The 110,933-nt window shown below is 48.9% G+C and overlaps 5 protein-coding genes and 1 long non-coding RNA gene across 10 annotated transcripts; 4 read left to right on the forward strand and 2 right to left on the reverse strand.

Annotated features, from left to right (window-relative positions):
• Nucleotides 1–8,483: 8,483 nt before the first annotated feature.
• Nucleotides 8,484–38,411, forward strand: EIF4B (eukaryotic translation initiation factor 4B). Of its 2 annotated transcripts, none has more exons than XM_030322696.1 (15): nucleotides 8,484–8,585; nucleotides 16,953–17,090; nucleotides 18,134–18,342; nucleotides 21,574–21,690; nucleotides 23,791–23,845; nucleotides 24,495–24,629; nucleotides 27,828–27,965; nucleotides 28,067–28,240; nucleotides 31,212–31,440; nucleotides 32,623–32,735; nucleotides 33,951–34,164; nucleotides 34,789–34,844; nucleotides 35,405–35,510; nucleotides 35,795–35,867; nucleotides 36,262–38,411. In XM_030322696.1, the coding sequence occupies exons 1-15, from the start codon at nucleotides 8,573–8,575 to the stop codon at nucleotides 36,340–36,342; spliced, it is 1,851 nt and encodes a 616-aa protein (XP_030178556.1). In that variant the 5' UTR covers nucleotides 8,484–8,572; the 3' UTR covers nucleotides 36,343–38,411. The 2 variants fall into 2 exon arrangements, with proteins under 2 accessions (XP_030178556.1, XP_030178557.1); XM_030322697.1 differs by having other exon boundaries at nucleotides 8,485–8,585; nucleotides 32,623–32,720.
• LOC115519031 lies at nucleotides 35,240–49,552 on the reverse strand. The gene is made up of 2 exons (XR_003970375.1): nucleotides 49,492–49,552; nucleotides 35,240–35,613 (listed from the first exon to the last, which is right to left on the reverse strand). It is a non-coding gene; the product is annotated as an uncharacterized LOC115519031 (long non-coding RNA).
• TNS2 (tensin 2) lies at nucleotides 44,412–58,748 on the forward strand. Of its 3 annotated transcripts, none has more exons than XM_030322694.1 (29): nucleotides 44,412–44,463; nucleotides 47,108–47,216; nucleotides 47,714–47,751; nucleotides 48,636–48,674; nucleotides 48,990–49,028; nucleotides 49,182–49,231; nucleotides 49,437–49,608; nucleotides 49,892–49,942; nucleotides 50,253–50,375; nucleotides 50,463–50,527; nucleotides 51,385–51,468; nucleotides 51,930–52,042; nucleotides 52,136–52,196; nucleotides 52,465–52,540; nucleotides 52,794–52,923; nucleotides 53,004–53,069; nucleotides 53,144–53,257; nucleotides 53,444–54,655; nucleotides 54,796–54,946; nucleotides 55,063–55,652; nucleotides 55,768–55,857; nucleotides 56,201–56,326; nucleotides 56,549–56,641; nucleotides 56,744–56,821; nucleotides 56,990–57,067; nucleotides 57,470–57,638; nucleotides 57,720–57,788; nucleotides 57,936–57,965; nucleotides 58,097–58,748. In XM_030322694.1, exons 1-29 carry the CDS (start codon nucleotides 44,458–44,460, stop codon nucleotides 58,233–58,235), a joined length of 4,161 nt encoding a protein of 1,386 aa, XP_030178554.1. In that variant the 5' UTR covers nucleotides 44,412–44,457; the 3' UTR covers nucleotides 58,236–58,748. The 3 variants fall into 3 exon arrangements, with proteins under 3 accessions (XP_030178554.1, XP_030178553.1, XP_030178555.1); XM_030322693.1 differs by lacking the exon at nucleotides 44,412–44,463 and adding an exon at nucleotides 45,349–45,496; XM_030322695.1 differs by lacking the exons at nucleotides 44,412–44,463; nucleotides 47,108–47,216; nucleotides 47,714–47,751; ... (5 more) ...; nucleotides 50,253–50,375; nucleotides 50,463–50,527 and adding an exon at nucleotides 51,037–51,108.
• A 209-nt stretch (nucleotides 58,749–58,957) lies between these two features.
• SPRYD3 (SPRY domain containing 3) lies at nucleotides 58,958–73,397 on the reverse strand. Its single transcript, XM_030322698.2, has 11 exons — nucleotides 73,296–73,397; nucleotides 71,667–71,813; nucleotides 70,601–70,676; nucleotides 69,964–70,088; nucleotides 69,509–69,644; nucleotides 68,487–68,672; nucleotides 62,207–62,356; nucleotides 61,694–61,751; nucleotides 60,893–61,012; nucleotides 60,636–60,808; nucleotides 58,958–60,296 (listed from the first exon to the last, which is right to left on the reverse strand). The coding sequence occupies exons 1-11, from the start codon at nucleotides 73,316–73,318 to the stop codon at nucleotides 60,162–60,164; spliced, it is 1,329 nt and encodes a 442-aa protein (XP_030178558.1). The 5' UTR covers nucleotides 73,319–73,397; the 3' UTR covers nucleotides 58,958–60,161.
• A 12,304-nt stretch (nucleotides 73,398–85,701) lies between these two features.
• Nucleotides 85,702–89,952, forward strand: IGFBP6 (insulin like growth factor binding protein 6). Its single transcript, XM_030322704.1, has 4 exons — nucleotides 85,702–86,390; nucleotides 88,367–88,506; nucleotides 88,692–88,811; nucleotides 89,605–89,952. Exons 1-4 carry the CDS (start codon nucleotides 86,063–86,065, stop codon nucleotides 89,725–89,727), a joined length of 711 nt encoding a protein of 236 aa, XP_030178564.1. The 5' UTR covers nucleotides 85,702–86,062; the 3' UTR covers nucleotides 89,728–89,952.
• Nucleotides 89,953–90,992: 1,040 nt separating this feature from the next.
• SOAT2 (sterol O-acyltransferase 2) lies at nucleotides 90,993–100,829 on the forward strand. 2 transcript variants are annotated; one of them, XM_030322701.1, is made up of 15 exons: nucleotides 91,001–91,323; nucleotides 91,800–91,855; nucleotides 92,380–92,516; nucleotides 92,869–92,928; nucleotides 93,216–93,323; nucleotides 94,760–95,036; nucleotides 95,469–95,538; nucleotides 96,308–96,392; nucleotides 96,898–96,943; nucleotides 97,150–97,279; nucleotides 98,258–98,355; nucleotides 98,785–98,883; nucleotides 99,390–99,525; nucleotides 100,020–100,165; nucleotides 100,368–100,829. In XM_030322701.1, the coding sequence occupies exons 1-15, from the start codon at nucleotides 91,248–91,250 to the stop codon at nucleotides 100,416–100,418; spliced, it is 1,575 nt and encodes a 524-aa protein (XP_030178561.1). In that variant the 5' UTR covers nucleotides 91,001–91,247; the 3' UTR covers nucleotides 100,419–100,829. The 2 variants fall into 2 exon arrangements, with proteins under 2 accessions (XP_030178562.1, XP_030178561.1); XM_030322702.1 differs by lacking the exon at nucleotides 100,368–100,829 and having other exon boundaries at nucleotides 90,993–91,323; nucleotides 98,258–98,330; nucleotides 100,020–100,113.
• The last annotated feature ends 10,104 nt before the right edge of the window (nucleotides 100,830–110,933 follow it).

A 110,933-nucleotide genomic window follows, 5' to 3' on the forward strand; every position in this document is an offset into this window, starting at 1 on the left:
GTTCCTCCTTTTCTGCCTTCTTTTGGATTAAATATTTTTTTAGAATTTCACATTGACTCATTTATTGTATTTTTAGCTACACTTCTTTGCATCATTTTTAATTCTTGCTCTAAGGCTTAGAATATATACCCTTAACTTTCATAGCCTACTTAGAGTTAATATTGTATCTCCCCAGTTGGAAGAACCATCATCTTTTATGCTATAGTTGTAATACACACATTACATCTAAAGACATAAATCCCACAAGGTTCTAATATTTGCTTTCAATGGTCAAAAGTATTTTAAAGAAATTAAGAGGGGAAAACAGCCTTTTGTAGTCACACAGCAAGTTCCTATTTTTGATACCCTCTATTCTTTCCTGAAGATGTGAATTTCCCTCTGGTATCATTTCCCCTCAGCTTGAAGAACTTCCCTTGGCTTTCATTGTAATGCAGGTCGACCCACAATGAACTCTTAGTTTTCTCACATCTGAAAATGTATGCATTTGGCCTTCATTTTTTAATTTTTTTTTAATTTTAGAGAGAGAGAGTGCACAAGCAGGTGAAAGGAGCAGAGAGAGAGAGAGAGAGAGAGAGAGAGAGAGAGACCCAAGCAGGCTCCACGCTCAATATGGAGCCCAACGTGGGGCTCAATCTCATGACCCTGGAATCATGAATCAGATGCTCAACCCACTAAGCCACCCAGGCACCTCTGGCCTTCGTTTTTTAAACAGCTTTGAGACATTACATACCGAACAATTCACCCATTTGAAGAATTCAATTCAGGAAACGCAATGGAGTTTAAAGTTCATAGTGGACCAAGCATCATACAATCACTTTTAGAACATTTCTGTCCCGCCCAGAGAAACGCCATACCTTTCAGCAGGCGTCCTCCCATCCCTCTCATTCCCCACCCTGCCCCACCCCCACTAACCAACCACTTTCTGTCCGTATAGATTTACCTACTCTGATCGCTTCACAGAAAGGAAAGCACGCAATATGTTGTGTTTTGTGACTGGCTTCTTTCACTTAGAATAATGCTTCATCCGTGTTGGATAGTGTGTATCAGCACAGTCTTTTTTAGTGTCAGGTGATATTTTCTCTGGATACAGAATTTGAGAGTGACCCATTTTCTTCATTTGGCACTTTAAAAATCTTGTTTCTTTATCTTCTGGCCTCCATCGTTTATAAGGAGCCCATGCCCATTCAAATTGTTCTCCTGTAGGGGCACCTGGGTGGCTCAGTCGGTTGAGCGTTCGGCTCAGGTCATGATCTCATGGCTTGTGAGTTTGAGCCCCACGTCGGTCTCTGTGCTGACAGCTCAGAGCTTGGTGCCTGCTTTGGATTTTGCATCCCTCCCTCACTCTACCCCTCTCTCACTCGCTCACTCTCTCTCAAGGATAAATAAAACATTAAAAAAATTTTTTTCAATTGTTCCCCTGTGTATGATGGGTTACTTTATTCTGAATGTTTTCAAGACTTTCTTGTTATCATTGGCTTTCATCATTTCAACTATGTAATAAGCCAATGCAGTTTTCTTCGTATTTATGCTGTTCAGGGTTTGCTGAGCTTCTTGAATCTTAACCAAATGTGGAAAGTTTCTTCAAGTATTCCTCTGCCCCATCTTTCTCTCCTCTTCTGTTGAGATTTCAGTAGTATATCTTTTTATATTGTCTACAGGTTCCCTGAGGATCCGTTCACTTTTTTCCCCATCTTTTTTCCCTTCCCTTCACAGATGTAATCATTTCTATTGATCTACCTTCAAGTATAGAGACTCTTTCCTATTATCTGTATTCTGCTCTTAATCCCTTCTCATGAAATTTATTTCAGATACTGTATTTTTCAATTCTAACATTTCCATTTGGTTATTTTTTTTAATGTTTATTTATTTAGAGAGAGAGAGAGAGAGAGCAGCAAAGGGGCAGAGAAAATCCCAAGCAGGCTCTGCACCCTCAGCACGGAGCCCAACACGAGGCTTGATCCCACAAACTGTGAGATCATGACCTGAGGTCAAAATCAAGAGCCAGATGCTTAACCAACTGAGTCACCCAGGTGCCTCTCCATTTGATTCCTTTTATATTTTATATTTCTCTGCTGAAATTTCCTACCTTTTCATTCATTACAAGCATATCTTATTTTATCTCAATGAGCACGGTTATAACAGCTGCATTAAAGTCCCCCTCTGATCATTTCAACATCTGGGTCATTTTCAGATTGGCCCTTGTAATCTTACCCCTTGGGAATGGGTCACACTTTCCTTGTCCTTTATGTGCTGAATAATTTTGATTGTATCCTGTACATTGTAAACGACATGTTATAGGACTCTAGATTCTGTTTCACCTCTCTGTGGTAGGCAGAATAACGGCCCCTCAAAGACATCGACATCTGAACCCCCAGAACCTGTGAATGTGCTGTCACGTGGCAAAGGAGAAGTAAAGCTGCAGATGAAATTAAGGTTGCTAATTGGATGACCTTAAAATAGGAGGATTATAGCGGATTATCCAAGCGGACCCAATGTATCACAGGGGTCCTTAAAACGGAAAGAAGGAGGCAGTGCCTGGCTGGTTCAGTTGGTAAAGCATGCAACTCTTGATCTTGGGGTTGTGACTGCAAGCTCCATGTTGGGTACAGAGAATTACTCTTTTTTAAAAAGTGAAAGAGGGAGGCATAAGGTAAGTCATAATAGAGTGATCAATATAAGAAGGATTTAACCTGGTGTTTCTGGCTTTGAAAATGGAAGAAGGGGACCAGGAGTCAAGGCATTATACAGATTCTCCTGGAGAGCTTCCAGAAGGAAGGCAGTCCTGCCAACAGTGTGATTTTAGCCCAATGAAGCCCATTTCAGACTTCTGACCCAGAGCCACAACAGAATAAATCCGTGTTGTCTGAAGCCACTAAGTTAGCGGTAATTTCTTAGAGCAGGAACAAGAAACAGATGTATCTTCCAAAGATGTTAATGTTTTATTTAAGCAAGCAATGAAATTGGTTAGACCCAAACTGCAAACTCTCTCTCTCACTTGAAATAGATAAGCAGCTTAGATCTTAGTTCAGTTCTCTTTTTTTTCCTTTCCTCAGCTGAACTGTTTACAGCCTGCTTTATGTATTCATGGTACAAGGACCAGCCAGAGACTTGGACAGAATCAACACCAGAACTCTGCTCTCTTCTTTATAAGATTCCTCCTCACTTTGTGACAGCAGAGACTGTCCTGGGCAATGCCTTCCTCATGGCAGAAATGTGGCAGGTTTCTTCAGTACCCTGGTCCACACCAGGCTGTAATATCCCATGTTGGTACCTTTTTTCCAAGTTTCAGCTCTCCTCCAAAATGTTTGCCTTTATTCCACAGTTTTCAGATAGTTGTGGGTTTTCTAAATTTTTGTCCAGAGTTTATCTATGAGAGAGTGGATCCTCTGCCATTTACCATGCCAGAAACAGAACCCTGTATAATGTTGATATATATATTTAAAGCTAACCTGGGGCGCCTGGATGGCTCAGTCGGTTAAGCGTCCGACTTCGGCTCGGGTCGTGATCTCGCAGTTCGTGGGTTTGAGCCCCGCATCAGGCTCTGTGCTGACAGCCTGGAGCCTGCTTCGGATTCTGTGTCTCCTTCTCTCTCTGTTCCTCCCGTGCTCACACTCTGTCTCTCTCTCTCTCAAAAATAAATAAAGATTTAAAAAATAACTTAAAGCCAACCTGACACAGTCAACACTCAGTGATAAAAACTTTTATTTTGGAGAAATACATATCTTTAAAGCACTGATATATTTTGCTTAGATTGTGAGGACATAAAGCAGCAAACAACGATAATTTGATTATTTCAGCTACCCAAGATTAACAAAACAGAAGTAACTGGTATATGAACCATATTCCATTATTAATGGATTGGCTTAGTCCTGGTTATCTGAGGAATGTTTTTGCCAGTTTCCCTAGGAGGAAGATCATAATATCCACAATCAGCATCACAGATTCATAAAATGACAAAATTAAAAAAAAATCTTTGAAATCATCTAATTTAATGCCTTTGTTTTACAGATTAAAAAACTAAGGCTTGGAGAAGACAAAGGGAATGCTTTAACTAAAGCTTATTAGTGTAATTGAGATTTTAAAAAGGTCAAGCTTCTATATATAATTATTTATAAATATATATATTAGAAAAAGGGTAGTTTTCCAAAAAAAAAATGTAGACAATTTCAATGACAATTGTAAGGACAATCATAAGAACCTCAAATACTAAATTAAGCCAACTAGTTTAGTGAATTCAGACTCCAGAAAACAAATATAAACTTACATGCATTTGCTTGTTTGTTTTATTTTTAACTTAGTCTCCAAACATTTTTCAGTTTCGACTAGTCAGTCTAAAGGGAGAAATCTTTTTTTGCTTTTTTCCTGTGGAAGAAGCCACTGCTTTTAAGGGCTATGTTTTCCAGTTCAGTGAACAATAAATATATCCAGGCATATAAGTGCATAATATGCATTATGAGAACTTCTTGAAATCTCCTGAATGAATGTAAATTTCTTGAAAATCTGACTTTAGCACCAGCAAATACATATTGAGCACCAAGAGCGTTCCAGAGGGGCGCCTGGGTGGCTGTCGGTTAAGCGTCTGATTTCAACTCAGGTCATGATCTCACTGTCTGTGAGTTCGAGCCCCGCGTCGGGCTCTGTGCTGACAGCTCAGAGCCTGGAGCCTGTTTCAGATTCTGTGTCTCCCTCTCTCTCTGACCCTCCCCCGTTCATGCTCTGTCTCTCTCTGTCTCAAAAATAAACGTTAAAAAAATTTTTTTTAAAAATTAAAAAAAATAAAATTAAGGTGTGTTTAAAAAAAAAAAAAAAGTGTTCCAGATGCTAATGCATGAAAATCGCAAAGATAATCAAAATGGATGCAACCTGGAGGAGTTGATAGACCAGGAGAGAAGGCAGTTCAAGAAGGAAGGTGACAAGTGTCAAAAGGAAGGTGCAGACAGTCCTGGTGGGGTTCTGAGAAAGGCTCAGGAAAGGCTTCCTAGAAAAGGTGACATTTGAAGAGCCCTTAAAGGATAGATTTTATTGGTGACCCATTTGGTAGTGAAAGAGGAAAGAGTATTCCAGGCAGAGAGAAGAGCAAAAAGACTCAACATTAGGAAAGCACTGGGTATCCACGACTGGAACATGACCTTAGACAAAGAAGGATAATAGAAAGTAAGTATGAACCAGGAATTTGTGACTGGAGTATATACAACCTTGCATGTCTGCCTCGGCTATAGAGTCATGGAAGGTAGTCAGCAGGGGAATGTTTTCAGACCAATGCTTTAGGAAAATAAATCTGGTAGCTACTTATCACATGGACTGAGGCAGGAATGTCTATAGTCAAGAAGACTCATTAAGAACTAATGTAGTGATCAGGGTGAGAAATGACAAGGGAAACAACAGGAATGTGGAAAAGAGGATATGAACATGAGACGCTGCAAATGTCAGGACTTGGCATTTTTGATATCAAAACAAGTGATTTCTGACCCACAGAAACTGAGACAATAAATGTTTATCATTTTATGCCAGTAAGTTTCAGAGTAATTCATTATAGAGCAATGGATAATTAACAGTTTATTCCTTCTGGATTTCTTCAGAACAAATGATACCAAGTGGTTGCCATAGACTTATTTTTTTTAACAGTTTTATTTTTTAAGAAGTCCTTGGGAAACTGGAAAGAACGTGGACCTGAGAGACAGCTCTGGGTTTGCAGCTCTGCCACTTGTTGGCTGTGTGTACTTGGGTTAGGTACACATTGTTTCTGAGCTTCAGAGTCATTATCTAAAAACAGGATTAAGGGGCACCCGGGTGGCTCAATCAGTTAAGTATCTGACTCTTGGTTTCGGCTCAGGTCAGGATCTCCCGTTCATGGGTTCGAGCCCCATGTCGGGCTCTGTGTTGATGGTATGGAGCCTGCTTGGGATTCTCTCTGCTCCTTCCCCAGCCAAAATAAATGAGTAAACTTAAAAAAATTAAAACAGGGTTAATATTTACCTTAAAGGGCCACCGTGAGGACTAAATATGCTAGCCTGTTAACTGCTTGATATAACCCTAGGATATATTAGGTGCTTGGTAACAAAAAGTCTCTCCCTACCCCCCATGTCCCAACCTCATCTAGCTTTTCTGTGAACTTTCCGAAATCTACAACCCCCAATAGCCAAAGCATTTTTCCATAATTCCTGAATATCATTCCCTTTTAGTGATCCGAACCAGAAGAAATACAAAATCTCAGGCTTACCCCAGTCCTACTGAACTGGAATCTGACTTTTAACAAATTCCCCAGATGATATGTGTAAATTCATCAAAACATGAGAAGTACTGGACTAGTACATATCTCAAACTTAACATGGGCAAAACAGAGCCCATGCACCTCTCCAAACCTGCTTCACCACAGGCTTTGCCACCTAAGTAAATGGTATCATCCGGGTGTTCATGCCAAAAACATGAAGTCAGATTTGATAGTTCCTTCTCCTGTGCTCTTCACATCTAATCAATCCTCAAATCTAATTCCAAAATATATCTGCATCTGTCTCTTTCCATCCCCACACTCACATCTAAGGCACCAACTTCTGTCACCAGGATTACAGCAACCAGGTCAACTTATCCAGTAGGTACAGCAGGCACAGTGCCTGGGCTCTACTGTACTTTTAGGGGCCCTCAAACACATTTTATTGTAAAATTATAATAAAAAATAAATGTTTAGCTCAAAAAATGTTTCAACGTATAATATTAGTATACTGGTCATTACCCCAACAGTCATAAAATGTAATTTTATCAATAATTCTGATAAGTTCTGGGGCGCCTGGGTGGCGCAGTCGGTTAAGCGTCCGACTTCAGCCAGGTCACGATCTCGCGGTCCGTGAGTTCGAGCCCCGCGTCGGGCTCTGGGCTGATGGCTCAGAGCCTGGAGCCTGTTTCCGATTCTGTGTCTCCCTCTCTCTCTGCCCCTCCCCCGTTCATGCGCTCTCTCCCAAAAATAAATAAACGTTAAAAAAAAAAAATAATAATTCTGATAAGTTCTTACATATACACTCATGTAACTACCACCTACAGCAAGACACTAAGTAATCCTTTTCAAAATTTCATTTCAAGTCATGACATTCCTTTGCATACAGTCTTTCCATGCTTTCCCAACCCACCTGGAATAAGATCCAAACTCCTAAACCTCGTTTACAAAGGCTCACATGATTCAACCCCTAACACTGTCTCAACCTTCACCTTGTACCACTCTTCTCCTGCCCCTCTCATACCCCAGCCTTTAAATTCCTCAGCTTGCCAAGATGGTCGTGCCCTGGAGCTTATGACCTGGCTGTGCATCCTCTACCTTCTCCTAAAGCTCTTCCTAAAGACATACACAGGGCTGGCTATTTGTAATCCAGATGTTTAAATGTCAATTCCCCAGAGGCCTTTCCTGACCAGGCAATATAAAACTGTACCCAGGAGTGCCTGAACGGCTCAATTGGTTGAGCATCTGACTCCCACTCAGGTCATGATCTCACAGGTCAAGTTCAAGCCCCACATTGGGCTCATTGCTGTCTGCACAGAGCCTGCTTCAGATCCTCTGTCCGCCTCTCTGCTCCTCTCGTGCTCATGCTCTATCAAAAATAAACATTAAAAAATAACAATAAAATTTTAAAAATTCAGTTGCACCCAATCATCTTTTAATAAAATCACCTTAATTATCTGCAGGGTGCTTATCATTTATAACATTTATTCACTGCTTATTGTCTGTCTTTCCCTCAGTGGACCATTCATTACATCCTTTGGAGCTGTGCTTTCTGTTGTATCAAAAAATGCCAATAAACAGTGCCTGACAGAAGGTAGTCGCTCAATGATAATTCTCGTTGAATAAAATACTAATACAGCATATAAATAATATGTAATAAAACGTAGCATTAACTAGAGAAAGCACGGATAGCACTTGGCTGTGAAATCATAGCGCCTGGATTTGACTAAACCTAGCCCATAAAATGAAAGACTAAATGAGGTAAAAGTTCGTGGTACTTAAATGTTCGATATTTGTTATTCTTATTTCTTCTAAACATGCCCAATTAAAACCATCCTTATGCAAGATATTGGACTTGTTTTGCTTTACCAGAAAGTTACTTTTTTTAAAGCTCAGTAAATTAACCACATATGTCTTCACACGTGGAAAATAAAAAGAAAACAAACTTAGAATCTCCCCTTTCATAAAGTCAATTGTGGCACTCCTATTCCGGGTTCCAGCCCGCCTCCATTCGGTCCCAGACAACTGGGGCCCGGGGGCCCCGCCCCTTCCGCTTACCCGCCTGGCAGGAAGTCGGCCGATCGGGAAACCCGCCCCTTCGCGCGCAGTCCTACGTAAAGCGAGAGGGGTTTCGCGACAGCCCAGGCCCCCCCGCTTTGGCCACATGTCGCGAAGGTCTTCCCGTCAGACGTCGCACCACCTCCTCGCGCTGCTTTACGAACCTAGAGCAGCACCGCCCCGCCTCCTGTCTCCCTCCTCACTACCCCGCCCCCTCCCAGTTTCGCGTCTCCCAGCCCGACGCTCCCGCTATAATCACGTGATTGCCTCATCCGGGTCCTTTGCGTTCTCTCTCCCTCTCCCAACATGGCGGCCTCAGGTGAGTGAGCGGCCGAGCGCGGCCAAGGACCAGGCTCATTAGCTACTCTCTGAGCCTGATCCACTGATTCCCTGGAGTCGGGGAGCGGGCGGCACCGCTTTCCTTCGGACTCTGGGGCTGCGGCAGGCTGGCGGCTTGGCCATGTTAGGTTATCGCCTCGGGATGTTTGGGGGGAGGGGAACGTGTCCTTCCCCTCCCCCCTCACACTCTTTTCACCCCGTCAGCGCGAGGTTGGAGCGGGGAGTCATGGCTTGAGTTGGAGTGATGAGGCGCAGAAAGATCTGTGGGAGGCGTGAGGCCTTCTCATAGACGTGAAGCACTGTGTCCGCGTGGAGGAAGGAAGGAGGCGGTTGGCGCGCGGACGGGTGCACACTAGACTACGTCTCCGAGGCGCGAGGCCGTAGCGGACGGGAGTGGGGGCAGGGGAATAAAGAGGGGGGGCAGTTAGAACACGAGCGCGAGTCGGTGGAGGGGCGGGGGAAGGCGACGACGCGCGTGCGCGGTGAGAGAGGAGGGTAGCGGCGACCGGCGCGCCTTAAAAGCACGCGCGAGAGTCCAGATGGGAAGGTTTTACGTGCATGTGTTGCCTTCCCTTATGTCCTTCCACTCTCTGCTGTTCCCTTTTTAGAGTGTGGCCCGGCCCATGTATTCTTCTAAGGGTAAATCTGTAAGGCTTGGAGGTTGAAGCCGCTAGAGTTAGGTGGGGGTGGGGAACCCGTGTGGCGCGCCCACGTGTTGGAGGAGAAAAAGCAAGGATGGAGACCTGTATTTCCTCTAGGGTTTTTTTCTTAGTACGTATTTACTGACCGCAAACTATAAGCTAGGCATAGTTCTAGCTTGGGGATGGATAAAATGGTGAACAAGGTTAGATCCCTTGACAGCTTCCATTTTGGTTTATTTGGATAGCTCCGACGGTAGAGTTCAGCTTTATTTATTTGTTTTAAAGATAACTGCACAACTCCTGGGGAGTAGTTTTAAAATAATAACTAGTGGATAGAGTAGGTTTCCTTTTTGGACGAGTTTGGAGTAAGGAATACCAGTGTCCTTCAAGTCCGCTTGCTTTTCTCATTGGCATTGGGAGGTGTGGAGCATTTTCAGCATTCATTTTAGTTTGGGGGATAATATGGTTTCTTTCCCCCCCATGATCATATATTGTATGAAACATTGCTCGAACCCCTGCTATCTCTGGACACTCCTTTCTCACCAAGAATTTCTTCTCTATTAACCTAGGCTAAGAATTATGTGTGTTTTTGGAATATGTTGAGGGTATTGAAGTGCATTTGAACATAATGCCTTTTATTGATGTAGCACTTGACAGTTGACCAGGCATTTTTGTGTTGTGTTGTCTCATTTGATCCTCTGAGATAATGTAGGCAGATGGTGGTGTCTCCCAGCTGAGAGAAATGAAATTATTTGTTCAAGGTCACATGGCTGCAGGTAGCAGAGCAAGGTTGAAATCTTTGAGACTCCTGACTCTTATCTGCTGTCAACTTGGAAGTAACAAGGTTGGCTTCTATGTCATCACATTTTGGGGATCTACCCAAAAACTTCATCTAAATTAGAGTACTTACTTGGCCTGAGTTTGCCATCTTGGCAGCTGTCATAATTTAGTGAAAAACTTGTATTCCCTTTCACCATAACTTGTAGCACTTTTAGAGTTGGAAGACATATTAGCAATCTGTGCCCTTCATTTTACAGAATTGAGTGAAATCTGGACTGGTTAAAGGAATTTGCTTAGTGATGTCCCCTTCTCCTGTTCTTCCACATTTACTCTACCCCCTTTGAAGTCCTCATCTCCTGTCTTTAATTTGGTTCCGTAAATCTTTTTAGCTTTGTAGTATGCGTAAAGGGACACTATACTAGTATCTGAGAGAACAAGGTTACATCTGACAGTCTGCCCTTGAGGAATTTGGGATTTGTCAAATTTCTTTTCCAACTTTGAAACTTTTCCTGTCATTGATTTTGTTGAGTGGCCAATGTTCCCAGATATGGCTGTGTTAATGAGACTATTCTTGGGGCACCTGGGTGTCTCATTTGGTTGAAGCATCCAACTTCGCTTTAGGTCATGATCTCACAGCTCCTGGGTTCCAGCCCCACATCGGACTCTGCCGGCAGCTCAGAGCCTAGAGCCTGCTTCAGGTTCTGTGTCTCCCTTTCTTTCTGCCCTTCCCCAGCTCACGCTTTGTCTCTCTCTCAAAAGTAAATAAAAGTTCACAGTCCTCTTGTAAATGAGACGGAAAAATTCTTCACAGCAATACCAGTGTCCACTTGAACCATTATTGATTTTCAAGAGCTGAAAGTGCCCAGGAGCAGGTTACTGAAATGCTGTCTTTACTGACAGGGAATCAAATGTGTTTGATATAGGTTACCATTTTTTGAGACAAATGCTTTCAAATTGGAAATCGTGCTTGTATGCACAGAACACCTTTAATTTACCTAACTTAAAAATTCCATGTGTGTCATCTTGTTTATTTTCACGGGGAGAGGATGGTGTCCCAATAGTTTTTTCATACAGTGCTGGTCCTTATAGTTCAAAATAATTTCATTATATGCTGTTCACATACAGGTTTCCCTTGCTACCCAAAAGTAAAGTAGAGCATTTTGTGTTTTGTTTTAGTTTTAGTTTTATTTGAGAGAGAGTTGGGAGGGAAAGGGGCAGAGGGAAGAGAATCCCAAGGAGGCTCCATGCTCAGTGCAGAGCCCAACACGGGGCTCGATCGTATGACTCTGGGATCTTGACCTGAGCTGAAATCAAGAGCCAGATACCCCAAAAGTAGAGCATTTTGTAAGTTGAAGTAAAATAAAGCAAGAAGCAATTACCATTAGTTTTTAATGATTTTTTTTTTTTTTTTAGCATTCCCGAACCCAAAAAATAATCTCAAGGTTTACTGATACCTTAGGACATGTCTTGCTAACAAAATAAAGCGCAGATGATCACAGACACAGTTCAAAGCTATGGTGGCTTGATGCTGAGTATAGTTCTGAGGGAACAAGCTTGGATGTGCCACTCTCAGTTGGAAGTGTGCTCTGCCTCTATAATGGCTCACTGGAAAACAAATCCTGAAAGCTATTTTCGCTTTTTTTTTTTTGTAAACAGGTTTAGGTTTTTGTTTTTTAAGTTGTTTTTTTTTAATGTTGAGAGAGTGTGCAGCACAAGAGGGGGAGGGGCAGAGAGGGCGGGGCCACAGAATCTAAAGCAGGTTCCAGGCTCTGAGTTGTCAGCACAGAGCCCAAAGCAAGGCTGGGTCTCAAACTCACAAAACGCGAGATCGTATCCCAAGCACTCAACCAACTGAGCCACCCAGGTGCCCCTTTGCTTTTTGGGTTTCTTTGTTTTGTTTTTGTAAGAGCAAAAATCCTCTTTGGATTTCTTTTGGTTACGGAAAACAGGTAACAGTCTAAATCATAAAGGCAAAGTGACATAATGCAAACTTTTGAAAAGTGAGGGCTACCTGTATTACCTATCTTCAGATCCCATCCTCTACCATATATTTGTTATTCTGGGAGTAGGATACCCAGATTCAGAAGGCCAAGATTAAAACTCATAAAAATTCAAGGACAAAAACAGGAAGTAGTGTCAAAGTAATACATAGTGTTTCTTTCTAACTAATGTCATTTTTAAAAAATATATATATGCACATATAAATACATGTATATATATGTATACATATATAAAGCTTGAAACAGCTTTAAGGTATAATTCACATACCATATGTGTGGCTTGATAGACTACTCTGCCACTTTGTATTAGTCTCAGAACATCCTAGAATGCATTCACTTTTCATGATGGAGAAAGAATTGATGAGTATTATTTTTAAAAAACAAGTGCATGTTTCTAATTATGTGTAAGTACACTTAAAAGTGCACGCACCAAAGTCAATTTGAATTTTTATAGCTCTTCACTTACAGAAAGGTTCTAAGTTCTTTGTGTAGTGGTTAGCATGATGCGTATTGGGTGCTTGCTTTATATATTTTATGTAAATGACCAAATTTGAGTGTGGAAAAGTAAGGGGAAGATGATAGGGCATTTTGCTAGGATTGTGCCCATGTGAAGCAAGTTGAGTCATGTAACAACTGGTGGTTGAGGTGGTGAAGCTTATGAGTTCTGACTTGGTTTTTATTCTCTACTATGCTCAGCTATAGTGCAGTAAAGGTGAGGCTGCTTAACATCATGATATTGCATTGTATGAAACCTCTTGTCATGGGTGGGCTCTAAACAGCAGTGGAATTAGTCTAGTTCTAGGCACTCTGGTTTAGGTGTTCTGATTGCATTTGTACAGTATTGTTTCTTTAAGGAAACATTTGTTAGTCACTAATTCATTTTTAATTTTGGAGGGTTTGGCAAGACTCACTACCCAGAAAGAAATGCCTTGCCTATTAGAAGTCATTTCTCCCACCATCTGTTTCTTGGTATTTACAACTATTCTGAACATTTCATATAAATTAAGTCATATAATACAGGGACTTCTGTTACTAACTTCTTTCATTTAGCATATTTCCAGCATCTATCCATATTGGTGGATGTATGGGTACTCATTCCTTTCTGTTGCAAAATCTATTGTATGGACATTTACATTTTATTTATCCATTCATTGTTTGATACGAGTTTGGGCTATTTACGGGTTTTGCCTATTATGAATAATGCTGCTGTGATCTTGTACAGGTTTTTATGACACTTTCTGATTTCTTAGTCTGTAGCTACTAATATTCAGAATTGATAACCCTATAAAATAAGTGGGACTTAGTCTGGCAAGATCTAAAATTAAGAAACTTAAGTTTTGACAGAGCCTTATCTGAACATTAAGAGCTTTCTGAATTCTCCTTCCTAAATAAGAAATAAGAGTTAAAGATGCAGAAGTAGGACTGCATTGTATAACAAATAAGCTTTATTGCTTATAGTGCTTTAAGGTGTCCTTTTTTGAAATAAAGATGTAGCAGCTAGTCAGTAATTTTGTCACTTCAGTATCTGTGAGTTGGTATTTTTAGTAAAAGAATGGAGTGATAGCAGGAAGACATTCTGAGAAAACTAAAGGAATCCTGTTTGGGGTTTTTTTTAATGTTTTTATTTATTTTTGAGACAGAGACAGCATGAGCAGGGGAGGAGCAGAGAGAGAGGGAGACACAGAATCCGAAGCAGACTCCAGGCTCTGAGCTGTCAGTACAGAGCGTGACGCAGGACTCGAACTCACGGATCATGAGATCATGACCTGAGCCGAAGTCGGACGCCCAACTGACTGAGCCACCCAGGCGCCCCAAGGGATCCTGTTTTTTATATGGGGCTAACATTCCCTTTAGTTTGTCCTTTTATTTATTGATGTACAACCCACTTAACCCAGTGGTTCTCAATCAGGAGACAATTTTGTCTCACCCACGCAGGGGTAATTTGACAGTGTCTGAAGGCATTTTTGGTTGTCACAGCAGGGTGGGGGTTTTGGTACTGGCATCTGATGAGTAGAGGCTGGAGATGCTGTTAAACATCCTATAGTACACAGAACAGCCCCACCGCAAAGAATCACCTAGCCTAGAATGTCAATGGTGTAGAACTTGAGAAACTCTAAGAGTTAAGTTGATCAGTTGTATTATTTTTTTTATTAAGCAGGCTCCCCATCTAGTGCGGTGCTTGAACTCACAACCCTGAGATCAAGACCTGATCCAAAATCAGAAGTCAGATGCTTGACCGACTAAGGCACCCAGGCATCCCTAGTTGTATTTATTTATTATAAGAAACCCTGTTTATCAAGGAAACAAATGTTTGGTTTCTTGTTTAAGGACTTGTAGACTTAAACGTTTTTGAAAATGCTTTCTTCTAAGTTCTTTTATTTAATCTCTATGAGTATATAAAGTACCTAGTGCTTGTTCGGTAAATTGTAGTAGTAATTAAGTCAGCTGGCAGAGGATTTAATAACATTTTTGAGATGTGTGTTTTTCTCCCTTAATCCATGTAGGTTTGGCCTTAAATAATTGGGACACTTAATTGTCTATTACTTGAGGTGGTTGGTTTAACTTTTTAACCCAATTCACATCAGATTTAAAGGAAATTAAGAGTTGGACCAGTTCAATCATGTGGCAAGGGATTGATAAACCTGGAACATTAAACAATGCTTTACTTACACAGAGAATGCTGTTGAAATCCTAAACATGTCATGGGCCCAGGTATTGGATGAGCAAAGGGCATGGAGGATTTAGATAACATCGTTTCTCAGTTAGTGGAATAAAATAGTGGAACAAACATTGGCACCCACTTTAGTTGACTGATTTTACTTCTTAAGGGCCAGTTAATTCCTTTAAATCTGTTTATATTTTGACTAAGTCAGTGCTGCTACTAGATTTAAAGAAAGATGAATTACAGATCTTGTGAAAGAATTTTAGCCTGTCTTTAAATGAAGACCATCCATAATCTGGTGATTTCTCAACCAGAATTTTTTGGAGGGGACAGCAAAAGAACCCAAGGGAAAGAGAGATATGTGATTTAAAAAGACATTCTGAAATAAACAGTGCTTTAATTATTTTTAGTTGTGATGTTTATTTTGAAATTTCCAGTAACATTAAAGCAGAGTATGAGATGTGTTGGTCAAGAGTCACGGGTTTAAAAAAAAAAGTCAAGGGGTAAAGTTGAGAAACTACGATCTAGAAAGTTGGTATAAGCCAAAATCAGACCAAAGAACAGGCTAATTCCAGATTTCTGCTGTTTTTGGTATTAGATATACATACAGAACAAAGGGGACAGAGATGCTTTAACCAAATTATTTTTATGTTGAACTTTACTTCATTGTATGGACTGACCATCAGTTCTATTTTTATTTCCCCAGTGACCAGTCAGATTAATAATTTGGTATTAGCTGATGATACTAGGTTAAACCCCATGAGAGTAACAAGGATTTCTAGCTAGCATCATATTAGTCCCCAACACTGTTTTGAATTACAGGATATGGAAAAGACAAAAATAAGCATTCCACCTCAGAGGTATGCTTTCTGTCTTGTTCAAATTTGCTTGTTAAAATTTTTCCTAGGCCTTTTGCATAAAGCTAGGGGCAATATCAATGCTATAGGACCCTTCTTAGTGCGTCCAGAGGCTGTTCATAACATTCATAGCAAACAGGTCATCTTTATTTCCTGAAAGTTGGATTTTAAAGAAAGGTGCTGGGTGAGAGCAACCTTCAGTTAAACAAATGGTTGCATCATGTTACAAATTTTTAGTCTTCTTGGACTGAAAATTATATGAGAATTGGAACATGGAGGAGGAACTCATGATTATAAAAACCATGAAACTGATCTTTGTTACAACAAAAGCTGCTTGCTTTTTTCGGTATGTAGGGGCTACTCTCAGGAGCCAGTCTTAGAACTTTATTTAGTCCTTTTGGCTCTTCTGCATTAGCTGTTGATAGATGCCATCTCAGAAGAGGTTCTGAGAACTAGATGGAGAGCCAAGGTTAGTCCACTAAATAGAACCATTTGGAAATTCCTAAAGATTTCATAAACACAGAACATTCAAATGTGTTGGGTCTTAGGGGCTCCTTATGTTTTATCTTTAGTGCCCTATCTCATCTTCAATGTGGTGTTAGGGTAAAGAAGGAGAGAATTTTTTTTCCTAGAGGGCAGGGAGATCCAATTTTGTATAGTCTTAATCATACCCCCCCCCCGCCCCATTACACACACGCACACACAATAGAACTACTAACAGGCTTCTTAGAGGCTGGGGCTCCTGTGGGAAGAGCCCTAGATTTGGTATCCAAAACCCTGGGTTTAATTCTAGCTCTGCTATCTAATATCTCTGTAACTGTAGGATAGTCATGTAACCTCTCTGAGACTTAGTTTTCTTTTTTGTAAATTGATAGCAATGATTCCTACTTTGTGTGGTTATTTTACAAGTATCAAACAATCCTCATAAATCCCATTCAGAATATGTTATTAGGGGTAGGAGTTTTGTTTTAGTTCTTTGTATACCAGAAGCTACAAATGTAGTTACCTGTCTTAAACCCAAGTAGTTACTAAATTAAAATTTTCAAATGATACACGAGTGAATATAGTAGAAAATAAAAGGTTGCCCCCATCCCAGTCTTAATGTTGAAAATCTTTTGTTGTTGTTGTTTTGTTTATTTTTGAGAGAGACAGTGCAAGCAGGGGAGGGGCAGAGAGAGAGAGGAAGACCCAGAACCCAAAGCAGGCTCCAGGCTCTGAGCTGTCAACACAGAGCTCTATGTAGGGCTCGAACTCACGAACTGCAAGATCATGACCTGAACCAAAGTACGATGTCTAACCGACTGAGCCACCCAAGGCGCCCCTATGTTGCTTTCTTTTCACAGCGCATTGTACAACTCTTTTAAATACCCAAGTAATGGTAAATAATCTTTTGCTTTTTTAAAACAGCAAAAAAGAAGAATAAGAAGGGGAAAACTATCTCCCTAACAGACTTTCTGGCTGAGGATGGAGGGACTGGGGGAGGAAGTACTTATGTCCCCAAACCAGTCAGCTGGGCTGATGAAACAGACGACCTGGAAGGAGATGGTAATTTTTTTAGTTTCCATCATGCTTGAAATTTTCATTCTCTTCTGAGACAAAACTCATTCCATAATAATGGTTCACACATGTAATCTGAAAGGAATTTAATCGTTTTGTAGAACCTTAGGTCTAAGTTTGTGTATTTCATAGAATTTTAGGTTTAGGCGATAAGAGTTCATGATGAGGGACTGAAATTGTGATTCAGGAGAACTTAGTACTAGTTCTCCCTCTTGTTAACATACTTTTCTCAAGGCTTTTAATCCTCATTTTCATTGGAAAAGTTAGGGACTAGATTACTAAAATTGTATGATATCCTGTTATTACAGCATAATCTATAAGCTGTTTATACCCAGAGTTAAGGAATAATTTGTTCTAGGAACTATTTTTATGAAGGCATGGGTAAACAAAATGGTCTGAGGAATAGGATGGAATTGAGTTGTTTTTTGTAAAGAGGGGGATCAACCATAAGGAAAACACTTTGTCCACCCAAAAAGTTAGGAATATGAGAGTTGTCAATAATGTTTAAATACATTTGGAATGAGAGGGACCTTGGTTTGAGTCCTACCTATGCTAGGATTACCATCTACTACTCTGCCATCTTTGTAATCTTGGGCACGTTACTAAATCTGAAATCTGAGTTTCCTTTTTTGTAGAATGGGAACAACCTCACAGGGTTGTTATAAAGATAAGATGGGATATAATGAATATAAAATACCTGCACACAGTAACATTCCATAAATAGTTGATACTTTTCTTTGCTGTATAAGGAATAAGAGTTACTATGATTCTGTTCATAAAAAGCCTGGGTCTTTAAAGGTCTCTAGAAACCAAGAGACAGTGAATACTGAGTTTTTTGCATTGCTAATCTGATACTGACATTTCAGAAGCATTTTCTCTGTGTAAAATGCATTTATTTAAGTGCCTTTTTATCTGTTTTTTTCCTGGTGTGGCTTATTTAATAGCGGGTACTTAGCATGGATCTTTTTATTCTCCAGCAGCAGTGAGGGGAGTTTGCTCTGATTTCTTAAACATCCACTTTTCTATCCTAGTTTCAACCACTTGGCACAGTAATGATGATGACGTGTATAGGGCACCTCCAATTGACCGTTCCATCCTGCCCACTGCTCCACGGGCTGCTCGGGAACCCAATATCGACCGGAGCCGTCTTCCAAAATCGCCACCCTATACTGCTTTTCTAGGGAACCTGCCCTATGATGTGACAGAAGATTCCATTAAGGAATTCTTTAGAGGATTAAATGTAAGTGTAAAGGTTTACAGCAATTAACTCAATATGGAGAGTAGCAAATTGGCAGTGACCAAGTCTGAATTTCTAAGCTGAGAAAGATTCTGAGGTTGTGTCTAGACTTGGAAGAAATGGGTATATAATTGACTAAGTGGTGTTTAGACCCTTTGGCTGAAAATATTCTCATCCCACACCAATCATAATCTCAGTCTTATATCTTATTGATACAGAAAGAATCTCTCAGGAACCTATACTTCTTCTCATTAAGAATCTTAAAAGTGATGGGGGGTGGGTATTGAGGAGGGCACCTTTTGGGATGAGCGCTGGGTGTTGTATGGAAACCAATTGGACAATAAACTTCATATATTGGAAAAAAAAAAAATCTTAAAAGTGATATACCCAGAGGCACCTGGCTGGCTTAGGAGCGTGGGACTCTTCATCTTCAGGTTGTGAGTTCAAGCTCCACATTGGGCACATACATTACTTTTTTTAAAAATGACATACTCAGTTGTTTTGAAAGGTGGAAAGCTCCTCTGAACTCAGTCATTCTTCAGGCTTCTATCAAAATCCTTTTTTTAAGATTTTATTTTTAAGTAATTTTTCCACCCAACATGGGGCTCAAACTCACAACCCCAGTATCAAGAGTCACATGCTCTACTGACTGAGCTAGCCAGGTACCCCTCAAAATCATTTTTTTTTTTTTTTTTTTTTAATTTTTTTTTTCAACGTTTATTTTTGGGACAGAGAGAGACAGAGCATGAACGGGGGAGGGGCAGAGAGAGAGGGAGACACAGAATCGGAAACAGGCTCCAGGCTCTGAGCCATCAGCCCAGAGCCTGACGCGGGGCTCGAACTCACGGACCGCGAGATCGTGACCTGGCTGAAGTCGGACGCTTAACCGACTGCGCCACCCAGGCGCCCCTCAAAATCACTTTTCAATGTTTGGTATGAATACTTGCAGCTAAGAAGGTGTGTAATTTTTATTTTTTTAAGGTTTAGTGTTTTTTTAACGTTTTTTAACTATTTTTGAGAGAGACAGAGACAGCGTGAGCGGGGAAGGGGCAGAGAGAGAGGAAGACCCAATCCTAAGCAGGCTCCAGACTCTGAGCTGTTAGCACAGAGCCTGATGTGGGGCTTGAACCCACAAACCACGAGATCATGACCTGAGCCGAAGTTGGAGATGTGTAATTTATATTAATGATAGTGTGCTAAAATTATTAAGGGTTCTGTGAGCTTGGTGCCACATATAGTGGAATTCACGGTGATTATAGGCCATCTTAAAAAGCTTAAGAGAGGATGTTTGGAATGCTGATCTAGAAGATTTCAAAAAGATGGAAAAGTGAGTATAGAGGTGCTCAGGAGAAGTCCTTTTTCCAAACTTGGATTTAAAAATATTTGAGACTGGGACACCTGGATGGCTTAGTCAGTTAAATGTCCAACTTGGATTTCGGCTCAGGTCATGATCTCGCGGTTCATGAGTTCCAGCCCCACATCGGGCTCCATGCTAACAGTGCACAGCCTGCTTGTGATTCTCTCCCTCTGTTTCTCTCTGCATCTCCCCCACTTGCTCGCTCTCAAAGTAAACTTTAAAAAAATAAAATATTTAGGACTTAGCTGGCTCAGTCAGAGCATGCGACTCTTGGTCTCAGGATTGTGAGTTTGACACCCCACGTGGAGGGTAGGTTTTACCTTTGTCTGTTTGTTTGTTTGTTTGTTTGTTTGTTTGTTTGTTTTAAGGTGCATTTCCTTTAAAGATCTACTGTCTGCATGGGGCATCTGTGTGGCTCAGTCTATTAAGCATCCAATTCTTGATTTTGGCTGAGGTCATGATCTCATAGTTTGTGGGTTCAGGCCCCACATTGGGCTATGTGCTCGGAGTGTGAAGCCTGCTTGGGATTCTGTCTCTCCCTCTCTCTCTGCCCCTCCGCTGCTTGTACAAGCTCACTTGCTTGCTCTTTCTCTCAAAATAAATAAACTTTAAAAAAAAAAAAAAAGATCTATTCTCTTCTTACTTTGTTTTTTGACTCCCTTCCTAGATCCTCTTCTCTGCAGTGGGCCACCAACTTCAATGGGTACTTTTTCTGATGTGATTTTTTTTTTTTTAAGAGTTTATTTTTAAGTAATCTCTACATCCAGTGTGGGGCTTGAACTCACAACCCTGAGATCAAGAGTTGTACACTCTACGAATTGAACCATCCAAGCACCCCACAATGTGATTATTTTTTTATTGCCCCTACAAATCATCTTCTCTGTACAAATACGTAGTACAGCTAGAAGGCTGACCTGTTTTTGATTTTACTTTCTTGGCCTCTTCTGTAGAATGCTGAATAATAACCTCTGACCCATTCAAGCTTTTCACTGAATGCTTTAGAACTGGTCTGGAGTTACTTCTCCCTTTCATATTTTGTTCTGCTGTATTCAGGAGTTGAGTTAAACTAGAATTTAAAGAGACTATAACAAAATGTGTATCTCAGGAGCCAGAGTAAAGTATCAGATCAGTGATGCAGAAGAATAACTTGAATATATGCGAAATACTAAAGAAAAAAGTTAAAGGGTGAGAAAATATGTGGAAGCCATCAAAAAGATGGTCAGAAGATAGAGGTGTTTGAAAATGGTTCTAAAATTGGAAATGAAGAGTACGTACCCTGTTGTAAATAATAAAAAAATTTGTGCCAGGTAAAATTCTATGAAACTTTAAAATGAGGAATTCTGCAAACCTACAATTAGAAAACACAAGGTAACCTCAAAATAAAACCAGGTCAGTGTAAATTCTTCTTGTATTTCAAGAGTAAAAATTCAGTAGTTTGCCATCTCAGAATTCAATAGAGGGAGTAAGGCTGGTGGGAGTTTATAATCCAATGTTTGATTCAGCCAAGGATGGTTAGTATACGAAGACAGTAACATTTCTCAGATAATTAAGTCTTTAAAAAATAGACCACCTAGAAAACAACTAAAAATTAGACCTGTAGAATGAGACAGAAGTCAGGGATACAGGGACTACTCTGAACTCATGTTAATTTTTTTTTTTTTAAGGGTTAATTTCGTACTGTACTAATTGAAAAGGTCTGATGGCATATAGTGAAGTCTCTCTCCTATCCCTTTGCACCAGTTTTCCTCCTGGAAACCACCAGGTTCTTCTTTGTGAATTCTTCAGAGAAATTCATTGCATATGCAGTGATTGGGAGGGTGGGGGGAACAAATGAACGAGAACACTTAATTGGGAAATCTGTTTCTTTACTCCTTCAGATCAGTGCGGTGCGTTTACCACGTGAACCCAGCAATCCAGAGAGGTTGAAAGGTTTTGGTTACGCTGAGTTTGAGGACCTGGATTCTTTGCTCAGTGCCCTGAGCCTCAACGAAGAGGTAAAATAAATAAGGTGGGGAGTTTGAGGGTGGGAGCTAACCAGTCTTATACTTATCAATATATTTTTGGTCGGGTCACTGGCTGTTTCAAAGATTGTCATAGTATCTATGACAGAAAAGCACCGTGTGACACTTAACATTCAACATCTAGCAAGTTGTACTTCACTTGAGCAAACTCCGTAGGCCCCAATCATTCAGGGAGGTACTTAGGTGGAAAATTATAGAAGAAACCCACCACACCAACTCTTTTGTTGTTGTTGGTTTAATGTTTATTTATTTTGAGAGAGAGACAAAGCACCAGCAGGGGAGGGGCAGAGAGAGAGGGAGACACAGAATCCAAAGTAGGCTCCAGGCTCTGAGCTGTCAGCACAGAGCCGGACTCCATGCAGGGCTGGAACTAAAGAGCAGTGAGATCATGCATGACCTGAGGGAAAGTCAGACACTCAACCAACTGAGCCACCCAGGCATCTCCACCACACCAGGTCTAATAGAAGCTCTCATTTGTTGATTCAGAGCTTTGTCTCCGCTCTCATGGCTTTGCTTTTTCAATATAATCTGACCAGATCAAGGCAGATAGAAAAAATCATGTATATCAGTTTAGTGTTAAAAGGCATTATCTGGTTTTCAGGGAAGTTAATGTTTTTTTTATGGTTGTAAAGAGTTTGGAAACATTTCTCAGTGGAATGTCATTTGTAATACATGTTCCTAGGAGTCTCTTAAAGGAAAATGACAGTGAACACTCAGTTCTGCTTTTTAACGTTGCCCATAGATGTTTTTCTATCCAGATATGCCAGCAGTGTAGTAGAGGAGATGAGGGGGGTGTGGGGATTAAATCTAATTATAATTACAGTCATTTGAGTGATGGGTGCCATGTAGTGATTCTTAAGCTAGCACAAGCAGGATATTAAAGCATTCGGTTACCTGTTAGTAACAGAAGTTTCTAGTCTAGGACCTGCTTTTTTTTTTTTTTTTTCCTCCTCTTTTTTACTTCTAGTGACTAGAAATCAAATTATATCTGGGAAGGAAAGGGGCTCTTTTTTCCATTTTAATGCCAGAAACCCCTCACTTCTTGAGAAGGTAGTTTGTCAAAGTGCAGATTTGGGCCATTTGTGCCATAATTCTATGGTCCAAACCTGCCACTTGGCACAATTGAAATCAACACCTCTCAAAATATTTTACCTGTGTCATAATTGAGTTACAGCCATGAAAATCTGAAGTAAATGTCAAATAGGAATAATAATCTAGGTATATAAGTTAAATATATATAAAGCTTAGTTCCAAAGTTTTTCTTTTCAGATCATTTTTAGGTTTTATTAACATTACTCCTTTTTAACTGTTCTATCTGGATAAGGGAAAGAATACCATACAGTTATCTGAAGTTTGTTGAATTATCTATTATGTAAAATGCTGTCATGGTCCAGACTTAGGGGTTTCTTTGTTTCTAGAGATTTCGTCATAGTAGTGTTTAATATAATTCTGGGTGTTTGTAACTAAAATTCACTGTTATCCTTCTTCAACTGTAGATTCTACTGGGAAATGAGGAAAAATCAGCAGTAGAATTTATTGGGTTCAAAGTGTATAAATAAATAATGATGTGGGAAAGGGAAGTCAGAGGGTATCCTGGAGGAACTGATTTACCAAAGGTAATATTGAGTGAAAGAACTTGAGATAATAGAGACAATGCTTTATGTACTGTTGCTGGTGCATATTAGGGGCTCTATAAATGCCTGAGTGAATAGTTGCTCTGAACCCAAATATGCCTTTTATTTAGTTAGTTGCCTGGGAATTATTTCTTGATAAATTGCCTTTGATAGTTAAAAGGCTCATTTTATAAAGTATATATATCTTTATAAAAATGGCTAATTGATGTGGCATTGATACAAGCCCAACTTAAATCTGTTAATTCTAAGGGATTATTTCAGTTTTCAAGTCTTTGTAAAGGATTCTTTAGCCAACAAATTGGAATGTTGGCTAGATTACAGTGTTTTTCCTTTATCTTCCTTCCCCCAGTGCTTCTGCTATGCCCAGACGTTCAAGGTCACTCATGGGATTTGTGCATAATGGGGCAAAAGGTTGGTTAATGTGGTCCTATCCTCTCAGTCTCTAGGTAACAGGAGAATTCGAGTGGACGTTGCTGATCAAGCACAAGATAAAGGTAAGAAATCTGATAGAAATCTTCCTGTTTTGTTTTGGTCCTAGGATGACAAAGCAGAGGTGCCTGTTCCCAGAAAATTTTAATAGAGATGCAGAGCAGTAGGCCTGCCTGAATCTGGAGCACTAGTTGGCAGTTAAGGATGATTTTGCTCAAGGGGGCATTTGTCAATGTGTGAAGACCTCTAGAGTTGTCAGAACTGGGAAGTGCTACTGACTCCTAACGGGTAGAATCCAGGGATTGCCGCATAAGACACAGCAAAGAATTACCCACCCCAAAATGATGGAAAGACCCTGATTGATCTAGAGGAACGTTAAATATGTAATAAATAGATTAGGTGTGCCTAGCAGCACAAGAGGGGCCTCATTCATATGTATTTCAGAGGTTCCTGGCCTGTACACAGAATGAGACCTATAGGCATTAAACTTCATGGTTAATTAAATAAACCATGAGGTTTAATACTTACCATGAGGAAGTGAATCACTCAGTTAAGTTGAAGAGTGCGCTTTACGATGATGGGGCATCAAAGTTGGGACAACTTTGTGATGATATGAGGAAAAAATACAGTATGTTGGGGGAAGGCTCTGTGCATGTGACAAATAATCAGGCAAAAGTTTTTGTGGGCTAACTTGTTTTTATTTTATCTCTATAGACCGGGATGATCGTTCTTTTGGCCGAGATAGAAATCGGGATTCTGACAAAACAGATACAGACTGGAGGGCACGTCCTGCCACAGACAGCTTCGATGACTACCCGCCTAGGAGAGGCGATGATAGCTTTGGAGACAGTAAGTTCATTTTTATCGAGTGAGTTTCTTCTGTGTTCTGAGAACTGTTTTGTAATAGGACAGATATGTCAATGTAAACGATCACATTAGCAGAAAGGGAGTAGGAGATACAGAAAAAAATTTTATGATCTTCAAAAGAATTGATAGATGCAGAAAAAGAATTTGATAAATTTATAATTAAAAAAAACACAGAATTTTGGGGTGCCTGGGTGACTCAGTGGGTTGAGCGTCTGACTTCAGGTCAGCTCATGATCTCACAGTTCGTGAGTTCGAGCCCCATGTCAGGCTCTGTGCTGACAGCTTGGAGCCTGGAGCCTGCTTCAGATTCCCTGTGTGTGTGAGACACACACACACACACACACACTCTGCCCTTCCTCCGCTCACACTCAGTCTCTCTCAAAAATATACTAACATTAAAAAAAATTTTTTTTAAAACTTGCCAAAGATTAGGCAGGAGATTTCGCTCTCTTTAGGAAATAGTTGTTTATAAAGAAACCCAACAGATCTTACAAAGTAAGGAACTATAAAAAAGTTCGGCAAGATTGCTGGGGTAAGAACATTACACAAAAATTGGTTGCATTACTAGCAGCCAGCAGTCAAAATGGAATTTTTTTAAGACACCTTTCAAAATAACAGAAAATTCGTTCTCTTCAAAGATACTAAATGTTTACCCTGTACCTGATAGTGTTGAAACCTCAGGATATAGCAGTGAACAAAAACAGACGAGGGGTGCCTGTGGGTGGCTCAGTCTGTTAAGCATCCAGCTCTTAATCTTTGCTACAGGCATGATCTCACGGTTCATGAGTTTGAGCCCCACATCAGGCTCTGCACAGACGGCAAAGAGACTGCTTTGGATTCTGTCTCTCCTCTCTGCCCCTCACCTGTTTGTGCTCTCTCTTTCAAAATAAATAAATAGACTTAAAATTCTATCCTCATTGGACATTGCTTATACTAGGGGAGAGAAACTGTGTGCAAATAAATAATTCAAAGAAAGGAAATAGAGAATATCATGGGGTAAGAGTTGGGGTGAATTACAACGTTTACACAAAGTACCTAAATCTAACAAAAAATACACAAACCTTTATGGAGAAAGTGAGGCAACTTTATTGAAATATGTGAGGAAAGAATACTAATTCGATGAAGAAATGACGAGATAGCGGTTTGTCCATATAATAAAATATATGTGTAATGATAGGGATAAAGTTTAAAACCTATAATGTTGAGTGGGGGGTATAAACATTTGAACAACACTATCATATAGTAGTGTTCATGCATAAATTATAAAAACGTGTGCAGGGTAACATAACCACCTTCGTGACTGGGTGAAGGTAGAAGGAATCCTTTAGCTATATTTGTGACATACTACTTTGAATCTAGTTTATATCTGACTTTTCTATCAAGTCTTTGTGACCAGACAAAGCCTTGGGGAGAACTACCTGAGGTATTGCACGTCAACATTTATGCAAGAGGATCTGTTAACAGAAAGAAATGGCTCTTGAAAGAAAAAGCAGTCAGACCAAGGGTCCTGTTTTGAATCCAGGGACATGACTATTTCCTCACTTGAAACCTTGAGTTTGGAACAAGCAAGATGGATAACAAGAATGAATGTGCTGTTGTTATCCAAAGCTGCCAAGTTGTTAGAGATTCCTATTCCAAGCTTTGGGCCCATAAAAGACACGGGGAAAGGTATAGTTGTACTAAATATTATTGTAAAATCTTAGCAAACATTTGTATATTTCTCGGCCAGGTGTTTCAGTGAGTACAAGCTTATTATCATTTTAATATTACCTAAATAAAATTAAGTATACAGTTCATATGTCTCTCTAGAAATCAAATACATATTTCAGAATAAACACGTGGCTGATTTTTTGTGTTTTGAATTCTTCAGATTCTCTCCCGTGTGTAATTGTTTTACCAACATTAGCATCTCCTTTAACTTACCAATTTAAACTACCAGGGAATGTGGACAAAATGATGTTGTTTCCAAAATTAAATCATGGTTTAAAAGGAAGAAGTCATAAAAATAAAATCCTTGTTTGACCTGTGTGCATGAATTATTAAACTCAAAATGTTTTTAAGTTTGTTTGTTGTAATTGTTTCGTTCATCTCTGGAAGATGAAGTTTTCATATAAACGTTGGGGCTCCCGGGTTTCTTAGAAAATTGGAAGATCTAGCAAGTTAGCCAAAGCTAAATAGCTGCTACCTCCTTTTATAAATGCCTCACACCATTGTAGTTTGCCGCCTGAGCTCTGCAACATTCTTAGATACAAATTTCTGGAATTTAGGCACCTCTGATACTGATATTCATGCATGTGTGTAAAATACAGTTTTCAAGTGTCATAGTAAATACATCTCTTAACTCCGTTTTTAGTGGTTGCTTTTTATAGATGCCCCCTGACTTAACCCATAGCTTGTGCACTCGACAATTTTTTAATATTATACACAACATTCCTGTGAATCTCCTTGTACATGTCTTTATTAAATGTCCTGTTATTTTCTCAGGATAAATTCCTTGAAGTTGAACTGTTGCCCCAGAGGGTACAAGTGATTTTAAAGTTTTTAATGCATAGTTCTGAATCCAGTTTCAGAGTGGTTGTGCTGTTTTAGACTCCTCAGCAGTGTGGGAATTCACTTACTCCCCCAAACTTGGCCAACACCAGAGGTAGCTCTTACTTACATCTTCACCATTTTGGTGGTAGAAAATGTTCTGTTAATTTTAGTTTCTGTTACTTAAGTAATAGCCAATCACTGTCCTGTGTCACATCTATTTTTCTCTTTTTGTTTGCCTTCCCAGACTTAGGGCTTGTGTATTTTCCCATGCGAAAGTTTTTAAGTGTTCTTTGATTGGTTCTTTGGAACCAATCAAAACTATAGATTTCAATTATATTTCCTACTATATTTGTCTTTAATGCTGAAAATTCATTATGGGCTGTATAGAGATTTTATTCTTCCTTAACTCCCTCATAAATTGTTGACTTAGCATTTATTGAATCAAAAATTTTTAAATCAAATAACCAATAAAAGTTATTTCAGTACATGTTTCCACTTTGCATTTAAAGTGATTTGTTTTTATAAAAACAGACCTAGCAGTGGCTGTGAACTCATGAAACCAAGTTGACCTTGTGGTCTTTCATGCTTCTTCCTATTAATGGTGTCAAAGAAAAGGGAATGACGTTGTTTTGTCTGTTTTCTGTCCAGAGTATCGAGATCGTTATGATTCAGACCGATACCGTGATGGGTATCGGGATGGATACCGGGATGGCCCACGCCGAGATATGGATCGATACGGGGGCCGGGATCGCTATGATGACCGAGGCAGCAGAGACTATGATAGAGGTCATTAAAAAACAACTGCGTTAAATTTCTTTCTTTCAAGAACGTCTTGCTTGCCTTTATTTCCTCTGGTGTGATGATCATAATTTGGGATATATTTATAGGTTACGATTCCAGGATAGGCAGTGGCAGAAGAGCATTTGGTAGCGGGTACCGTAGGGATGATGACTACAGAGGAGGCGGGGACCGCTATGAAGACAGATACGACAGACGAGATGATCGGTCATGGAGTTCCAGAGATGATTACTCTCGGGATGATTATAGGCGTGATGATAGAGGTAATCATTTTCTTTTATTTACATAATAGGGAAGACCACTGGAGAAACTGATTGAAAAATTATCAGTTCTGTTTCAGACCCCTGAAGTGGGTTTTGAAACAGGATAGAATTTACACGTTGTAAGAGATAAAGCAGAGCCTAGTAGAAAGAGCATTGGACGAGGATGACAGAATGGAGATAAAGCAAAGGCTAATTCTTTTTAGTTGCCTTAGCATATAGATTTTTCAGTTAAAATTTATTGAATATACAAAGGAGAAAAGGAAAACATTTGCCACGCAGTCTCCTAGCCAGTGATTGGCACTGTGGGGTTAAAAACCAAGTGTTGGTGATTTCAGTGCCATTATGCCACAGTAATTGACAGTCAATTAATGGTAAGATGTAAGTGCACCTATTCTAAAATTATGCCCCTAATGTTAATAACACTTAAGTAAAAACATACTGTGTTACAAATCTGACCTCTCACAACGTATTAATAAATGGCCAGCATCTGTGTTCTGACTTCATTGATATCAAAAAAAAACTGGTCTAGAATTTCTCCAATTATTTTTAGACAGCTTGTCTACTACTCTTTTTAACATCCCCGTGTTAGCCCTGACTTTGTGCCAAGTGCTTTTTTTAAAAACATTGCTATTAACCATTTCCTGTATTTCCATTCATGAAACCTAGAAATAACAACTAACATTTATTGAGCATTTACTCTGCACCAACGGTGAGCGGAGTACACTTACAGGTAGTATATGATCTTAAGCATTCTATCTAGTATAGGTACAATTATCATCTCCACTTCACTAGTGAGAAAAGTGGAGGCTTGATATGCGCTTTGAATCTCAACTCCTGAGCTTTTTCCTCTCTCATGCCATTGTTGCCTCCCTCAGTAACTGCACACCTGATCTTTTTTTCTGGTGATCTTGTCTACAGCTCCCTCTAAGATCTGCCCCCTTATCTCCAGAGTAGCTGCCACTGGCTTTGTTCATACTTCATTGCTGTGCTCACATTACTAACAAATTTCCCTGCCTTGTTCCATTCTTTACACTGGCCCAAATTGTCTTTCTGGAACAAGAGCTAATTAGATTATTCTTTCATGGTTTTTTTTTTTTTTTTTTTTTTTTTTTTTTATAGCACAAGTTGGGGAGGGGCAGAGAGTGGCTGGGACAGAGGATCTGAGGTGGGCTCTGCAGCAACGGCAGGGAGCCCAATGCGGGGCTCAAACTCAGAAACTGCGAGCTCGTGACCTGAGCCAAAATCAGATGCTTAACTGACTGAGCCACTCAGGCCCCCCATTAGATTCTTTTAAAAGCCTTCCTAGTCTCTCCATGGCCTGAAAGATAGCCTTTCTTCTGTTCCTCTGACATACAAGGGTCTTTAGTGCTGTCTCCCATCCCTTGGACATCTACCATTAAGCTGCTCGCTCAGTTTTCTAGACTTTCAGGAGTCACCACTTGGAAGCCTTCACAGGTTTCCCCAAACATAGCCCCAGTCTAAGAACTTCCATATGGATAAATCTGTTTTGTCCAGTTTAGCATACCGTATTCTTTTTTTTTTTTGATTCTTTGCTGAATTGCGCTCCTTGCAGGCAGGAACTAAATACTACCCCCAACTGTCATATTCGTGGCCTTAGAATGATACCTAAAATATAGGTGCTCAGATTATATGTTGAGTTGGTAAAATAAATGGAAATTATCAGACGGAGAAGAAAAGGATGTTATTGTGTACTATAGTGAAAGGAGCATAAAGTTGCTTTGATTTTATCCTTTGATCCACAAAGTACTAACTGTAGGGCTTAAATGAGTTAACTCTTTCTGACCCCCAGTATTACCCTATAAAAGGGAAGTTAATGAGCCCTTCACAAAGTTATACATATTAAAACTGTATCAGTTAGAGGTACCTGGCTGGCTTAGAGGGTATGACTGGACCTTGGGGTCATGAGTTCAGGCCCCATGTTGGGTACAGAGATTACTTAAAGATCAGATCTTTTTGAAAAACTATATCTTGGAAATTTATATAAATTGGCAGTTAAAAACCCGTCTAGAAAATTTAAATCTTGGGGTGCGTGGGTGACTCAGGTAAGCCTCTGACTCTTGGTCTCAGGGCCATGAGTTTAAGCCCTACGTTGGGCTCTGCTCTGAGCATGAAGCCTGCTTAAAAGGAAAAAAAATTAACATTGCCAAATGATACCCTTTTTTTGTAGATACATACATATGTTCTGTAGTGAGAGTATAAAGACCTGCATGGGGATGATAAAACCCGAATTCAGTGTAATGGTTGTGAGAAGACCGAACACAGTTAGGCGTGTCATCAGAGGAATGCTACTCAGGAACCTTCAGTGGGTATTGTAGTGTTTTATTACTGAAGCCAGGTGGCTGACACATAGGCCTTATACCTTCTTTATCTTTGGTATGTTGGAAATACTTAAGATAAATACTAATTTTGAGAAATAGGATTTCCTTGAAACGTTCTGACAACCTGGATCCAAAACGAAATCAAATTCCTTTAGACTTTGTAATCAGCTATTCAGTGTTCTATACTGTACTCTGTGAATCGCTATAAGTTTATACTACACAGAGAGACAAGAGTATAGGCAGTAGAGTCTTACTGTTACAAGCTCTTAATGAAGTAATCCATCATCCAGACCACATTTTTGACCAAGATACTCTTCCATCCAATAGTCTATCATAGACAGTTCTTCCCAGGTAATCAGTAATCGTGATGACTTACCATTTAAATTTTTACCCTTTTTTAGTCTTTCCCTCAGTCTGGCACTGCATCATCGGCACTGTAGTGGAAAGATTGATTGGACTTGGTTATTTAAGCCACGCATTTTCTAATGATCTCCCTTCCCTGCTGGATTGGTTAGGCCACTACTCTGAATCCCATAGAGCGTTTTAGAAGAGCTGCATCTGGGAATCTGGCTTTCAGCCATCAGCTTCTGGTGATTTTGAAGAACTATTACTTAGAGTTTTATTTAACTTAGGTCCCCCCCAAAGACCCAAACTGAATCTAAAGCCTCGGAGTACTCCTAAGGAAGATGATTCCTCTGCTAGCACCTCCCAGTCCAGTCGAGCAGCCTCTATCTTTGGAGGGGCGAAGCCCGTTGACACAGCTGCTAGAGAGCGAGAAGTAGAGGAGCGGCTACAGAAGGAGCAGGAGAAACTGCAGCGCCAGCTGGATGAGCCCAAGCTAGAGCGACGGCCTCGGGAGCGGTGAGCTTCCCCTCGACTGTGGGCTTCCTGTCCACAAGTCTAGTGGCTCCGGGGCGGGGGAGGGGGGGGTGCATCCCTAGGGCACACTTGGGAAATTTTGACCTTGTTGGTTCTCACTAGCATTTAGTGGACGTGGGCTGGGACTGCTAGGCATGCTGGAGCGTATGGGACACTTTTCATCCAGTGAAGAGTTGCCTGTTGCTCACAATTTGTAAAAGGGCTTAACCGGGCTTAAACTGTGACAAATATAAATTGGTGGTAATTGGTGCTAATTTAATATAGGAGTTGTCAAATTATGGCCTGCTCCTTTTTTTATAAATAAAATTGATCAGGGGCGCCCTGGTGGCTCAGTCGGTTAAGCATCTGACTCTCTGTTTCAGATCAGGTCATGATCTCACAGTTCGTGAGTTTGGGCCCCCATGTCGGGCCTCTGTGCTGACAGCCCAGAGCCTGCTTGGGATTCTCTGTTTCCCTCTCTCTCTGCCTCTCCCCCACTCACATTCTCTCTCTCTCTCTCTCTCTCTCTCTCTCCCTCCTCCTCCTCCCTCCCCCAAAATAAACATTTTTTAAAAAATAAATAAAAATAAAGTTTATTTGACCCAGTAAGGAAAATTGCCAAACCTTGCTTTAGTATATGAAGTAAAGCCCCACCTTGGTGAGGCAAGTGGTTGAACCTCTTTCCAAGTTACTGGGGATAAAGTAGAGAGAAAATGTTTTTGCCTATATTAGACGTAAGTTGTAAGTTATTTTCCATTTATTTTTACTTGTGTGTATGTTACTTACTTTATCCAAGGGTATTTCAGGATCGTAAAGGAGTCGTTGCTTAAAATGTTTATTATTGAAAGGTGGCACTGGATCTAATAGGGTAGAAACGTTCTGAAAAATGGCCTAGTTTTGAATGACTTGTTGAATTGTGTTACCAGTAAGGGAGGAGGGCTGGAGATTATGTAGGAGAATGTTTTTAACCCTAGTTGGTGCTTGCTGAAGTATTTAGAGCCAAAGTATCTTCATGTCTGCAGCTTTCAGATGGTTTGAGAGACAAGATGCACACACGCACCCCCAAGTAAAGCAAGCATGATAAAATATCAATAAGTGATGGTTCTTGAAGGGGCAGCATGGGTCCATAATGGCCTTCATTTAGCTGGACATATGTTTTGTTTTGTTTTTTTAATCTCTTTATAGACACCCAAGCTGGCGAAGTGAAGAAACTCAGGAACGGGAACGGTCCAGGACAGGAAGTGAGTCATCACAGACTGGGACCTCAGCCACATCTGGCAGAAGTAAGTCAGACCAGGGTGGGTATCATGTTATCGCCCTTTTCCATAAAGTAGCCATAACCAAACTATGCAGAGCCTTTGGGGTGTTAAATTCAGTCATGGACATTTTATTTGGGTTAGCATAGATTGATTGGAGTGTCACATCTCATGGTTTGAAAAATCTGAGAAATAGGTGCCAGAAGCGACGTAGGTGACCTGTTTAATAAGCTTCCACTAAAGAGTATACTTGACTGCTGGATTTTCTCTTCCTTTTGCGGACATTCCAGAGTTTTCCTTTACTTAGAGCAGTCACAGTCCTACAGCTCTCTCTGAGCTGCTCCCAGGGCCAGCCTTTTTGGATGTCCTGTGCGACCGGAGCAGTGTCTCAAGCAATGATCTTCTGCTCTTCATCCATCCTTCCTTCCTGCCTTGAATTTATTGATTCGTCACACATGTTTAGTGTTTTGGAAACAGCAGTTCAATTATAACACCTCCCTTACCTTATTACTGTGAGCCAGTGTTTTTTTGTTTTCTCCTCTCACCTCCAAACTGATTTGTGCTTGAGCACTTCAAAGTATGGCTCAAGGATGAATTTCCAAATCACCTCAGCCAAGTGTTGCAGAAGTTTTCTGTCAAACGTTCATACTGGAGTAGCCTTTTAGTGACAGGACAATAATGCCTCTCTTTGTAGCGAGGTGGGAGTATGATGGTTGGGTTGATTATATACCTCCTGAGGAGATTGCACTTAATGTAGGAAGAATCTAACAAAATAAACTTTTAGTTTTGAGGAGATATTTAGTGCCTTTAAGAAAAAAAAAAACAATGTAGGTTTTGTTTTTCATAAATGTATATCCCATTTTGTTCTATGTATGTGGATTTGAGGCTGCATCAGGGTCCTCTTCACACATGTATGTGTATCCTTCTCCAAGTACAAACATTTTAACACAAAATGTAGCAAGGCTATAATCCCGAAGTAAAGAGTACTAGTTCCTAGGAAAGGAGGTGGCTGTCCTTGAGAAGCTGTTGTATTTCCTATTTTTCTTGGATCCGTAAAACATTTTCTCAGAGTAACATTTGGTAACCACTAGTTCGGGGATAACTTATCTGTTGGGAGTCGGATAGGGTCTATATTTAAGAATAATGATGAAAAACAGTAAACTTGGGTGTGGACCATTTTCTATTCTGTCTGATTGTAATAGATGGTTGTATAATAATTTCTCTCAATAATTTAACCTTCCTACTCTGACTTAACAGATGCACGAAGGAGAGAGAGTGAGAAGTCTCTAGAAAATGAAACACTCAATAAGGAGGAAGACTGTCACTCTCCAACTTCTAAGCCTCCCAAACCTGAACAACCTCTAAAGGTAATGCCAGCCCCTCCACCAAAGGAGAATGCTTGGGTGAAGCGAAGTTCTAACCCTCCTGCTCGATCTCAGAGCTCAGACACAGAGCAGCAGTCCCCTACAAGGTGAGTCCGCTTAGAAGCACAGCAGCTGCTTAGCTGTAGAATCTTAAACATTGTGGTATCATAGTAGAAAGTGCCCTGGATAGGGTATCTGGGCAGCCCAGTCAGTTGAGCCACTGACACTTGGATTCAGCTCAGGGATTTTAAAAAATTATAAAGAAAAAGAAAGTGCCTTACATAGCAGCTTTTAAGTTACGCTCTTTGCTCTCAATTCAAATTCAGTAGTGTGCTGGAGCTGGCTCATTAAAGCTAATTGTTCAGCTTTCTAGAGTTTTGATAACTGGTTGGCATCACTTTGGCTGCTTGAAACCTGCAACCTGGTCATCAGAACCTGCTGCAACCACATTTGGCAGCGTGGCTTTGGGGGTCGATTCACTTCCCTAAGTCTTAGGATCCTCATGTGTAAAATAGAGAATTGTATTCACCTTGTGTGATCGTGATGATTCTACAGGACATGGTACTTAGTGAGTGTTCATATAATTGCTTTCATTGTTGTCTTTTCTATACTTTAATGTTCCACAGTGTTAAGTCTGTATTTTTGGTTCTCTGTAAAGCTTACTACTTTATAAGTTTCTTACCGGTTCTTTCCCTAAGACTGATAAACTTGATTACATGTTTTCCTTCCAGTGGTGGGGGGAAAGTAGTTCCGGCTCAACCATCTGAGGAAGGACCAGCAAGGAAAGGTAAGACCAAAAGGAAGTTGGTTTTTCACATAGATAAGAGGCCTAAATAAAAAGCCTATAAAGATAAAGGAGTCCCTAAATAATTGAACTTAAATGTAATTTTGCACCTGTTTTTGTATTAAAGGTTCTTAGATTATCTGCCTTTTCTTGCCAGTAGAGGGCAAAAGTGGTCTCTTTGGAAAAAGCATGGAGTCCTGCCCTTTCCTGGTAGAACATTTCTTTGAAAGGGGAAAAAAAGAATCGGAAGGAAATTAACATGCTCAGTCCAGATTAGAAATGTCACCATCTGCAAGGCCAAGGTCACTACAACAGCGTCATAGTCCTTATTTCCAGTTTGCTCCTCATGATGGCGTAACCCTAAAGTGGAATTTTTTAGTGGGTCTTATTTGGGGGCGAAAGGAATGTGGAAAGAAGGGTTTAGGAGAGAAATCTGGGTTGGGGTGAGGTTGAGTTTCCCTCAGTGCACATGGGCACACTTTTCTGCAGCTAAAAGGAAACTTAGGGACAGTACTTAATATTTTACTTGCCTTCAATTTATTTTTGCATCTTCACACAAACAGATGAAAACAAAGTAGATGGGGTGAGTGTCCCAAAAGGCCAAAGTGGGAACTCCAGCCGTGGTCCAGGAGACGGAGGGAACAAAGACCACTGGAAGGAGTCAGATAGGTATGCGTGTTCTCTCTTGCCATTTGTAATCTTTCATCTGATGCTGGATACATGTGTCCCTGTAGTTAAGAAGTTCTTGGTTCTCCAAGTGTTGCCATATCTCCTATGGTAAACAAAGGAAAGTCAACCAGTGTGGACAGTTAACAGTTCCAAGGATCTGGAAACAAAATGTCCAGATAGCAAGCACTGTTGGCTGGAGGGGCCCGTTCAGTGCCTCCCACCTGTTTGTGGGTGTTGAGAGAGTCCTCTCCTAAAGACATGGTTTTACACTTACATCTCTGCAGGAAAGATGGCAAAAAGGATCAAGACTCCCGATCTGCACCTGAGCCAAAGAAACCTGAAGAAAATCCAGCTTCCGTAAGTGTTAGATGCTAATGGATTTCTCTCAGCTCACGTTTGCCATTGAACTCCTTTATGCTTGGGGCTGGAATCCGAGTGGTTGGAAATTGTCAATCAGGCATCGTTGCTTGTTTGAAATTGTAAAAGAAACTTAGTTTTTTCCAGTTTTCTGCCTTGCAGTCTCACTACTCTTACTCCCCCTCCAAGATAAAAGGAGGTGGAGGTCTCCTGTAAGAACACCTGGGCCTCTGGCCTAGCCTCCCTAGCTACTCCTGGCCAGCGTAAAATGCTAATGAACAAGGAGGTGGGCTTGACCTGGCCCCTCCCTTTTGCCCAAGTATCATTGTCCTGTTTCTTGGGTTTTGATGTGCGAGTTCAAGGCTTTGGTGATTTTCTCACTCGTCTATTCCAGAAGTTCAGTTCTGCAAGCAAGTATGCTGCTCTCTCCGTTGATGGCGAAGATGAGAACGAGGGAGAAGATTACACCGAATAGACCTCTGCATCCTGTGCTTTCTCCTAGTCTCTCCACCCTGGAACATTCGAGAGCAAATCAAACCTCTATCCAGACAATAAAACTCACCATCTCCTGGAGACCTTTCTTAACTTTTTTTTAAAAAAGCAAAAAACAAAAAAACAAAATGAAATGAAATTCTTTTGCATGCTGCTGCAGCCTTTAAAGTATTGAACTAACTGGAGAATCGCCAATGTAGCCAGAGAGAAAGAGACGTACAGCTTTTAATGGAAAAGTTGTGCATTTTTACGACACATGCAGTTGCCTGTGTGATTAGTGCCTGGGGGCCTCCGTTTAGCAAAATGGCAGTGACAGTGATGCAGTGTCTGGATCTGGTTGGGCAGTAGGACAGGTTTAAGGAAGAGTGAGAGTTCTATCTTTTCATTCTTAATATCCTATTGTGGCACATATGAATTCTCAAACATTACCTGAATAAATTTTCCATCCTCGGAAAGGTAGGCTTAGTCTCTCAAGTTGTTTTTTAGTCTCCAGGAGGCTGCCAGCCCCTCTTAATTCTGAGTTACTGGGGCCAGCCTAGGGGGAATTCCTTCATTTTTACCCCCCAGGGGGGTAGTGGAGAGTGAGTCTATAGGCCACAAAAGAATAAGGACTGCTCAGTGACCAAAATAAGTGGGAAAAGTTGTGGTTTGAAAAGAAGCTGCGGGGAGGTGATGGATTATTTTGCACCAGTAATAAGGGGAAATGGTATGACCTCCAGTAAACACCAAGTGGTTACTTCCTGGAGCAGGAAGCACTTATGGGTCATGGGAATTCCCAAGTCTTGTATGTCCTGGTTTTGCCCTTCCTTAAACGCCATCCTTCCTGAAAGTTCACATCCATCTACATTCTGCTGAAATCTTGAAGCTTTAAAAATGTAGACTCTTGTCCTGGGCTTCTGATCTTAATGCTACTTTTTGCTGTCACCTCCCAGAAAGCAGCTTCTATTTAAATCACATACCTGATCTGGGCATTCTAGACCCGCCCCAGGGAGCAGAAGCTAATGAGGAATCACTGCTTTTCTCAAGCAAATCTTGGCTCCTTCATGTCTTTTGACTCTCACTCCTTCCCTCCTCCATTCCTGCTCCTACTTCTTTGACTCCTTTTACACCTCAGAAGATTATAGAATTAATGGTCTTAGGTGGTGAGTGAGGGTGGATAAATAGGGTCAAATTGTGAGCCGTTCTTATGACCTTGATTGGGGCTTTTTTTGTTTTTACAAGTTTCCTTCTCTCCATTGAAATCCCACACCAATGTTTGGATTGATAATATGGCCTCAACCAATGTGTGGTTTTTTGGTGGGTTTGTGTTTCTTTGTTGTTTTTTTGTTTTTTTAGCTTCCCTTGAGAGAATAAATGATAATGGAGAGAACTGTGTGACAAGGTCCTGGTTTCTCTTGCAACACAATAGCTTAACTTGCCTGCTTTTACGTGCACCTTTGTACCGTCAGCCCGGTAGACGGCATCCTTCGGGGTGATCTCAGTCTCTCGTTCACAAGCCCTTCACCCATCGGTCCTAGATTAGACCCTGTCTGGCCACGCAGACCTGTTGGTTTAGGAGTGCTGCAGCAGTGGGCATAATGAATGAATCGTTTAGCCAGTGGACATAGAGAGGCTTACCAAGTGAAGTAACTAAATAATTGGCTTGGATTGGCCAGTAGCCGGGAAGTGGCTTTTAGAGATACCCAAGGCTGAAAGGGGTTTGTTTGGTTGGGGTTTTTTTGTTTTTTGGTTTTTTTTTTGGTTGAAAAAAACAAACCATTTGCTGTAGATGATGAAAAGGTAGGGTTTGCCCTCTACAAGTCTACTTCCAAATAGTTGTCTCCAAAACTTTTTTTTTTTCCCATTCCCCTCTCCTGCCCCCGTTATAACAGAAACGGGTTATGTCCCGCTCCTTAATACGTGTAAAATTTGTACAAAATATCTTCTATGAAAATGATTTGTAATCTGTAGACTTAATACCTGGGAGATGTCTTGAGATGTAAAATCCCATCCTTTGGGTTGTGGGGTTTTTTTTGTTTGTTTTCTCCAAATAAATCTGATCTTTAAAGTTCACTTCAATGCTGAAATTCTTTTGACCATATACTCCACTCCTGTGCCTTTACAGGCTCCCCACCCCTGTCTCTGAAGTCCTCTGGGCATTAGAGACTGTCCTGGGCTAGGGGTGGGGTTACCAGGGGAATCTTTACTGAGGCCCAAGAACTGGGAATTAGCATCCACTCCCCTCCAGCATTTTGGCCTGGTGGTAACCTTTAATATTTGAAAGTACCTGCAGTCCATTTCCTACTTCATGGCCTGGAGGCCGTGCCTCCACCCTCCACTCAGCAGTCTGCAGAGGCACTGCCTCCACATTCCGTGCTACATGGCACAGGCAGGCTGGGTTCTTGTTGATGAGCTGGTCTGGGTTACAACGGAGGCCCCAGATGCGGTGGGAAGTTTCCAAATGGCTAGAGATGGGCTGTTCCGTGTTGCAAGGCAGGAAAGAGGTTAGGACCGTGGCAGAGAATCCTTAAGGTCACAATGGGGTGAAGCAGAGAAAGCCCAGGAAAGCTCAGTCAACAATTTGGGGGAAGATTGGGCGGGGGGGGGGGGGGGGGGGGGTGCTGGCACGGGAGCCCAGCTACACAAGTGGCTTTCCTAGGCCCATCGCAGCAACTGCAGTTGTGGTTCTTGACGGTGCACTGATCTCTTCAGATGTGGAGGGGTAAGAGGCTCAGCATGCTGTGCTGCCTCAGCTTTCCGTGTGGGAAAGGAAGCTTTTAGGTGGGAAGGAAACAGGCCGCTGCCCAGGCTGCCTGTGGAACCCACCTCCACTGCCCGCATCGGTCTGCCACTTTCTCCAAGCCCTCATTTCCAGCCACTCGCCAGAGGCTGGGTAAATGACGATGGAAAGGAGACTAGGGGCGCCTGGGTGGCCCAGTCCGGCTTTCGGCTCAGGTCATGATCTCATGGTTTGTGGGGTGGAGCACAGAGCCTGCTTGGGATTCTCTCCTCTGTCTGCCCCTCCCCAGCTGGCACGCTCTCTCCCTCCTCTCCCCACCTCAAAAAATAAAAGAATACGAGTGGGAAAGGCTAACTTCAGAGAGATTCATGTTGGTTGGGCACAGGAAGGGTAAAGAAGGAGCTCCCTGTACTGTGTCCCAAGAGGGTACTTGAAATCCAAGGGAAAGGTAGGCGCTGGTACAACCCCCATCTTCAGAAGTAGATCCCAGGACCGGTGCGCCCTGTCAACCTGCCGTAAATCTTGAATGACCAGAAGGGTACAGGTATAGCATCCGACTTTACAAGGGTCACTTCTAGGCTGCTCGGATCCTGAGTTAAGTCCACGTAGCTTAGATTCTTCTAAACAGAATAAAGCACCAGGCTCTGGATCCCAAGGCAATGAGGGTCCCAGTTAGTGCCAAAGGCGTCCCCTAAAGTGCTAAGCAAGCTCACAGCATCTGGTTTCTCAGGAAGTGGGAGAGCTACACATCTGCTCCTGGGAAGCATTATTTCTCAAATAAAACCTTGTTTCCTGGCAACCGTCATAGCCCCCAGGGCCACAAGTGAAGGGGGGGGACTCGACTTCCCTCACCCTCCCGCCTCCCCAGAAAGGAGTTTGGAAGAGGCGAGCTGTGCTGCTCCACACCCAGCTGCAGCAACCTCCCGGTTGGACAATACACCCTCTGTCCTCTGTCCTGGCCAGCAGATCCGCCTCTGGAGTGAGCTCTGCCCCTTCCCCCGCTCTTCCTGGTTCCCAGTGCCCAAACCCTCCACTCAAATCCTCCTGACCCAGTGCTCTCCCAGCCAGGATAGCCCATGCCCCTCAAAGCCCTCCCACCCCAAGGATCTGAGCACACTCAGTCGCAGGCATGGGATCGCCCCAGACCTTGGAAGAGGGGGTCCAGCCTTCAGTCCCAAGATGGGCTGCCCTCTGCATAGTCAAGGTAAGAAAACCTGCATGGAGGGAGGGGTCAGAAGGGGTCATGATACTGTTCCTGAAATGCTGTTTCACCTTTGCTAACATCATCCTGTCTTCCTTCTCCCTTTCCCCTCCCTTCTGAAGCTTCTGTTGCTCTGAACTGGTAGTCAGGATGTCTGGCTGGCTCCATATGCCACCCGTGTTTACAGCACTCCCAGCAAGCCACCTCCTGTGGATAATTTTTCACTCTCAACCTTCCTCATCAGCTTCCCTCCTGCAGCCCCCTCAGCCCCTGGTCCCCAGGTTGACAGCAGGAATCAAGTCTGAGCTGAAAGTTCAGCTGCCCATCTTATGACTCTCCCAATTCCTTGAAACCTCAAAAGTTCCTCATAGGGACAACCACACCAGCATGAGTGTGAGGCTGAAGCCCTGCCTACCTCTCTGAGATCCAATCAGGTGCCTCTTCTCTGAGCACCAGTCTCTCCTTGGTACCTTTAAACATTAGAACTTGGGGTATCTGGCTAGCTCAGTAGGAAGAGCATGCAACTCTTGATCTCAAGGTAGTGAGTTCGAGCCCTACGCAGGGTGTAGAGATTACTTAAAAAAAAAAAAAAAAAAATAGAACCTACTAACCCCCTTCGGCAGGGCAGGCATCCCAGGCACCCAGCCAAAGACCCTAATGAACTCTGGAAAGGACACGATTTTTAAAAAACTAGCTAAGACTCCGAAGAAATGAGCAAATGTTCATGCCTCATGTGTCTCAGTTACATAATCAAATCTTAACCAAAATACACACAATGACCTTCAACCCTGCCCCCTTCCCGCTAGCCTCTGATCCCAGTCACTCTCCTTGGGGCTTACCCAAAACTCCTGCCTCTCCCCTCCTCCCAGTGCCTCCCCACCTCTTCCCTCCTGCACCCCATTCCAACCCCCCCAGCCCTCCCTCCAGCTCCCAGCAGTTCCCACTGCTCTAACCTCTGAGATTGAGACGACCTACTGGACACCAACTCAGCCAAGAGCAGTAAGCTCTAGCCTCCCCAGTCCCAGCCACACCCACCCCTTCCAAATGCCAGTCTCTGAGGGACCGCATTGTCACCGTGCCTCTCCCCCCAGCCGCCAGATTGGAATCAGAACCAGACTTCCCAGCCTTTGCCAAAGGCAAGATGAGCAGAGACGACCCAGTTGGGAGCTGAGACAGGGAGGGACAGAGGGCTTTGCAGCTGGTGGTACTGGCTGCCTTGAGCAGGCACTGGACATTGAGCCCTGGGCACTGGCTTCTCAGAATCCACACCCCCAACACACACCAGTTTTCATCATGGAAAATTCAGTGGGGAGGGTGAGGGAGGGCAGGAGGGAGTTCCAGGAAGTACTCAATACTAGAGAACACTGGTGAATCTGAGAATGGGAGCAGATTCAGTTTCTGAAAAGACATCCCTTCCCTCTGTCTTCTCCTCCAGGGTGACCCAACTCAAATCACCCCCAGGGCCCATTAGTTTTTAACCAGTATCAGATCCCGACCCTGGAAAAGAAGGGAATGAGATGAGAACACAGACTGAATGAACTTCCATCTCCACTGGGAAACCTGTGACTTGAGTTATACAGGAGGAGGGAGGACTTTCTTTATAAGCAGAGTCAGGGAGTGGGAATGACGGTCCAGGTCCAGTTCCAAAGCAGAGCGATGGATGATGGGCTGACTGGAGCTGCTTAGGGGGTGGGAGCTTGAACTTGATGTGGAGGTCCTCAGCTTCGAGTCCTTTGGAGACAAGAGGTGGCCTAGACGTCTCCCCTGTGGCAGAGGACTAGGGAAGTGTCCAGCGACTGGGGACACAGGGGGCAGCAGGTATCTTTGTCTGAATCTGGCGCCCCTTGAGTAGGTGGGTCCTGACTTTGGGGTCAGGCTCAATCCCAAATACTCCCCGCGGAGGGGGCGGATGAGAGGCTGTTTCCAACGCCTTCTGGACCCATGGCCGCTTTTCTTCTACGTCTGTCTGGTTCCTGTGTTTTGTTTTGCTTCTTGCTCTGTCCTGCCGGTTAGTCTCCCCGGGGCTCGGAGAGTTTCTCGGCTCTGCGTCCTGCGCGTCCGCCTCCTCACACTCTCCCCATCCCGGTCTCTTCCTGTCCCCGAGCGCCCCTCCGCCAGTCTCCGCGTCCCTCCTCGCCCCGGGGAGCGTGGGCCCGCAGGAGAAGGTGGGGACGACGAGAGGGAGAAGGAGGAGGCCGAGGGGCGGGGAGCGGGGGAACGTGGGGATTGGAGCCGGGAAGGAGGGAGGAGAGCAGCGCGGGAGGGAGCGAGGGCGGGCGCGGGGCGCGGCGGGCGCGGGAGGGAGCCCAGGCGAGCGCGGCGCCCGCTCCCGCCTCCTCCGCCTCCTCCGCGGCCGCTCGGCGCGGGCCCGGCAGGATGGGCCGGTCCGGGGGCTCCCCCTGCTGCTGCCCCGCCCCGGCGCGCCCCCGCCCCGCCGGGCGCCCCCCGCAGGTGAGTGGCCGCGCGGCGCGGGGCGGGAGGGCGGCGGCCTGTGCGTCACGGCGGCCGGGCGGGGCCGGGGCCGGTCGCCAGGGGGCGCGGGGCCGCCCGGAGGCGCTGGGGCGCGGGGCGGCCGCCGGGGTGGGGGGCGGTGGGGGACTGGGGCCGGGGCCGGGGGCCGCGGGAAGCCGGGAAAGGGAGCAGGGGGCGGGGCGGGGCCCGCGGTCACACGGCCGTCCCGCCCTCGCGCGTCTCCGGCGCACTCGCCGCCACGGGGCGCACGTTGCCCCCACACGCGGGGCCCCGGACCTGGGTGGGAGCTGCCGGCCCGGCCCCGGGAGCGTGCGTCGCGAGGGTTTTCTTTTTCTACTTCATTTCTGGGACACTGAGGCCCATTTCGCTTTTCCAGCCCCACTCGTCCGCCCCCCTTCTGCTTCTCCCCTCAATTCTCTAGATCCCTCAGGGCACACTCATATATCCCGCCTCTCCCTCTCTCCTTCTCCGGGCCTCACCCCTCCTCCGCGGCTGGGCTCCCAGCCTCTCATCCAACCACAGCTATTTTCCAGGAAGGGGGAGTGTGGGTGGAGGGGTTTCTCCAAACAAACCCAAGGCTTCGGAGTGAGAGGGGGCCAGGCTGGGGGAGAGACTGACAGGCTCTGGAATGTTCCAGGCAGGAGTAGGGTGAGGGTCCTACCGGGGTCTGGCCATGCCTTCCCAGCCCTGCCCTGGTGAGAGCCTTTTCCTCTCAACCCTGTTTCCCCCCTCTCCATCTCACTACAGAGGTGCCCCCCACAGAGTGGGGAGAGACTCAAAGGCATTCTTCCCTGGCCACCCAACACGGGTTAATGAGTCCCACCAAGGAACTACCAGGTGAGGGGACTTTTCGGCCCCTGTGGAGGCAGCAGGTGTAGAAAGAAGCATGCTGAAGGGGCATGAAGGGGCAGAGAAAAGGCACCCCAACCCACACACCCACCATAGTGCTTCTCCTACAGCAAGGCTCTGAACTGGACCAGGCCAGGCCCAGTTGCCCACACTGGCCCGGGGCCTGGAATGTCCTGGGACCCAGCCAGGGTTGGTGGGATAGGAGTGGGTTGCAGAGTCAGTGCCCCCTCTCCAGTTACACGCTAGGGGCCCAAGCCTGGCCACGGAGATACCTCCCTCTGGCCAAGGTACCCCGGGGACAGACTTCCTGACTTGGAAGGAGAATTAAATCTTCAAGGGCAAAGCCTCAGGCCAGGCCCATGCCAGGCAAGTCCAAAGAAGTGTCCTGAGTGGGCTCTCCTAAGGGGGCTCATCCCAGAGAAGGCAGGATTAGACCAGTCCCTTGGGCCTGAAGGAGGGAAAGGGAGGTCTAAGGACCAAGTGGGAGAAGGCTGAGCACCGGTACATTCAGTAAATACCATGCAAATGAGGGGAGGCATATTTGCGCGTTCTTTCAAGTGACAGCTCCAGCCGGTCAAAGGGCTGCTGTCCGAGGCTTGGGGCTGAGGACCCCTGGCCCTTAACCCCATTTATTTTTGGAAGATTACTGCCCCCCCCACCCCCCACTTCCAAGGCTCCAGTCCACCTCCTTCCCTTGACTCTTGGGACAGGAAGTTGGCCATGTTCCCAGGAGGGAGGTAGGAGGCCCACAGAGGGGGGTGGAGTATGTGTTGGGAGGTGGTGGGGAGGGGGGGGCCCTGTCCAGTCCTTAGGACCTGGGACAGCTGCTGAGGAAGGAGAGCAGAGCTAGGAGAGCCATGAAGGTAGTACTCAGGCTTTGGGGGGCAGGGGGCATAGGGCCCAGCCCTAGGGTCTGGGTGAAGGGCCTACACAGCAGGGCTGGAAAGAGGGGCTAGGGACTGGGAGTTCTAGCACGAACAAGCCATGGAATGGGGGGACAGAGGGGATGACTGTCAGGAGCAGAGTGGGTGGGGTGCTCTCAGGAGAAGAGCCTCAAATGCCTTGGGCTGGAGCAGGAGAATGGCTCACTCCTGTGGGCAGAACAATCTTGTGGCTGGAAGCAGGCCTTCCAGTGCGTATGGGGGCGGCAGGAGAGAAGCAGTGAATGCTTTCCTTTTCCTATACTTCACAACCAGTGAAACTGAGGCAGGAAGCTGGCCCTCAGTCCTATTTTCCCCGGCCCCTCAGGATGCACCCCGATTCTGAGCTGGCTGGGGTAGTGATTCCCAGCTCCCCCTTCCTCCCCACCAGAAGTCCCCTGAGAACCTGAGAGTTCAGGCTGGGAGACTGGCCTGACCTGGCCTGGGACACAGTGTTCCCCACTGGCCCTTGAGCCCTGCAGGAGACCTAAATTCCCACCCTGCCCCCACCCCACTCCACTGGGGGCTGGATCTCAGGATCCTTGCAGATCCCTGGATAGGGTGGATCCCCTGGGCAAGGGGCAGCTCCACAGCAAGGGGCTGGGGGGCAAAAGATCCTGGGCTGACACTCCCAGCAGGGTAGATCCTGGGAATCTGATCTCCTGGCCTCCCCCACATCCTCCCTCCCCCCCCCCCCACTTCCTGGAGCAGCGACCTGCCCCTTTCCCGCCTGCACTCCCCTCCACTTCCAGGGCCGGGCTTCTCCTCACACCAGCCAGACAGCCTACCCTCCACCCAGGGGAAGCGGCTGCCTCCGCCAGGCCGCTTCCAGGAAGCCCCGGGCCGGGCCCCAGCATTGTTCAGGCCCGCAGTCGGCACCCCAGCCAGCCGCCCGGACATCATGAAGTCCAGCGGCCCCGTGGAGAGGCTGCTCAGAGCCCTGGGGAGGAGGGACAGCAGCCGGGCCACCAGCAGGGTAGGAGTGCCCGCTGGCTGGGCAGAGGAGGGGCAGGGGTGGAGGGGTGGGCAGTGGGGGAGGGGACCAGGACTCAGGCCAGAACCTTTTCCCCTTGCCCCGAATCCCCTCACTAGTATGCCCCTTTGGAATAGCCAGAGCTGTGGTGTGAGCAGCAGAAGTTTGGATTAAAGCAGAACCTGGTGTCCACTTTCCCTCCTCCAACTTCCCTGCTCTAATTCAGGCCAACCCTGGGGATCCTGGCCCCCTAAACCTGCATTCAGGTATACTTCATTGTAGGACTTTTCCAGGTACTACCGGGGAGCCCCAGGGCAGGGCCGAGATCAGGCCCCTTCCCTGAGCTCAGAAGTTTGGGAGAAATGGGGTGGAGGTGGCGAAGGGAGAGGGGCAGCCAGGTCTCAGAAGTGCTTTAGACACTGGGACTTTCCCCTGACATCATCAGTGCATGCCGTTAATGTCAGAATGCACCCAAGTTTCCTAACGGGTCCAGCAAGGCTGGCCCATAAGAGTTCAGGTTGGGTTTAATCCAGGTTCTTGGGGGACAGCCAAGAGACCAAAAGTGCTGCCTGGGTCCCCAGGATGGGGGGCCTGGATGCCTATGACTCCATTTCCCCATATTTTATCAGCCATACCCCAAAAGAAGCAGCTCAGGGCAACATGAGATAATATTATGGGGGGGGGGGGAGCTTGAACACTTGAGGGAAGAGAAAAATGGGTAGAAGGGAGAGGAGGCATATGGACAGAAGATGAGTGGAGTGAACCCACAGTGGGAGGGAGGGGGATGAGGGCCATAACGGGGCATCCCTGCCTCACTGCACTCTGGGTGGGGAGAGGCCCAACAGGGCATCTAGCCCACCCCTTCCCCCATTCCATGCTGGAATCCCACTTGAACCTCAAGTGACAGGGTGCTCACTATATCCAGAAGTAGCAAGGCAGCTGAACATTTCCCCCAATGTCATGCCTCTGTCTGCCTGTCTCTCCAGCATTACCACCCCCTCCTTACACAATTGCTGCCTGCCGCCTCAATGCACAATGAGTAAACATGTTGTTCTGACAGTAGGGGGAGGAGGGCATGTCAGCTGTCTGGAGCACGGGGACAGCGGGAGCCAGGGGAGTAGGACTGGCTCAGGCCACTCCCCGCCAGGTCAGTCTGGGTGCTGCGTGACTGACATTCTACGTTCATTTCTGGACCCCCTCCTGCTCACTCTCCACAGGGACCTCCATCTGGGGAAGGCAAAATGGGAGGAGAAATGGGGAACCCTCATAGAAGAAAGTAAGAGAGCACTCTCCCACCTCCCAGATCAGGAGGAAAGCTCTAGCACCTGGTGTGGCAGTGACCGCGAGGGTTTCACACACCATACGAGGGTCCCGAGTGACCCTCAGAGAGGGGGTGACCCGTCTGGGGTGATGCAAGGGGGCAGATTCCACACACCATCAAGGACAGGCCCCATAAAAGCCAAGAAACAGCTGTGACCAAGTGTGTCTTAGGAGTTTAGGGGCTTTATCAGGATGGAGGAGAAAGAAACCAGGGTAGTGCTAAGACCCCAGCTAGTCCCAGAGATGGGTCCACTGAGAACTGACACTTCTGCCTGTGTGTCCTTCCGTTCCTAGCCTAGGAAAGCCGAGCCACACAGCTTCCGGGAGAAGGTCTTCCGGAAGAAACCACCAGTCTGTGCAGTGTGTAAGGTGACCATCGATGGAACTGGAGTCTCATGCAGAGGTGAGGTGCCTGTCCTGTGACCCTGAGAGCCTCTAACCCAGCACCATTGTGTGCACAACTCCAGCGGGTAGACTCACAAAGAGTTTAAACCGTAATGTGCACGCTGCCCCCTGGACAGCATGGGAACCAAGAGGGTGTCCGTCACGGGGAGCTGCCTCCCCTCCAAACAGCCCTTGTCCCCATGACGGACACTCCCGCCCCAACCAAGGAGACCCAGTCCTCTCCATTGCCTCCCCAGTGGACCTGTGATGGGGACTTCCCTCCCTCCCCCCTCACCCCCAGTCACCCTGGAACATTAGCCCTTGCCCCCTCCCTCCCTGGCCTGAGCGTACTACCCCACTGCCTGACACTTCCCTTGAACTCTGCCCCTGCTCCCCCATTCCATCTCAACAGTCTTGGAAGTCCCAGGATCTGGTTCCAGGGCCTGGGGAGATGGGGGAGGGCTACCCCAGTATGTGCCTACTAACCCCTCTCTTCTCCCCACCATCCCTCTCTAGTTTGCAAGGTGGCAACACACAGAAAATGTGAAGCAAAGGTGGGTACTTGACTGGGGGAGGAGGACTAGAGTCTCTTCCTCTGAAACAGGCTTCTCCAGCCACATCGGCATCAACCGCAGCCCCTCTCATCATGGGGGAACCCCTGCCGGAGTGGGAGAGGGTGCTGTACTGGGCCCTTTAAGAACCACCCTACTCCACCCCCTGGAGGGCTGGCCCAGGCGGGTGGACAGGAGACAGGGTTTGTCTTGGTGCTGTGCCCAGGCTGCAGCTGGCGAGAGGATGGGGGTGGGGAAGAGGAGGAGAATGAGGACGAGGAAGGGTGGGGTGGGTGGGTGGGGGAGCAGGATTTCAAAGACTGGGTAGCCGGATGGGCTGTGCCTTCCCTCTGGGGAAGGGTCCTCAGGATGCCTGGGTGGGTCTCGTCCTGGGCCCTGGAAAGGCCGGGCGGAAGGTACAAGCTGTAGATAGCACCACTGTCCACTGGGGACCTGAGGCAGCCCCATCTCTGAGGAGGTTCCCTCGTCCTCCTCCTGCAGTGCGGGGGGTCCCAGGGCCTTGGAGTTGGCCTGGGGGAGCTGTGTGCCCAGGGGCGGGGTCTCCCGGTGAAAGAGGCCAGTGTCCGTCCCTGGCCATGGCCTGCCTACATGGCTCTATATATAACTCCTGCCCCGCAGCTGGATGAATGGGGGTCTGTGTGGGCAGGGGGCTGGGAGCCAAGAGCAACAAGTGGGGGGCCTAGGGGTGGGGGACCAGAGAGGCCAGAGGAGAGGCTCCCTTAAATAGAGGAACCTCAGCTGGAGTGTGTGCCCATCTGCTGACAGCCCCTCCACCTTCTTGCTGAAGCTGAGGGGTAGCCCCATCGTCAAGCCCAGGAGACCCCATTTCAGCAGGAGCTCAGCCCCTCACTCGGGTCTCCTTCCAGGTGACTTCGTCCTGTCAGGCTTTGCCTCCGGCGGAGCTGGTGAGTGTGCTCTGAGATGGGGTGGGAGTGGCAAGGAACCTGGCTGAGGTGTCCAAAGGTCTGGTGGCCACAGAGAGGGCCCCCAGGAGGTTAGCTTGAATGGACTGCTGTGGGTGCCGGTCATCCTGAGGGACAGGAAAAAAATGAGCCCTCTGATCTTCTTGCCCTTGGGCCTGCTGGGGGTTAGGACTCCTCTCCCTTGGCCCGGTGCAGCCCCCACAGGAAGCCCCGCGTGCCCTCTCCACCATCCCCAGGCGCAGACTGGTCCCTACCCCCGCCCTAACCGCCCCCTTTTCCGCCTCCGTCTCCCTCTAGCGGAGAAACACGGCCCCCGTGAGGCGCATAGAGCACCTGGTAAGTGATGCTGGCGGAGGGGGCGGAAGCAGGTAGCTCTGGGAGTACGGACCTAGGTATCTTGCGAGAACGAAAGTTCACGGGACTCTGGAGCGGGGAGCCTAGAGTGGGGGGCACCCAAAGAGATGTGCACCGTCTCATCTCATCCACCAGGGATCCACCAAGTCTCTAAACCACTCAAAGCAGCGCAACACTCTGCCCAGGTAAGTGAGGGCGCCGGGGTGGTCCCATACCTCAGCCCGGCGCAGCGCCGCACCCCCCCGTCCCGGCAAAGCTCTCCTAGGCAGCCCCCCACCCCGCCCCCGAGCGGCCCCACCTACCCTCGGGACCCCGAGGCCTCGCCCTCCCCTCCCATCTGCCCCCGGAGCCTCGCCCTCGTGCCTGACGCAGGCTTTGCCCCCTCCCCAGGAGCTTCAGCCTGGACCCGCTTATGGAGCGCCGCTGGGACTTGGACCTCACTTACGTGACGGAGCGGATCCTGGCTGCCGCCTTCCCCGCGCGGCCCGACGAGCAGCGACACCGGGGCCACCTGCGCGAGCTGGCTCACGTGCTGCAATCCAAGCACCGCGACAAGTACCTGGTGAGGGCGGGGCCTTCCGCAGTCAGCCAATGAGAGGACTGGGAGGCCCAGGTGGGCGGAGCTGCTGCCTGACGACAAACTCGCGGAGGCGCCGGCCTAGGGGGCGGGGCCTCGGGGCCGCCGGAGCCGATAGGGAACGCCCCCGCTGGGCGGTCGTAGCTAGGCCGGGCCTTAGCGCCGTCCTCGTTTGGGAGAAAGACTGCCTAGGGTCGCAGCAGGGGACCGCGCCTCGCCGCCCGCTGCCCAAGGTCACTTCCGTCTAAAGTCCCCTCTTTACTTGCAGCTCTTCAACCTTTCAGAGAAAAGACATGACCTGACCCGCCTAAACCCCAAGGTAGGAGGGGATTAAAGCCATTAAACTCAACTCCCACCCCAACGAGCCCCCAGCTCCTCCTTATTAATAGTAGCAGTTGGCACCTTCCCAGGTGACTTCTTACTTGAGACACTCCAAAGCATGGTGCAGCGGGTATCAACCCCATTGTACCCATGAGGAAAGTGTTGAGCCTGTCGTGGACAACCAACAGTCTCTTGACTTTGGTTGGCCCCCACCGACCCCTACACCTGGTCCCTTTCCCATCCCCACCCATGTCTCTTTGCTTGTGGCCCCCACAATCAGTTGTACCCCTGCGCCCCCCCCCCCCCAGGTCCAGGACTTCGGTTGGCCTGAGCTGCACGCGCCCCCCCTGGACAAGCTGTGTTCCATCTGCAAAGCCATGGAGACGTGGCTCAGTGCTGACCCACAGCACGTGGTTGTACTGTACTGCAAGGTGAGCTGGGACCTGGGGTTCACAGGGCCGGGGTGACCTCAGCCTGAGGCCTCAGCAGGCCCTGCATCCCTATCTTTCTACCCTCAGGGGAGCAAGGGCAAGCTCGGGGTCATCGTCTCTGCCTACATGCACTACAGCAAGATCTCTGCAGGGTGAGACTCCCTGACCCCTGACTGGCCCCTCCCCAGTGACCTGCCTCCCCCAGTTGGCCGAGATGAGCCCTTCTCCTTGGAAGCCCGCCTCTGTGTTCGGAGAGCCATTTACCATAAACTTGGCCTTTCCACCTCCTTTTTCTCGCTTGTACCTCCTCCACCGTTCCCAGCAGAGGATTTTTATCAGTTTCCTAGGGCTGCTGTAACAAAGTATCACAAACTAAGTGGCTAGAGACAACATAAATGTGTTGTCTCCCTTCTGGAGGCTGGGAGTCTAAAATCGAAGTGTCAGCAGCACTGCACTCCCGTGGAGACTCTGGGTAGAGCCCTTCCTTGCCTCTTTCTAGCTTCTGGTGGTGACCAGCAGTCCCTGGTGTTCCTTAGCCTGCAGCTGCGTCACTCCACTCTCTGCCTTGGTCGTCACATGGCTTTCTTCCTGTGTGTGTGTCTGTCTGTCTGTCTCTTCTCTTCTTCTAAGGACACCAATCATATTGGATTAAGGGCTCATTCCTCCTCCAGTATAACATCTTAACTAATTTCATCTGCAGCGACCCTATTTCCAAATAAGATCACATTCAGAGGTACATATCTTTTGGGGAGCCAAAAACCCAACCTATAGCATGGTCTTGTTTCCCCATTTTACAGAGGAGGAAACTAAAACTCAGGGAGCACTTGCCTGAGGCCCAACAACTAGTAAAGTGACTGTCTGTGGGGTTTCTAGTCCTCTTCACCACCACTCTGGGCTTCCTCTAGCCTTGGGGGGAATCACACGTCTCCTCCCTATCCTGGGGCTTAGGGTTGAGAGGCCAGCTTGGATACCGGCCCCTAATCCCCCACGCTGGTCCTGCTGTCCCCAGGGCGGACCAGGCATTGGCTACGCTTACCATGAGGAAGTTCTGTGAGGACAAGGTGGCCGCGGAGCTGCAGCCCTCCCAGCGCCGGTGAGCAGCCCGGGTAGGGATGGGTTGGAGGAGCAGGCTCCCTCCATGGCTGCCAAGGCCGAGATTCTCTCACTCATACAGCATACCTTAATGGAGCGCCTTCCATGTACCAGGCACTGTCAGGTGCTGAGAATTCAGAACAAACACGGTCCTTGCTCTCATGGAGCTTGTGGTAAAGAGAGACTTGAGGGACAGTCAGAACCCATCTCTGTGACGGGAAGCAGAGATCTGGGGGAAGAGCATTCTAGCCAGAGGGGCCAGCAAGTACAAACCTTTGGGACAGCAAGGATTGAGGTTAGATGCAAGGAAGAACTTTCTGGTGAGCTGGAAGATGTGAGGGAAGTACTAAGAAGGGCAGGCTTTCCAAATGGGGGGGGAGGCGGGTGGTGGTGAGCATAGCTGAAATGATACAAAGGGGCCTCCAGAGGAAGGGGCTTATGTTCTGACACACCCCCTGCCAGGTATATCAGCTACTTCAGCGGCCTCCTGTCCGGCTCCATCAGAATGAACAGCAGCCCTCTCTTCCTGCACTATGTGCTTGTGCCCGTGCTGCCAGCCTTTGAACCTGGCACAGGTGAGTCTGCCTGGGGTGTGCTCCACAAGGAGGGCCGTCCCCACCCCCTCCATTCAGCAAGCCCCACATGCCTTCTCCTTCCTGTCCCTCCAGGCTTCCAGCCCTTCCTCAAGATCTACCAGTCCATGCAGCTCGTCTATACATCTGGAATCTAGTGAGTGCTCTCTTCCCAGGCCCCTGCTATCCGCATTCCTGTTCCTCCAGCCTCCCCAGACACAGGGTCCTCCGGTTCCTGCCACTGCACCTAAAAACGTTGGCTATCATGGAATCCATTTTACAGTTGGAGAGGCTGATGTTCAGGCTAAAGGTCTCTCGCTCAGGGCTCGGACTCCAATCTCCCAAGTCCCTCCTGACTCTTCATAGCTCCCCACCCCAGCCCGAGTGCCTCTGACTCAGCCTGTGCCTCGTCCTTCCTTCCTCAGTCACGTTGCAGGCCCTGGGCCGCAACAGCTCTGCATCAGCCTGGAGCCAGCCCTCCTCCTCAAAGGCGATGTCATGGTGAGGGGACCATCCTGGGAAGGGGCAGGGGTGCAAGGGGTGGTGGTGTATCCTGCCTGCTGCACAGTCTCTGGGGAGTCATCAATTCAAGGCAGATTGGAGGGTGGAAAGCTAGTCCCCTAGATGGGGGGAGGGGCCACCTTGAGGTTGAGGCCCGGGCAGAGCTGTGGCCAGACAGTCCCCAGGGCGGAAGCACAGAGGAGACGCAAGTGGACAGGAGGGCCTGACCCCTAGTCTCTCTTCCCTCATCCAGGTGACCTGCTATCACAAGGGTGGCCGGGGGACAGACCGGACCCTCGTGTTCCGAGTCCAGTTCCACACATGCACCATCCACGGACCACGGCTCACCTTCCCCAAGGACCAGCTGGACGAGGCCTGGGCTGGTGAGTTGGAGACGGATGTGGGGGCTGGAGCCCAGGTGAGGGTGGGCAGGGGCCCGGCTCCTCACGGCCACTCCCCGCAGATGAGAGGTTTCCCTTCCAAGCCTCGGTGGAGTTCGTCTTCTCCTCCAGCCCTGAAAAGATCAAAGGTAAGAGCCAAGCCTTGGGTCAGGGCTAAAGGCTGTCTGCCCGTTTCTCAACACCTGGGCGGCCCGTTCCACAGGCAACACCCCACGGAACGACCCCTCGGTCTCTGTTGACTACAACACGGCAGAGCCTGCCGTGCGCTGGGACTCCTACGAGAACTTCAATCAGCACCACGAGGACAGCGTGGACGGTGTGTGGGGCAGGCCCAGGGGCGGTGGGAGGTGGAGGTTTGAGGGGCACACTCCTTCCTCCCAGGCAGATCCCCCTCCCGAGGGACACCCCTGAAGTGGAGTCCCCTGCACTGTTCCCTCTCTTTGACTCCCTCTCTCTCCTTTCTTCCTGCTTGCCCTCCCTCCCTGGTCCTGTCCCCACTCAGGCTCCCCGACACACACCCGGGGACCCCTGGATGGCAGTCCTTACGCCCAGGTGCAGCGGGCCCCCCGCCAGAGCCCACCGGCGCCCTCTCCAGAGCCACCTCCACCCCCCATGCTCTCTGTCAGCAGCGACTCCGGCCATTCGTCCACACTGACCACGGAGCCGGCTGCCGAGTCCCCTGGCCGGCCACCCCCAACGGCTGCGGAACGACAGGAGCTAGACCGCCTCCTGGGAGGCTGCGGAGTGGCCGGTGGGGGCCGGGGAGCCGGGCGCGAGACGGCCATCCTGGATGACGAAGAGCAGCCGCCCGTGGGCGGAGGCCCCCACCTCGGAGTGTATTCAGGCCACAGACCCAGCCTCAGCCGCCACTGCTCCTGCCGCCAGGGCTACCGGGAGCCCTGCGGGGTCCCCAATGGGGGCTACTACCGGCCGGAGGGAACCCTGGACAGGCGGCGGCTGGCCTATGGGGGCTACGAGGGGCACCCCCAGGGCTACGCCGAGGCCTCTGTGGAGAAGAGGCGCCTCTGCCGATCCCTGTCTGAGGGGCCGTATCCCTACCCCCCTGAGCTGGGGAAACCAGCCAACGGGGACTTCGGCTACCGTTCCCCAGGCTACCGGGAGGTGGTGATCGTGGAGGACCCTGGGATGCCTGCCCTGTGCTCCTGCCCCGCCTGTGAGGAGAAGCTGGCGCTGCCCACTGCAGCCCTATATGGGCTGAGGCTGGAGAGGGAGGCTGGAGAGGGGTGGGCGGGCGAGGCTGGCAAGGCTCTCCTGCACCCGGTGCGGTCCGGGCACCCACTGCCCCTGCTGGTGCCTGCCTGCGGGCATCACCACGCCCCGATGCCCGACTACAGCTGCCTGAAGCCACCCAAGGCAGGCGAGGAAGGGCATGAGGGCTGCTCCTACGCCCTGTGCCCTGAAGGCAGGTATGGGCATCCAGGGTATCCTGCCCTGGTGACATATGGCTATGGAGGAGCCGTTCCCAGTTACTGCCCAGCATATGGCCGGGTGCCTCATAGCTGTGGCTCTCCAGGTGAGGGCAGAGGGTATTCCAGTTCCGGTGCCCACTCCCCACGGGCTGGCTCCATTTCCCCGGGCAGCCCGCCCTACCCACAATCCAGGAAGCTGAGCTACGAGATCCCTGCAGAGGAGGGAGGGGACAGGTACCCCATGCCTGGGCACCTGGCCCCCGCAGGAGCCTTGGCATCTGCAGGTGAGGGCACTGGGGTGGGGAGTGCCCGGGGAAGAGGAGGGTTCTGGAAGATGGTGGGGGAAGGTGCAGAATGAGAAAGAGCTAAGCCAGACAAAAGAGACTTTTCCGGCTCACGGCCCCTTCTCCCACCTTCCCTACAGAATCACCTGAGCCAGCATCCTGGAGGGAGGGCCCCAGCGGGCACAGCACCCTGCCTCGGTCTCCCTGTGATGCTCAGTGCAGTGCCTCTTCTGAGCTGTCTGGTCCCTCCACGCCCCTGCACACCAGCAGCCCAGTCCAGGGCAAGGAAAGGTATACAGAGGGGCCGGGGCTGTTCGGGCACTGAAGCTGGGTGTGGGGGCAGCTCACACGGGGGCTCCGCAGCCCTACCAATGTACTGACCACCTGCCCGCCCTCCCAAACTGCAGCACCCGACGGCAGGACACCACATCCCCCACCTTGGTGCCCACTCAGAGACTAAGTCCTGGCGAGGCTTTGCCGTCCATTCCCCAGGGAAGCGCTGAAAAGGCTCCCGAGCTGCCAGCGAGAAGCGGGCTTGAGCTTCCAGCCCCTGGCCCCTTCTCCCCCACCTCCCCGCCCAGCTCGCCCAAGGACTGGCCTCAGGAGAAGAGCCCGGGGAGCCGCTCAGACAGCGCCAGTCCGAGGGGCCCTGTGCCCACCACACTGCCTGGCCTCCGCCATGCCCCCTGGCAGGGACTTCGAGACCCCCCAGATAGCCCGGATGGGTCCCCCCTCACCCCTGTGCCTACCCAGATGCCCTGGCTTGTGGCCAGCCCAGAGCCGCCTCAGAGCTCACCCACGCCTGCCTTCCCCCTGGCTGCATCCTATGACGTCAACGGCCCCACCCAGCCCCCACTTCCCGAGAAACGCCATTTGCTGGGACCTGGGCAACAGCCAGGACCCTGGGGCCCAGAGCAGGCATCACCACCAGCCAGAGGCACCAGTCACCATGTCACCTTTGCACCTCTGCTCCCGGATAATGTCCCCCAACCCCCAGGTATAAAGGCCTTGGGGAGGGTGGGGCCCCCTTGGGAGAACCCTGTCTGCCAAGGAGGGGCATGGCACGGGCACTGGGAAGCACTGGGGCCAAGCTCGGTCCCTCCCTGTCCTAGAGCCCCCTATGCAAGAGAGCCAGAGCAATGTCAAGTTCGTCCAGGATACATCCAAGTTCTGGTACAAACCACACCTGTCCCGTGACCAAGGTGAGAAGGCAGCCTGCCCCACCCCTCCCGTTTTATGGCCCTTCTGGGGCTCTGTCTTGGCTTAAGGACCCATCCTTCAGTTAACACCCTTGGTGCCTCCTCCCTGTCTCAGCAGGTTTACCCCAGGCAGTCTCTCACTAGCAGGTGGTTCTGGGCTCTGGGCCCACGGAGGTTTCAACTCAACACTGTCAATACCCTTTTAACTCTGAAGTTCCATCCCCAGGTGCCCCAAAACACCACAGCTGTTAGGGTGAAAGGCCTAGGGAGCTTGGGTAGCAGAGGGAGAGAGGGGCTACGTGGGGCTCAATCCACCACTGTGAAAACTTCTCCCACCTCCCCCCAGCCATTGCTCTGCTGAAGGACAAGGACCCTGGGGCCTTCCTGATCAGGGACAGTCATTCATTCCAAGGAGCCTACGGGCTGGCCCTCAAAGTGGCCACGCCTCCACCCAGCGCCCAACCCTGGAAAGGTAAAGAATGCCCACACCTGGAGGAGAAGGGGAGTGGAGTGGGGGGGAGGCACCAGAGACGAGACAAGGCAGGGTAGGCCATGCCACTTCTTGCTGGGGAGAGGCAGGAAGTGACCTCTCCGGCGCTGGAAAGAATCCCAGCACAGGAGAAAACTGGAATCTGGAATCTGATAAAGTCTATTTCTTCTCTCCTCTCCACCCGGCCTCCTCCCCTCCCCTCAGGGGACCCCTTGGAACAGCTGGTCCGTCATTTTCTCATTGAGACTGGGCCCAAAGGGGTGAAGATCAAAGGCTGTCCCAGTGAGCCCTACTTTGGTGAGGCGCAGGGGCCAAGGGGGTCTCAGGAGGGCGGAGGGAGAGCTGGGGAGGGGGGGATACCTGTGGGCACCTCAGGGCTTCTGTCACCTCCCCCTGCAGGCAGCCTGTCGGCCCTGGTGTCCCAGCACTCCATCTCCCCACTGTCCCTGCCCTGCTGCCTGCGCATCCCCAGCAAAGGTGGGTGCTTGTGATCTGCCCTCCCGCCTCTCCTCACCTGCTGCAGCCCAAGGCAGCGTCCCCAGGTCCTGGCTCCCAGCCTGCCTTCCCTTGGGACAACAGAGTTCTCCAGCTCCTAGGGAACATGACTCCCTGCTGACCTTCCCTGTTGGCCCTCATTGCCCCCAGATCCTCTAGAGGAGACTCCAGAGACCCCAGTGCCGGCCAACATGAGCACGGCAGCCGACCTCCTACGTCAGGGTGCCGGTAGGACCTCTCCCTCCCTTCTCTCCCTGGGTGCCAAGTGGGGTCCTACGTATGCAGGCACGGGGCACTGAAAGGCCCTGAGGTGGGTGGGCCCCTATATTTGCAGTGGGGGTGGGAAAGGGGGTCCTCAGTCTAGGATCTCAAATTCATGAACTTGAAAATCTTTGGAGGGAGGCTTGTTAGAATGCAGATTGTCAGGCCTCTTTCGAGCATTTCCGACTGTAGATCTGGCAGAGTCGCAGAATCTGCCTTTTTAACAAGTGACCCGGATTCTAACGAATTTTGAGCAGCACTAGCTGGGGAAGGCGCAAGAAAGAGCTGGCGGTGTGGGGCGATAGGGGAAGACAGACTTGGGTGCTGGCAGAGCCGGCGCTCCCCTGCAGCCCTCTCTTGCCCTCATAGCCTGCAGTGTGCTCTACCTGACCTCAGTGGAGACAGAGTCACTGACGGGCCCCCAAGCGGTGGCCCGGGCCAGCTCTGCAGCTCTGGGTTGCAGCCCCCGGCCAACCCCAGCCATCGTCCACTTCAAGGTCTCAGCCCAGGGCATTACGCTGACAGACAACCAAAGGAAGTAAGTGTGTGCGCCCAGCCCCTGGGGGACCCTAGGGACCCCCGGTTCCGGTTGTGACTTTCCCCACGATCCTCCTTGCAGGCTCTTCTTTCGCCGCCATTATCCAGTGAACAGCATCACCTTCTGCAGCACTGATCCTCAGGACCGGAGGTGAGCCTCCCTCTCGACCCTTTCTTTGCTCCCATAGCCCCACGCTCCCATCCGTTTCCCCCAGACCAGAAAGTCCCCTGCCCCAGCCCTCCTCCTCGGGTAGGCAGACCCTGGGTGCATTCCGTCACGGTTCTTCTTTTTCTGCAGGTGGACCAACCCCGACGGGACCACCTCCAAGTAAGCCTCCCCAGGGGTGCATCTCTTCCCTCCCCGGGACAGAGGTGCTGCCTTCCTGCCCACCCCTGGCTTTGCAGTCCTTTGTGGAAGGCATGCTGAGCCCCCTCCCCACCCTGCCTCTGTGCTCCTAGGATCTTTGGTTTCGTGGCCAAGAAGCCGGGAAGTCCCTGGGAGAACGTGTGTCACCTCTTTGCAGAGCTTGACCCAGATCAGCCTGCCGGCGCCATTGTCACCTTCATCACCAAAGTCCTACTGGGTCAGAGAAAGTGAAGGAAGGCCACAAGCTCAGAGCCCACTTCAACACCGCGCACCTCTCAGCACCCCACAGTCCTCACTTCCCCTGGCCTGGGCCCGGGAGACCCAGGAGCCAGCCCCTCCCTTAGGAATGGGGAGTGGGCATCAGCCTGGGACACTGCTCTCCTTCCCTGCCCCCAGCCTGCTAAGCCAAGTGGATGGGCCTGTGAGATGACCTTGCACGTGAGCAGATGGCAGAGATGGGTGTGTGAAGGGTGAGGAGGCATGAGCGGTTGAGCCCTGGAGGGGATCTGGACAGCCCCACCTGCACGAGAAGAGAACATCAGCCCAGAGGGGAAAGCCGGCCTGCCAGCTCCACCCAGCTGCAGGTCCCAGCCTGGCAGGGAGAGGGGGAAGAGGTGTGGGGAGCAAGGCACGCCCTCCTCCGCCTCCCCCTCTGAGCAGAGAGATCAGAGTGGGATCACATGAAAAGGGGGGGAAAGAGTCTATTTTTGTCTAATAAAGAAATTCTATAGCATTTACTCAGAATTGGAGTTGTACCTTGTTCATGGGAAGGTCAAAGCATCTCCTCGGGGCACTTGGGGGCTTCTTGGGGGCATCCCAGGTCCACGAAATGTACACAATCCCCACCCTTGGCCTCACATGGGTCCAAGTCCCCCTCAGCAGTCCCCAACTCTAGCCCTGGCCCTGGCCCTACGGACGGGAAAGGATTCCCTTGTCCAGGCCATCCTGATAAATACAGAAACTCCATCTTTATTGGCTGTATAAACATCTCTGGGCTGTACATACATTTCATACATCGTAGTGGAGGGCCGAAGGGGGGACACCAGCAACACAGCAGCTCACCCCCTTTCCCCAAGGCCCACCCACTCTGTGCAAACCAAGGCTAACAGCTCCCACTCCCTCTTCCTCCCAGGAGAAGTCACTGTATGGGAAGGGGGTCAGGGGTCGTGGCGGCGGGAGACAGGAGGGCTTGGTAGGGGAGGACGTATGTAAGTGCTAGAATCAAACACTGAAGCAAAACAGGCAACTGGCACAGGCAGCAAGCTGGGACACGGGTGCAGCAGGGAAGGGGAGTGAGGGGCCGAGCCACCTTCTGCGCTTGAGACCACGGCTCCGGGTCTTGCCTTCACCGTGCATCCCAGGGAACTAGGGACAAGGGTACCACGGGTGTCCCAAGGATGGCAAGGAGGGGATGGGAGAAGAGGCCCCAGGCCCCCTCACTTGGCAGCCCCTCTCTCACTCCATTCAACACGTAACAGGCACCCGACTGTGTGTACAGTTGCGGGGAGCCAGAGACTCAGATTCTCTGCGGGACTACGGTGCCTAAGCAGGCAGTGAAGGAGAAAGCGGGCTCTCAAGGGAAAGAACAGAGACCCTAGAGTAGTCTTCCTGGGACAGCAGTCAGTGGAAGGAGAGAGAGGGCCCAACAGAGCCCCCCGAGCCCAGCCAGTGGGATAACAGCAGCAACTGGTTCACAATGAGGACAGGGAACAAAAAAGGGAGATGCAACGGGAAATACTGTGATAAATAGAGGAGGGGGATGTCTCTACTCCACCCCCTGCAAAGCCTCATGCCCAAATAGCAGCTGAGACAGGGTGCTCACTCCTCTCCACTCCTATGGCCGGTGGGGAAAGAAAAGGTGCGGGAGTCCACCAGCCAAAGCAAGCGGGACCCACCAATATACCAATTCCATTCTTAGGGCCTGTTCCTGTCCAACCAGGGACTCAGGTCCAGGACTGACTGATGATCGAGGTAGCACCAGGTCAGAAACATGGGCACACAGGAGCTCGGCAGGGGCCTGATCTGGGGGGAGGCGGAGGGACTATGAACTCCCTGGGGCCTGCTGGGTAAGCAAATCCTTGGGGAAGGCAGGAACTGGGCACTCAGTTCTGCAAAGGGTGAGGAAAAGGAGACGGGGCAGGTCTAGGGAAGAAGCCCCTAGCCACTCAAGGGATGCAGATCCACTTTGACTTTCTCCCCACAGCTCAGCATTCCAATGGTGGGGAAGAAGCCGCCAGAAGGTACAACAGCATCCTTCTTCCCGATGATCTTGCCGTTCCGAGTGAAGAAAACCTGGGGGTGGAGGCATGTAGAGGAGTGGAGCAGGTGGGCTCTAGCCTCTTCTGATGATGCTACTAGAGCCACACAGGCCTGAACCCCAAGCACTGCCAACTCCCAGAAGCCCTCGGGGGGGGGAGAGACTTAGGGTGATGTGGGAAGTGACCACAAGGGGGCGTCTGGAAACCAGCTCCCCACCAGAGTCTGGGCAACATCCAGCACCTCAGAACAGAACACGCCCACGGCCAGGCCTTCCCCTCTTCCCTGCGTTGGCTGGGGGTCCTATTCCCCAATGATGCCAGCCCCTGCCCAGGCCCAAGAACCCTAGTCCAACGCCACCCTGTCCCCACTCACCACCACCTTCTTGCCCTCATGCTCCTGCTCAATCTCTTCCCCATCTTCTTCTTCTTCCTCTTCCTCTTCTTCCTCTTCTCCCTCCTGGTGCAGGTACATGACATTCCGGACATTCCGGACGGCTCGGGCAGTTGGGGACAGGATCACTGTGTCACAACTGTCATCACTGTCACCTAGGAGGCCAGGAAACTGAGCTCCCGTGGTACTGCCCCCACCATCTGCCTGACCAGCCTGGTCAGCCACCCCCACCTACTCACCCTCACTATCCAGAATGTAGTCCCGGGGGAACATGATTCCACAGCCCATAATGTCCCCTTTGTAACAGCGTGGCCCGAAGGGGTCCCCCACACCACTGCCGTGGAAGATCTTTCCATCATCTATGGGGGGGGGGGGGGGAGAGGGGGAGGAGGGGAGGGAGAAGACACACACTTGAAGAAAGGGCTGATCCTCTACCCTCCACCGGGCGAGAAAGAAGTCCCTGCTTGAAGTTGAATGCTTGCTCCTCTCCCTCTCTAGCACTGAGGAAGGAAAGGGGTCAAGGTGAAACAAAGATGGAAAGACAGGAGTAGAAAGAGGGCACCATATTAAAAAAAGGAGACACAATATTCGCTCAAGATGCTAAGGGGCAGCAGACTCCCTCAGGATGCTGGCAGGAGAAGGGAGAGGGGACAGGGGCTGAGGAGGGGATGGGGATGGCACTGGGAGCTCATGGCAACTCCTTTCTAAAGAAAGCCCTAAAGGAAATGAAGCAGACCAAAAAAAGAAACTGCAGAATCTGCAAGAAGGGCGCAGAGGGAGCCAACTCAGAGGCCTGGAATGTCCAGTTTGGGCCCAGATCTCCCGCCCCTGTTTCGGCTCCCCTCGCTTTTCAGGCCGGGAGGAAAAACACAAAGAGAAAGCACTAGCAGCTTGGGAAGGGGAGATGAGACAGCAGCAGGGGAAAGTCTCACCAGCCAGACGCTGGAGGGGAGGCCTTTCGCTGGGGGTCAGGAAAATGGATGTCCCTGTGCCTCTACAGCCCCCATGGCCTCAGCCGCCCCGGGGCAGCCCCTACCCACCTGCATGGTAAGCCACAGAGCCTCTGCTCCAGCCAGGGTGCCTGTTCTTGGGATAATCCTGCACCAAGAAGGAAAGAGAAAACCTATGGTCCCATGCACAGAAAAAGAACAGGAGAGAGGGCATCTGCACGTTCAACCTTCTGAAACAGGCTACAACCCCAGAGGGCTGCTCACTCCCCTGCAGCCTCCCACCCCCTTCAGGCACTTGAGGTTGCAGGGGACGCAGGGAAGGTAACAAGGGTGTTTGGCTTTCACAGCCAGGGCTGCAGGCTGCCCCCACCCCACCTGCAGGCCCATTTGAGTGCTGCAGTCAGGACCCTCTATCTGGTTGTGGGTCATGGGGGGTGCGTACCCTCCCACAGCGAACACACACAACCATGCTCAGGTAAAGACCCTTCTCCCTCCACAGCCTGCCCCCCCTGCTCCCCGATTTCCCCAAGAGCTTCTGGGCCCCATTCCAACAGCCCCAGAGCTGAGCAGCTCTCCAGGTAAAAAGCCAGCACGAGTCCCCACCTTCCGGGCCAGCCCCAAGGCGATGTAGCATTTCTCTCCAGGGTCCACGATCTCCACCTCAAAGTAATGGCTCCGGGTGCTCAGCGGGTGCCGGGCCTGGGCCAGCCCCACGTCAACGATGCTCTTGCCCTTGCCCAAGTACTCCAGCAGCTGTGGGGGAAGAGCCAGGGGCAGCAGGTGGTACAGAGGGCAGACTGACACCTGCCCTAGAAACCTGGTCCAGAGGCACTCAGGACCAGTTTCCTGAGCGTGACAAACCCTTGGCTGGAAGGGAAAGGATCCTAGAAGAAACTGGGCCCCAACGTTCTGGGCAGGCATGGGAGAATGGGGCGGAGGGGGGGAAGCAAAGGAGGCAGCACAGGCAGGAGGGCTGAGCCCCGCACCCATCTACCTACTGAGCCAAAGCCCCTCTCCTTGCTTTGGGGGAGAGGCGGGCAGCAGCACAGCACCCCAGCTGGCTGAGCACCCAGGACCACACTAGGGGTCTCCAGGCTGTCACCTCCCTGCCCTGAAAGACCCTGCTAGAAGAGGTCTACCCAGGGGCCCTGGACAGGAGAAAAAGAGATGTGAGGACGTGAAGCCTGCGCTGAGAGGAGACATGAGGGGGCCTAATGGGGACAGGGAGGATGCAGAGGTTAGGTGCCAACTCCAGATGTCTGAGGGAGGGGAGACAGCTCAGAAACCACTTCTGCCTAGGATGGGATGGACGTGATTTCTCAAGGGCTGTTTGACTTGGCTGTGGACAGAGCTGGGTCAGGGGGGTGCCGCGGAGAATCAGGGAACCCAGAATGACCAGCTCCACTCTTTACTTAATGTGAAGGAGGGGAGCAGGCAGGCCGGAGACATGAAGGCAGGCTTTCCTGTTCACAGCCCCTCTCGGCCCTTTCACAGCAGGGGTGTGGAGGTGGAGGGAGAGGGGAGGCGACTGACGGACTCTTGGGGCTCTTCAATTCCACAATGGTCCTGCCTGGGCATGATGGGGCGGCCACCCCCAAGCTGGGAGGATTTATTTATCAGTTGTCATGGTAATGGTGGGGTTATGACTCAACCCCATCCCCTCTTTCCTCACCCTCAGCATCACCTGGGAGTCCTTAATCCCTTTTTAATTAGCCAAACTGCCCCTCAAGACTTTAGTCTACTCTCCCACCCTCCAGCCCAGAAGAAAACACTGCCTGGGGACCTCCTCCACTCATCCCTGGCAAGCCTTGGGATGCTGGCCTCTCACCCCCCAAGAACTCCTGCCTGAACAGGAAAGGAATTATGCTGGCCTGCACCAGTGCAAAAGCCTAGTGTCTGTGGCAGAGGCAGGGCCTGCACCCTCACCACCCCTTCAGACAGAACACTTGAGGGACAGGGTCCCCTTCTCAGCCCTCGATCCCCAAAGCCCTGCCACCTCAAGTCCATCCTCTCCTCTTCTCCAAAAGAGAACTGAGGTGGGAGAGGCAACCAGAGGAAAAGCCAGAGCTGCATGGGAAGCCTCCTACATCCACACCCAGGCTTTTTTTCAAATTCCTCCAGCCATGACCTTCTGTGTTTCAGGTTATGCTCACCCTATTTTATTTACACCCCTAGCCCAGGTCTTCTCGGTTAGCTCACACTGCTTTCTTTCACCACAAGGGGGTCCCCCCACAGGCCATGTTCTGATTTACCGGGTACTAATTAAAGGCCCACACTGCTGGACTTCCCCTCACGGTCCTGTATCCTCTGCTGGGCCTGGGTTCCTCCTCGGCATCTCCCCACAAGCTGGGAGGGGTAGAGCCTGGTGTGCATTAACTGGCTTAACGCTCCACCCAGTGCGAGGAGCCCCCCAGCCCACCCTCTCCGGTCAGCATTGCAGAACTGGGTGGGGGATCCCACAGCTGCCCTCGACCCACTCCATCCAACTGGCCTCGGCGTAGGAAACACAGTGTTCTCCACTTCCAGAGCCAAGAGGCAGCGGCTCCAGATCCTGATCCTTGGGAAAAACCCGCCCAACCATTCCCTCTGCCTCAGCCCTGAGGACTGCGGCCACTGCAGTCTTGTCTGTGGACAGGGTGGGGACGCTTCCTCCAGCTAAAAGGTCAGGAGGACGAAACCCACTAATGTGGGACTCTGAAACCCACTCCCCACCCGGCACAGCATTCCAGACTGACTGCCGACAGCTGGAAGACTAGGTCCCAGCAAATGCCACCCTCTGCAAGAGAGGAACCACCCGCCCCTTAGGGCGTAAACTGCCCCAATTCATCTGATCCTCTCTCAGCATTTACAGGGGCAGGTGGGGAGTGTGGCCTCCCTGACAGATCCTAGCTTGAGTTCACTCCTCCCCTCCTGAGACTAGGGCTTTAGCAACCTAGTGGAGATGGGAGGTTTAGCCCCTAGGGTCTGAGTTGCTAGAATCTCAATGCTGGTCCCTCATCTGTGCCTCAAATGCCTTTCAGTTTGGAAAGAGAATCACACAGCCCTGGGTTCAAATCCTAACTCCTCTTAGTCACTAGAAGCTAACTTCGAGAAAGCGACTGTTGCTCCTTTAAGCCACAGTTTCTTCCTCAGTAAAAGGAATTTTCCTAAAATGGGCAAGAGAAGACTAAATGAAGTGTGTCAAGTGCTTGGCATGGAGCCTGCCCCCAGGTGATCAACACATGTTCCGCCTTTCCCTAAATCAGGAAGGGGGGGAGGGGTGTACCAGAACATACCCACGTATCAATGCTCCGTGAACATGAACGGTCACCCCAAAGCTACAACAGACTATAACTTCGCATCACGGTCAGAAATGACCCTTCATCTCAGCCCTTACCTCCAACTCCAGCAGCCCCATAGGCCCCAGAACTGGTCACCGTTCCCCTAGGACAGATGAGCACGCCCCAGATTACTCTGTCCCCACTGACCAGCTGCCCTCCTCTTAGTACTTCTCAAATAATGCCCAAGCAGCAGGAATATTCCCCCACATCTTTGGTGGGGTAAGGGCATCCTTTCCTCAGTGCTTTCAAGCCCCCCAACTCCTGAGCCTCCCTCCCCACACCACCAAAGCCCTGAGAGGCCAAACAGGTGGACTCGAAGCCACAGAATGGAAGCTGCGGGCCAGATTGCAGAGAGCCTCCTGCACTCCAACCCCCCACCTCCCAGTAGCGCCTTCCCAGTCACTTCTCTCTGGCTGGTATCCGCCCTCCTCCTCTTGCCAGCAGAGACCCTAATCCCTCTTGACAGGAGCAAGGGAGGGCTCAGTGCCCTGAGGGCCTAGAAGCAGCTGAAACAGGCACCAAGAACGTGCTCCACACTCCCCACCGGCCAGCTCAGGCCCCAACATGGTCTCCTCCTGGGTTGGGTTGGGTTGGGTCCGGGAGGACCCCTGGAGGGTGAGGCCTTATTCACCCCTCTCTGTGTACCAAAGCCGTTGCTCCGTCACTAAGGAGTTGTCAGAGGAGCTATGAGCAGGAAACAAAGACAGAATGAGTCTAATCCCCCAGCTTTACCTACTGCCCCCCACCCTCCACACATTACCTCACTTTGCAAAGCCTGGGGGCAGGGATGAGGTGAGGGGTAACACCCCCATCCCTGAGCAAACACAGCAGCGGTTCCTCAACACCCTCAGAGCTCTGCAAAGGAGGGACTCTTCAGGAGGGGAAATTGAGGCCACAGGATGCAGGGGGAAGGATTCCACTCAAGAAAGAGCCAGGTCTGTCTATATACAGGTGCTCAGATCAAACAGACACAACTAAATATCAACTGTTGAAGCTAGGTAGCAGGTAAATGGGTACACACTGTACCATTTTTTCAATTTTTCCATATGTTTGAAATTGTTCATAATTTAATGTTGGAGGGAAAAAAGAGGGTCAGGAATTCGTTCTTCTCTGTAGGAAGAACCAGTGAGAAGGGAAGAGAGAAGATAACAGAGACTCCAAACTGAGAGAAAGGCCCAGGAGGCAAAGGGTCCCAGACAGCAAGGTAAGCTCACCCAAAAGGGCCGTGGCTAAGAGCTAGTCAGGAGACTGACAGGGGAGGTGGGGACTTAAAGCCCAGGAACCCCGATTCACCTTACAAGAAGGGCCAGGAGGAGAGATGACGGGCTACAGAAGAAGGGTTGGGGAGAAGGGCACAGCATGTGTCTGGCAGTGGACAGACTGGTGGCAAGGGATCAAAGAATAAATATCTGGACTTAGTTTCACTACTAATTCACTGTTTGACGTTTGAACAAGTCTCTTCACTTCTGTCTGGTGCTGTTTTCACTTCTGTCTGTGTTTTTTCATCAACCGCACAAGAGATCTGGGAGCATGAGGGCTGTCACAAAGACTAGGGGAGGGAGCTCCCAGCACCCTGGGTCTGGGTGCCTAGGATGCTAAACATCCTGCATGTCAAGGTGAACGGTCTTCGGCTCCGCACTGGGAAGCCCCGGACTGGATGGCATCAGAGCCTCCCCCAGACCTTTATGGTTCTAAAGGGCGCTCTACCGGGAACGTCACTCAAGGCGGGAGAAACAGGGCCCATCCAACAGCGGAGGTCTTGAGGCTCCAGGGAAAGGCTCCCCACAGAGGGGACAGGAAAACAGGAAGGGCAAAATGGAGAAACAGCTGAGCTATACATCTTTAGAAGTGGGAGGCACAGGCCTCCAATAGCCCAAATGACCTCTCCCAGGCTCCTCCAGGAGACACAACTCCCATCCCCAGATCACAAACACAATGGATGGTCAAAAGGGACAAGAAGGAGCAGGGCAAGAGACAAGCAGGGATAGGGTCCGAGGGGATGGAAGGAAGAAACCGGATATGTCACCCTCATTTGAAAGATGGAGTCGCTGGCAAGAGAAGAAGAAAGGCATGTATCTCTCAAGAGGCTCATGCTCCAGTCTGCCCCAGAGGAGCAGGTGCTCAGGGAACAGTGTGTCCACCCTGCCAGCTGTCCCCAGCTGGGGTGAGGGTCTGAGAGAAGAGCCAAACAGCTTATGTCTAAGAAAGAAAAAATTCTCAAATGTGTGACCTGAGGGCATTGGGGGAGGGCAGAGAGGAAGGAAGGCTATTTATAAATGTCTACAGGATTCTACATCAATTAGAAAAGATTGCCTGGGAGGAGCTGGGGCCAGAGTGGGGACAGGTCCAGGCAGGGAAAAGATGCCAGGAAAACAGTCTTGAGGAGAGGTCAGGGATGAGAGCTGGAACATCGCCCTGGCTCAGTCCCAAGTTCAACTCTGTAGATGTTGTCAAGATGATGGTGGAAGGGGGAAAGAAAGAGATGAGGATCAAAGAGTGGGCATCTGAAGCCTCCCGGCTTGCCACCATTGCGGCCCTCAGACCCCACTGCCAGAGGGGGTGCAGAGTTGTCAGGAGCAGCAGGAGGGCACACGTTCTGCCATTTTCCTTGAGTCTGACTCACCTTGAACTCCAGAAATGGGGGAGCCTTGCTCATAATCCACTCCCACCCCCCACTGCTTCTGTTTTGCTATCAAAGGCTAAGCTGAAAACAGCCTGGGTTGGGGTGAGAAGGCCAGAGGGTGGAGAAAAAGGTTGAGCCGGGAGCAAGAGGGCGGCAGAGGGACAATTCGAAGTGGGAGGCCGGAGCAGCCCACTGGAGGCCAGGGCCAGACCCCTGACTCAGCATCCATTCACTCCCAGCCCAGCATGAGGCATCGAGGGTAGATGTGAAGAATTTCCCTCTCCCAAGGTCCATACACTCCCCAAGAAAGTTTCAAATCCAGGGAGAGACCAAAGCAGGTATGAGGAGACGGTGTATTAAAAAAGCAGACTCTGGAGGGTCAAGGAGTCTCAATGAACCTTCATTTGCCTTCATTCGCATTCCTCTATCAAAATGTAGGGGGAAGACAGAAGACATTGACATTGACACTTACTCAAGACAGATCTCAGAACCTTCCCCCACAGGAGCAGGGCTTGTGACCACACATAACCTGCAGCACAGTGAGTGGAGAGCTTGGGCCAGCTGAGCTAAGACTGGGCTTTTGAAAGGAGGATCCAGGCATCCCGCCTCCAAATGAGCCCGGATGTGCAGGGCAGCAGAGGCCACCAGATGCAAAAAGAACCAAAGAAGGCAAAGGAGAACTACTGCTGTTCTCAGAGTAAAGCAACTAACCTGAGCTCTCAGTGACACAGAAGGAAGACAGCCAATCAGCACTAAGGAGAACACAGATCTGGATTCAAGAAGTCGCGTCAAGGCCCCAAATTCCCGTTTCCCAAAACCCTATAAAAGACACTGTCCTCACTCCCCATTCTAAGCAATTCAGACACGCGTATGTGGCCCACAGAGTTCAGCCCAGGCCTCCCGGTCCAACCCCCACCACTCCACCCCCTCCTCCACTTACAGTTCCGCACACTCTGACATCATGCAGCCGACCCCACTCGTCCTCGTAACTGTCCACCATCATGACGCTGTCGTCCTCGCGGCCCAGCTCAGCGTTGAGGTGCAGCCTCACCTCTTCACCCAGAGAGTGCATGCCCACTGCTGGGAACAGTCCATCTGGGGACATGGGCATGATGGTGGAGCCCACCTGCAGCGGAGGGAGGGAGGAAGGGAGCTGCCGCCTGGCTCACTTTTCCACAGCTCACCTAATTCTCACAAGGGTACTTTTGAGATGATGCAACAAATAACTACCACACACGCTGACGGCAAAACAGAGGTACGGAAAAGTTTAAAAAGTTGCTAAGCACGCCTGGCCAAGCAAGGTATCCACAAAGCTAGAGGGCAGACAAAAATCTCTTGACTTGCTGCCAAATGCTTTTGGCACGTGTGTGTTCTAGAGGCACAGACGCTAAGGAGGGCCCCCCGCCCCCCACCAAGGCCTAAGAGAGCAATCTTCCCAGGGTGGGAGATGGAGCAGGACAGGAGACGAAAGACAGCTGAGGGTCTCTCTTCCATCGCTCTTACCCATCTCTTCACCGCTACTAGCCTGTCTCCAAAGAGGGAAGGAAAGGAGAAGCGAAACAAGAAAAATAAACACAGAACGGACATATCCCTCAAAAGCATTCAAGTCAAATCTCCGAAGAGGACCTCCAGCTTATGCAGCCAGGCTGTAACCTCTTCCTCTCCTTTTCTGCTCAAAACTTTCCCCCAAATAACCCAATTCGGTCCCCTACAATCTCTGCCCATCCTCCACTGCACTAACCCACCCCTGTGCACATATCATCTAGCCAATGTCCTGGCTTCCCCTGGGCAGGGAAAGTGTCTTGTCCCGTACACAGACTTCAGAAGAACCTGAGGCTGGCCTGAAGGAGGTGGAACTAAAGCCTATGGGTCCCTGAGCAAGCCCAGCCAGATGATTTCCACTCCCACAGATCCTCGGATGGCTTCAACCCGCTTAAATCCCACCTGGGATTTCCCACTCACCCGCTTCCCATTTTTGGTGAAGAAGATCTGGGCAGTCTGTACATCAAAGGACACGGGCTCAATGCCGCAGCCAATCCGGTCCCCGGAGTTGCACTTTGACCCAAACTGGCGGCCCTTGGCTCGGCCATTGTACAGCCTGCAAACAGAGTGGCACAGACACAGGACCTGAGCCTGGCCTCCCAACTTCTCCACGGCACTGTCCCCTGGGGCCTACCTTGCTGCTCCCAGTCACCCTGCAATGGCATCTGTGTCCACGCATGAGCTCCACCCTCCCCTCCAAGTCTACAAACCTCCAAGGGTAGCTATCAGGCCACCTTCCCATCCTGATCAGAAAAGTCTATGAAAATACCCCAAGACAGGTGAAGGAATGGCAAAAACCACGTCCAGGTAGTCCTTTATATCTAAGGTTCCCGAATCCACAGGAAAGGGACAAGGTTCCACAGGAGGCAACTCACTTGCCATCATCAGCGTGGTAGGCTACAGAGTCGGGCAACCAGCCAGGCTGGTGATCCAAGCTGTAGTACTGAGGGACCAGCCCCACAGCAATGGTGCCCCGCACCCCGCTGTCCACAATCGACACCTACAAGGAAGAGTGCAGGGGGAAGGATTAGCAGGCATCGGGATGAATTTCTGCCGGGGTGGGGAAGGGGAGTCAGACATCAAAGGCTCAAAGAGCCTCAAAGAGACAAAAAAATATGGTAATCAAAGAAAAAGAAAGGACACTGAGGGGAGAACTGGGGAGACCAGGGGCCTACTTTGTCATGATTACTCAGAAAATCATTTGGAAGCTATGGAAAATGATAGGAAAATGAGCAGATGCTGGGCTCGGGTTAGGAAGTGGGAAAGGACATGGGTCCGAGTCCGGGGTGTGGGTCATAGCTCCTCCCCTAGCTGAGGGGCAGGAGAACAGAAGAGACAGGGTGACAGCACTGGGGCATCTATCTCTCAGCTGAGGCACCATGGTATTCTGTGCCCTTTTCTCAGCCAAGAAGACAGCCCTGATGGCAAATTAAAAGGAAGAGAGCAAGAATCTCCTTGGAGCTTAACAATCTCACCCCCTGCTCTCCCCCCCCCCCCCACTGCCTTGATCACCTCAAAATAATTGCTGTCCTTGGTCAGGGGTCTAGAAGCCACGTAGCAGCCAACTTCACCGGAGTTTCCATGGTAACTAACAGAAGAATGGGGGGGGGGGGGTTCATTAGCAGCCTAGCCCAGAAGTAGGGGGTAGGGCCTCAGCATCCTCACCGCTGCCCCATCCCCCGGTAAGGGCCAACACAGAGGAGAATCTATCAGGCCACACTTCGGGACATCTGCACAGACACCGTAACAAGATACTTGAGGTCACCCACCCCTCCTGCTGCCTCCAGCCAAGGTCCAACCCACATCAGACCAAAAAGAGCGTGGCTCCTTCATTTCTAGGAGGAAAAGAATGCGGAACCTCCCTTAATTGCCTAGCCGGGGTCTCACAACCCTGTCTAACCTCAATCCCTCATGCTGCAGCTTTGGCCTTTTTCTCTGGCTCTGTCTTCAGTGGAGCTGAAGCACAGCTGGTCTCTATCCTCTGCACCAAAGCCCTTCGTAGACTGGAAGACGGTTATTCAGTCCCCACTCCTCAACTTTTTTGCCTTCAGGCTAAACAGCACTACTTCCTTCCCCCCCCCTTCAGGGACAACTTTGTGACAGAATTAGGCTCAGAAGGAGTCAGGGAAGGGGTTCAAGCCAGAAGAGAGAGAAAACAAACACAAACACACAAGCCAAAGGGCTGGAAACTGGTGGGCAGGACGCACTGTGGGACTGTCCTCCCAAAACAGGAAATCCACTGCCTCTGAAACGGCTACTCTCCACCAAACCCCACCCCCTGAGATGCAGGCAGAAGGAGACCCAGACAAGCCACACACCCACTGGAGTCCCCTCAACGAGGCACTTGGGCGACTCGACACACCAGCAGCTTCCTCTCTCTTACACGACTGCTTCTAATGTGGACCAGGACAGAGTGACCCAGAGACACAGCTCCACCCCGCTCCACTCAGAAAGGCCTCCAGGGTCAAAGGCCCTCGCAGGGCAGGTGCCAACAGTCGTCTGCCTCTGAAAAGGCCCCTTTTCATCTCTAAGACCTGGCAGAGCAAGGAAAATGTGGAAGCACTCCCCCTAAACTCACCTCAAAGTGTCTCCGTCTACAAGAATGTGCTTGAACCTCTCCTGGTATCGGAAAGCCCGGACCTCCCGAATTTCCCGGATCCTCCGGCGCCAATTCAGAAACCGGTAGTGCAGGTTGAGGTCATCCATCTTGTTCATGAGAACAAACCTGCCATGGGGAGAAGGAGACTGAGAAGGAGGCAGGGCCCAGAGCACACCAGAACGTGGAGAGGGCACTGGACTCAAAGTCAGTCAACAATCCCCAACCTCGTCCTTAACATTCAGCATTTCCTGAGCTCCTACTATGTGCACTGTTCTTGGTGTTAGGAGTACCGCTGTGAACAAGATGGGTGGGATTCCTATTCTCACAGCACTTCCGTTCCAGTGCGGGAGGCGTGACAGGGAAGACGCAGACCTGACGACGTGGGACAGTAGAGGAGAAAAGTAGAGTGGGGATGCAGAATAAAGGCGTAAAGTCTAAGGACTACTTTGGATACAGCGGACAGAGGAAGTCTCTCTAAGGTGACACTTGAGTTAAGAAGAAGCCAGGCGTGGGACAAGCTCAAGAAAGAGTATTTCAGGCAGAGGGGCCAGCCAGGACACAGGTCGTGGGGTGGAAGGCAGGCACGGTAGAGGAATACAAAGGCCAGGGTGGCTGGTGTGTAGGGAATGCGTGTGGGAGAGTGTTCAAGAAGAAGATGGGAAGAAGCCAGGAGCCAGAGCAGACCACAGGTTAAGGAGTCTGGATTTTATCCCAAGCGGGACAGGAAACCTCTGGAGGGTTTTAAGCAAGGAAATGACGGGATTTTTAAGGTTTATCAGATGTTAAAGATCATTCAGGCTGTTGGCTGGAGAACTGATCACAGATATACAAGAGCAGAAGGGGCGAACAAGTAAGAGGCTGTTGGAGCAGCTCCAATGAGAGATGGCATCCACTAGGAGGGTAGCAGTGAAGATGGAGAGGAGTAGGATGACCTGGATATTTAAATCACCAACGGTGCTAATATATGAATGAATGAATGAATGAATGAACGAACGAACGAATGAATTTTTCCTGGAAGCCAAAAGTAACGAAAATGGGAGGTACTTTTCTCTTCCCATCGCCCAAACATTGGGACAGAGGTTCCATCAAGGCCTGACAGTACCCTGCATACAGTAGGTGCTTAAATGAGCCTTAGCTGGGCTGAATTCGACCCCAAGGCGCTTGTTACACCCTTCTGCGGTAGCCACAGGCACCACGTGGCCCAGAAGGGTTGGCACCGGCGGGGCTGCCCTCCTCACTCGCCGCCTGGGCTCCACCCCAGACAGATAGTGGCCCCCAAACCTAAGGACGTCCGCTCGCCCAGAACCGCACAGCCTTGGCACCCGCGAGCGGTGGCCGCACCGGGTCCCGCCTCCAGCCCGGACACCGCCTGGCCCTCAGACGAGACCCGGGGGCAGGAGGGCCGGGCTCCTCAGCGCGACTACACCCAGTCTCCCCAGGCCCGGCACGGGGCCGAGGAGGGTCCCGAGGCAGGAAGCCCAGGGACCGGGGCGCAGGCCCCGCCTCTGACCCCGAAGCCTCCGCCCAGGACCCCCGCCTCCCGCCTCAGGCTCCGGGGGGGGGACCCGAAGCCTCCGGGACCCCGCCCCCCCCCCGATCCCCGCCTACCGGGGCCGCCGCGTTCTCCTCATCCATAGGCCTCTCAGCTCCTCACACTAGCTCTTCGGCCGCCACCACCACACACATCCGGGTCCCCGCCCTTCCTACGCTCTCCGAGGCCCGCCCATCCCCACACTCCCCGGCCAATCTGCAGCGCCCCAGGATGACAGGCATCTGCAAGAACCAATGGAAGGACGCAGGCAGGCTCGGGCGCGGCCCGGTGAACTGGCTACCTAGCGCAGGGTAGGGGCTGGTAACCCGAGGGTGGGAGGGTGGAGGCAGCGACGTGGCGGCGCGGACGCCGCGCCGGGCGCCGTGGGCGCGGACTGGGCGGTCAAGGGGCGGCTCCCGCGCCGGGCGGGGCGGGCGGGGAAGGTCCCTGCGCACCTACAGCTGCTGCCAGTCTTGCCTGCGCGCTCGTTCTGTGGCACAGACGACGCTGAAAGCAAGCTTCGTAGGAATGTCCTCTTAAACCACCCAGCAACCTTATGAAATGACCTTATGAAATGAATCTTATCATTATCTCCTTTTTGCAGATGCAGATCTTGAGGCTGGCCTCCATAGCTCGTGCGCCTGTTACCATGTGCTTTATATTTATTCTCCAGAGCTATGCTATTACCATGTGCTCTTTATTCCCCCCGAGCTCCACGTCTTGTCACCTTCCGCTCCTTCTGGGAAGGACAGTTCATTGCAGGAAGAGAGAACTTCCGATGCAAAACCACGATGGCATGAAACCTCTGGCTGTTACGGAAGGGAAGCTTTGGGTGTGACGTAAGGAAAGTTAGGCCTGAGTCATTATATGAAGGGAAGGATACTCATATTTATTGAGCACCTACTAAAGGGTGTTTATTACCACTCTCGGGAGGGCTGCGCAGGTCGCCTCCCATCACCAGATGTCCCTTCCAGATCAGAGGGTTTTCCCTCCTCTGCGTTCTCATACCATTTCATTTGCGCCTCATCTAAGCACTTTTTACAATCTTTCATTACCTAAAAGTCACTTCTGTATATAGGTCTGTCTCTGCTAGATATACAGTGGCCACTTGGCATGATGGAAATCGGTGATGGGAGAAAATATAGATGGGAAATTAGGAAATCTGGATTAGAGCCCCCTATGCTTGAGGTCAAGGTCTTGGTGTTCTTACCCATAAACAAAAATTTTGAAGCATGTGGTCTCTTAGCGCCATTCCAGCCCCTGGATTCCATGAATCTGGAATTACCCTCCCCAACTCATCTCCAGCTCCTGTTTCCTTTATTGCTTTCTTCAACCTCCCCTTCCTAAACTATAAAAAATACCCCAAGCCTCAACTCAGCTGTTCCCAAAGGCAACCAGAAAGCAACAGCCCAGGGGGCTCTCAGAGTCACAACCGTCCCACACAGGGTCTCCTGGCTCCTTCCAGAAACTAGTTAGCTAGTTAGGGCCTCAAATGGTGAAAGGGCAGAAGAAGGTGTTTCCAAAGTGTTACTAATGGTTGGTGATTCCACTCGAGAATTCCTCATCTTTGGGTTCCAGGTGTGGGGCTGGCCCTTTTGGTGAATCATCAATCTGTTAACATTCTCAGGATTTGATTGACAATTTGTGTTTGATATCTAACTGTATTTGATTAAACAACTTTATTGAGATATAATTGACGTAGGATAAGCCCTACATATTTAAGGTGCACAATTTGATAGATTATGTATACACCCATGAAAATTTCACCACAGTCAAAGCAATGAACATACATAATATCACTTCCAAAAGTTTCTTTGGCGATGGCTGGGTGGCTCAGTCGGTTGAGCATTGGACTTCGGCTCAGGTCATGATCTCACGGGTCGTGAGTTCAAGCTCCCCACTGGGCCGGTTGCTGTCAGCGAGTAGCCCATGTCCAGTCCCCTGTCTCCCTCTCTCTCTGCCCCTCCCCCGCTCATGCTCGCTTGCTCGCTTGCACTCTCTCTCTCAAAAATAAGTAAAACATTTTTTAAAAAGTTTCTTTGTGCTCTTTTTGTAATCCCTCCCTCCCACCCCCTCATCCCCAGGAAACTAATCTGCTTTTTGTCACTAGTTTAGTTTGCATATTCTAAAACTTTACTTAAGTGAAATCACAGATTTCATACACACACACACACACACACACACACACACGTTCTTGTGGGGGAGGGATGTCTGGCTTCTTTTATTCAGAATAAATATTTTGAGATCCGTCTGTGTTGCTGCTGCGTGTGTCACTAGTTCATTCTGTTTTATTGCTGAGTTGTATGCTACTATGTGGATATACCACAATTTGTTAATGATTCATCTGTTGATGGATGGACATTTAGTTGTTTCTGATTTTTGGCTTTTACAAATAAAGCTGCTATGAACATTCACGCACCAATCTTTGTATGGACATACATTTTATTTTCTCTTAGGTAAGCCCCTCGCAGTGACTGGCTGGGTCACATGGTAGATGTATGCTTAACTTTTTGAGAAATTGCCAAACTTTTCCAAAATAGTTGTATCAGGGCGCCTGGGTAGCTCAGTCGGTTAAGCATACAACTCTTGATTTCGGCTCAGGTCATAATCTCATGGTTCATGAAGCCATGAAGGTTCATCAAGGGGTTCATCAAACCCCAAGTCCGGCTCTGTGCTGACAGTGCCGAACCTGCTTGGGATTCTCTCTCTCCCTCTCTGTCTCTCAATAAATAAATAAACATTAAAAAAAATAGTTGTGTCAGTTAAAAAAAATTTTTTTAATGTTTATTTATTTTTGAGAGAGACACACAGAGCGTGATCAGAGTAGGAGCAGAGAAAGAGAGGGAGACACAGAATCTGAAGCGGGTTCCTGGCTCTGAGCTGTCAGCACAGAACCACAAGCTGTGAGATCATGACCTGAACGGAAGTCGAACGCTTAACCTTAACCGACTGAGCCACCCAGGCGCCGCAGTTGTATCCTTTTAAATTCCTGTCAGCAGTGGATGAATGTTCCAGCTGTTCCACATCCTCTCCAACACTGGCATTGTCATTCTTTTTAATTGTAGCTATTCTAGTAGATATGTAGTGGTATTTCATTGTGATTTTAATTTGCATTTCCATAATGACTAACGATATCGAATATCTTTTCACATGCTTATTTGCTATCCGTCTATCTTCTTTGGTGACTCTTATTATTATCTCCTTTTTGCAGATGAAGATCCTGAGGCTGGCCTCCATAGCTAATCCTAATAGGTCCACAATAAAGATAGTGACCATGTCTGTTCAAGTCATTTGCCCAGTCTTAAAACTTGAGTTGCTTTACTTAATATTGCATTTTGAAAGTTCTTTATATATTCTGAATTCAAATCCTTTATCAGATATGTGATTTACAAATATTGTCTTCCAGTCTGTGTCTTGTCTTCTCAGGTTTGAACTGTGCGAGTTCACTTGTACGTGGGCTTTTTCTCCTGATAAATACAGCATATCTGCATGTATAACTTTTGACTCCCCCAAAACTTAACTGCTAATAGCCCATTGTTGACCAGAAGACTTAGCAATGACGTAAACAGTCAGTTAACACATATTTCGTATGTTATGTATATTGTATACTGTATTCTTACAACAAAGTAAGCTAGAGAAAAGAAAATATTCCTAAGAAAATAACAAAGAAGAGAAAATACAGTGCTATATCGTGTTGATCGGGAAAAAAATCCACCTATAAGTGGACCAGGTCAAACCCATGTTGTTCAAGGGTCAGCTGTATTCGAGTGTGATGTATGGGATTTAATTGCTATCTCCCTAAACTTACTCTGGTTGTTTAATACTAAATTCTAGGCCCTCAGGCCAAAATTTTAGGGAGGAAAAAAAGAAATATTTACTATGACCAATGTTTTGTTACAGCCTAGGATACTTTCTTCAACAGCTCTGCCAGAGACAGGTAATAAAGAGGGCACAGCTGGCCTGCCCAGAAGGGTAGGAACCCAGACCTCGAACAACTCCAGGTTGCCTTTGGAAAGAGGCCAGATTTAGGCTGAGGGTGTTCTCATAGCTCAAGAAGAAGTAAAAGAGGAGGTCTAGTCTTTTCATGACTTGCCAGGGATCTTATACCTATGATCTTATTAATTCTTTTCTAATTTCTTTCTTTTTCAGTTTGTCCTGCTTATCATAATAATACATTTCTTGTGTTTCTTCCTACCCTACCCCAAACATAAGTCTACCCTTCCTTTTATTTGCCTTAAAACAACTTCTCTCTAGCTCTAGAAATTACATGTGGTTTGAGTATTTAGACAGTTTAGCAAACAAGTCTGTATTTAACTTATCCAAAGTCTTAATGTTTTTCTACATCATGAAAGTTTTTATGTTGAAGTGTAAAAAGCATTGAACTTGGAATCCAGTGGATCCCACCGTCCAGCTGTGTGGCCTTCAGCCAGGAATTTGGTGTCTCTAAATATGCCTTCTTATTTGCAAAGTGGAGATGGTAATAGAACATTGTGAAATTATGCAAAATATAAATAAGCATTCAGTGAACTTGAGTTGAATCTCAACATCTTTGCCTCCTCTTCAGACTGGACGGCCCTCATCTGGTTAGCTCTCACAGGCAGGTATCCTCACCCTACTGAAATATTGCGTCTCTCTGGATCTTTTCCCATCCAACGAGGCCTTCCAAAGCAGAGTTCAGATGTGAACACAACGATTTTGAACCAGGGTAGGATCATTCATTCATTAAGTGCTGAGTATATTATGTGGGCCAGGAACTGAGTTAGACACTTCATTCCATTCATTATAGGAAAACAAAAACACTGGATGCCTACCATGTACATCACATGAATTTCCCCTAACCTAACAATTCTACAAAGTGGATATCGAAACAAGCATTTTATGGATGGGGGAATAGAGGATATGGCCCCTAATCTAAGGGCATTTATAAGCCAGTTATAAGAAGAAAAGATCTGGTATATGAAAGTGTGCTAGAAATACAAGACAAACTATCAGAAATGTTAACAGAAGACACATGATGGACAGCCACATGATTGGTAAAGACAGGTGTTGCTCCCTCTGCCTAGAAGCCTTCCCCTTACTCCTTCCCTAATAAGTTTCTACTCCAACAATCAGCCAAAGCATCATCTCCCCTGTGAAGCCTTCTCTGATTCTCCCAGGCAAGCTTAAGTTTTTCTCCCTCTGTGTCACTTAGTCTTTGATCCCTCCTATCCTTACATAGTGTCATTGTTGATTTCCTTGTCTATTTTCCCCAGAGACTGTGAGTTTCTTGGGATCAGGGTGAAAAGACTTATTCAATTTCACCCAGAACTTGATCATAAAAACTAGAGAATACAAGGCTAGAGAAGAAGGGCAAGGTTAGGAGTGTAATTACGAATAAAAGCTCCAAAGTATGAATTCAAAGAGCATATTTGGTCAGGGTGGGTGGTTCTTGAAAGGTAATAATAGGGGTTATAGAACAAGAGGATTGAAAACCAAGGATTTGGACTTGATCCTGGAGTTAATAGGGAGTCATTGAAGGTTTCTAAGCAGAGGAATTATATGCTCTATTTTCATTTCAGAAAGAATAGTCTGGGTACAGAGTAGATAATGTCTGAAAACTGGACAGTCCATAGGAAACTGTTGTCATGGTCCCAGGTGAAAGACAATGAGACCCCAAATAATCAAGGTGGCCACAGAAATGGAAACACTTTAAGACCAGATGGGGGAAAGCAACAGGAATAGGTAATTTCAGGAGAAAAGAGAAAAGCATGGAAGATGATTGGGAAATTGGGAGAGTGCTGAGACCACGCCCAAAATAGGAAAGTTAAGGAATGGTTCGTGGGAGGAGAAAATAAGTGTGATTTTAGACGTGTTGGGTTTGAAATAGGGACAGGTGGAAAATTCCATTAAGATCCTAGGTAATCCTTCTGATGCCTAATGTTCTGATAGTCATGTTGGCCATGGCTCAGAATTAAAGGCTCAGAATTTAACCACAGACGCTCTGTGGAATGGTCCTTTTCCCAGTCCAAGTGATCATGTTTAAAGAGGTCTTTTGGAGATGGATTTTCCCAGCAGATGGTTCTGAACAAAACCCTCCAGCAACACCGTCAAAGATGACTAGGAGGTTGACAACACTGAAGCAGCTCACAGAGGGCTCAAGTGAAATCTGAGTTCAAACCCTGCTCTGTCACTTCTCTATTTGAAGACTTACTGTTCCCCTATAGGAAGAACAATGCAAATAATATCACCCATCTTAATAACTTACAGTGAGAATTATATGTAAAGTGCTTGGTGCAGTTCTCAGCATATAGAAAGTATTAGATAATGTAAGCTATTATTTTTATTGACCATTATCATTATTATTATTATTATCATTGTCAGTAATTCACGTGGCCATCCTCTATAGACTGTGATCTCCTCGGAAGCAGGGGGCCATCTTACTTATTTCTCTATCTTCAGCTGAGGGCATGGGACATACAAAATTTTTGTTTGTTTGTTTAGAAACTGAGGTGAAACCATTACTGTGATATATATTTTTAATAAGCTCTTTATTTGGCAATAATTTTAGATTTATAGCAAAGTTGCAAAGATAGTGTGGAGAGTTGCCCAATATCTCTTACCCAGTTCCTCCCACTGATAATATTTTACATGGCCATGGTATATTTGCCAAAACTAAGAAGACAACATTGGTACGTTGCTATTAACTACACTCCAGACTTTATTTGTATTTTTTAAAGAATTTTTTAAAGTTTACTAATTTTTTTTTTTAATTTTTTTTTTTCAACGTTTATTTATTTTTGGGACAGAGAGAGACAGAGCATGAATGGGGGAGGGGCAGAGAGAGAGGGAGACACAGAATCAGAAACAGGCTCCAGGCTCTGAGCCATCAGCCCATAGCCTGACGCGGGGCTCGAACTCGCGGACCGCGAGATCGTGACCTGGCTGAAGTCGGACGCTTAACCGACTGTGCCACCCAGGCGCCCCAAGTTTACTAATTTTTGAGAAAGAGAGAGAGACAGAGCATGAGCAGAGAGAGAGGGAGATACAGAACTCAAAGCAGGCTCCAGGCTCCGTGCTGTCAGCACAGAGCCCAGTGCAGGGTTTGAACTCATGAACCAAACCATGAGATCATGACCTGAGCCAAAGTCAGATGCTTAACAAGCTGAGCCACCCAGGCATCCCTTAAGATTGTATTTTTATGTAATCTCTACATCCAATGTGGAGCTGGAACTTACAACCCTGAGATCAAGTCACATGATCTTCCAACTGAGACAGCCAGGTGCCCCTCCCCCCCTTTAATTAATATATATATTAATTAAATATTTTAATGTTTATTTATTTTTGAGAGTAGGGGGACAGTGGATCCAAACCGCTCCATGCTGTCAGCACAGAGCCTGATGCGGGGCTCAAACTCACAAACAGTGAGATGATGACCTGAGCCGAAGTCAGATGCTCAACCGACTGAGCCACCCAGGTGCGCCCCTCCCCCCTTTAAAAGATTATTTGGATTTGATCAAAATCTGGGATTCAATCCACAGTACCACACTGTCTTCATTGTCATCTCTCCCCAGTCTCCCTTGGTTGGAGGCAGTTTCTCAGTCCTTCTTTGGTTTTCATAACCTTGATAGTCTTGAGGAAAATGGGCCAGGTATCCTGTAAAATGTCCCCCAACCTGGATTTGTTTGATGTTTTTCTTGCAGTTGGATTGGGTTATGGATATGTGGAAAGAAATTCATAGAGGTGAAGTACTTCCCATGTCATATATGGGGGAGGGGGGCTACATGAATACCCATTTGACAATCACTGGTGAGGTTAACCTTGATCACAAGGTTAAGGTAGTGTTTGCCACGTGTCTCCCCTATGAAGTTACTATTTTTCCTTCCCCTTTAGAAGCATGATCACCAAGTCTAGCCCAAGGTGGGAGAGTTGTTAAGCTCTACCTTCTGGAGGTCAGAGTATCTACATACATTTTTTTTTTTAATTTTTTTTTTCAACGTTTATTTATTTTTGGGACAGAGAGAGACAGAGCATGAACGGGGGAGGGGCAGAGAGAGAGGGAGACACAGAATCGGAAACAGGCTCCAGGCTCCGAGCCATCAGCCCAGAGCCCGACGCGGGGCTCGAACTCACGGACCGCGAGATCGTGACCTGGCTGAAGTCGGACGCTTAACCGACTGCGCCACCCAGGCGCCCCGAGTATCTACATACATTGGAAGTCTTCTGGAAGGAAGATTTGTCTCCTCTTCCCCACTTATTTGTTAATTTATTTGTTTAATCACTTATTTGTATCGGTGTTATAGATTGAATTGTGTCCCTCAAAACAAGAAATGTTGAAATCTTAGCCCCAACACTTCAGAGTGTGACCTTATTTGAAAATAGGGTCTTTGCAGATTTAACTAAGTCAAGATCACTAGGGTGGGCCCCAATTCAATATGACTGGTGTTTATATAAAAAGGGGAAATTTGGACAGATACCCACAGAGAGAAGCCAATGTAAAGATGACCATGTGATTACAGAGGCAGAGATTAGCCTGATGTATCTGCAAGCCAAGGAATGCCAAGGATCGATGGCCACCACTAGAAGCTAGGAAAAGGCGAGAAAGGATTCTACCTAGAGTCTCAGAAAGACCATGGCCCTGCCAACACTTTAACTTTGGACTTCTAGCCTCCAAAACCGTGAAACAATAAATTTCTGATGTTTTGAGCCACCTGATTTATGGTACCTGGTTACAGCAGCCCTAACAAATTAATACAATCAGTATGCACTTGGATTTTTATTTTCTACTTTATTCCCCTTACTTATCTGTAGCTTCTCCCACCAGCAATGAGAAACCTGCTCCCAATATCCGTAACTTATTTGTTCAACACTGCTCTACATCTAAAGCAGTTTCTAAAGTTTGTAACCTATAAGCCCAGGAGAAAATGTATCAACTAGAGCACAGTGTTTATATAGATTATGCTGTGCCTTTTATCTTTAGCCTTACAGTTTCCAGTCAAAACACTGTTTTCTAGAGTTACTGAGGTCAGCACCTTTTTTCCCCTCACCACCTTCAGTGTGCTTATGTCATAGATCTGTAATACAGTTAGATTCGTTTGCAACAGTCTACATTCTATCCTGGAATACCCTAGCAGCCTTGTTGATTTTTTTAAGTGTTTATGAAGTATGTGTTGGATGAAGAGATATAAAGTCTAAGCTCTCAGAGAGCACCAGGTCTCCCTATTACGTCCATCTAAGCTAGTTATATCCACATAAATAAAGGCTCTATGAATCTATTGAATACGCTTTGTTCATTTAATTACAAAGAAGCAAATCTCAGATCCCCAGTTGCTGCTTCTTGTCCACTAATGATTCCCCGTTCCCAACTGTCTGGCCGACTCCAGCCCAGTCTAGAAAAATGCCCTGCTGCCTTCCCATCTCTTCTCCCAAGCTCTGTTATAAAGCCTCATTTTCTAGGATGCCCTCTGTAACTTATTCTGGAGCCAGATGTCCCTCTCTTATTGCACCCTACCATACTCTGGGCCTCTTAGACTCTTCAGCCTTTACTCTGAATGCAAGAGGAGGAAGAAGAAGAGAGAGAGAACGGCTGAAGTGGTGGGAGGGCCAGGAGACCTCCTGGGGTGGGTTGGGCTAGCCCAGAAGCACAGGAGTGATGGTGGAGCCTCCAGAAGTGGTACAGTGTGCCCCTTACCTCTCAATGCTCTCCCCCAGGACTATCTCTGCTCCCACCCAAAACACCAACTTTTACTTGCATCAATTCCAAACTCCTTATACAGTAGCTGGGGGCCCAGAGATGAAGAGGGTGTGGGGCTCCTGTTCTCAAAGCACCAACAGTCTAACAGGAAAAGTAAGACACACGAAAAGATAAACAAAAATTGACAATAGCAGCACAATAATGTGGATGAATTCAAAGGAAGGCACAGAGCTGGCCTGCCTGCTGAGCAGGTGAGGACGAAGTGATGGGATTTGGTTTGTGTTGAAGGGAATAAAGGTTCTGTCCCTGTGAGATGAATGCTTGGAATCCAGAGGAAGAATTGCCCTCTGAGTCCCGATTAGGCCACACCTTCATTTCCCCTAATCTCAGTTCAGCTCCAGAGATGGGAGACTGCCACGGGGTTCTGGGAAAGGTGACCCAACCAGCTGGCTGAACCAGAGTGTGCTCCCAGGGTCACTGTCCCAGAGCCATGGATGGTAGATGGGAGCACAGATTTTTCGGGGTGAGGGGCAGGGGACATGGAGCACCACCAGAGGCCTTCGAGAAGGAGAGAGTCCCATGGTCAGGACTGTGTGCACCAACTGGAAGGCTCTGTGGAGACTGCAGGGACCGAAAGCTGGAGGCCAGCTGAGGTTACCCAAGAGTCCCCGTCTAGCCCATGCTAGACTTTGGCCATGTCGTGATGTGATCATTGATCTGCATCCCCGGAGCTTTCTGCCTGTGAAATGGGCCACCACTTGTCTTTCCTCAGACTCAAAGCTCTAGGCAGGCCCTTTCCTTTACTGGGTGTGAGAGTCACAGAGCATAAGGGATCCAAAGAAGACAGTGTCCCGTACAGGAGGAGGAGGAGGCTCAGCAGAGTTTACCTCTGGAAAAGCCGAAGCAATAGCCCAAGCTGTTTTCACAGCCTTGGAAAAGCTTTCAGCAAACTCTTCTCTCTCAAGGAGGGCAGAGTCCCAAAGGACTGCATCTTGGCCCACACTCCATCCTGAGCACTCACCACGTGCTTCAGATCCCACGGCTCCCGGCGCTGTGGTGAAGGGCATCCCCAAGGGAGGAAAAGCAGAGTCCAAGAGTCTCAGTCTTCAAGGAAGACACTGGTTAGACTCCAGCACCCACCGTGTACAGCTCTGGACACCCACACTGGAGGGGTGGAGAAAGGGCAGTACTGTACAACAGTACCGTGGCGGTGCTGGACTGCTCAGCCCAGCTTGCACTGCAGGGAGGGAGCAAGCTGGGCAGGTGGGAGCAGTAAACCTGGGGGAATCTGTTTGAGAAGGGAGTGGGGGATATGAGAGGCTAGCCAAGTGTTGGGCTTTCCTGCAATATAACCTACAAAGGAGAAGCAAGATCCTGCAGGGAGCACGCGGATCCTGCAGGGAGCATGACCATCTCTTCCCCATCCCAAACTTCCCAGGGCCTTCCTGTTTTATGCAGGAGCAACAAGCTGGAAACCATGTGCAAGGCATAATAAATAGTGGTAGGGATTTGGGGACAGGACAGAGCTCTCCACCCTGGGGTCAGAGCTTGGGGCAGGAAGTCACAGAGTCTTCACACAGTGGAGGACAGTTGCCCCCTCCCACTCCCCCAACCCCCCTCCTCCCAGCCTGTCCAAACTGCGTCCGTGTCTCAGAGCCACTGCAAGGCACTGCTCCCCAAATTCATGTTCTAGGGTCCCAGGGAAGCCAACGAAGGGGGCAGAGGGCTGCTGGGAATGAAGATCTTTTTTTTTTTTTTTTTTTTTTTTTTTTTTTGTATTTACCTAAAAGTTCAGGAAGCCCTTGCTGACGTTATTGCTTGGGGGCCCAGAATTTAAACTTAGCCACTGCCCAGAGCTCTTGTTTTAGGAAAGAATGAGATGGCCCTTGTTGCGTAATCCGGAGCGGGTGTGAGTTGCCAAAGGAAGCGGTCCTTCTTCCTGCCTCTAGGAAGGCCGACTCTGCTAGGAGGCTGGGGATGGGTGGGGCACTGTCCCAGAGAGCCGCTGTGGGCGGTGGGGGTGGGGTAGACAGACAGCCGGAAGAAATACCCAGACTCTCCAGGTCCAGTGCCCCCCGGGCAAAGCAAAACCTGATGAATCCAGAAAACCCAATAAGTGATGCCCGGGGTGGGGGAGGGGGAGGGGGGCAGATGCTAAGAAAGGAAAGGAATGGAGGAGTGGGCTAACCTGGATGAATGACAGAAGAGGGGGGGGCTGTTTTCTGTCCACTGTTCCCAAGAGCCCCCAGAGTATGGGTTCATGCTAACTTGTGCTTCACCCACCCACCCCCATACACCACCACCTCCATAATTCAATGGGCTAATCCCTCACCACTACCCTGTCCCTTCCTGCCAGGTGTTCAGCGAACACATTGTCGCCCTTGCACACTGGACCCTCTGGGATACTCCCATGAGCCCACCGCGATCCTAGGGTTAAAGCGTGTTCATTCAGGGTGTGACTCCCCACCCTCTCCCCATCTCTCCCCTTGCTTCCCCCAACCGTTCTATCCCCCAGTCTGGCCCCCTGGCCCGTGTTTTCCCACACTAACATCTCAGGCCCTGCTCTTCCTTGCCTCTCCCTTGGGCTACTTTCTCCCATCAACAGTGGGCTATCCCAAGACCCCATTACCCATCATCCCTGCCTTGTCTCTTTCCCTTGGCACGCATCTCCCTGGTGACTCCCACACACCATCCCTTCCCCATCCCTCTCAGACAACAGTCCCCTCTCCACCAGAGTCCCCGCGGCGGCTTCATCCCCGACAGGACACAGACACCCGCGCTGGATTCCAGGTTTTTCCCTTCATCCCAATTCCCGTCCTCTCCTTCTTCCACCCCTCCCCACTCTCCAGTGCCTCCAGCCAGCTGTCCAGCTCCCAAATTCCAGCCAAGAGTCCCGGGAACAAAGCAAGAAAAATCAGAGTAATTTGGGAAGTAAACAGAAACTGGGAAGGGAGTGGGCAGAGAAAAGTGGGGAGGACCAGGTGGGGGCGGGGGGAGCCTCTTCAGTCCCACCCAGTTTAGGGAATGCCCCTGCCTTCTCCCCCCACCCCCCTTCACCTGGCTCTTAAAGGGCCCGGCCCCTGACCGGCGGCTACTTAAGGCGGAGGGGCGGCGGCGGGCAGCAGCTGTGCTACGACTGCGCTGGGAGGAGTGGACGGGGCAAAAATCCTGACCATGACCCCCCACAGGCTGCTGCCGCTCCTGCTGCTGCTAACTCTGCTGCTCGCTGCCCGCTCAGGAGCCGCCTTGGCACGGTGCCCAGGCTGCGGGCAGGGGGTGCAGGCGGGTTGTCCAGGGGGCTGCGTGGAGGAGGAGGGGGGGCCGCCGGCGGAGGGCTGTAAGGAAGCTGGGGGCTGTCTCAGGAGGGAGGGGCAGCAGTGCGGGGTCTACACCCCTAACTGCGCCCCAGGACTGCAGTGCCAGCCGCCCGAGGAAGACGAGGCGCCTTTGCGGGCGCTGCTGCTGGGCCGGGGCCGCTGCCGCCGGGCGCGCGCGCCCTCGGGTGAGTCCGCGCCCCGCCCCTGCTCCGCCCACGTGAGACCCGCAAAGCGGCCGGCAGGGTCCTGGAAAGGACGCGGGCAGCCCTGCGAGCCCTGCGATGGGTTCTGCCATTGATGCTTCCCCTTCCTAACCCTGGGCGTCACGTTTGCGGGGGGGGGGGGGATGAAGGGGCAAGGGCGGGGAGCCGCTAGAAGGCCAGGGTGCAGCTAGGGGCCCCTGGGGATAAAGCAGGGACATGTCCCAGCGGTCAACCTTTTTGGCCCCTTCTATTTCCTCTTGAGGGGAAAGGTGAGGGTGGAGGGTTTAGGGCCATGCCCTCTGCCACAGCATCCCAGCTCCTTCCCTGGACCCCGGAGCTGGAGAAAGGACCCAGGTGTTGTTCTCAGCTTCCATTTGGAGAAAGAGGGAAGGGAACCCCAACTCCCAAATTCTGCACACACACTGAGAAATATCCCCTCCTCTCCTCTTAATATCAGGGTGTCCAAAGCACGTGAACATAGGGCCTAGAACAGAAGATGTCCCAAATCCTGAATTGTGTCAGACTACACTGGGGTCAGGGGGCGGACTCTGGGGGCCTGAAAAGGATGGGATAGAGGTGGGAAAAGAAGGAATCTGCCAAATCAGGGTTATGATTTAAAGCTGCTCAGAACCCTCCACCCACCCTACCCCACCCTACCCTAGGGAGGAAAATAGAAGGCTGAGTCATTGGGTGGATGGGACAGAAGTGAGTCAGAACCCAAAAGATGGGGGGCAGCAGGGACAGATAGGGCAGGAAATAAAAGCAGCGCACTCCCTCCCCCCAACCAGGCATCTGATCTCCTGGTTTCTTCCACGGAAAGGGATGAGAAATTAACTTGGAATTTCTTTCAGTCCCAAACGCCTGGGTCCAAGCTGCTAGAGGGTCCTCATAGGAAGGGGTGTGTAGGTGGGTCAGAGGAGGCAGTGGGAGCATGGTCGTGGAGGGAATGAGAGGCAAGGTCTGAGAAAGGTGGAGGAAGAAGGATGCGAGTCAGGATTGCAGAGGAAATTGCTCTTGGGTTGCAGGTAGTAGGCAGGTGGGAGCAAATGTCTAGGTCTGAGGACTGGGGACTTGAGCAGAGCTTGTCTTTGGGCATGGAAAGGGAGAGACGATCCCTTTAGGGGCCATAATATATCATTTTACACCTGGGGCGATTTCCAGGCAGTGCACACTCTCCTCCCTGCCTTTCCCTTGCCCTGACGCCCTGATTTATTTCCTCACTTCCTCCCATCCTGAGCTCTCCCTAGGCCCCCCAGACACCACGTGTGACATTTTCTCCAGAGCCAAGAGCAGCCTGTAGGTCAGAAGCCCTTCATTCCCTGCATCTTTGCAACCTGCCCTCTGCCTGTCCTGGTTAAGGGCTGAATCGTACCTGCTCCTGGGACCACTGGGGTTGAGCTAGGCTGAGCTATGGGAGACCAGAAGGGAGAGGCCCCCAGTGCAAGCGCCCCTAAAGTAACCATGTCTACAGCCTGGGAGGGGGTGGGCTGAGTCACCGCAGGGTCACAGCGGGGACACACATTCCACTTGGGTCCCTGCTAACCCCCTCCCATACCCCTTGTTCTTCTGCCTCATCTCCCTGGCTTGGTGCACCCCCTGCTGGCTTCAGGGGGAACAGCCAGGTCTTTTCTCCCCAAGCCCAAGGCCTCCCAATGTACTTGTACTCGTCCTAGGTTTTTGCTTTCCAAAGTGCTTCTCCCTTATAAGCCTTAAAACTAGTCTGGGTTTTTTTTTTGTCAGGAAAGCTAATATCACCATTTGTCGGAGAAAGTAACTGAAGCCAAGAGAAGGTAACGGAGCCAGGTTCTAAGCACCCTCATTGCTCCTACTTGGAAAGCCCCTCCTTTCCTCCCGCTTCAGGGAGTCAAGGTGAACAGGGCTCTCTTCCGTTTGGTTCTGGTCTTTGACATCTGGCTGATTTCTGGACTCTTCTTCCCTCATTTCCCTTGTGGCTGTAGGGGAGAATCCTAAGGAGGGTAAATCCCAGGCAGGGACCACTCGTCCACAGGATGTGAACCGCAGAGACCAACAGAGGAATCCGGGCACCTCGACCACTCCTGCCCGGCCCAGTCCAGGGGGTGCCCAAGACACCGAGATGGTGCGTTTGTGAATGGCAGGGAGCAGGCAGGGTGGGGAGTCCTACACACTCCCGTCCGAGGCTATCCCCTTGGACCTGGAGAAGTCTCCCACATGCATCCTGGGAACCTGGCTGGTGGTGGGAGGGGGGTGGACAGTGGAGGTAGGCTGGATGGGTTCTGAGCTGCCTGCGCTCTCTTCCCCCAGGGCCCGTGCCGCAGACATCTGGACTCGGTGCTGCAGCAACTCCAGACCGAGGTGTACCGAGGGGCTCAGACCCTCTACGTGCCTAACTGTGACCATCGGGGCTTCTACCGGAAGCGGCAGGTGAGGCCCCCACCTCTCCTCCCCTCGGTCCTGTGGCACAAGGCTCCTACCAGGGATGGGGTGGGGGAGTTTACAAAGGGGCACAAAGAGGGGCGCCTGGGTGCTCAGTCAGTTAAGCATCTGACTTCGGTTCAGGTTGTGATCTCACCGTTCGTGGGTGCAAGCCCCACCCTGTGCTCTCTGCTGTCAGCTCAGAGCCTGCTTCGGATCCTCTGTCCCCCTGTCTCTCTGCCCTGATCTCTCTCTGCCCCTCCCCAGCTCGTGCTCACTCTCTCTCTCAAAACAAAGAAACAAACAAACATTAAAAACAACAACAAAGGGGGCACAAAGAAGACACTGCCACTGCCTTTAATGATCCCCCAACTTTTAGGGCCCACAGAAACCTAGAGAATAGCCCCACGCTGTGGCAGAGGAGCCAGACTGCCTGACTCAGAGGTTCACATCTTCGAGGCGGCTCAGAGTCATGGAAGGCTGGGAACGCCCAGGTGGCTGAGCCCCTCTCAGCCCGAGAATTCGCATTTCTAACACAGTGCCCGCTGCTGCTGCAGCTGTTGGTTTGGGAACCACGCTTTGAGAACTACTGTTCTGCCTAGAAGAATGGGCACCGTTTGGTGGGTGGAGAAGAGGAGAGCAAGAGAAAGGGACCCAGGTTGTCTCCTTGTCCTGAGAGCTCTCAGAGGTCTCTGCACACTCAGACTTGGGGCCCACAGCCCATCCCCCACCCACGGGCCCTCCCATCCCTCCTGCGGGAGCCTCAGTGCCGCACGTCTGATCTGTGTGCCTCTCTCCCCAGTGCCGTTCCTCCCAGGGCCAGCGCAGAGGTCCTTGCTGGTGTGTGGATCGGATGGGCCAGCCCCTGCCGGGGTCCCCAGAAGGCGAAGGAGGTTCCTCCTGTCCCACCGGGAGCAGCGGCTAAGGCTGGGCAGGGGGCGGGGAGGGGGAGGCTGCAGGACCATTGGCAGGAGCACGGAGCTATCATCTTGGGTCATTTGTTGAGTGACGAGTAACTCGGGAGCCCTGAGCCCCACACTCCACCGTCAGGCCCTTTCCCAGTGTCCCCCTCACCCCTGGGACCCCACACATGGAAAGATGGTTGGTGTTGGCTTGGGATGTTAATAAAGCTGTGTTGGGGGTCTCTGGCCTACGTCTCCGGGTCCACTTCTCACATTTATGGAGCCCCTCCCCTTCTCTCTACCCGTCCCCCATAGCAGCTCTCCTTTCCCGTGGATTACCTTCTGTCTCTCCTGCTGCACTTGGGATGCAGGAGACAGCCATTGGCGGAGGTTTCCAGCCCTCAGCCCTCACCCCAGTACCCACCAGGGAGCGAGAGCAGGGGAGACATTGAGGCCATGACCTTGGTCTGAAGTTGTGACCTTGTTTCCAACACTCATCTTTGGACACAATGGGAGAAGGGAGAGAAAGGATTAATAGCTAATCCCCAGCAGAAGCCCAACAAAGAGGAAACTCTCGAAGCACTTATCCTTCTATTACATCCTACTAAAAAAGGGAAGGAAATTCTTATTTACTAAGCCCTTCCCATGGGCCAGACCCTGGATCCTGTGTTTTTACCTGCACTACCTCATTCTGAGCTTACAATAACCTTGTGAGGGAGGAACTTTGGCCCCTGTTTTTCAGAGGAGGAAACTGTGGCTTAAAATATCTGGGTCGTTCGCCTGAAGTCACACAGCTGGTAAATGACAGAGGGGGGATTCAAATCTCGCTCTTCCTTCAAAGTGGTCTGTGACGATACCTGGTGTACCCTAGGTGCTGAATAAGTGTTTGTTTTGCCCCCTTTCTGCCCACATGCTAATCCAAGCAGGTGTAGGGAAGAGCTGATTTGGGGGGAGGGGGTCCTGGCACCCAACACTTCCTGGGGGGGCCAGAACGCCACCTTGTCACAGAACATTAGTCACATCAGAACATTAATCACTTGCACACAGTGCTTTTGAGCTGACAAGGTTCTTTCCCACACCTTATCTCCTGGTCTAAGGGAGCCGAGTGCACTGATACCTAAAGATCCTTCAGGCTGCTGGGAAAGAGATCAGGCTGCTGGGAAAGAGATCGGCAGGCAAGTCATCCTACGTGATAAGCCTCAGAGAGGCAAAGTCCCCCTCCCCATGGACATAGATAGGTACACAGTGCACGGCCACTGTTCCGGTGGGAGGGATAGCTCGCTCAGCTGGGCATCTGGGCAGCGGGTAGGGCTGTTGGGGTGTTGCAACCCTCCCTGGGACAGCCAGCTGAGCCGAGCCTGTAGCTGAGAAGTGTTACCCTCTAGACCTGATAACCTATTGTGCTCCTGGAGGTCTCCTCCTCCTGAAAGGACTTTAGTCTTTGGAGCTGTCAGATGAACCGAGTGAGATAAGAGCTTGGCAGGCTGTGAAGGAAGGGAGGGAACACTCCATAGCCGCCTACTGCCCGTTCGAGACTCACACCATGGAGCCAAGGGCGGCCCGATCGCGGAAGGGAGAAGGGCCGAGAGGAGAGCAAGAGCGCCGACGCTCCGGAGGTGGTGAGGCACCCTCTGGGGGTGCAGAAAGCTCAGGGGACGTTGGAGGTGGAGACGCATTGCTGCGGGGGAGGCTCCTACTCTCTTGGGAGGATAGGGGAGGCAGCCCCTGCCTCTGTCCCTCACTGCCCAGCCGGGAAAGGGAAGTGAAAGGGACATTCGGAGCGGGGGCCTTGCCTTATCTTGCAGACTCTTTCACCCCAGAGGGTGAATGGAGTAGCTTCCCAGTCCCGGGTATTGTCATCAGGCTCCCAGTGGCCTCACCCCCTGCAAAAATGACTTCCCCTTCTGATCGCCTCCCATAACTTCCCCTTCTGATCGCCTCACTGTGATACTACATATCGACTGGTTGGGGGCAGGGAGGCTGCGGAGCTTGCAGAAAGCATTTCCTGGAAAGAGGATGTTTCTGGGTCCGTACAAGGTCACAGAACCCTAACTCCCCCTCCCCCTTGGGTGTGCCCTTTGACCCCGCCCCCTAGGAAACATTGAGAAGGACAGAGGCCTGGACTTGGTGCAATGGACCCGACATATGGAGGTGAGGGAGGTCAGGGGTCAGACGTCAAGATGGACAGGTCTTGGGAGTGGAAGGAGGCAGGGATGAAGACCAGCCTGGTGATAAAGACAATTTGTTCTTGGGTTCAAAACCTTTCAGATCAGGTTGGAGCCAACGGCTAAGATGGAGGGGGTTGGAATACAGGTCAGCAGGGCAGGGGCCAAGAGTCAGCCAGTGAATAGTCTTCTGTTAGTCGGGCTAAAGGTCAGCAGAGGGAAGGCTGGGGACAGGGGGAAGGGAGTAGGGTCAGAGACGACAAGGTGGTTGGGATCCAGGCCCTGGCGCTGGAAATGTCTTTCCTTGGTCCTCACTGCTGGTCTGGGAAGCCAGAGAGAGAGAAATTTGGGGGGAGCCTCTCGGCAGGAACCGTGCCTGTTCATGTTTCTATCCCCAGCGCTTAGCAATGTGCCTGGTTCAGAGAGAAGAAGCTCAGTAGATATATGGGGAATCAGAGGATGGCTGCCCGGGTGGAGGGACAGTGGGCCTTGCCCTGCTTTGCCCTGCAGGCTGTGAAGACACAGTTGCTGGAGCAAGCACAGGGACAGCTGATAGAGCTGCTGGATCGGGCCGTGCAGGAAGCCATCCAATGCTACCCACCACAAGGCGGACCCCTGTCCTCCATTCCTCCAGATTCCTTGAGCAAGTAAGAGTCTGAGGACCTGGGGGCTGGGGAATGGCTAGAGCAGGCTCCTCTAGCATAACGGTCATGAGCCCTAAATATCGTCTCACACTTCCTTTGCCAGCACTGGCATGACCCCAACTTCAACCTTCCCTCTTTTGCTCGTATTGCCTCTGCCTGCCCAACACTGACCTCCACCTTTGGGGCCTTTTTCTGCCCTGGCCCTGACCTTCCACCTGCTCCTGCCCTCTGGCCCTGACCCTGACCTACCTACTATTGCCTTTGGCTCCCAAGTATTGACCTTCTGCAAGGCCCTGCTCTCTACCCAGGGCCTTCTTCCTCTGGGTCCTGATCCAGAACAACTGTCTTCATTTAGGGCCCGGGAGCCATCCCTGGGGAAGCGGAAAATTTTCATCATCCGAAAGTCCCTGCTTGAGTAAGTCCACGTAAAGGGCAGGGGATGGAGGAAAAGAAAGGGATTCAGCGAGGGTCCCAGGACACCTCATTTCTCATCCTCGGGTTCTAGGTGTTTGGAGGGAAGACTTGGAGAGGGTTTCTAAAGTTTAGTCTCCCCATTTGCCCTGGGTGTGATCGGCCCAGCCTTTAGCTGGAAGTTCCCAGTCACTAGTCCCCACCCCACTCCCACCTGCGTACAGTGCCTGAGCGGGTCCGCGGGACCTCGAGGACCCTCCCACGCTGACATTCGGGCCCCTGTCCCCCCAGCGAGCTGATGGAAGTACAGCATTTCCGCACCATCTACCACATGTTCATCGCCGGCTTGTGCGTCTTCATCATCAGCACCCTGGCCATCGACTTCATTGATGAGGGCAGGTAGGCCCCCCCCCCCCCCCGCATGCCTGGGACAGGCATGCAGATCACACCCCCTAGGTCTCTAGTGTTCCACTTGCCACTGGCTTAAGACAGCACAAGCCCTCCTTTGATCCTGTGATTCCTGGACCCACATCAACATTGCTTCCAGCAACATTCCCACCTAAAACGCACCTTGACTTCTTCCTTCCACAGCCTTTGGATGGCCCTTGCTCTGACCTTCCCTGCTCAAATACTTCTCAGTAGGAAACTTGCCCCAAGGCAGATCCATGTAAGCTAGCAGGCTCGCTTCACACCACTCTCTCAAGTTCTTCCCAAGTTCAATCCAAGCAACCTTCATGGAGCACTTCCCAAGGACCCGCCCTGGGAGCCAGAGAGATGACGGCCAGACCCCCTCCCTGTCTATGAGGCACTACCAGTCTTGGGGAGGGGGGAGACAGACACGCATGCAAACGCCCCCAAAGAGCACCCCCCCACACACTGGGGTTGAGCCTCAGAGGGCTCTGTAGCCCCAGGGGGTCTGTATTTGCATGTCCCCTACCTCACCCTAAGTAGGGCTTAGGAAGCAGTAAAAAGAAAAGGATCAAAGATCTGCAGGTTCTGCAACAGTATTTCCTTCTGGTAAAACTGTTGTTAATTCTATGAGTGGTATAAGGATCAAATCTCAGTAAAAAGTCCAAATGCGTGTCAAGGGACCGTCCTTCCCGACTACTCCCTCAACCCCAGACCGGACGTAAGGGTTTTCACAGGTTTGAGAGAGTCCCTCTAGAGCATTTGCCACGCATTCACCCCCACGTGTCTATAAGAACCAAGAAGCGGTGTGTAGAAAGTTTATATAAATAAGATATTCACTGTACTTCTTGATTTCATTCCTTAACAACCTATCTTCCTATCTCAGAGATCTTTCCAGGTCAGCCCACTGTTCTTAACGACTGTGGTCTGGAGGTGCCAGTCTTTTGCTCATTTGGTCCTTTACCAAGGGACACTTAGGTTGTTTCCAACTTTTCACCATTACAAGCCAAACACTCTTAACCTAAGCAAACAAAACACCTAACGACCTGCTTTCCACTAACTTGCGTCTGCAGCGACAGACGTTCCAAAAGAACAAAACTGACAAAAATCAAAGTTAAACTCTGAAAACCTCATATTCTAATGCCCACGGCATACAAAGTTCTGAGCCCTTCTGCAACACCGCAAAATTCAGAGGGCTCTAAAGGTCATTTGTAAGCAAACCCGTCCCACAATCCAGTCTTTTCCAGCGACGCCCTGTGTTAGAAGTTTGGGACAATAGAGGTGCCATCTTGAACACCTTCAGATATGGGGAGCTGGAAACTCGGGCAAAATGCCTCAGTTTATTTCCCAAGAGTTCTGACTGCACAGGGAGGGGACAAAGTCGGGCCACACATTTGTCTACCTTGTCTCTTCCTCTCTACTCCAAGGTTGATGCTGGAGTTTGACCTACTGATCTTCAGCTTTGGACAGCTGCCCTTGGCGCTGATGACGTGGGTCCCCATGTTCCTGTCCACTCTGCTGGTGCCCTACCAGGCCCTGAGGCTGTGGGCGAGGCCCCGGGCAAGAGGGGCCTGGATGCTGGGGGTGGGCCTGGGCTTCATGATGCTGGCTGTCCACACCACCGTGCTCTGGGTCCTCCCCGTCCATGTGGCGTTGAAGTATCAGCTCCCGCCTGCCTCCCGCTGTATCCTGGTCTTTGAGCAGGTAGGTGATGGGGTGATGGGCAGGCGAGGCTGGGTTAGGGCCCCTGTGGGGAAGGGGACTTGATACTACAGTATTGGTGGAGGCGGAGCTAGTTACTAGGGGCGGAGTCCATCTGGAAGGATTTGAGGGCACCAGCAGGAACCAAGGATATTTGCTGTTATGCAAAAGTAATCGGATTTTGCAAGGAGTCAGGGGGGTTGGCTGGTTGGAGGCTCCGCCCTGGCGTTTCCTGTACGTCTTTACTCCTGATTCATCCCAGCAGCTACCTGTGTTAGGTTAAAAGACTACCCGACAAAAAAATAAAGTATGGGCTTTGATCGTACAGATTTTGCAATCCGCCGGCCTCTCTCTTCGGTAAACAAGTGCACAGAGATTTTAAGTGATTTGCTCAAAGCCACACAGCAACTTAACCTCCCTTCCATTCCTTCTCAGGTCAGGCTCCTGATGAAGAGCTACTCCTTCTTGAGAGAGGCTGTGCCTGGAACCCTTTGTGCCAGAGGAGGTGAGGCACTGCTTTGAACTCAGTCATTTTGGCTGTTTGAATGAAGCCAGCCATACCAGGATTCTCATAAAAGCTCTGACTTCCTAAGCCTGTGTTGCTCCCAGGGCAGAATTCTGACCTCCAACTAGACTCTGTGCGCTTTAGTCATTAGGCATCCTCTGGTCCCACCTCTGAGATATGGTACCTCTGTGGCCCAGGACTTCTGGCGCTTTCCAATTTCCAGGCTTAGCCTGGAAAGACCCAGAGTATGAGAGCCTCATATTAGCAAGTCAGGAGGTACCAGGATGACCGAGTGGTTAAGTGTTGGACTTAAGATCTGATGGACGTATATCCTGGCTCTGTCGGCAGAGCATGTGACTCTTGATCTCAGGGTCATGGGTTCGAGCCCCACGTTGGGTGTACAAATTACTTAAAAATAAAATCTTTTTTAAAACGTGGTGGGGGCGTCAGAGCAGAAGGAGAGAAAGAATGGGTGGTGGAGCTTATAAATGCCAAATGAAACTCTGGCCACAGCAGGTGCTGCACCAGAAAGTAGGGTGCCTAGAATGGAAGCAAAAGAAGGGCAACCAAAGAGCAGCTTCAGCTCCTGCCTAGTCTCACCTTCCGACTGCACCTCCAGACCCAATGTCGGGTCCCTCCCACTCCCCCCCCCCCCCGCCCCCCGCACCTCTGCCCCATCCAGGCCTCCACCCACCAGTCCCAGCCTCCACTCCCCCTGCCCTCTCTCCTTCCCCACTTCACTGATCCAAGCCCTCTCCTTCCTCCCCAGGTGAGGGCATGCGGGCCCCCAGTTTCTCCAGCTACCTCTACTTCCTCTTCTGCCCCACACTAATCTACAGGGAGACTTACCCCAGGTAAGACCCTGCTCCTCTTTCCCAAATGCCCAGACCCATCAGGGACCTTGCCTTCTACTTTCCATTCTCTGAGGCCTTTAGCCTCAGGCACTGACCACGTTCTCAGGAAGCATCCCATAATAAAAATGGGAAATAGGTGTCAGACAGACTACGCCTTCTCCAAGCCTTCTCCAAGCACAACCCACAAGGGTGGCCAACTGTCCTGGGTTGGCCCTGGGCTGTCCCAGTGTTAGCACTGAAAATCCTGCACCCTGGGAAACCCATCGGTCTGGAGCAACCTCCCGATGGTTGCACTTTAGTTGACCTTCAAGTTAAAAATCCATTTGCCATGTCAATTGGGGAAGGTCCAAAGTGTTCTAGACCCTTACCTGCCTAGATAATCCTCCCAGGCCCGAGCAATTGAGGGAGCTTCGGAGAGAGGGCCCTAGAACCTGTGTACCAGTGGGTATGGAACAAGCTAAAAGATAAAAAGACTAAAAACATATTGTCCCCATTGCTGCTGTAGGACACCCAACGTCAGGTGGAATTACGTGGCCAAGAACTTTGCCCAGGTCAGAAGATGGGGTAGAAGTGTGACTTGTGGTGACTGAGTGGGGCATTTCTGGAAGTGGGGTCCGGGAGGCCTGGGGAGGAGGTCAGAGGGTGGGGCTAAGGTAAGAGGAGGCAGGTGCTGGGCCAGAATCCAATTCCAGAGTTGAGGGGGCAGCTGCTAGTGACCCCTGTCAAAGTTATGTACCCCCCACCCACCGCCCCCCAGGCTCTGGGCTGCGTACTCTATGCCTGCTTCATCCTGGGCCGCCTCTGCGTTCCCGTCTTTGCCAACATGAGCCGGGAGCCCTTCAGTACCCGGGCTCTGGTGCTGTCTATCATGCACGCCACCTTGCCAGGTATGCCCACCGAAGGCAGGGCTGGGGAGGGCTGCACCCTGGGAAGGCTTAGCGGGGGGCTCCTCCCTCCCCTCACTCCTTTCCTTCAGTCAGATTCAACACCTCCTGCCTCAGAAACCTCTCCCACATGTGTCCCCCACCTCCTCATTGCTCCATTGCCAGGGTCTCAGTTCATTCAGATGGCCACTCCACTCCCTCTTTCCACATCGGCCTCCTTGCCTGCCTGCTTTCCCTCTCAATCTTCCCACCTTCCCCTGACACTGCTGCCCAGATGAACTTCCCTCCTACAGGTTAATCATTCCCTACTCTGCTTCCAAAACTCCAGTCACTCCCCATTGCTGGCATCTCCAGATAAGATTTGACCCCTTGGCCTGGCATTCAAGACCCCTTCCCCGACAGCCTAGCCTATCTTCTCGTCCTGCCACAAGCTCAGCCATTCCTTGAAAGACATGTACTTTCATGCCTCCAGGCCTTTGCTCATACTGGTGTCTCAGCTTGGAATGACCTTTCCCCATTTTCCAGCTGTGAACTCCAGTCCGTTTCTGGAGGCCCATAACAGAGATGCCCCCTCCTCTAGGAAGCCTGTCAGTTTTAGCCATCAGTCACTATGACCCACCCCTTGCTCTGCATTCCCAAGCACCTCAATAGCCACCCGTGCTTAGCTCCCAGCACATTTGACCTTGACGCATGGTTGGACATGTCTCTGTCCCGATCTCTGCCTCTGTCTCTCTCTCTTTCTCTCTCTCCAACCACTCTGTGAACTGCCAATGGCCAGGGCTTTGAGATTCATCTGTGCATCCCTGACATGTGGCTTGGAGTTCATGAGCAGATGGATGGATTAATGAACGTAAGAATTTGTGAGTGACAAATAATTGGCTGGAAGGAGTTGGGGCCCTGGTTGCTGATGAGGGCCCCTCAGGGCTTCCCAAGGGAGCCAGGTGGGCAGTCTGACATGCAGCCCTTGTCCCCACTCACCAGGCATCTTCATGTTGCTGCTCATCTTCTTTGCCTTCCTCCACTGCTGGCTCAACGCCTTCGCAGAGATGCTACGGTTTGGAGACAGAATGTTCTATCGGGTGGGGCCTGGACCTGGCCACTTGGGAGCTGGGTGCTGGGAGGTCTGGGGAGCGATCTGGGGAGGATGATGGCTCCATTGGGTGTCACCTCAGCTATGCTGTCAAGCTCTCACGTGAGAAATGCGCTCCTCTGGGTGTGGCTCTAATGCCACCTGTCCACCTCTTGACTAGCCAGGGCTAACTGCTTCTGTGCGCATGGTACACTGGAACCATCTTCTCCTGAGAGGGGATGAAGGAGGGAGTGTGGGCCTCAGGTCCTGAAGAGACTGCAGGGAAAGTTCTTGCTGTCCCTCTTCAGCCAGGGCCCAGCCCCTTGTGGAAGAACATTGGGATAGGGTGCAGGGAGCAAGGGGGAGCCACTGGGGCCTGGGAAGAGTCAGGGCCCTGATGCTCACCTCCTTCCCCTAACCCTGACCCACTCTTCCCCAGGACTGGTGGAATTCAACGTCCTTCTCCAACTACTACCGCACTTGGAACGTGGTGGTCCATGACTGGCTGTACAGCTACGTCTATCAAGATGGGCTGTGGGTATGGGCTCTGCAGACCCCCTCAGCTCCCACAGCTAATGTAGCCTCCCCAGAACATTCTCCTTCCCTTCCTCTGCATCATCCTCCTTTTCCAGACCTAGGGGCCCCCTGGACTTTCATCTGCTCCTTTCTACCCAACCCAGTGGGCAGAAAATCCTTCTTAGGATCTAACTTCCTTCCCTCTTTACTCTTAACCCCACCCCTCCACAGAGCATTTCTCTCCTCCTTAGACTTCTAAGAAACATGCATGTAGCAATTCTCAGTTACCAAGGCTTTTCACATACATAATCTGCACTGTAATCCTGAGAAGTAAGTATTATTATGTCCCCTTTAAAAAATTGCATGTAAGGCCCAAAGAACTTAAGTAGGACGTATCACCCCTTGAGACCCCCAAATCTCATATTCTTTCCATTGTACTGTATACTTTCTGGCTTCCTTAACGAGGGGACTCTTTGTGGAAGAGTCTTAGAGAGACTCATTCCACCCTTCTCCCCCATCCCCTGCCAGCTTCTCGGTGGCCGGGCCCGAGGGGCAGCCATGTTGGGTGTGTTCCTGGTTTCTGCAGTGGTCCATGAGTACATCTTCTGCTTTGTCCTGGGATTCTTCTACCCGGTCATGCTCATGCTCTTCCTTGTCTTTGGAGGTGAGCTTGGCCTCTGTGTGCCACTGGAGGGGGAGCCATCCAGAGGGAGGAAGCCAGGAGTCCTGCTCCTGCAGATTCCAGATGGATGGGGGAGGCCACATACCCTTCTGGGAAGAGGCATGAAAGTTGGGGTGGGGAGGAACTTGGGAACAGGGAGGGAAGCAGCAGGAGGTATCCTGGGGGGTGTGAGAGAAGATTTCTGGCTGCAGTGGAGCATCTGAGCAGGGCACACATAGAGGGAGACAAAGGAGAGAAAACTGGCATGAGGCTGGGAGGTTTAGTATGAGATCCAGGATATTGATGTGTAAACTGAGGAATCCTGGTTTTACATGAGCCGCTTGAGACCTCCATGGGTTGCCGGAGCTGGGCTCAAGATCTTCCTCAATGATGCTTTCCTGTTCCATCTCTTCCCAGTACCCTGGGATGGAGGGATGGGGGGCATCCAGGGAGACAAGGCACTGGAATTGGGGTAACAACCTTTCCTCCTGCATCAGGGCTGCTGAACTTCATGATGCATGACCGGCACACAGGCCCAGCATGGAATGTGCTAATGTGGACCTTGCTCTTTCTGGGCCAAGGCATCCAAGTCAGCCTGTACTGCCAGGAATGGTATGCACGGCGACACTGCCCCCTACCCCAGGTAAGGGACCACCGCCCTCCCTCAGCTCCCCATCCAGAAGGACACACCTCCCCTCTCCAAGAGCCAGCCCCCTGTTCTTGCCCAATTCAATAGCCATGGTCAGGGGCTAGGCCTGGTTTGGGGGTGATGGGCTCCCATGTCTTGGACGCGTAGGGTGGGGACAGGAGGGAACTCATGCATAACTCACCTTTCTCTGGCACAGACAACCTTCTGGGGGCTGGTGACACCTCGATCTTGGTCCTGCCATACCTAGAAGTCAGAGCACCGTCACTGCCCAGAGGATGCCACCAAGTCCTTCTCTGCCTGCAAAGCCTCGGACAAGAGCACCTCTCCCTGCATTCCTAGATCTAGCTCCAAGTCAAGGGGGCCTGGCAGGCATGATCCCAGCAGGGAATGCCAGGGACTGAGATCTGAGGACCTGTAGAACCGCTAAGCACAAACTCACTGTGGTGGTGGCTCTTGAGCCGCCAAGCCCCACGGATTGGGCACAGAGCCCCCTCCTACCTCATCACTGTCCAGACTTGGGGATACTTGAAGGATCTTATAGATTTGGTGAATGTGGGGTGACTTAGAGAAATGAGGGCCATCAAGGTCTGAGAAAGGTTTGACTCTTTGTACTGCTTCCAATACAATAATAAAGTTTGTATCCCTTTTTATTCATTCATTTGTTTATTCCTCCCTTCGTTGTTTGTTGAAGGCCCACAGTGGACAGGCATGATTGAAGAGTTGTGTCTACAGCAGCAAGACTTTGTGCTGGCAGGGGCTGAGGGTCTTAGGTGGCATCTTGCCTCGCCTTTCCGGTGCCTTGCCCCTCCCCAAAACCCAACCTCGCCTTCCTCCCACCTCTTCCTTCCGCAGTTCATGTTTCCACACCCCTTAATCCTTCTACTCCTGGCAAGCTCTAGCACATTTGGAAAGGGCACATAACAGGCCTCCTTTCCCTCCACAGACCCAGGAGAGGAACTGTCCGTATAGACCTTACACAAGTATTTTCATTTCGTGAGCCACAGTATCCACCGCTATAAAGTGGACCTTAAAATGAAGAGTGTCCTGACTGTATGGGTTCAGAAGGTCAAAATATTCACATTCACAACCATCCCAGAAGCCAGACTTTGTAGTCACTCTAAGGAGAGGATCTTTTTTTCTAATTTTTAAATTAAATTTAATTTTTAAAATGATAGCCTGAGGTTTTTTTTTTTAATGCTTATTTACTTATTTTAGAGAGAGAGAGAGAGAGAGAGAGAGAGGAGAGAGAGAATCCCAAGCAGGCTCCATGCTGCTAGTGCAGAGCCCAACATAGGGCTGGAACTCATGAAACCTCGAGATCATGACCTGAGCCAAAACTAGAGTTGTATGCTTAACCGACTGAGCCACCCAGGCGCCCCTTGGTTTCATTTCTTATATCATCTTGTATGTTCTTTTTTAAAAATTTTTTTAACATTTATTTATTTTTGAGAGACAGACCATGAGTGAGGGAGGGATAGAGAGAGAAGGGGGGGGACACAGAATCCAAAGCAGGCTCCAAGATCTGAGCTGTCAACAGAGCCCGAACTCATGGACCACGAGATCATGACCTGAGCCAAAGCCAGACGTTCAACCGACTGAGCCACCCAGGCGCCCCTTGTCTTGTATGCTCTTTAATCATTCCATAGCAAGTTGCTGCTATCCGTTCCCCTTTCCCTGCTCCCTTGTTATTTTGGAAGTTCTACTAAACCTTTCCATTCCCTTGATAGTTGCCTTCTTTCCCAGCACTGATGATCCAATACCTACTTCATTACCATCATTTTTAATATGCCAATTGTTTCTTCCACTAAGATGTTTTATTTCCTGCCAGATGTTTTATTTTCTACCCCAGTAAGAGAGACCTTTAGAATGCTTTTACTGATCTTTCTTATTGTGCTTCCAATTCCTAGGTTTGGCTGAGGTAGCACAGTACTTATGTTCCTAGATATAATTAGGTGTCTGTCAAGCTCCATGAACATTTAACAGTATGATATTTTGCCAACTTTCTTGCTCACTGCAGGGTTTTCTCCTTCCCTTCATCTTCCTCTACCTTGACTTCTCTATTCCCTAACCAAATTTTTTCTTAAGTATTTTCCTCAGGTGAGACGGGAGATTGATATACTCTTTGAATCCTCTATAGCTCCAAATATCTTTCTTTTGCTCTGACAAGTGAAAGCTTTCCAGCCGGGGATGAGGTCCCTGGGCAACCGTCCTTTTCTCTCACTGTCCCCACGGTTGTTAGCTTCCAGTGCTGCCGATGAAGAGTCCCCGGTCAATTGGATTCTTTTCCCTTTGTACAGAACTTGCTCTTTCTGTCTAGAAACTTGAAAATGTTTTCTTTAATCTTAGAATTCAGGAGTTTCATGCTTAGATGTCTGTCTTTTCTTTCTTTTCTTTTCTTTTTCTTTTTTTTTTCTTTTTTGGTCTTCCTGTGCCCTTTCGGTCTACAAGCGCAGATCTTTCTTTCAAGTCACTGAAATATTCTTCTATTTTTAAATTATTGCCTCTCTTCCATCTATGCCTTTTCACTCTTTTGGAGCTAATATATTTGAATGTTAGGACTACTGGATCTATTCTCCAAGTCTCATGTTTTCCTCGCTATTTCCATCTCTTCGTATTATTTGCTCCATGCTTTGAAATATTTTTTCCACTTGTTCTTCCAAGCCACTAATTTGAGTCTCAGAAGTGACCAGACTTCTCTCTTTCAATACATATACTGACTTTGTTTTGTTGAAAAAATGTTTCTTTAGTTCCAGAAAGGTTTTTGTTTTTTTGTTTTTGTGGGTTTTTGTTTTTGTTTTTGTTTTTGTTTTTTGGTACACTACTTGAATCTCTTTAAGTGCTCCTGATATTTTCTTAAGTTGTCTTATAACTCTTCAGTGGTCCCTATGCTGTCTGGTAGGCAGGAAAACCACCTATGATGACCTCATCCCTGTAAAGTCAAGGCCCTCTGAGTCATGTTCTTTCAAGATCGCCCATGGTCCTGACCTCAGCACAGGGGCTCTCCAAAGCCAGTCTCCAGACTCCTGTGTGGTGAAAATGAAGAAGCTCCTCGCCAGGTCTCCCCACATTAGGCCTTCATTTCACTAACTTGAACTTCAAGCCCTCACTTGCACATCTTGCCCCTGGGCCCAGCAGCAAGATGGCTTAGGAGAGGCATGTGTTTGGAGATGGGAGTGGAAATTCCCTTAGAACTGGAGCATACATTAGAATCACCTCCAGAACTTGCTAGTAGAGACAGTTGAGCCCGGCCGCAGAAGTTTCTGATTCATTCATCTAGGTGGCCTAAGAGTTAGCACTGCTAACCGATCCCCAAGGAGTGTTGGTGCTGCTGGTCTGGGAACCACACTTTGAGAAACACTGCATTAGCGGACACCAAACCAGGGGCATCTGGGTGGCTCAGTCGGTTGAGTGTCCAACCTCAGCTCAGGTCATGATCTTGCAGTTCATGAGTTCGAGCCCTGTGTCAGGCTCTGTGCTGACAGCTCAGAGCCGGGAGTCTGCTCTGGATTCTGTGTCTCCCTCTCTCTCTGCTCCTCCCCCATTCGTGCTGTCTCTCTCTCAAAAGTAAATAAACATTAAAATTTTTTTTTAGAATACACCAAACCGAGCTGTCCTTCTTCTTCAAAATTACAGCTTTTGTTTACGGTAAGGAAATTCATCCAATGTCAGGGAGGTATCATCTACTCATTTTGCGTTGGGTTCTTCAACTTAGTCCTAGTACTAAGGCTTGTATACAACGGGGCTCCATCCAGGACCCCCTGTCCACCAAAGCCCTTGTTGGTGCTTTGCTGCCCTGACTCCTGGCACAAGAACAGGGCAGTGGCACCCAGAGCAGAACACTTTTAGGCTGAACTGAAGTTGAGTAGAAGTGAGTCAGACCAGAAAGTCTCTCCTTTGCACAGGCTCCGGAGCCCTCATGGTACCCTTGTTTTACCCTGGTGCACAGAGGGTGGGAGCAGCACTGCCCCAGCCCTCCCTCCAGGATGTCAGTGGGGGTGGGAAGTGCTTGGAGTGGGGGTATGCATGTGAGGCAGGGGAGAGCTCTGCGGCCACCTTCCCGCCCAGCAGGGCTCTCCTCCTGGGCTAGGAACCACCTTGTTCCTAGAAAGGGTCTCCTCTCTTCTCCCCTATCTGTGTCCCTCAAACTCTGTGCCCATCCTCTGCCTCAAACACCTTCCCTTCACCTCCGTGATTGTGTTCAGTCTTTTATCCAAATCTCCTTGCCTGTCTTGGGACCTCCATATAACACCCACCTTCTCCTGTGGTCCCCTCCCCAGTCTGTGTTGGCCCAGTGGCCTGCAGCCTCCATAACTGCCTTAGCTGGAGTTTCTCCCTCCCATATCGCTCCTCCCTTGCTCTATTGCTTGGAGCCCTCCTCCTATAACACACACTCCGCAATTCTGAAACACAGACCTCAAATGGGCATTTCAGCAATGTCCAATGATCTTCCAATTAATCTGGAGGACTCCCTTCCCACTTGCCAAAACAATTTCATTTCTTCTCTCCCCACCATCCATTTCCAAGTCTACGATCCCCCCAAAACATACAAACATACGCTCAGCTTTTCTCCACTCCAAGTCCCTCCTATGAGCTGCAGGAATTCGCCCTCTTTCCATCACAGACCATTCTCTTGCCTCTCACCATCTCCAACACTAAGTCCCTTTTATGAGTTCCCGGTGTCAACCCCCTCCTTTCTCCTCTCTACCAAATGGTTCCCATAAGCATCCAGACATGCTCCTCCACTATGTCCCATCTCTAACTTTCTCCCTCTTAGCCCCACATCCTCATGAAGCTCCTAGTTCTCAGCTTCCTTCTGGAAAAAGTTGCCTGGGCTCACTGTGGCTGTTTTCTCACCTCCATTCACTTTTGTGTTAATCCTGGGTCTACAAAGGTGTCTCTTCATAGTTTAGTATGGCTTATTACTCCAGTACCCATCCCTTCCTGTCATCTCCTTTTGTGGCAGACAGATTCACTCTAATACATGACACATCTCTATGTATGCTTGAAAAATAGAGTGTTGTACTCTACCTTTTTAATTTATATGAAGTAATTTATGCCATAATTCTCATCCATTCATATTCATCGCTCTTTGAGATACATAAATGGTGCTACATTCAAATATGTACATTTCTGCTGATACCTGTGTAGCATTCTATATATGCACACACTGATTTTTTATGTATGCCTTAACCTAGTAGTGGACATTTAGTGTGGGCTTAAGGAAACAGGGATTCTCTCTAGGATTTCCTAGGAACTAATTTTTAAGATATGTTTAGTTCCACTAAAAACTGCCAGATAGTCTCCAAAATGGCTAGACCAGGAACCATCTACTTTTTTTTTCTTTTCTTTTTTTTTTTTTTTTACCAGAAGTGCATGAGGTTTTCAGTTTCCTCACATTTTTCAGAGCATGAGGTATTTAGCTAATTTTGCTTACAAATAGCCAATTGTACCACAACCAGTTGTCGAAAAGCCTATTCTTTCTTCACTGAATTGCCTTTGCACGTTTGTTAAAAATCAATTGATCATATATATGTGGATCTATTTCTGGACCCATTTCTGTTCCATTGATCTATTTGTCTCGCACCCTGTCTTGATTACTAAAACTCTCTTTAGGTCTCAAAATCAGGGGTGCCTGGGTGGCTCAGTTGGTTAAGCATCCAACTTCAGCTCAGGTTATGATCTCACAGTTCGTGGGTTTGAGCCCCAGGTCGGGCTCTGTGCTGACAGCTCAGAGCCGGGAGCCTGCTGGGGATTCTGTCTCTCTCTCTCTCTTTCTTTGTCCCTCCCCCGCTCATGCTTTCTCTCTTTCTCTCAAAAAATAAACATTAAAAAAAAAGTCTCAAAATCAGGTAGCGTAACTACTACAACTTTTTTCTTTCTTAAAGTTGGTTTTGGCTATTCTAGATCACTTGCATTTCCATATGGATTTTATATTATTATTTTTTAAAACAACACCAGTTTAGGGGCGCCTGGGTGGCTCAATCGGTTAAGCGTCTGACTTTGGCTCAGGTCATGACCTCACAGTTTGAGTTCGAGCCCCATGTCGGGCTCTGTGCTGACAGCTCAGAGCCTGGAGCCTGCTTCAGATTCTGTGTCTCATTCTCTCTCTGCCCCTCCCCCACTTGTGATCTGTCTCTCAAAAATAAATGCAAAAAAAATTAATAAAACGACACTAGTTTATAAAATTTAATTAATTTTTCTTTTTTTAATTTTTTTTTCAACGTTTATTTTTATTTTTGGGACAGAGAGAGACAGAGCATGAATGGGGGAGGGGCAGAGAGAGAGGGAGACACAGAATCGGAAACAGGCTCCAGGCTCTGAGCCATCAGCCCAGAGCCTGATGCGGGGCTCGAACTCACGGACCGCGAGATCATGACCTGGCTGAAGTCAGACGCTTAACCGACTGCGCCACCCAGGCACCCCTTAATTAATTTTTTTAATGTTTATTTATTTTTGAGACAGAGAGACAGAGCAAGTGGGGGATGGGCAGAGAGAGAGCAAGACACAGAATCTGAAGCAGGCTCCAGGCTCTGAGCTGTCAGCACAGAGCCCAATGTGGGGCTTGAGCTCACGAGCTGTGAGATCATGACCTGAGCCAAAATAGGACGATTAACCGACTGAGCCACCCAGGTGTCCCTCCATATGGATTTTAGGATCAACTGTCAATTTCTATAAAACCATGCTAGGATTTCTATTGAGATTAGTCAATCTATAAATCAGTTTGGGGAGAATTGGTGTCTCAGCAATATTAGGTCTTTCAACCCATAAACATTGCATATTTCTCCACATAAGACTTATTTAATTTCTCTTACCAATGTTTTTGGTTTTCAATGTACAGGATTTGCACATCTTTCATCAGAGTTGTCCATACATATTTCTCTCTTCTTTTTTGATGATATTGTACATGATATTGTCTTTTAATTTCAACTTCCAATAGTTTGTTGCTGGTGTACAGAAATACAATTAATTTTTGTATATTGATCTTATATCTTGCAACCTTGCTGAACTAGGTCTAGTAGCATTTTTGTAGATTCATTAGAATTTTCTACATAGATGATCATGTCACCTGCAAATAAAAACAATTTTACTTTTTCCTTTCCAATTTTTATGTTTTTTCCCCCGTGCCTTATTACCTAGCTAGAACTTCTAGTACAATATTAAATAGAAAGAGGGAGTGGACCTATCTTGTTCCTGGTTTTAGAGGGAAAGATTTATACATATGTAGTATATCACCTTTATTCAAGTATATATACTTTAGCGTTACTCAAATGTAATTCATAAACCATTCAATTCACAAGTCAATGGTCTTAATATATTCACAGATTTGTGTACATTTAATTAATCATAAGTTAATTATGTAAATCACATAAAAATAATCACAATTTTAGTACATTTTCATCACTGCTCTCTAAAATCTTATACCCATTAGAAATCACTTTCCATTTTCCTCACCCCCCCCCCCCCCAGTTTTGGGCAGTCATAAATCCACTTTCTATTCTGGATATTTCAGGAAAATGGAAACATACCATACAGGGTCTTCTAAGATTGGCTTCTTTTTTTAGCATAACGTTTTCAAAATTAAACCATGTTGTAACATATACCAGCTCTTCATTCCTTTGTATGGTCAAATAACATTCCATTGTATGGATATACCACATTTTATTTACTCATTGATGAGCTGATGAATATGACAGTTAATTTTTTGTTCCCACTCGACGAGGCTAAGGGATGCCCAGAGAATTGAAAAAAAATTTTTTTCTGGAAGAGTCTGTGATGGTATTCTAGAAGAGATTAGCATTTGATTTAGTAGACTGAGTAGAGAAATCCTGTCTCGCCAATGTGGGCGGGCATCATCTAATCTTTTAAGGGCCCAAATGGAACAAAAAGGCAAGGGATGCTGGGCGGCTTAGTTGGCTGAGTGTTCCACTCTTGATTTCAGCTCAGGTCATGATCTCCTGGTTGGCGAAATGGAGCCCTAAGTTGGGCTCCTCACTGACAATGCAGAGCCTGCCTAGGATTCTCTCTCTCTCTTCTTTCTGCCCCTCCCTCGCTCATGCGGTCTCTCAAAATAAACTTAAAAAAAAAAAAAGGCAAGGGAAGGACAAACTCTCTTCTTGAGCTGAACACCTATCTTTTCCTATCCTCAGAGATCAGAGCTCCTGGTTCTTGGGCCTGCAGCCTCCTGCTAGGAGTGACATCAGTGGCTCCCTGGTTCTCAGGCCTATGGACTCAGAATGAGTTACACTGCTGGCTTTTCTGGCTCTCCAGCTTGCGGATGGCAGATTGTAGAACTTGGTCAACCTTCATAACCAGGTGAGCCAATTACTACAATAAATCTCCTCTTATAGATATCTATATATAGCCTATCGGTTCTATTTCTCTGGAGAACCCTGACTAAAACAATGAACACTTGGATTGTTTCCAGTTTGGGGCTATTATGAATAATGCTGCCATGAACATTTGTGTGCACGATTTTGTGTGGAGGTATGTTTTCATTTCTCTTAAGTACATACCTGGGAGTGGAATCCCTGGGTCGTATGATAACTCTGTATTTAACCCTTGGGGAACTGCCAGACTGTTTTTCAAAGTGGCTGCACAAGTTTACAATTCCACCAGCAGTGTATGAGAGTTCCACATTCTTTACATCCTCATCAACATATGTTATTCCTCTTTTTTGTTATAACCATCTCAGTGGATACGAAGCGGTATCTCATTGTGGCTTTGATTTCCCTGAGGACTCACGATGTTGGGCATCTTGTTAGGTGTTTATTGGTCATATGTGTATCTTCTTTGGGGAAATGTCTATTCAGATCCCTGGCCCGTTTTTTAAATTGGATAATTTGTCTTTTATTATTGAGCTGTAAGAGGTCTTCATCTATTTTAGATATAACTCCCTTATCAGATATATAACTTGCGGATATCTTCTTCCATTCTGTACATTGTCTTTTCACATTCTGGATAGTGTCCTTTGAAGCACAATTTTTACATTTCGATGCGGCCCAATTTATCTATTTTTTCCCTTTGGTTGCTTGTGCTTTTGGTAACATATGTAAGGAGGCTTTGCCTGACCCAAGCTCACTAACATTTACTCCTCTATTGTCTTCCAAGAACTTTACGGTTTTAGCTCTTATATTCAGATCTATAATTATTATGAGTTAATTTTTGTGTATGACGTGATAAAGGGGTTCAACTACATTCTTTTGCATATGGCTATCCAGTTGTCCCAGCACCATTTGTTGAGAAGACTATTCTTTCCCCCAGTGAACTGTCTTGACATCCTTGTTAAAAATCAATTGACTGGAAATGTGAGGGCTTATTTCTGGATTCTCAATCTACTAATTTGGTCTATATGTCTATACTGTAGACCACAGTGTCTTGATTACTGTAGTTTTGTAGTAAGCAAAGCTTTCATTGTCCTCAGGACACGTTACTCTTTCATCATCAACATGTGACAGTATGCACTGAATATGGCCAATCTGGAAAACTCACTTGGATAAAGATTAGAGCAGAAATCAATGAAAAGTAGAAAAACAATTAAGAAAGTCAGTAACACCAAAGCTGGTTCTTTAAGAAGGTCAATAGCAATAAACCTCTAACTAAACTGAACAAGAAAAAAAGAGAGGAGACACAAATCATCAGTATCAGGAATGGGAGGTAACAATACTACAGATTCTACAGATATTAAAAAGATAATTAGGGGTGCCTGGATGGCTCAGTTGGTTGAGCATCCGACTCCAGCTCAGGTCATGATCTCGCAGTTTGTGGGTTCGAGCCTTGTGTCAGGCTCTGTGCTGACAGCTCAGAGCCTGGAGCCTGCTTCAGATTCTGTGTGTGTGTCTCTCTCTGCCCTTCCCCCACTTGCTCTCTCTCTCAAAAAATAAACATTAAAAATTTTTTAAAAATAATAAGATAATAATAATAATAATAATTTATATCAATAAATCCTGCAACATAGATGAAAATAGGCCATTTTTTGGAAGACAAAACTACCAAAGCTTGCTCAAGAAGACACAACCCTCAATAGCCCTCATCTATTAAAGAAATTGACTATGTGGTTTAAAATCTTCCCCCAAAGAAATCCCAGTATCAATACCTGATATATATAACCCTCAAGTCTATCTTTTCTGGCAGAAGGGAACAGCACCAAAACACCTCCGGTTGACGTAAAAACACTTAAACTTCTCATCCAACTTTCTTGGTTACAAGAAAAAAACTAAAAATAACACACTACAAACTAAGGAAATGTGCAAGCTAATTATGTTGGCACCAGAGAATTTGCTAAAAATGAACTTCAGGAATTTTTCAAAACTAGGCCATCAGACCACTGAATTCCTCTAACACATGGAAACTGGATCTCAACAACTGACAAACTATCAGTCTAGAAAAGAAAGCACAGAATTATTGCTTTGGGGGGATAATATTAAAGAGATGGTGGCTTTTACAAACAAATGGAATTCCTTTTCAGAATAAACTGTATCTTCTGCTTAAGAGACACTTTTGTGACTTTGTCAAGAACCTTAGCTTTGCTCAGCCTCAGCAGCTGTATTTGTAAAATACAGGGTAAAAAAATCTGCCTTAAGGCCAAGGTTGTATCAAGCGAGTACTTATGGAGGCCTTTCAACTCCAAGACCTATTATTCTATGAAACTTGTAATGACAATGCTAAACCAAGGGTTGCCTTCTTTGTACAAAACCCAACAAGATACTCTTAACATTAAAGAGTTAAGGTACCACTTAACATTAAAAAACCTCTCTAAAGAGAG

Source organism: Lynx canadensis, chromosome B4 (assembly GCF_007474595.2).
Source record: "Lynx canadensis isolate LIC74 chromosome B4, mLynCan4.pri.v2, whole genome shotgun sequence".
NCBI classification, from domain to species: Eukaryota; Metazoa; Chordata; class Mammalia; order Carnivora; family Felidae; genus Lynx; species Lynx canadensis.

Excerpts from the sequence above, each read along its gene's own strand:
- EIF4B (XM_030322696.1), top strand. Across the intron at positions 21,691-23,790 it reads CCCTGAGCCTCAACGAAGAG|TCTCTAGGTAACAGGAGAAT; the intron begins GTAAAATAAATA and ends CTATCCTCTCAG. Across the intron at positions 34,165-34,788 it reads GAGCAGCAGTCCCCTACAAG|TGGTGGGGGGAAAGTAGTTC; the intron begins GTGAGTCCGCTT and ends TTTTCCTTCCAG.
- SPRYD3 (XM_030322698.2), bottom strand. The coding sequence starts at position 73,318 with ATGAGGAGAACGCGGCGGCCCCG. Across the intron at positions 69,645-69,963 it reads TACCACGCTGATGATGGCAA|GCTGTACAATGGCCGAGCCA; the intron begins GTGAGTTGCCTC and ends CTCTGTTTGCAG. Across the intron at positions 68,673-69,508 it reads TCACCAAAAATGGGAAGCGG|GTGGGCTCCACCATCATGCC; the intron begins GTGAGTGGGAAA and ends CCTCCGCTGCAG.
- SOAT2 (XM_030322701.1), top strand. The coding sequence starts at position 91,248 with ATGGAGCCAAGGGCGGCCCGATCGCGGAAGGGAGAAGGGCCGAGAGGA. Across the intron at positions 95,037-95,468 it reads GTATCCTGGTCTTTGAGCAG|GTCAGGCTCCTGATGAAGAG; the intron begins GTAGGTGATGGG and ends ATTCCTTCTCAG. Across the intron at positions 96,944-97,149 it reads TGGCCAAGAACTTTGCCCAG|GCTCTGGGCTGCGTACTCTA; the intron begins GTCAGAAGATGG and ends ACCGCCCCCCAG.
- IGFBP6 (XM_030322704.1), top strand. The coding sequence starts at position 86,063 with ATGACCCCCCACAGGCTGCTGCCGCTCCTGCTGCTGCTAACTCTGCTG. Across the intron at positions 86,391-88,366 it reads CCGGGCGCGCGCGCCCTCGG|GGGAGAATCCTAAGGAGGGT; the intron begins GTGAGTCCGCGC and ends TTGTGGCTGTAG. Across the intron at positions 88,812-89,604 it reads GCTTCTACCGGAAGCGGCAG|TGCCGTTCCTCCCAGGGCCA; the intron begins GTGAGGCCCCCA and ends CTCTCTCCCCAG.
- TNS2 (XM_030322693.1), top strand. The coding sequence starts at position 45,422 with ATGAAGTCCAGCGGCCCCGTGGAGAGGCTGCTCAGAGCCCTGGGGAGG. Across the intron at positions 49,609-49,891 it reads AGCACCGCGACAAGTACCTG|CTCTTCAACCTTTCAGAGAA; the intron begins GTGAGGGCGGGG and ends CTTTACTTGCAG. Across the intron at positions 52,541-52,793 it reads TCCTCAAAGGCGATGTCATG|GTGACCTGCTATCACAAGGG; the intron begins GTGAGGGGACCA and ends TCCCTCATCCAG.